Source organism: Myxine glutinosa, chromosome 8, assembly GCF_964187855.1.
Source record: "Myxine glutinosa chromosome 8, kmMyxGlut1.1, whole genome shotgun sequence".
Lineage (NCBI taxonomy): Eukaryota > Metazoa > Chordata > Myxini > Myxiniformes > Myxinidae > Myxine > Myxine glutinosa.
The window spans coordinates 73,501,657-73,645,835 of record NC_136268.1 but is presented as its reverse complement, the minus strand read 5'-3'; the positions used below and the strand labels follow the sequence as shown (position 1 = coordinate 73,645,835).

The window sequence follows — 144,179 nt, the reverse complement described above, 5'->3', positions numbered from 1 at the left end:
TGATGTTTTCGGAAGTTTGACCTTGAGTTTACCTTTGACCTTTTGACCTCAAAAGTAGTTGGTCTCCTATTCAGTGACTCAATGTGCAAATGCTGTTAAATGTTTCAGTCAATCGGATAAAAATTGATGATTTTTCAGATGAAAATTCATGTTTTTGGAAGTTTGACCTTGAGTTGATCTTTGACCTTTTGACCTCAAAAATAGTTGGTTTTCCAATTTATTGACTCAATTTACAAATGCCGTTCAATTTTCAAGTCAATCGGATTAAAAATGACAATTTTAGAAATTTGACCTCCATGTGACCTTTGACCTCAGAATCAATAGGTTTCTCAATTGTGACGACCTCTACAACTTAGTGAAGTTCAATGACGATCGGTTTAGAATTATGACCTGTAGGCGAGTGACAGACAGAATAACAAACGCAACCGACCAATATCCTCGAAAAATCTTCCATTTTGCAGGTAAATATACTGAGCAGCAGAGTTCATGATAGCAGCAAACTGAATTTATAAGATGTACAGAAAATTGTCCAGTGTATTGTCACTAAGGCCTAATATATTTTCGAAAAGCATTTTCGGAAATTTAATGTGCAAAAGAAAGCATTGCAGAAGCACAGTTGGCACTGCCCGAGAGAGTATTTTAATTTGAATACAACTGTAACAACAGGACAAATGCATTCAAGGATCGAAACAATCACTAATGAATACAGCTCAGTTTAGGGAACAATACATATGATTTGAGAAAAAAGTGGAAGGTGAAATCGAATGACAAATTTATCAACTTTATTTTTCAGTTTTCTACAAATGTCTGCACTTGCATGAAATCTTTTCTCAGTTCTAAAGGTCATGAATGCTTATCAAAAGGTCACATTTTGTCATGAACGTCCTCAAACTCACCCGTCAATTTCTCCTTTACCTCCACACTGACTTTCATTCGACCAGGAAAGGCATTCTGCAGCATCTTCATGATTTCCCTGTGACTGAATGCAAAATCTACTTGTCCATGAATCTGCAAATAAACAAAATCATGACAAGTCAATTTTAATGTAATGCTCTGACATTTTCAACCCAGGTACCCTTTTGGAAATCGACACTTCATGGTTAAAATTAGGAATCCAAATCACTTTACAAAATATGAGCATGACTTATAAATCCCATATTATTGGTATACCTGGTCATAACTCATGAATGATCCAAAAGGATTTCAGAGAGAATATATCCACTCTCATTTTCAAGGCTATCTGTCCTTGCCCCCCTATTCTCTCTTTGTTCACTCTTCTAAACGTAACTGTTTCTGCCCCCCCCCCCCCAACCCCAAGTTTCAGGACCTAACCTGCCCTCACTCTTGCCAACCAACCTGTAACATCATTCTTTCCCACAATACAATTTAAATGGAAATAATAGTGGGAGATTATGAACTTCCCAGGGCTGGAAGGATAACCGACAGATATGCACACTCGTCCATGACCTTATCACTATTCCATATGGTATTCCATATGGTATGAGAAATATCGATATCGATATTATGAGAAATATCAATGTTACGAGAAATACCTTATCAATCCATCTTTCCAAATGTTATGAAATATCGATTTTTATTGACCTTTTAGAGTAAAGTCCAACTCTAACAATACATGAGAATACTAGAGCAACACTCGGTAGAGCGCATATACCTCTACCTGTCTACCAGCATGAACAGTTTACGTTTTGTATCCCACTAATAGGCCGGATCTGGATTCAGATCTGATCCAAAATTGAATTGGCTTGTTCTTGTCACCTTCCCAACTCGTAATGACTCGTTTACAACTTTTTGAAAGACCAGGCTACATGTCGTTTTTGGCCCTGTCTCTCGATGGTGAAGAATCACTTACAATTTAAAAAAAAGTTATCGTGTCCGGATCCGGATCTTCACTAAAATCGAATCGATTCGTCCGTGTCACACACCAAACCGGTCCACCAAGTTTTGGCCGAATCCCTCCACAACTTTTTGAGATATCCTGCTATGTATCGTTTTGGCCCTTTCTCCCAATGTTGAAGAATCACTTAGAAAATTATATAATTCTCATTTCCGAATCCATATTCAGATCTTCACCAAAATCGAATCGATTCGTCCATGTCACACACCAAATCTGTCCACCAAGTTTTGGCCGAATTCGTCCACAACCTTTTGAGATATTGTGCTATATAGGTATCGTTTTGGCCCCATCTCTCAATGGTGAAAAATCAATTTTAAGAATCTTGGATCTGGATTTGGATATTCACCAAAATCGAATAATTTCTTCCTTGTCACACACCAAACCTGTTGTTACGTGGTCCCCTCGGTGAATACCTGGCCTCGGTGACCCCCGGACCGTGAGAGGAACTTCGCCAGAAAGTTGTATTATATATGCGCTTTAGCCACGCAATCCATATGAATTCCACCCAAGAGAAAACTGATGTTCAAGGATATATTTCAATGGTAATGACACCATACAATTTCAATGATACAACCACGGAGATTTTCCCCGAACAATCAATAGCAAACAACCATCCACAATTCCCAATCCACACTCAATCCCCTATATGATTAAGATGGCCATCTTATGTATGTGTGTTCACTTCGGTACTCACGACCCCCTTTTGGTCTCTGCTCCTCACAATGTCTCTGGGCCCCTCCTGACCAAGATACTGGTCGGCGTCGCCGCACTCGGGCGGTTGAACGAACCCCGGGTGGACGTTTTTCCACCGGGCAGGTATCGTACCAGGCACCGTGGCTGCAGCCCCTCGTGGCCACGCGAAGCGGTTACGGTAGAGCAAGCCAAAAGCCCCACGCCGCTTGCAAGGCGCGTTAGGCCCCAACGGGCGACCCGCACGCGTCTGTTCAGACGGTGCCGCGAACAGTGCCAGACGCGGGGTCGATGCACGGCCCCACGTCAACTTGACGTCTCCACCGGGCAGGTACACGTCCCGGTAATTCCTCCCGCCAGACGGGCTTCGGAACGCCGCTTTTCCACGCAGCGCAAGGTCGATCCCACCTTTCGTCGGAGCGGGGCGAGGAAGAAGAATACTCGTCCCTTTTCTTCCTCGTGTCTTTTCTTCTTCCGTTTCCGGTCACTTCCGTTTCCGGACACTTTTTCAGAAGGGCTCCTGACCCTCCAACCACAACAACCCTTAATCTAATATGCATGGATAAGCAAAGACCTGAATGGTAATTCACATACATTCACATAAATATGTAACACTCCCCCCCTTCAAGAAAGAAAGTTTGAACCCAGCGAAAACTTTCTTTGCCGGCCAATTTGGAGAAACAAACCAGATAACTCAACCCCTCCAGATTACTCCCTCTGGACTAAGCACCAGCAACGACATTGTCCCTGCCAAATCAAACTCCATCTCATGACCCTCTGACTCTGACCGTCAGTTTCTTGCGAATGAAGGTTAAGGGGTTGATCAAAGATCCAAAGTTAAGCCACTCGATAGCACTTTTTCCCGGGAGGCCAAGCCGAGTATTCACTACATGGATGCCTTTAGGAACGTGGAGTTCACAGTTAGTCCGTGCAGGAAAGTTCTCTACATGGGCGCCTTGAGGAACGTGGAGTTCACGGTTAGTCCGTGCATGAAAGTTCACTACATGGACGCCTTTAGGAACGGCGTTCACGGTTAATCCGTGTAGGAATCTTGGCTCGGCGGCTCCGCCGCATTCAGTGCTTCCACTTCTCAGAACTTCCCTAATAATTAGGGTGGGACCACTTGTCCCTGTAGTCCCATGAATAGCGGTCTCCTTCTCGGCCACTACTTTGCCAATCCTTCCTTCGGGAGCGGCCGTAACTCAGGGAGCCTCCATAATAATATTGATCGCGGCCACCACCAAAACTACCGCCCAGTTGTCCTCTCCTGTAGACCTCTCGACGCCTACGAAAAGCCTTCCCTACTGTTATGGTCTGACCCTCCAAATCCTTGCCATTCCAATTCTTCTCTGCCTCTCTCGCGTCTTTTGTGCTGGCAAACGTGACAAAGCCGAACCCTCTTGACTGTTGCGTTTCCCAGTCTCTTACCAACCGCACTTCCACCAGCGGCCCATATCTGTTGAAGACAGAGGTCAGAACTTCTTCCTCTGTTTTGAAGTTCAGTCCCCCTACAAATAATTTGGCACTTTTGTCGCCATCCCGAGCTGGTGTGGTGTTATTTTCCCTGCTGGGCTCTTTACCAACCCTCAGGTTACCATAAACTTGACCCCCGGCCAAATCATTCCCGATAACCACAGATACACCCTCTACAGGAAGCGTGGCTTGTAAGCCGACGGTGACCGGTCCTGACACCAAATCGGACTCCAAATGGATGACATGAAGGGGAGCACTAACACCGCCCCCGATCCCCTGTAAACGAACACTATCCCCCGTTGCCGTCTCCTCGGACCATGGCAAAATGCCTTCAAGCATTAAAGATTGATGTGCCCCTGTGTCCCTCAATATCCTAACCGGTTTCCGGTTAGTCGAGGCTCCATCCCGTGACACAAACCCCTCTGAAATAAATGGTTGGTAACCCTTTTGATGGCGATTTCTCACAATGGCCATTGCATTTGGAGTCGTACTAGTCGGACTCCGCTCTGGGTCTTCCCTTTTCATGCGGTAACAACTGGACATCAAGTGTCCAGGTTTCTTGCAAAAAGCGCAAGTAGGCCTGGAGGAAAAACTCGTGGTCTGCCTCGGGCCCCCCGAACTATAAGTTTGTCTTGGGCCCGCATCCCTCTGATTTTGAACAGGTGGGGTATCATAGTTGTCCCCATAATCATCTCGAGGCCGCCGCCATGTAAGGTCGTTCTCCGCACCAGGTGTTCCATAACTCCCCTGCTGAAGTCTAGGCGAGTAGTTAGGTTTGTGGACCCCTATTCGGTGGGTTAAGGCATAATCATCTGCCATGGTGGCTGCGTCCCACAACTTTGGTACTTTCTTTTCCTGCAGGTACACTTTGATGTCCTCGTGGACACACTGCTGGAATTCCTCCACCAGGATCAAGTCCCGCAATGTTTCGAAGTCTTTCCCGACTCCTTTGGACTCACACCACCGATCAAACATGTTTTCTTTCACTCTGGCAAACTCCACATGGGTCTCACTCTCCCTCTTCCTGGCATTCCTGAATTTTTGCCTGTAAGCTTCCGGAACCAACTCATAGGCTTTGAGGATGTGCTTCTTCAGTACCTCATAATCTGCACATTGGTCCATTGGTAGCGCCGAATAAATTTCCTGAGCTTTCCCCACCAGCACACTTTGCACGAGTATGGTCCAGGCCTCCTCCGGCCAGTTTAATTGTCGAGCCACTTTCTCAAAGTGTGGAAAAAATTTCGCGACTTCCTTTTCACTGAACGGTGGAACCAGCCTCACATGTCTGCCCACATCCCAGGTTTTCTGGTTAGGTGTCGACCCCGTCAGCAAGGGTGGTGCCTCTCCCCGTTCTCTCATTAACTCCAGCTCCTTGAATTTGATTTCTTGCTGAAGCTCCATGTCACGTTCCTTTAATTCCCTTTCCGCTTTTCTCTCCTCTGCTTCGAGGTCCCTTGCAGCTCTCCTCTCCTCTGCTTTTCTCCCTTCTAACCTTTCCTGGAGTTCTCGTTCCACTCTCCTTTCCTCTGCTTGTTTCTCTTCTCTCCTCTCTTCTGCTTTCCTTTCCTCTTCTGATCTTTCCTTTTCTGCTTTCCTTTCTTCTTCTGCTCTTTCCTTTTCTGCTTTCCTTTCTTCTTCTGCTCTTTCCTTTTCTGCTTTCCTTTCTTCTTCTGCTCTTTCCTTTTCTGCTTTCCTTTCTTCTTCTGCTCTTTCCTTTTCTGCTTTCCTTTCTTCTTCTTTAATCCGTTCCTGGCTCCGTAATTGCAACTCCAGTTTCCGGAACTCAACATCTTCTGGTTCTTCGGGTAGCCACTCCCAGGCTAACTCGTCCCATGTTCCTAATCCCACCATAGATTGTATCACCGTGGCCTGCAACTCTGCCTTCCTCAAATTAGTTCGGACCTCCAAGTTAAAATGTTTGGCCAATTTCAAGAGGTCCGACTTTAGTAACGCTCGGAACTGTGCCTCACTCGGTGTTACCGCAAAGTTCTGTGCCACAAACGCCATGGTGACTATCGTTAACACCTGTTAACCTTCACCCAAGACTTTACCCCAATTTCCCCAAAAATTTTCCAATTAATACTTAATTAATAAATTTTAACTAATAAAAATATTATTTTATTATTTTATACAATTTTAGATCCCGGACGTAGACCCAATTGCGAAACCGCAAATCGTAATTTGGACGAGCCCCCAATTCTGTTACGTGGTCCCCTCGGTGAATACCTGGTCTCGGTGACCCCCGGACCGTGAGAGGAACTTCGCCAGAAAGTTGTATTATATATGCGCTTTAGCCACGCAATCCATATGAATTCCACCCAAGAGAAAACTGATGTTCAAGGATATATTTCAATGGTAATGACACCATACAATTTCAATGATACAACCACGGAGATTTTCCCCGAACAATCAATAGCAAACAACCATCCACAATTCCCAATCCACACTCAATCCCCTATATGATTAAGATGGCCATCTTATGTATGTGTGTTCACTTCGGTACTCACGACCCCCTTTTGGTCTCTGCTCCTCACAATGTCTATGGGCCCCTCCTGACCAAGATACTGGTCGGCGTCGCCGCACTCGGGCGGTTGAACGAACCCCGGGTGGACGTTTTTCCACCGGGCAGGTATCGTACCAGGCACCGTGGCTGCAGCCCCTCGTGGCCACGCGAAGCGGTTACGGTAGAGCAAGCCAAAAGCCCCACGCCGCTTGCAAGGCGCGTTAGGCCCCAACGGGCGACCCGCACGCGTCTGTTCAGACGGTGCCGCGAACAGTGCCAGACGCGGGGTCGATGCACGGCCCCACGTCAACTTGACGTCTCCACCGGGCAGGTTCACGTCCCGGTAATTCCTCCCGCCAGACGGCCTTCGGAACGCCGCTTTTCCACGCAGCGCAAGGTCGATCCCACCTTTCGTCGGAGCGGGGCGAGGAAGAAGAATACTCGTCCCTTTTCTTCCTCGTGTCTTTTCTTCTTCCGTTTCCGGTCACTTCCGTTTCCGGACACTTTTTCAGAAGGGCTCCTGACCCTCCAACCACAACAACCCTTAATCTAATACGCATGGATAAGCAAAGACCTGAATGGTAATTCACATACATTCACATAAATATGTAACACTGTCCACCAAGTTTCATCAGAATCTGTCCACAACTTTGAGATATTCTGTTCACAGACAGACAGACACATAGGGGTGAAAACATAACTTCTGCCCACCTTCGGTGGTGGAGGTAATGAAGAGTAAAACCCAAATCAAGTTAATGTCCTGCATGAAGGACCATTTTGCAGAAAAATCATCACGAGTCTGTTCAGCTTTGTTTACATGTATAGGAAGGTAAATGTTTTCCATGAGAATGGCATTGTGGCATTTAAGATTACCTCCGGATAATTGTTGGATATTTTCACCTCCTTTTGTCCATATTTCGAGAGGGCGCATTCAGTTATTGATTCACATGGTTGGAACACAAAGGCAGAGAGTGTGACACGGGCTTCACCTCCCACCTTCATCCCGTATGTGTACCTGTAAGGTATGGAGAGTGCTGTGTTGTATACAGTAAATATAATTGGGTTATATGAAACAAAATACTGTGGCCATAGTGCAATAAGTAACATTGCCTGGCCTCATCGCTTGGCCTACTGACTGGTCTACAGGTAAATGAACACCTGATTGTCATTGTCTTTTCTGGAATGTTTTATTGAGTGTGCTGTGAGCATGTGAATGCTGTTCCTCTCGATTGCTTATGAGTTTGTAGACAGAATGCTACGACTTGCAACACTATTCTTGACAACCAAACAACACTATTCTTGATGCAAATCATCAAAATATCATGGGTTATATTTTCATTTTTTTTTTCTTACCTAAGAGTTGAGCGAGCACAATAAGAGAGTCAAACTGATGTGATTTTAAGGCAAGGTTACATTATTAAATGTTTTACATCTGCGGGTAATTAAATAAATAATCATTACCAGACACTACATCTTCTATGTACAGTCAAGTGAAAAAGTAAGTACACCCCATGTAAAGTTTTGACTTTTTCAACATATTTCAACAAACAGCTATTTGATCTTCATTTCAACAATATTGATAGATAAAGGTTGATATAATATAACAAATATCATGAAACATTTACATTTTGTAGTCCATTGTATAATTTGAATAAACATAAATGCAAATTTCGCATGTGGACAAAGTAAGTACACCCCTACATTTATCACTACTTCAAATACCTAAAATTAGAATCAGGTGCACCAGCTCAGGTGCAAATGATTAGAACATCGTTAGAGAGGAGCTTGGAGGGACCTGTCTTATTTAAACCTCAGACATTTAGTTTGGTTTGCTCTTTGTTGTTGAAGTGTGCAGCGTCACCATGCCTCGATCAAAAGAGCTCTCTGAGGCCTTCAGAAAGAAGGTTGTAGATGCCTACGAGTCTGGGAGGGATTTAAAAAGATCTCCAAACAATTTGAAATCAATCATTCGACTGTCCGGAAGATCATCTACAAGTGGAGAAGATTCCAAACAACTGCCAACTTGTTCAGGCCAGGCCGCCCCAGCAAGTTCAGCCCGAGAGCAGACCGCAAGATGCTGAAAGAAGTCTCTAAGAACCCCAGAATGTCATCACATGACATACAGGTAGCTCTTGCCACTGTTGATGTCAAAGTGCACGAGTTTACCATTACAAAGAGGCTGCACAAATTTGATCTACATGGGAGGTCTGCCAGGAGGAAACCGTTGCTGTCCAGAAAGAACATCAGGGCAAGACTAAAGTTTGCCAATAAACACCTTGGCAAAGACCAGCACTTCTGGAACAATGTGCTCTGGACAGTTGAGTCAAAGGTAGAGCTATTTTGCCACAGTACCAGAAGACATATTTGGCGAAAACCAAAGACAGCATTTGACCACAAGAACCTGATACCAACTGTAAAGCATGGTGGTGGAAATATTATGGTTTGGGGCAGCTTTGCTGCATCAGGGCCTGGGCAGCTCATCATCATAGAATCCACTATGAATTCTTCATTGTACCAGAAGGTGCTTGAGGATAATGTGAGGCCATCTGTCAGAGAGTTGAAGCTCAACCGAAGGTGGACCTTGCAACATGACAATGACCCAAAACATACCAGTAAATCCACCAAGGAATGGCTGAAAAGAAAGAAATGGAGGGTTCTGGAATGGCCAAGTCAAAGCCCGGATCTAAATCCCATCGAGATGTTGTGGGGGGATTTGAAACGAGCTGTGCTTGGAATTGTGCATGCTGTGCAACAATTTTTTGTTTAATAAATTATTGCAAAGTCAATTTTTCATTGTTTTTTGTTCAATTAGATTACCTTTATCTATAGATACCGTTTAATGAAGATCAAATATTGATATGTCCACATATGTTAAAAAGATTTTAAAAAACATTTTATGGGGTGTACTTACTTTTTCCACATGCGAAATTTGCATTTATGTTTATTTAAATTATACAATGGACTACAAAATGTAAATGTTTCATGATATTTGTTATATTATATCACCTTTATCTTTCAATATTGTTGAAATGAAGATCAAATAGCTGTACGGTATGTTGAAATATGTTGAAAAAGTCAAAACTTTACTTGGGGTGTACTTACTTTTTCACGTGACTGCATGTAATTGGCTAATGCCATCTGTTTGTCTGTCTCATCCTGAAACACAGAAACACTACTCGGAGAGAAAAGTTATCCAATAAAAGTTGCTTCAAATTAATCCAAACCTAAGGAGAAATTTTAATTTTTTTCAATCAGATAAAACATTGAAACTGGGCGGTGTATAAGGAAATAGACCGCTGCCTCGATAACCCCCAATTTTTTTCTCTGCTAAGAAATATGAAGATTTTGGAATTTGACACCACTCTATAGATCTATCTATATAATAATATGCCGATTCGTCCATCCATTTGTGTGTAACATTCCTTCCACCCATAAAGGATATCATTCGGCCGCCATGTTGGTCTTACGTGAAACCAAAGATTATTTGGAGCGGTCATATTCACAACTGCCATTCCCTCCCTACAAGTTTTCCCCCCAGTGTAAAACGATCGATGGGACTATTAAAAGGATCATCCAGTATCGAAAGGTTGGAGCTGATCAACGTCGGGGGCCTTTTTAGAACTGATATCGGCTTCATGCTCAAGTCTCTGTAAAGTGCAATAAATTGAATCTATCCGAGCTATATATCCATGAAGTATTTCATATGCACCTGGGCAGGGAACATGTTTTTGCTTCAAAGCCAGGTTATTTTTTTTTATTCTTTGGAGCATAATAGAGGCAACTGTCTTTCCAAATATTTTCTCTTTAAAACCCGACCAGGGACCACACCAGAAAACACGTTATTATGTAGACTAGACGGATTTCTGAGAAATGTGAATGTCAGGTGCATTTTTGGGTGAAAGTTGGGAACCTCACTTTTTAACACAATTAGGGTATGCTGAATTCGATTAACCCGGATCCCAAGCCTAATTTTGAGTTTTTGACCTTCTAATTAGCATAAACAAAATGGCCACCAAATTGCCATTTTTGGACAATTTATTTGAACAAGCATTTATATATCATGTATAATGTATATACATGCAGCTCTTTTACACTAACTTTACAACTTTTACCCCAAAATGCACCTAGAAGCTAAACGTAGCCTTTTTAAATAATCCGTCTAGTCTATATCATGGTTGGCGACATTGAAAGAGACATTCAAACTGATATTGAAATTGGACACAATGAAATGGGAAATGGTTTTAATAAGACAATGTTTCATACAACAATTTATTCTAAAATTAAGTATACATGGCCATGAACCACAAACATTCAGGAATGTCACACATGTTGTTTTGCCAAACTACATCAAATTCATACAAGGGGTCTGATCATCGCTCTGTTGCTGACAGGCACACATTGATGTGCACCTCAACTCTGAATAGCGACATTTGCAGCGCCGAGTCTTGCATTGCTTCTGGCATGCACAACAAATCAGCTCGAGGCAACTTTCTGGGATTGGACTCGGTGACATCAGAATCGGCTCTAGTCCTGAATCACCACGTTTCCATCACATTTCCACAGGTGCAGGAAGGTCAGGTATGGCACAATGAGCATTTCTCCATACCATGGCTTGATAGTGTACTCGCATCAAATGGAAATGAAGAGCATCACTTGTCGATGACATTGCTTCTGGTGTACCAGTCTTGGAGAACAACATATGTCGTGCTGAATCAAGAGGTTGTTCTGTGCACATTATATATTCTGCAGACGAACGCTTCTGCAGATTTGATTGTCTCCTCTGTGAGTTCACCAATGCCCAAGTTCTTCAGCAGTTTATGGTGCTCTTTGAAGACTTTCCATGATGTTCGTTTGGTGTGATTTGCAAAATAGGAGGTGGTGTCACACCCAGTTAATGCGTGAAATGGTAACAGTGCTGTGGACAAACTTATCGGTGGATTGTTTAGAACAGCATCAATTGGTGTATTACGCCGTTTCTTTGATGTACCTGAAATCATCCAGATGTTCACATTGTGCACGTGGGAACTGGGAAATTCAAAACTCAAAATTCAAAAACTCAAAATTCGGCTTGGGAACCGGATTAATCGAATTCAGCATACCCTCATTATGTTAAAAACTGAGGTTCCCAACTTTTACTCAAAAATTCACCTAGAAGCTTATACATGGCCTTTTCCCATAAATCCGTCTCGTCTAATAAGGGTCCTTGTCTGAGTAATTCCAGGGATCTCACGACATTATGAAAAAATCTGTCATTATTTACTTTTAACGATGTGTGTAAAGCAAGTCACTGAGGCAGGCACTACAGTGCTTTGGTGCAACTTCTGAGCCGACGATGCGACGTGCTGGTGCATCCTCACACCCACGACCAAAATGGTGGTTTGAGCACAAGCGACCACCACACCTGACGCGGGGTGCTATCCATGCGGACGCTAATCATCCCGAACCCAATCTGTCCTGTCCGTGCAGACTAAGCCGTTTGTGATCAGGACAATTCAAATCATTCAGAGACCAAGTGACTTAATGTGTGTATTTAATAAGTAAATAGACATGCTGTTGCTGTTTCAATCGCGGTTTCTGTGTTCTGTGCTTCAAATGAATCCAAACCTATGGGAAAATTACAATGTACAAAACAAAGTTGTACTCAAGAGATTGCATATGTACGCATATACTAAAGTGCAGATAGTGCAACAATTGGAACCGAGATTGACCCAATCTAATGTTTTGAACAAATAAATAAGTTGTTAAATTAATTTTACCCTTTTCTTTTCTTTAAGAATCACTTCCATATAACAACTCAAGGCATTCCTCACACCACCACGATGCTGTCACCACCATGCTTCATGGTACGGATGGTGTTAGATGGGTGATGAGCTATGAGATGTGCTTGGTTTCCGCCAGATGTAGCGTTTTGCATTCAGGCCAAAAAGTTCCATTTTTTGTCTCATCATACCACAGAATATTTTGCCTCATGCTCTCAGAGTTGTCAGGTCTTCATCTCAGGTCTTCATCAATGATCTCTCCGACTCTCTGGGAAATCCTCTCTATCTCTTTGCTGATGTCTCCACTCTCTGCCGCTCCATACCTCATCCCTCAGATCGGCAGTCTGCAGCCTCCTCACTCTCTGCAGACCTGGACAAAATCACAGACTGGGCAAACAAGTGGAACATGTCTTTCAATCCTGACAAATCTCACACTCTTACGATGTCTCTCCGAAAAGACCGACTGGACAACCCTCCCATCCACTTTCTGAATAATCCTCTCCAAGAAGTTCTGTCACTCAAGCTTTTGGGTCTCACAATCTGCCATGATCTTTCCTGGGAAAACCACATTTCAAATCTGGCCTCCAAAGCCAGTCGCCGACTGGGCATCCTCCGTCGTGTGAAGTCCTTCCTTGGCACACCTGAGCTCCTCACCACATACAAGGCCTTCATCCGCCTTGATCAAAAAAAAAGATCATTTATGAAGATGAGGAATAGGACTAGGCCCAGAACACTGCCTTGGGGCCCTTCAGCCTTGACAGGCAGAGGAGATGAAAGGATTCTGTTGAGAGACACACGTTGTCTAGGAGAGTAGAGGAAGTCAGTAAGTCTTGCATGCCATAGGCAGAGAGTTTGGAGAGCAAGGAAGGATGCCAGACTGTGTCTTGGTGTTGTATCTTGGTCTGTTGATAACTCTCAAAATTTTGGAATTTTGACCCTCTTACACCAGCACCCATGCTTCCCACCCAGGCACTCGGTAGAGTTGCCCCACAGGGTAAGTTGGTGTGTTTCCTCTATGTATACTTAACCGTCCCCCGAGTTCACGTTGTTCAATATACTGAATATCTCGTTCATTTTAAATTTCCTGTTAAACCGTCAGCTCGGGAACCCACTAGTGTGGATCTAATGAATTAATATAATCAGGACCAGGGACATACAAACCCATGGCAACTTTATTAAATTGAATCTTCGATCAACACCCTGGAGATAATTATGAAGTATAATTTACAGAAAACTCCAACTTACTTTGCAACTGCTGTCCCGGCCAGACCCCTTTGTTCATTTTGCACGATAAAAGATGGTATGTTGATGATCACATCAAACTTTGGGAGTACTGCAAAGAAAAGCATAATAGGATTAGATACTTTTTAGACAGAAATAAATAACCAAATAGGTAAAAGATATAGCTTTAACCAGACTCAGTGGTGTAATGGTTAGAGCATCCGCTCTGAGGTTGGGATGGTTGGTGGTTCAAACCCTGGCCCAGCCATATTCAAAAACTTTAAAAATGGTATGTGCTAGTCCTTGCTTGATGCTCAGCATTTGAAAAGGTTAGAGCATGGATCCAACAACCACAGTGCAGGCTTTGGAGAGCACAATGGCCTCCTCCTGCATTGAAGTTACTTGCAAGGGAAGTCGTTGTTATTACCTCCACCATCTAAAGTTTTCACCCCTGTCTGTCTGTTTGTCTGCCCGTGAGCACGATAAATCAAAAAGTTATGGATGGATTCCGACTCAAAATCAAAAAGCTATGAAATTTGTTGGACAAGTTTTGTGTATACAAGGATTAATTGATTAGATTTTGGTGAAGATCTGGATCCGGATCCCCTTAATTTTTAAGTGATTCTTCACCATCGAGAGATAAGGATAAAAACGATATATAGCACGATATTTCAAAAAGTTGCGGGCGGATTATGACAAAACTTTGTGGATGAGTTGAGTAGGTGACACCTAGATTTTTAACTCAACTGGACTATGTCCAGCTGAGTTTTTGTCGACACCCAGTGTCCGTCGTCCGTCGTCCGTCTGTCGTCTGTCTGGCGTCTGTCGTCTGTAAACAATTCGACGTCTACCCTCTAAAAGTCACAAATATTGATTGAATTTGATGAAACTTGTTATGCAGCATCTTTAAGACATAAACTAGTTTGGGATTGAATTTGGGCGTTGCACGCCCAAAAATGGGTGCGGCAGGGCGGCCATATTGAAAAATCAATTTTTGTCATATATTTTTTAGCACATATAAACTATATAGTTTGTGGTTCTATTAGGCATATTCTAACCATATTGATATAGACCAGTTGAGTTCAGGTTCCCTGGAACCTCTAGTTTTGGGTCGGTGACACCTGAAAAATCCCCCCAAAAATTGGATTTTTTATTTTTATTGCGGATCGGTTAGAGAATCGGCCCATCAGTGCGATACAAAACATCAACTGTTCAGCCTGGCACTCTGCTGAGTGCCATTATAATTATAATATGTGCTTACCGTATTCACCAACTGTGAATAATGTACTGGTCCAAATTTCAGTGCCCTGCAAAGAAAGAAAACATGACAATTTAAAAAACGGGCTGAAAGCTTTTATTTTTGTGTTTGAGCATTTCACATGATGCAGTGAACACAAAGTTAATGGAAATGAGATGTCATTTCCTGTGTTGGACACGTGATCACTCAAGAATGTGGATGTGAAGGCTGTTACCTACCTTGTTTTGTTTTGCTGTGAAATTTACATGCCAAAGTCAAATGTATGTGTCATACACATTGCCTGTCACAGTTACTCCTTATTTACTGTGCTTTAACATAATAAGCACTTTGAAAGTGCCAGAAAAAATGCTTGTCAAAACTCATGAACAATTTGAATGAGAGACAAGAAATTGTCTTTCTTTCACATTTTAGAGCTGGTTGTTTATGAATCATCAATATTTTCAAAGCATTGTACAATGACAGCATAATTTCAACTGTGCAATCACTAACCGGTATTACTGCTTGAATTTTCCATTCACCCAGCACCGGCTCATTATCGAGCAGAAGCGTTTTGCTGATCACCCCACTCTCTGATGATTCCGAGAGCCATTGAGCAATGCGGTTCTTCTTGGGACCCTGTGCAGGCCATCAATATCGGTGGATCATACATGTTCATATGATGTGGGGCATTTCCTCATACTGAGAAGAACTCAAAGAATCAGGCATTCAGGTAGTAACAAAGCACAATAATGACATTACAATGGCGATGGAATACATGATCATAATTCTTAATACCGGATACGAGTAGTCAAAAATAACGAATTCACATTCTTGATGGCTCTGGCCCAGATGGAGCAGATACACAGGGATGATCTGGGTCGGTCAATGTTGGGTCAACATTGATTTTGTCATCGTTATTGGTTCACGAGTTATCAAACAGAGTGACCACTGTATTCGTCATGGGTGTGTGTCTGTGTGTCTGTGTGTCTGTGTGTCTGTCTGTCCGCAGCATAACTCCCCGATGATATCATCCGGTCTTGATGAAACTTGGGTGGGAGGTTGATATCATGATCTAGTTGTGTCCTGCGTAGAGTGGGCGTATTGCGCCCATTGTGGGTGGAGTGACGCCCGAAAAAGATGTATTTTTAGGGGGTAATCGAGTTCAAGCTACATCTTCTCCAAGGGAGTTGGTGGAATCTGACAGGGGTTTCGGTATTTGGTTAGGCCAATGTCATGTGTCTAGCCCCACGGAGCTCGATTTTTCATTTTCGCCCCAAGGTCAAGGTCACAAGGTCACGAAATTTAGAAAAGTCGATTTTTGATGGTTTTATTACATTGTTCGCTTCCTGATCGGGTGAAATGTCGTACATGATCTTATATTATCACATACATCATGAAATACAAGTTTTCCAACAAATTTTAGAATCTTCAACTTTTGACCTTTGAAGGTCACAAAGGTCAAATTTTCAAAGTTGTCGGAATCGAACACAATTTTCGGTATTGTGTAGCTAACTAACCTCATAACTGATTATACATTATTTTCTATCTCATTTCAAGGTCAGTAACCTTCGTTTTGACATTTCCGGGGATGGCCTGTCCGGGCCTGTTTCGGTTATAGTCCGTCCTTTGTCATTGAATAACGCTCGCCCATGAACCATCGTCCTCTCCTGACTTGTCAGTTATTATTGTACACCGCACCTTTCCTATGCCATCTCCAGGCATTGCAAATCGTCATTGCTGGGCACCGAAGGGGGCTCGGCAATGACGCACGCTGAAAGGGAGTACTCAGTTTTCACTCTGGTTGTTTGTTTTCTTGCTTTCTTGTTTGTTGTCTTGTTTGTTTGTCCGGGCGATATCTCAGCCATCCTTTGAGCGAGGAAGCTGAAATTTCGGCACAATAGTGAGCAAGGCCTTTGTCAAAAAGAGTATTTTTTGTTTTTTGATTAATCAATTAATTGAGGAGTTATTTAATTATTAGCGATTAATTAAGTACTTATTTAATTAATCAAATTTCCTTTCTCTACTGACCATTAACTCAGGCACCTTTTGAGTGAGGAAGCTGATATTTGGACATGCCAATGACCAGGTGATTTGGCCGCAAATGCTATTTTTGATTTATTAATTGATCAATGAATCAATTAATCGATTAATTATTTAATTATTCGATTAATGACAAAAAAATTTTTTTTTTTTTAAGTTACAGATTCTGATGAAATGGTGGTGGTTTATGTGTTCTCTGACCGAATTGATTAATAATTTAATTTTTTTATGATTATTATTTATTTATTTTCATTATTAATCATTTAGTTATTTTCTTTCTCATTTGGCCAATATCTCAGGCACCTTTTGAGCTCGGAAGCTAATATTTGGACATGAGTTACCAAGTGATGTGGCTATCAAGGATATTTTTGATTTATTGATCAATCAATTAATCGATTAATTATTTAATTATTCGATTAATTACTAAAATATATATATTTGTTTTTCAGTTACAGATTCTGATGAAATTGTGGTGGTTTATGTGTTCTATGACCGAATTGATTAATAATTTAATTTTTTCATGATTATTATTTATTTATTTTCATTATTAATCATTTATTTATTTTCTTTCTCATTTGGCCAATATCTCAGGCACCTTTTGAGCTGGGAAGCTAATATTTGGACATGACAGTGACCAAGTGATGTGGCTATCAAGAATATTTTTGATTTATTGATTAATCATTTAATCGCTTAATTATTTATTGATTAATTGATTAATTATTTATTGATTAATCAATTAATTATTTAATTTTTTATTAATGACTTATTTAATTAAATTTCTAAAAGATACATCTTCGGATGAAGCACTAGTGGTTTAGTTATGCTATTAGCCAATTGATTAAGAAAATATTTTGTGATAATCTTTTATTGATTTTAATTACACAATTAATCAATCAATTAGTGTACACCTCTCCCTCCCAATGCAGCCTCTATGAGCTGCACTGCGGTATTGCCGGGCGCCAAAGGCACCCCGGCAATGCCGCGCTGTAGGATATTTAATTATTTGGCATGGGGGCGGTGTACTTTGAATGTATGTGAACTTGTTTGTTTACTTGTTGTTTGTCCGGGCGATATCTTAGCCATCCTTTGAGCTAGGAAGCTGAAATTTCGGCACAGTAGTGAGCAAGTCATTTGTCAAAAACAGTATTTTTTGTTTTTTGAATAATCAATTAATTGAGGAGTTATTTAATTATTAGCGATTAATTAAGTACTTATTTAATTAATCAAATTTCCTTTCTCTTCTGACCATTAACTCAGGCACCTTTTGAGTTAGGAAGCGACATGCCAATGACCAGGTGATTTGGCTGCAAAGGCTATTTTTGATTTATTAATTAATCAATTAATCAATTAATCGATTAATTATTTAATTATTCGATTAATAACTAAAATTTTTTTTTTTAAAGTTACAGATTCTGATGAAATGGTGGTGGTTTATGTATTCTCTGACCAAATTGATTAATAATTTAATTTTTTTATGATTATTATTTATTTATTTTCATTATTAATCATTTATTTATTTTCTTTCTCATTTGGCCAATATCTCAGGCACCTTTTGAGCTCGGAAGCTAATATTTGGACATGAGTGACCAAGTGATGTGGCTATCAAAGATATTTTTGATTTATTGATCAATCAATTAATCAATTAATCGATTAATTATTTAATTATTCGATTAATTAATAAAAAAAATTTATATATTTTTTCAGTTAGAGATTCTGATGAAATGGTGGTGGTTTATGTGTTCTGTGACCGAATTGATTAGTAATTTAATTTTTTCATGATTATTATTTATTTATTTTCATTATTAATCATTTATTTATTTTCTTTCTGATTTGGTCAATATCTCAGGCACCTTTTGAGCTGGGAAGCTAATATTTGGACATGACAGTGACCAAGTAATGTGGCTGTCAAGGATATTTTTGATTTATTGATTAATAATTTAATCGCTTAATTATTTATTCATTAATTGATTAATTATTTATTGATTAATCAATTAATTATTAAATTTTTTATTAATGACTTATTTAATTAAATTTCTAAAAGATACATCTTCAGATGAAGCACTAGTGGTTTAGTTATGCTATTACCAATTGATTAAGAAAATATTTTGAGATAATCTTTTATTGATTTTAATTATACAATTAATCAATCAATTAGTGTACACCTCTCCCTCCCAATGCAGCCTCTATGAGCTGCACTGCGGTATTGCCGGGCGCCAAAGGCGGCCCGGAAATGCCGCGCTGTAGGATATTTAATTATTTGGCATGGGGGCGGTGTACTTTGAATGTATGTGTACTTGTTATTATTATTTTTTGTATACAAGATCGAGGTTCGTGTAAGAGCTAACATTAATGACCAAAAAAATTAATGGACACATAAGACGAAATAAAGGGAGCGGGAGACAAGATGGTGAGAGAGGGGGAAGCACACAAGTACAACATTTGAGAGCAGGGACATCGGGAGATCTGTGGGAGGGAGAGGGCTTGGGTGGAGGAGGCATGGGAAGGGGGTGGCGGTGGGAGAGGTAAAAAAAAACAACACATGGGCACTGCTAGGACTTCCAGGAAAGAAGTTGGTATTTCAAAAAAGTGGATCTGGGGTGAATTAGCGTGGGTAGAAAAGATCAAGGTTTTGGATGGGGGAAGATAAGAGATGGTGGTGAACAGCTGTTTTAAAGACCTGGAGGAATGAGTGGGATTGAAGAGCGTGAGGGAGTTCATTGAAGTTACAACGTTACGTTGAAACAACATTGGATTTCCATCTTGTCCAAACGTATCTGTACCAGCTCGATAAAACTCCAAATGTGGTAATTCAGAATCACATGAAATAGTATATTTATTGTGAGTAAATTGTAGTAAAATACCTCAATGGCAATGTGCACTTCCTCACGATATGGTCGCAGATTTGGGTAAAGAAGTATGACCCGCAATCTGACTGTTTGTCCAGGCTTGTAGATGGCTTTGTCCGTTTGCACGAATGTAAGAAGGGCTTTGTGGTTGAAGGAAAGCTTGGTGGCATTCACAAACAAAATGGACCCTGTGCTATCCTGACCTCGGACGGTAAGCTCATAGGCTCCAAATGGAGAGTTCAGTGGCACCTGTTACAAACGTTGGAAGAACAAAGAAGATGATGATGAAACATCTGAGGTCTACTGACAATACAACCTGAGATTCAGGAGTACTTCTTGTTTTTCTTTTATCCTTCCTCTTTCTCTGCCTGCCTTTTATAATCAGACATCTCAACTCAAGTGCTCATCAAAAGAAAGCTAATTCGTTCAAAAGAAAGAAATAATTCATCAAAAGAAAGAGAAAAATTTACCTTCCAGCTCCTTGCAGCATTTACGATTTTTCAAAAGTATTTCCCTAAATTATAACAAGCAGTCTGGATGTGAAGCATTTCACATTTCACAAGATGTGAAGCCAACCACATTCACGGTCATTTTTAACGAATTCAAAAACATGAAAAGATATCCATATGTTTATTTAATAAGTGTCTACTCTTTAATGCGTACTTCTTACAAACCAAAGTCCATATTGTTTGTTTGAACTATCTTACTATAATTCACCAAATGTCCGTCTGTCCGTTTGAAGGTACCGCAAAAACGGCTCAACCGATGGCAACGATATTTTGGGTGGGTATTCCTGGGACCGCTGGGAGTAAAATAGGCTAAATTGTTTTTCCAATTTTTCCAAGTTTTCCAATTTTCCAATTTTCCAGTTTTTCCAAACACGATGGAATAATATTGTTGCGGATCTCAGCATCGGCCCTCCCCTTACCAAGGGGAGATTAATCCCCTTGTATTTTACTAGCCGACGGGATCCGGAGCTATGACGTTCCTTCCGGACGAAGTTAGGTAAGGTCGTAAGCTGAATTCTTATTACCTAATTACTAACGCCGGCCATGAAGCAAGGAAATAACTCCCGCCCGAATCACGGTTAAAATTGGAAACGCCGAGCGATAGCGAACCGTGATCCGAACTGTTAGCAATGACTAAACCCGATTCTAGTGGTTCCGAATCGTGCCACGTTTCCCAATGGAGAAATCACTAAAACGGTCGAATCAGGAAAGACAGGAAGAACAGATTGGTTTATTCACACTATGTACAGTGAAGAAGAAGAAGCAATATACAGTGAAGAAGAAGAAGCAATGTACTGTGATGAAGAAGAAGCAGATACACAGGGCAGCCTTATACAGTCTTAACTTATACCTGGACACGGGCCCGTTCACACTCAGACTCAGACTCACACGGGGGTTGTAGATAGTCGGGTTGAGGGTCCGAAGATGGCGTCCACAGCTCGCTCTGGTCCCCGACTCGTACCACGAAGAAGATAGCAGACGGCAGGCAAGCTCTCCGCGTGTCGTTGGCGTGGATCGGACAATTATATGGGGGGATCGGTAAGCTGGGCTAGCGTTTACTTCATGGCTCACGGCCATGTACGTAATAGAAATACCGGCTCTTTATATGCGCTCCCCGCAAGCCCAAAGCCAAATCCTCAACGAGTCCTTGCAATCACTCAGGATAACAGCGCCTCTCCCAAACAGTCCTCAAACAGGGCGATCTCCAATCAGGCCTCTTTTATGCGCCAATTGTGCGAGTCCTCCTCGCAATGCAATGCGCTCCAAATAAGTCCTTATCATGCGAGTCCTTCCCCAATAGTCCTCGGTTCTCTGGCAAGTCCTGTTGCAAAGCCCCTCGCTCATCAGTCCTCCTGTAAGGGCTTTGCGTGCGCGGTTATATAGCGCCGCCCAGCGAACCCTCTCAAATGTGTCAGACGTGCACTTACCACGCCCCTTAGGCCATGCCCACTGAGCCCTGGTTGGTTGTTGGGGTCTTACCGGCTCCGCCCTTGACGTCTGCTTGATGTGGCCACTCACCCCGACCTCGTGCTCCGCCCCCTTTTCCAAGCCCACCTCGTGGCATTTGGCTGGTTTCAGCATCCTAATGCGAGAGGCAATGGGGCGCAGACTGGATGGTGCGCAATGGAGAATGGGGCGCAGACTGGATGGTGCCCAACGAGATCGATTGGAGGGTGGGCTGTAAAATGAACGGGGCCTACTCTTATTTCTTTCTTTTACACAACGCAGGTATCACTATTGGAAATGTCCTTATCTCACATATACTATGACATAACTAATGTTCTAAGGTGGCCTACGTGTTGCATGTGGACCAACTATGGGGGCAAACCTTTAAGCTTTATTAATCAATATGTACATTTCTCGGAACCGCAACACGACACCCCTCCTTCGCCAGGCTCGTCCCCAAGCCGGACCCACACACCAGTGAGCCAGACCGGTTCTGATGCAAGGGTCAGGACTACTTTTTAATTAGTGTGACACTTAGGTGTAGTTTCCCTCTACATTTAACCTAACACCCTGAGTGCGACAGTTTTAAACACTAGATATGTCCCACCTACTGCGTTGTGTACTAACTATCAGACTCACGCCCACAATTAACCGAATTATGGAAAGAATTCCCAAACTATACATGAAGCCGGTTGGGAGCATGTTATTTACAAGACTACTAATTATTTACAATACTACAACCCAAGACCTGTTCTTTTTGTGGGAGAGAAAAGGAATTTTGAGAAGAGGAAACACCGAATGCACTGCACCAATACACCATACACCATATGCATAAAAATTAAAAAAAATGCATCAAAAGCACCAAAACTGCACAATCATCAAAATGCACAAAAACATTTCAAATTAATCAATGATGCCTTGTGCTTTCTTGGCTGCTGGGCCATTGTATCTTGGCTGCATCTTCTTCTTCGGTGTGCCGTAATAACTTGGAGATATTCTTTTCCGGGCACACTGGAATAATAAAAAGTGCACAAACCGTGTCCGCTTTTTATTTTGGCCAGCAGGGCCAACTTAGGTGGTCCGACTGCATGGCATCGATGCCACTTAAAAACACAGTGGTCCGCAGGGCAAGATCATGTTTGCAGCAATTGTCTGCCCCAGCAAAGGTGCCAGGCCACAGAACGTGTGGTCCATAGGTGTACTGGTGCAGGCAACAGGTAGCAGGGTGCAGCGCAAAAGTGCATCCGCACAGCTCAGGGTACCTGCACACTCCCCTCAACAAAGAAAATGGGTCCATGGGTGGGGAGGAAAGACAAAGCAGAGAGTTTAGCGGGGGCAAGGGCACAAGGGTACATGTAATCACAAGGTAATGCGACATGAGGGGCACGGGAGAGCGAGCGGAGAAAGCTCGTCCCTAGCCGTACGTGACCCCCATGTCACCTACTCCACCCCTGCCCTTCCCAGTATTTACAATTTACAAATTCCGTCTCTCCCATCTCGTCTCCCAGATCTCCCCCTAAACCAAATTTGTCATCCAATCCCTCCCAAGAAGGAAGGGATGGAATCACACACAATGTCTCACCCACGTCATGATGTGTCTTTCATTCCAAATCGTCTGCAAAAACCTGGTGTGGAGTCCTGCCACCTTGGTGAGTGGATGTGGATGGTGTGAAGAGATTTCATCCTAACTATCCTCTAATTGACATTAACACAGTTACTCTACCCGGGGTCTTGCCCTGCCAATCCAATTGGCCTCTTTACACTATGTGGTTCTAAAAACCAATTCCCATTGACCATACTGTGGTGCTCTTCCAAATTTGAGGTCTCACTCCCCCAATTTTTCCTACTGTGCCCTCGCACAATTTTGGGGCTGGTTCGTGTGGCTCTACCAGCAGGTCTACCTACCTGCGCACCTATGCCACTGGAGTCGCCACCCGAGCTTGCCCAGCTCCCACGACTACCCTAACTTGGGGAAGGCCCTCCTGGCTCTCTCACCCCACTAATGCCCTCTTTGGCATTGGGCTACCCGGGTCCTTCCTTTGGATCCTCAGGCCCCACTGAACTCTACACAACTGAACACTACCTGGCTCCCAGAGCCTACCTGCGGCATCACCTGGCCGACAGACTACCAGTGGCGGAGTGCCCCAATAACTATACTTATCAATTAAGCCCACACGCCCAGCCATTCCACTCACTCATGCACCCCTCAAAGCAACAACTTGCTACTCCCTGCACCACAGATGTCAATATCCAAACAATTTACCGACTCCCTCTACCTAACTTTAAACTACCCTCCCCGTGTATTCGTGAAAGGGTCCATCTTCCCCCATCCACTCCTTCGCACCATGCACTCCACACCACTCATTCCACACACCATTTACTCCACACCATCTATTCCACACCATTTATTCACTTGCACCCCATGCAAGTCATTCCCTCAACACACTTACCCTTGTCCACAATACCCCACTCATACACTTTCTCCGGTCAGCCCAGACCATTGCCTCATTTCACCAAGTTCCTTCCCATACTCACACACACAGCATCATCTAACTAACTATTTCCCCTAATACTCGTGCTTCCCCGTCTTCCCTTATACTAAGCACTTCCCTCGTCATTAACATCCACCTAATCTCTCTACGTCCCCCCTACCTGTACAAATGTCACTACTTAAACCTCAGTCTCCTATGGTCATCTCTAAATCCCTATCAATATCCTAGCCTGCCCTCGGCTAGTTTACACTGCCAAACCCCATAAATCTACTGCTCCTTTGCCCCAAATAGTGAATGGTAAACGACCATTCGCCATCACTATTTCTATTTGTCTACTATATTGAGCCTCTCGGTGCGGGAATACATTGTCATTATAGCTCGGCTTCGCAAAGCCGAGCAATGCATACTGGTGGTCTGTCTCCTGTTGGTTGGGTCCGTCCGGCATTTTCGATTCTGGGGAGGAGGCATACTTGGTCTGAGGTTCCAGGCGCCATCGCGGCGTGGAGCCTTTCGGTCTCCGCCACGATGACCCAACATCCCCCGGTCGGAGCACCGCGCCCACCAGGGGGCGAAGGTCCGACCTCGCCTACCCCTGGAATCGTGCCATTTTCCCCTTGCGCCACGGCACGGCACCGACCATACAGGGCGGGGCCCGGCCCGAATCGTGCATGCTGCCGCGGCAACGATCCCCGCCGGCCCCCGCAGCACAAAAAGAACACCATGCCCCGAGAGCTCGCGTTGGCTGTACGTCGCCATAAACGCTGCCCCGGTCTGCGTCGATGCTCGAATCGCATTCTCACACCATGCGACCCTTTCCATACTCACACATCCCATACACTCCCTGCATTCTATTACTGGACTCGCTCATGCACATTCTTCTCTTGCACACTCAGGTGCACACCACTCAGGCACACTCACGCCGCTCACACACTCCATTAGTACACATCCTCGCGCACACCCTGGCGCTCTCATACCACTTACGCACTCCGATACACACTCTGTAACACCCATGGGTGTGCACTCCTGCACACACCCAATCATCACCGCACACCCTCACACACATTCTTGCGCACACTCCTCCATTACGTACTCCGTAACTCCCATGGGTGTGCACTCTGTTGCATGCTCTGCACTCTGGTGTGCACTCCCGCACACGCTCCTCGCCCAACTCACACTCTATCACACTCCGTTCCACGCTCCTCCCACTCACATTCCGTCATACACTCGCGCTCCGGGGCCGTCCGCACACGCGCGCCATTCACCTTCATACACCTCACCACGGACCTTCCACAAGCGCCCGGGTGACGTCGGGATCCCAAGCGCACGAAAAATCTTTTCCCGCCGAACACTTTCGCGCCATACATTTTCGCGCCATACACAGCTCTACTTACCTTCGGGATTCTTTTCCGCAGCAGCGCCTGCAAATTCTCATTGGGGTTAGACAGCACGACATCACAATGCGAATGCAGACTTTGAGTACATTCCATTTCATTCTTAAATTCATGTACTACCTCTGCCATCTCCTCAACCCCAATTTCTATTATAATTTATTTTTCCTTATTAAGCTCGACGACCGCTGGCGCACATAAAATAAAATTTTCCAATTCGGCGGTCGTCGGCTTTTCTATACCCCATGTCGCGATTTCTACCATGGTCCACCTGGCTGTTCTTTGCTCCGGCTTGCTTTTCCCACGTTTCTCACACCGCGCTACCTCGCCGTGTACAAATGCGACCTCCTCGCTCAACATGCGATCAATGTCCTCCCCCATTTCTTTTAGGTCCTTCTTTGACTCTGCCATCATTTTTTCCGCTTCACACCTGGACTTTTTTAGTTCGCCCCTCATTTCCTCTATTTGATTAGTCATTTGAGCACCCATTTTGTTAATTTCCCTGGTGGATTTGTTTCCCTGGGCACACATTTTGTTCTCTTCATTCCACTTGGTCAAAAATGTCATCATTTGTGCCATAAAAAGGTCCGTATCCATTGGTGCTGCGGGCTCGGCTCGCGCCGCCATTTTCCTCGCCTGCTACCCCTACGGCTGCACCCTCATTAATTCTCTCCTCCATTGACAACTGTCCTTCCTGGGGGGTCCTGGGTTAATTCTAACTCCCCCTCATCTACACCCACCGGCATCCGACTGCCTTGGTTATCCATGGCACGATTTAAATTTGGATGTTAATTAAATAAATTTCGGCCGCTCGTAATTTTGAGTGCGTTAAGCGCACTTCGGGTCAAATCCCACTTCCCTGACACCAATTGTTGCGGTTCTCAGCGTCGGCCCTCCCCTTACCAAGGGGGGATTAATCCCCTTGTCTTTTACTGGCCGACGGGATCCCGAGCTATGACGTTCCTTCCGGACGAAGTTAGGTAAGGTCGTAAGCTGAATTCTTATTACCTAATTACTAACGCCGGCCATGAAGCAAGGAAATAACTCCCGCCCGAATGATGGTTATAATTGGAAACGCCGAGCGATAGCGAACCGTGATCTGAACTGTTAACAATGACTAAACCCGATTCCAGCGGTTCTGAATCGTGCCATGTTTACCCAATGGAGAAATCACTAAAACGGTCCAATCAGGAAAGACATGAAGAACAGATTTGGTTTATTCACACTATGTACAGTGAAGAAGAAGAAGCAATGTGCAGTGAAGAAGAAGAAGAAGAAGCAATGTACAATGAAGAGGAAGAAGCAGATACACAGGGCAGCCTTATATAGTCTTAACCTATCCCTGGACACGGGCCCATTCACACTCAGACTCAGACTCACACGGGGGTTGTAGATGGTCCTGTTGAGGGTCCGAAGATGGCGTCCACAGCTCGCTCCGGTCCCCGACTTGTACCACGAAGAAGATGGTAGACGGCAGGCAAGCTCTCCGCGTGTCGTTGGCGCGGATTGGACAATTATATGGGGGGATCGATAAGCTGGGCTCGCGGTTACTTCGCGGCTCACGGCCGTGTGCATAATAGAAATACCGGCACTTTATATGCGCTCCCCGCAAGACCAAAGCCAAATCCTTAACGAGTCCTTGCAATCACTCAGGATAACAGCGCCTCTTCCAACCAGTCCTCAAACAGGGTGATCTCCAATCAGGCCTCTTTTATGCGCCAATCGTGCGAGTCCTCCTCACAATGCAATGCGCTCCAAACAAGTCCTTATCACGCGAGTCCTTCCCCAATAGTCCTTGGTTCTCTGGCAAGTCCTGTTGCAAAGCCCCTCGCTCATCAGTCCTCCTGTAAGGGCTTTGCGTGCGCGGTTATATAGTGCCGCCCAGCGAACCCTCTCGAATGTGCCAGACGTGCACTTACCACGCCCCTTAGGCCATGCCCACTGAGCCCTGGTTGGTTGTTGGGGTCTTACAGGCTCCGCCCTTGACCTCTGCTTGACGTGGCCACACCCCCGACCTCGCGCTCCGCCCCTTTTCCAGGCCTTACCTCGTGGCATTTGGCTGGTTTCAGCATCCTAATGCGAGGGGCAATGAGGCGCAGACTGGATGGTGCGCAATGGGGAATGGGGCGCAGACTGGATGGTGCCCAACGAGATCGATTGGAGGGTGGGCTGTAAAATGAACGGGGCCTACTCTTATTTATTTATTTTACACAACACAGGTATCACTATTGGAAATGTCCTTATCTCACATATACTATGACATAACTAATGTTGTAAGGTGGCCTATGTGTTGCATGTGGACTAACTATGGGGGCAAACCTTTAACCTTTATTAATCAATATGTACATTTCTCAGAACCGCAAAAATATTTACTGTTATGAACAGTGATGTGGCTTTTATTGAAATTCTCCAAATACTGTTTAGATTTTGATGACAATTATGAACCTGCCGCGAATGCGGAAGTGGACAGATGATAATATCCAAATACAACCGTCATTCAATCGTAATGTTAAATCATTAAACGTTAATCGTGTTAATCGTTTTGTTAAAGTATCAATTGATGATTGGAATTGAGTGAATACAATTACGATTTTGAATTCGTAATTGTATTCACCCAACCGTATGGAACTTCACATCAGGATTTTAATATTTGTTTATGTCACGAATGTTGTTAAAAGTTTATTTTTTATATTAATGTTATTTCATTTGTGATTGGAGTTATGCTGTTTGGAATGAAAAAAGAGATATCGAGTTCAAGTGAATGACGAAATGCCGTGACGGTTTCTACTTTCTAAACATGAATTCACGGATCGCCATATGCAGATTCGCATTGACTGGGTAATGGGTATGGAAAAAACATACCCGTTTGTTTGCCAACGGGTACGTTTTTCATGGAAGTCCTTCACGAACTTGCTGTCCATGTCTGACGTGCGACTGAAGGTGCTACAGGAATGTGGAATTTATTGGTTTCATGCTTTAGCATTCGCCGTTTCTGCATTGTCTGTTTGCTTCTGGCCTCCCACCCATGCGTAGCACGTGTACCTCACTAGTGTGTATAATTTAACATCTATACTCAGTAGGATAATGTATATTCTAATATGTTTTAGGTGGCCACAGAAAGCTTTATAATCGTTATCTTTCCACATATCAGGTACGTTCATGTATGACTTGTAATGAAGATCAGGCATTTGCTGAAGTAAATGAAAACAGTGCTGTGAATTTAATTTGTCTAATTGATGGAATTGGAGAAACTTACCGGGGGAAGAGTCAATGACTTGGTGGTACCTATGAAAGAGAATAACCCTCAGTTAAAGGAAACTCAAAACACAGGGAAAGGAGCCATTTGCATTTTACATCAATAAAATTATGACCACTATACATACCCTTGTCCCTTCTCTCTTATAAAGCTCTTTTTCTCCCCCTTCTCAGAAATCCACAACTCTCTACATTATACTTCCCCCAATCTCTTTATTTTCTCTGTTAACTTCCCCACATTTGTGTGAATTATAGGTAGATGTTATCAAGCATTGATCTGTGTATTTCTTTCATCCATCAAGATCCTTTCAACGATCTCTTAATTGAAACTCATAATAACCTCCTGACCAAGGCTGTTATTCTTATGTTTCATTGTATTTATCCTTGAAAATAGATAAAATTATGTGTTTTGGACATTTCAATGATCAGTGTATTCAAAAATATCCATTTTTTTTCAAACTTGAATATCTTAGATGTTTTACAGTTTTTTTTTCAGGCACCCAAAATTTGACTTTGGGCACCACAAAAAAAATCAGGACTACAAAAAATGGGTGCCTGGTTTGGGCACCCTAAAAAAACGTTCATGTGGAGCCCTGTATGTATTCAGGCTGCTCTAAAAGTGTTGAAATATTCACAAACTAGAGCAATGCGACTGTGTCGCCAATATGCCTCCACGCAGTCCCTACCTATGCCAATCGGTGGATGACTGTCCTAAAAATAAACAAGTTTGATTTAAATCCCTTTGGCTGTTCTGAAGTATCACATTTTTTTTACCAGACATGACAGGTTTCACATCGATCGGTGAAGCGGTTTCAGAGAAGGGTTTAAATTTTTTAAAATCGGCTTTCAAGCTAATATGGCTGCTAAACCACATGACATTGACATAAAAAATGTACACTATGCATATGTATGGGAAGGAGATAATGTTTGTGAAGTTTCGTGTTGATCAGATAAGGTTCGTCTTTCTATTCAAGATCGCTGCCAAACCACGTGACCTACGGCATCATCATTTTCAAACTATATGCAGCAATGGTGTTAGATGACATTTGTAAAGTTTTGCATCGACAGGGTAAACAGTTTCTGAGATATAATTATTTAATATTTTCCTTCAATCCACTGTGGCTGCCACATCATGTGACCGATGATGTTTTCGTGATAAACCTTTAATTGCCATGTGTAGTTGATGACACACGTAAAGCTTTTAGTCAATCACTTTGGTGATTTTGGAGAAGATATTATTTTTAAGCTTTAAGGTTAAATCCAATATGGCAGGAAAACCATGTGACTTATGATGTCAGAAATTTAATATTTCAATACAAATGGATCAGAGATCATGTGCATGCAATTTCAGATTTTTAGGATAAGGCATTCAATCAAAATATTCATGGCTGGTATACCACTTCACCGATTATGTCATCATTATCATTGTTTTGTTCCCCATTGGGAGTACTTGACAATGTGCCAAGTTTCAAATTTTTCCATTCAGTGGTTTCCGAGAAATATTTTGTTATTATTTGCGTTTAATCCAAGATGGCTGCCACAGCATGTGACATATGACATCACAATTATCATAAAAACATTCTTCATGGGTGTCGCTCCTTCCCTGAAAGTTTTGTCTCAATCAGACATGTGGTTGCTGAGAAAAACGAGGTTTGGCCCGTACGGACAGACGGACAACCCGAAAACATAATGCCTCCGGCCGGTTACCTTTGGGGGAGGAGGCATAAAAAGTAGGCCTGTTGTTTTGAGGCTTTTCGAAGGTTTGGAACATTTACTCACCGAGAAACATGTCAACAGTTGTTTCCACCAAAACTTGATTGTTTCTTATAATGTTGAAAAGCAGAGTTATTGAATTACTCGAGCTCCCATGGAGAGACACCCTCAAGGACAGAGCCTGGCCAGGCCGGATGGTATTTGAGGATGTAATGAGATAATCGACCCTAAACAAAACAAAAGGGAGATGGTTTAAGTGCATCGCATGTGAAGTTACAAGAGGCGTTTGCCAAATTATATGCTTATAGTCATTTTAACCTTTTTCAACTCTTATAAAGCCATGAGACAACATCAAATATATTTTTAATGTATCATGCCATGCCAATCAATTCACTTTATGATTATTTTATATGGGTCAAATACGGGTCGCGTAGAATTAGTAGGAAATAAATTTTCTTTTTGTAGGAGAGATAGTGCTGCATTATTTATAGGTTGCATTTATTGTCAACCACAAGTTTCTCTGAGGATATTAAGATGTGTGTAAATGTGAACATATAGACCAGACAAGACTCAGCATACAGGTCATCTCCACAACTTGATAAGCTTGATTTACAGAAACTTGGAATATAAACCATTAACATTGTAGCCCTCTGCTGAATCCTCACAATTAGGCTATCATTGTACAGTCACGTGAAAAAGTAAGTACACCCCATGTAAAGTTTTGACTTTTTCAACATATTTCGACATACAGCTATTTGATCTTCATTTCAACAATATTGATAGATAAGGGTGATATAATATAACAAATATCATGAAACATTTACATTTTGTAGTCCATTGTATAATTTAAATAAACATAAATGCAAATTTCGCATGTGGAAAAAGTAAGCACACCCCATGAAATGTTTTTATCTTTTTAAGATATGTGGACATATCAATATTTGATCTTCATTTAAACAGTATCTATAGATAAAGGTGATCTAATTGAACAAGAAACAATGAAGTATTGACTTTGCAATAATTGATTCAACAAAAAATTAAGATGTTTGAGGGGTTTCTTGCATGTACAGCTCGTTTCAAATCCCCCCACAACATCTCAATGGGATTTAGATCCGGGCTTTGACTTGGCCATTCCAGAACCCTCCATTTCTTTCTTTCAGCCATTCCTTGGTGGATTTACTGGTATGATTAGGGTCAATGTCATGTTGCAAGGTCCACCTTCAGTTGAGCTTCAACTTTCCGACAGATGGCCTCACATTATCCTCAAGCACCCTCTGGTACAATGAAGAATTCCTAGTGGATTCTATGATGGTGAGCTGCCCAGGCCCTGATGCAGCAAATCTGCCCCAAGCCATAATATTTCCACCACCATGCTTTACAGTTGGTATCAGGTTCTTGTGGTCAAATGCTGTCTTTGGTTTTCGCCAAACATGTCTTCTGGTACTGTGGCCAAATAGCTCTACCTTTAACTCATCTGTCCAGAGCACATTGTTCCAGAAGTGCTGGTCTTTGCCGAGGTGTTCATTGGCAAACTTTAGTCTTGCCCTGATGTTCTTTCTGGACAGCAAAGGTTTCCTCCTGGCACACCTCCCATGTAGATCAAATTTGTGCAGCCTCTTTCTAATGGTAGACTCGTGCACTTTGACATCAACAGTGGCAAGAGCTATCTGTAGGTCCCGTGATGACATTCTGGGGTTCTTAGAGACTTCTTTCAGCATCTTGCGGTCTGCTCTCAGGCTGAACTTGCTGGGGCGGCCTGGCCTGTTGGCAGTTGGCAGTTGTTTGGCAGTTGGCAGTTGTTGTTTGGCAAGTTGGCAGTTGTTTGGCAGTTGTTTGTTGTTGTTGGCAGTTGTTTGTTGTTGGAAGTTGTTGCAGTTGTTGCAGGAATTGCAGTTGCAGTTGCAGGAAGCAGTTGTTGGCAGGCAGGAAGTTGACAGTTGTTTGGAATCTTCTCCACTTGTAGATGATCCTCCGGACAGTCGAATGATTGATTTCAAATTGTTTGGAGATCTTTTTAAATCCCTTCCCAGACTCGTAGGCATCTTTAACCTTCTTTCTGAAGGCCTCAGAGAGCTCTTTTGATCTAGGCATGGTGATGCCGCACACTTCAACAACAAAGAGCAAACCAAACTAAATGTCTGAGGCTTAAATAAGACAGGTTCCTCCAAGATCCTCTCTAACGATCTTCTAATCATTTGCACCTGAGCTGGTGCACCTGATTCTAATTTTAGGTATTTGAAGTAGTGATAAATGTAGGGGTGTACTTACTTTTTCCACATGCGAAATTTACATTTATGTGTATTTAAATTATACAATGGACTACAAAATGTAAATAACTGGGTGAATGACTGTAAAACCTGGTGCGGTAATTGGTCTTTATTGGACTACAAAATGTAAATGTTTCATGATATTTGTTATACTAGGGCATGCCCGTACTATATATATATCTAAAATTATATCCCCCCCCCTATTTACATGAAATGGTTTGGTCCAAAGCGAACGGCTTGCGAGTGGTGACAATCCCCCCCCTCTATTTACATGCAATGGTTCGGTCCAAAGCGAACGGCTTCCGGAGTTTGGTAAAGAAATCGCCATCGCGTACACAAACGCGCAGGAAAGCGAATGAATCGCAAATTCGTTTTTATTAGTTGTAAAACATAATGCCCAATTATTCAATTAGCGCCAACGTATTTTGGCTGTTTGCAATTTAATCGCAAGGCAAAGTAGAAAGAGAAGAGGGAAAAAAAGAAAAGCCTTGCCTTGCTGCAAACAGCTGCTGCAAACAACAACAACAGGGAAGGCTTCACTGTCCGGAAGTTGGCATATCGCAGTTACGATTATTTTAGTGTTAATGGCCAATTATTCAATTAGCGCCAACGTATTTTGGCTGTTTGCAATTTAATCGCAAGGAAAAGTAGAAAGAGAAGAGGGAAAAAAAGAAAAGCCTTGCATTAACGCATTAACGCTTGCATTGCATTAACGGTTCGGCACACGTGATAGCTCGCTGCTCTCTGATTGGTTGAAGCGTTTTTTGGACATAGCTCGGTAGGTACTTGTCCGATTAATTTAAAACCTTGAAAAGGCACATCCTCGGGTCCCCAGCAATATACCTGGCAAGTTTAAAGTATATCGGACCCGTGGTTGTCGAGAAACAGCGGTCACAGACAAACACACAGACACACAGACACACAGACACACAGACACACAGACACACAGACACACAGACACACAGACACACAGAGATTACTGGAATTATAGATAGATTATATCACCCTTATCTATCAATATTGTTGAAATGAAGATCAAATAGCTGTATGTCGAAATATGTTGAAAAAGTCAAAACTTTACATGGGGTGTACTTACTTTTTCACGTGACTGTATATATACATGCATATATTGTTTTGTGTAGTGTGTAGTTTTGTGTAGTTTTGTTTAGTTTGCATGTGACAACTACAGTGTAGTTTTGCCTTCGATTGCTTTGACAACACCAAGCCTGCTTTTGGGCAAAGTACCAGAGACAAAGTCATAGCAAGATAAAGAAAAATATTAGTTGTCATCTCTTTGTTGCGTATTCACATTTGTTGGGTGGAGAGGAGAGGGAGTGAGGAGGATTCATAATTGTATCATATTTGGAGGCATAATAAACACATGAATCCTTTGGCATCAGCCGTAGTGAAGTCAAGTTCATATCAGAAGGAAAAGGGTGGAAGTTAACAGTGAATATTTGAATGTGGATTACGTTTAAATAGTTTTCATGAATTGAAAGGTCTACCTTGTAGAACTGCAGCTGTGGGTTAGCATAAACAGCAGGATAACCAGGAAAAAAACCTGCAAAATACACAATGAATGAATGAGTTTTTGCACAACAATGAATATAACAAAACATAAAAAAAAAAAACTAATCAAAGAAGAAACAGTAGAGTTGGGAATATGCGTCATATTCAGATGATGCAGCAAGGAAAACTTTGATAACCGCAAGGCTAATGTCCAAGTGTATGATGTAATCTTTGGTCAAGTCAGTCTGTCTGTCATATCAGTTTATGACCGAGGAATAAAATATCTAAAAAGAATGTTATCTTTTGAACACGAATCGGAACATGAATAGGAAGACAAGTCTGCCATCTTACAATGCTTTGGCTCTGAATTTGTCCCAATCACACATGCGTTGAGCGGAGTGAGATAATATTTCACTCTGTCTGCCTGCTTGGCAGTCAAACAAAATTGAAAATCATTCCAAACAGGAAACCTACTGATTTTAAGGAAATCATAATGGACACATACAACAGGCACGAATAATTAATATAACATGTGAGATCGGGTGGTGTAATAGACACTGGGTGAATGACTGTAAAACCCGGTGCGGTAATTGGTCTTTATTTTGATGACACCACTTTTCCACTGGATGACATATTCAGAAATGCCTCTTATTGATGTGATACATAATAATACTAAAATGTCAACAACTGGTATACTTGATGACAAAATATGATAATTACCTAAGGGAGATGATAAATATTTTAATTTCTTTTGGTATACAAAGTCAAGGCTCATGGAAGAGGTAGAACACAGAATAGATGAGGATGCGGCAGAAGAAAAGGAACTGTAGAGAGAAGAGAAAAACACCAACAGCAGGGTTGAAGGACAAAATAGAGGGAGACTGGGACAATTCAGGTGTGGGGAGGAATGAGTGGTAGGGGAGGACGGCGGGGTGGAATAGCTGGAAACAGAAGCAAACTCTCAGGAAGGCAAAACTGGAAATTTGGAAGGAGGTGGGCTTGGGTGGAGAGGTGGTGGGGTTATGGGGGTAGAAAAGATCATGGTTTCGGATGGGGGATGATCTGAGATGGTGTAAACAGCTGTCTTGAAGACCTGAAAGAAAGAATGATGTTCAAGAGAATGTGGAAGTTGGATCTACAGATGGGGGGAGGAGAGTGGGGGCAAAGGAATGAATGAGTGAATATTTTTTCCCACACAAAATCGAGGCTCATGGAAGAGCAAGGTGATGGAGGGTAAAAAGGCAACACACTTACAGTGGGACAATAGTTGGATAAAACAAGCAAGGGAGAGAAAGAGCAGAAAAAGAGGAGGGGGGGGGGGGGCGCGGGCCCATAAGTGAGTGATGAAATGAAGGGGTTAATTTTTTAAAATAGAATCTCAGATTTGCAGTAAAGAGTTTGATCATACTCTACTACTGATCTGCATCTGGTGAGCACTTTAGATAAAATTGTGATGGGGTGGACAAAAACAAACAAACATCATGGTGCCATCCCAAGAATACACCAGGAAACGATGAAGTGAGAATCCATCACGAGATGAAAGATCTTTTTGAATAACACTTTTTACTAGGAGCCTGAAACAAATTGGCTTAACTTTTTTGCAAAGTTTGTAAAAGATGCCAATTTTAGCCAAACCAACATCAGTCAAAAGGATTAATTTTATCATGAAGCTTTGAAATATTCTTGAACATTCCAGAAATGTTTATTTGGAACATTTCAAAACACATATAAATCGCTACACCCAACATACAAACTGCTTTTAACTTCATAAGAAATAAAAAAGATAAATCTCCACACTTTTCACCGTGAAGTAAACTCAAACTCTTGCTTAGGAGTTGTAGTTTATATTATGTGAATCGCAAGTTCTTAAATTGTCTCGAGACCATCGGAGCTGAATATATAGTGTTTCTTCAACAAACTTTATAAGTCAATGGGTGATGTTCAACTGGGGAATGGAATTACTGAAGTCAATGTTTCTTATCTGGTGCAGGAGGACGAATCCTTTATGTCTGGCCTTATGAGGCCTCAGATGACTGAGCTGTTGAGGTCAAGGCCTGTATTAATATTTGAGCACATTCTGATGCAACAACATTCAGACGTAGTGAAAGGGTAAGAAAAGGAGCTCACCTGAGACGGTTTCCTGGAGAGCACCATCCTTCAGCGTAGTACAGGTATTACTCAAATAATGAGGTCGGGTCGTGCTTTGCGGAAACTTATATCCTCATAAGAGAAAGCTTGGCTGCTTTTGTGGTGTTGACGTAATAAAAGCTCATGTTAGTTATCTGTGGATGAGCAGGCATATCAGTTTTCAAATATCAAACAATTCAGTGTTGTGTGGATACACAGAAAGATTGCAACCTTGTGTCGCTGCATACCTCCAATGTAAACAGCATAGTTGCATTGATGTCCTTTGCTACACAATTCCTATCTATGTTTGTAAGAGGCCACTTCTTTGGATCAGCTCGGAGCATGTGATCTTTGGAATTGTGGTTCAGCTGCATGCAGCAAACCAGGAATACACTCAGTTCTATAATGGGGCCATCTACATATGGAGAAATGGAGGTTGAAATAAAGAATTGATAAAAGAAAAGGAGGGAAAAGAGAAAAAGAGCATATGAAAGTGGGGAAGTGGGATTGGTAAAAGAGAAAGGCATTAATATGGTATGAAATATGAAGGGTAGCGGGGAGAAAGATGGAAAATTCTGCCACTTTTCAGATCTAAAATAGAGATAGCATATAATAAGAGAATATAATAAAATGCGTGAACATACAGTGCATTCAGAAAGTATTCAGACTTTTCAGGCACCATGAAAGCCCGCTTGGAGTTTGCAAAAAAGCACCTGAAGGACTCTCAGACTGTAAGAAACGAGATTCTGTGGGCTTCCATGTGTCTTTCACTGAGGAGAGGCTTCCGTCTGGCCACTCTGCCATTAAGCCCAGATCGGTGGAGTGTTGCAGTGATGGTTGTCCTTCTGGAAGTTTCTCCCATCTCCACACAGGATCTCTGGAGCTCAGCCAGAGCGACCATCGGGTTCTTGGTCACCTCTCTTACCAAGGCCCTTCGCCCCCGATTGTTCAGTTTGGCCGGGCGGCCAGCTCGAGGAAGAGTCCTGGTTGTTCCAAACTTCTTCCATTTAAGAATTATGGAGGCCACTGTGCTCTTGGGAACCTTCAATGCAGCAGAATTTTTTTTGTAGGCTTCCCCAAATCAGTGCCTCGACACAATCCTGTCTCTGAGCTCTGCAGGCAGTTCCTTCGACCTCATGGCTTGGTCTTTGCTCCGATATGCATTGTCAGCTGTGAGACCTTATGTAGACAGGTGTGTGCCTTTCCAAATCATGTACAATCAATTGAATTTACCACAGGTGGACTCCAATCAAGGTGTAGAAACATCTCAAAGATGATCAAGAGAAATGGGAGGCACCTGGGCTAAATTTCAAATGTCATAGCAATGGGTCTGAATACTTATGTAAATGTGATATTTCAGTTTTTTCTTTTTAATAAATTTGCAAAACTTTCTTAAATCCTGTTTTCTCTTTGTTATTATGGGGTATTGAGTGTAGATTGATGAGGGAAAAAATGAATTTAAACGATTTCAGCATAAGGCTGCAACATAACAAAATGTGAAAAAAGTGAAGGGGTTTGAATACTGTTGCGGTTTTGCCATAAAATTTCCCAACCCGGATCTCAGTCAATGGAGTATCTTCTCTTCTGGACTTGGTTATGACTAACTTCCCTGCAAATGTCTGCTGCTCTTCTTCTGCTCCAATCGGTTCTTCTGATCATGTGCTTGTTAAAGTGGACATCTCACTGGCCATTCTCAGAGAGCCTCCTCAGCGCCGACGAGTCTGGCATTTCACTCAGGCCGACTGGCACGGTCTGCAAGCAGCCATCAATCAACTGGACTGGTCTCCCATCTCTAATGCCTCTGACATCAATTCTTCCTGGGAATTCTTCCAAAGCAAACTGCTCTCTCTCATGCACAGATTTATCCCATCTCGTCTTCAGTTGTCTTACCCTTCCTCCCGTCCATGGTACACTGAATCTTGTGGTGAGGCAGTTGCCCTGAAACAACTTGCCTTTGCCTCTTGGAAGGCAAATCCAACTGAAGGTAATCTCAGTTCCTTCCACCAAGCTCGAAACAAGTGTGTTTCTACCCTCAGGAGTGCCAGGAAGCACTATCTCTCCACACTCAAGTTTGAACTCTCAAACCTGTCTCCTTCCTCCAAATCCTGGTGGCGTCTGGTCAAATCCGTTTCTGGTGTTTGTTCCCCCTCCATCCCCTCCCTTACCTCAAATGGCTACACAGTTGACACCGCACGTGACAAAGCCGAATGCCTCAACTCTGTGTTTGCCTCAAAATCTTGTGTCCCAAACCCATCTCTCTCTGTTCCCACCTTTCCCAGTCGAACCCAACTGCTCCTGGACTCTGTGTCCTTCTCTCCTGACAAGGTGGAGAAGTTTTTATCAAACCTCGACTCTGATTCTGCAACTGGCCCAGATGGCATCAGCCCTCGGGTCCTAAAATCCTGCTCTGCCGCTCTATCTCACCCTCTCTCTGTTCTTTTCACCCTCTCTTTTGCTCAAGGTCATCTGCCAGCATCTTGGAAATCAGCAAACATTACCGCTTTACACAAAAAAGGTGCAAAAACAGATCCTTGCAACTACAGACCAATCAGCCTGCTCCCAATTATCAGCAAAGTCATGGAATCCATCATTGCTTCAGATATCAAATCCATCCTCTTCTCCAATGGCTTGATCTCTGATCATCAATTTGGATTCAGACCAGGTCATTCTACTCTGGACATGTTGCTTCTGCTGTCTCAACAATGGATGGAGGTCCTCAATGCCAAACAGGAAATCAGAGCTGTCTCACTTGACATATCACGTGCCTTCGATACAGTCTGGCACCCAGCTCTGCTCACCAAACTCACCTCCTATGGTATTCAGGGAAATCTCCACTCATGGCTTGCGGATTTCCTCTCCGGTCGTAGGCAACGTGTGGCCCTGAATGGATTTCTCTCATCTTCCCTTCCTGTTCTGGCTGGAGTTCCCCAAGGCAGTGTTCTGGGCCCTGTGCTATTTCTGGTCTTCATCAATGACCTCTCCGACTCTCTGGAAAATCCTCTCTATCTCTTTGCTGATGACTCCACTATCTGCCGCTCCATTCCTCATCCCTCAGATCGGCAGTCTGCAGCCTCCTCACTCTCTGCAGACCTGGACAAAATCACAGACTGGTCAAACAAGTGGAACATGTCTTTCAATCCTGACAAATCTCACACTCTTACAATGTCTCTCCGAAAGGACCGACTGGACAACCCTCCCATCTACTTTCTCAACAATCCTCTCCAAGAAGTTCTGTCGCTCAAGCTTTTGGGTCTCACTATCTGCCATGATCTTTCTTGGGAAAACCACATTTCCAAGCTGGCCTCCAAAGCCAGTCGCCGACTGGGCATCCTCCGTCGTGCGAAGTCCTTCCTTGGCACACCTGAGCTCCTCACCACATACAAGGCTTTCATCCGCAGCTCAATGGAATACTGTTCCCCCCTCTGGGCTGGTGCTCCTGCCTCACACCTTGCTCGGCTTCACGCTGTTGAGGCCAAAGCTTTCAGAATCATTGGAATCTCCTGCGATGTAGTCAACTCCGAGGGCCTTTCACTCACTCACCGCAGGCAGGTTGGTGGTCTTTCTGTCTTCTACCGACTCCTCTCTGGCCTTGCTCCCCCAGCTCTCTCTGTGCTCTGTCCCCCAAATATTCCTTCAGGTCGCACAAGATCTGCCTGCAACCCTCTTATGGTTAAACTGCCAAAGTCTAGGCTCTCTGCTCACCTTCACTCTTTCATTCCCCTTTTCTCCCGCCTCTGGAACAAACTCCCCCACTCCATTCAATCCCACTCCTCCCTCCAGGTCTTTAAAACAGCTGTTCACCACCATCTCTTATCTTCCCCCATCGAAAACCTTGATCTTTTCTACCCCCGGTAATTCACCCCAGAGTCCTTGCAGCGTTCATATGTTTTATTCCTCTCCCACTTCCCCCCAAGTCCTCCCGATGTCCCTGCTCTCAAATGTTGTGTTTGTGTCCTTCCCCCTCTCTCCCCATCTTGTCTGCCGCTCCCCTTGTTTTTTTGTGTTTTGTGTGTCGGTTTGTCTTTTTTGTGATTATTGTTAGCTCTTTCACGAGCCTCGATCTTGTATACAAAAAAAAAAAAAAAAAAAAAAAAAGAAGACAAAAAAAAAAAAAAGGCAAACCCCCAATAGTTAATTGCACGACAACATATAGCCTGCAGTAGTTAGTTATTTCTTACTGAATGTAAAGATTAGCCCTTTCCCATTGTGTAGTAATCAAGACCAATATGCGCTGAGAGTTAGGCAGGATTTCAAACCTTCGTGTGGTTAAAGGAGGACGTTTTGATGAGCAGGAAGGTGTGGTCAGAAGCACACGCCCACGTGTCCAATGATGCGTCGCCAGCATGCGACAAACCTCAGCCAATGGGAGGCTGTGAACATTTTGGAAGCGTGGGCGGATCTGATAAACCCCCACCGATCGCATTTCCAGCCTCTTGCATTTTCGCCTCGTCGACGAGACCTCTCTTGCTCTTGCTCGTAGATTTTGCATCGCCGAGGACTCCTGCTCTTGCTTTTGGGATTTTGCTGCGCCACGAGATCTCTCTTGCTTTTTGCGTCGACGCCCGACACCCATCGTTCTTCGCCGATCTCTGGACTCTTCATCTCCCTCTTGCGCTGGACTCTGGCTCTGGACTCTTGCTCGTGCATTTTTGCTTCGATACTCCGCTTGCATTTGCGCTTCGCCGACGCCTCTTGCTTGTCCAACCTGTGCTGAAGTTCATCCGTGCCGACTTCGAGGCGGCGTTTCGTCCTGTGGACCTGACCTCATCCAGGCTGCACATCCGGATAGAGGATCGAGCTGCGCACACCAGACAACGTTGCCACCTTCGGAGTCAATCCCAGCACGTACATCGGTACGATAATAACCAGCGTGTTATTCCCTGTGTGAGTGTCAGAGTGTGAAGGCGCCAGTAGGGTTTATTATTAGGTAAGAAATTGATAAGGTGCATATTCATCTTTTTCTCTGTGCCTTCAAACTAAAAGGCTGTGCATTTTATGTTACTTTCAAACCTGTTCGGATACTTCTTTTGTCCATTGGCCTAGCATCATGCGAGACCGAATTTGGCTTGAATCAGGTCCGTAAATCACATGAGGTAACGCCGCTTTCCACACTGTGCAAATCCGCTCGGCACTCGATAAAGTGTGGAAGCGAGGGTTCGGTCCCCGGTTTCTTCGGTTGCGTGTATTGAAGGTATTTGGGAATATTTGACCAGCAAACTCTTCGGCGTGTGGCTGGGAGGTTGGCAATCGGAATTGCTTAGCAATCCATCAATCATGAGCTTAGTCACTCGTGGTCTCTGCAGCCTCAGTGGAACCGGAGTTCGAGGGGAAATGGGGCATAAAGCCCCCCTTTGTACGTCGACGAACCCAGAATCCGCAACAATACTTTCTGAATGCACTGTATATATATATATATATATATATATATATATATATATATATATATATATATATATACACACGACATGGCGACATCTGAACATCACGCCCGTATGTACTCGTCAAACATCTCATTCCAAAATCATGGGCATCAATATGGAGTTGGTCCCCCCCTTTGCTGCAATAACAGCCTCCACTCTTCTGGGAAGGCTTTCCACTAGATGTTGGAACATTGCTGTGGAGATTTTCTTCCATTCAGCCACAAGAGCATTAGTGAGGTCGGGCACTGATGTTGGGCAATTAGGCCTGGCTCGCAGTCGGCGTTCCAATTCATCCCAAAGGTGTTCGATGGGGTTGAGGGCAGGGCTCTGTGCAGGCCCGTCAAGTTCTTCCACACCGAGCTCGACAAACCATTTCTGCATGGACTTCACTTGATGCACGGGGGCATTGTCATGCTGAAACAGGAAAGGGCCTTCCCCAAACTGTTGCCTCAAAGTTGGAAGCACACAATCATCTAGAATGTCATTGTATGCTGTAGCGTTAAGATTTCCCTTCACTGGAACTTAGGGGCCTAGCACAAACCAGTAAAAACAGCTCCAGACCATTATTACTCCTCCAGCAAACTTTACAGTTGGCACTATGCATTCGGGCAGGTAGCGTTCTCCTGGCATCCGCCAAACCCAGATTAGTCCTTTGGACTGCCAGATGGTGAAGCGTGATTCATCACTTCAGAGAATGCGTTTCCCCTGCTCCAGAGTCCAATGGCGGCGAGCTTTACACCACTCCAGCTGACGCCTGGCATTGCGCATGGTAATCTTAGGCTTGTGTGCGGCTGCTCGGTCATGGAAACCCATGTCATAAAACTCCCGACGAACAGTTGTTGTGCTGACGTTGCTTCAAGATGCAGTTTGGAACTCGGTAGTGAGTGTTGCAACCGAGGGCAGACGATTTTTACGTGCTACGTGCTTCAGCATTCGGCGGTCCCGTTCTGTGAGCTTGTGTGGCCGAAAACTTCACGGTTGAGCTGTTGTTGCTCCGAGACGTTTCCACTTCACAAAAACAGTACTTACAGATGACCGGGGCAGAAATTTGACGAACTGACTTGTTGGAAAGGTGGCATCCTAAGGCGGTGCCACGTTGAAAGTCACTGAGCTCTTCAGTATGGCCTATTCTACTGCCAATGTTTGTCTATGGAGATTGCATGGCTGTGTGCTTGATTATATATACCTGTTAGCAATGGGTGTGGCCGAAACAGCCGAATCCACTAATTAGAAAGGGTGTCCGCATACTTTTGGCCATGTAGTATATATATATATGTATATTGTTGCGGTTGTGCCATAAAGGCAAACCCCCTATAATTCGTTGCACGACAACATGTAGCCTGCAGTAGTTAGTTATTTTCTATTGAATGTAAAGATTAGCCCTTTCCCATTGTGTCGTAATCAAAACCAATATGCGTTGAAGTTAGACAGGATTTCAAACCCTCGCTGGTTAAGGGAAGCCATTTTTTATGAGCAGGAAGGCGTGGCCAAAAGCACGGCCCACGTGACCAATGGCGAGCCGGGAACCCGTCGCCATGATGCGACAAGCCTCAGCCAATGGGAGGCTCTGGAACATTTTGAAGGGCATGGGCGGGTCTGGTAAAAGCCCACGCGGAGCGCATTATTATTCTCTTTGCCTGGGATTTCGCCACGTCGATGACCTCCTGCTCTGTTCTCTCTTTGCCTTGGATTTCGCGCACACAGGACGACCTCTCTCTTGCCTTGGATTTTGCCATGTGGACGACACCCTGCTTTGGACTCTCTTGTTTTGGCTCCACCAGACGACACATGTTTTGGCCTTTGTGTTTCTTCGACCACCAATCGCTTCTGAGCTGATCTCTTGGCCATCCGGCTGACCTGCAAGCATTGGTTTTCTACACGACTCACCTGCACTGAAGTTCATCTACCTGTGCTAAGTTCGTCCATGCCGACTTCGTGGCGGCGGTTCGTCCTTCGGACCTGACCTCATCGAACTGCGAGCCGCGCACACCAGACCACGTGGTCACCAGCGAGGAAATTCCAGCACGTACATCGGTACGCCCTTAACCAGTGTCTTTTTCCCTGTGTGTGTGTGTGTGTGTGTGTCAGAATGTGAAGGCGCCAAGTCAGGGTTATTATTACGTAATAATTGGTAAGCTGTATCTTCGTCTCTGTTTCTCTGTGCCTTCAAAATAAAAGCCTGTACATTTTGTTGTTACTTTCCAACCTGTTCGGTATGTCCTTTCACCAATTGGCCAAGCATCATCCGGGACCGAATTTGGCTAGACTCAGGTCCATAAATCTCGTGGGGTAACGCTGCTTTCCACACCGTGCAAAACCGCTCAGCACCCATAAGGTGTGGGAAAGTGAGGGTTCGATCGCGCGGTTCTTCGGCATGCGAGTGCACCTTGATCCGTGCACCTTGAAGGTATTCGTGATTCTCCTGTATTAACCGAGGGGAATCGCGCAACAAAATTGTTGTCAATAAGGGGGATTTTTGTACCTCCGGCCCCGCAACAAATTGTTGTCAGGAGTGGGGATCTGAACCACCGCAACAAATTGGTGTCCGGGAGTGGGATTGGACCTGTAGTGCGCTTCACGTATTGCGAAATTATGAGCGTGTGGAAATTTAGTTTAAAACAATTTCAAATTTTCAAATTAAATTCGCATGATGCCTGGCCAAAACGAGCAGGTTCCGGTGGGAATAGAAAATGTGGAAAATGAGGATAAATTAATGGCCCAGGACACAAGGGAACAGATTGACCTTGGAGTTGATCACGGCACGGTAGGGAGTGAAGACAATGGCGGCGCTTCGCATGCGGGGCCGGCGGCGAAAGCCGAACCCGCTGTGCAAGTGGGGGTTTTCGGCATGCAGTTATTCATGACTCAAATCACAGCATGCTTTGAAGAGTCAAGATGGGAAATGAAGAAAATAAGTGATCCAATATGTAATAGAATGGACAGAATGGGGGAAGAATCAAGCTGAGATAGGAAAAGGATGGGGGAGGAGATTGAGCGCAGGATGGGCGAGGAGTTCGTGGTGCACGTGACGAGGTAAAGCGGGTGAGATGAGTGTCCAGTGAGAGTTGAAGGACAGCACGGCCAAACTGACTGGGAGAATGGAAATATTGACGCGGGAGGTAGAGAAACCGACGAAGGTCGAGTTGGAGCAGGAAATAGTAGGGGCGCAGTGGGAAATAGAGGTAAAACAGAAGCTGGAGGAGGTGAAAGAAGGAATAGTAAAAATTATTGAAAAGACAGAAGGAGAGACGGAGAATGAATTAGGGAAGGAATTGAGGGAATGTATGCAAGAATGGTGCTCGCATCGTGATGAAGAATTTGTGAATCAAATAGAAAGATTGCAGGTTCTTAAAGAGGACCGGGAAAAGGTGAGTCCAGAGGTGAGTAGTGATATCGGGAATGTGTTTGGTGCGATGGGGTGTTCAGCTGGCTTGGGGGGAGAGGATAGACCCGTGAGTTTGTGAAGGGCCAAGTGTGAGGGTTACGAATAGTACGGAGTGTGTGGAGAGAGTGTGCGCACCGGTGGTTGTGGGTATGGAGTGTGTGAAAGGCATCTGCGCACCGGTGGGTGCGGGTACGGAGTGTGTGAAAGGCATCTGCGCACCGGTGGGTGCGAGTACAGAGAGTGTGAAAGGCGTCTGCGCACCGGTGGGTGTGAGTACGGAGTGTGTGGAAAGAGTGTGCGCACCGGTGTGTGCGAGTACGGAGTGTGTGAAAGGAGGGAGTGCACCGGTGTGTGAGGGTATGGAGTGTGTGAAAGGCATCTGCGCACTGTTCGGTGTGAGTACGGAGTGTGTGAAAGAAGTGTGCGCACCGGAGCGTGCAAGTACGAAATGGAATGTGAGAAATGATGCGGCTCAGGCATCGACGCTGACCGGGGTAGTGCTTAGTGAGACGGGTAGAGTACGCGAGCCCCCGAAGAGTGGTGCACCATGGGGACCGGAGGGAATCGGTGCTGCGTTGGTCTCGCAAGGACCGGCGTGTGGGGGTTCGTACCTACGGCACCCGCACGGTATTGTTGACGCTGTACCACGGCAAGAGTGTTCGGTGGGTTTTGAGGGGTAATTTGGATTGTTGAAGGCACGCACCTCACCAGATGAGGTGCTCTAACCATGGCCGGTTTGGTCATCATGCATGGGACCGCAGGGCCCCGCACAGGGATGGACCCCGGCACCTGGGACCACCAACTCCACCCCCTCGGATCGTCAATGCTGGCCGGATAAGACCCTACAAAGACAAGCAAGCACCTTCGTGGATCGCTTTGGCCTTAGAGGCCGAGGCGCGACCAATTGCCTCCATAGATGGGGGCTCATTGTTTAGCAGACTGGGGGAGTATTGTGCCCCCCACGTGGGGGTATGGTAGTGTGTCCATTCCCTACGATAGGGGGGCCCATGAGCACTAGTTTAGGGGGATAGCATTGTTAGGCCCATGGAGGGGCCAGCAATGGTTGCTCCATGGGGGCACTGAAGCACTAGCTGAGGGAGGGCTAGGATAATGATTAGGGATCTAGAGAGACCATTGGGAGAAAGATTTAAGTAGTGACCATGAACAGTAGTGGTGATGTAGAGAGTTTAGCTGGTTGTTAACAAAGGGTGTGCGTCGTGTAAAGGGACGACGGGGAAGCACGAGTTATAGGGGAAATTATATAGATAAATGATGCTGTGTGTGAGTGTAAATGGAATTGTGTAGTGGTGTGAAAATATTTGGTGTGAGAATAAATGGTGTGGAATGCATGGTGTGGAATGCATGGTGCGAAGGATTGAATGGGGTGAGAGGAACCCATTCATGGAGGCCCGGGTGGGTAGTTTAAAGTTAGATAGAGGTTGCAGGTAAATTACCTGGATATTGACACCTGTGGTGCTGATTGTGGATATAGTTGTTTTTTTTTGTGAGGCGCATGAGGCGGTGGAATGGCTGGGCGTGTGGCTTACTAGTAGTAATAGTTATTGGGACACTCCGTCAGTGGTAGCTCGTCGGCCAGGTAAGGACGCAGTTAGGCTCAGGAAGCCAGTTAGGTTAGAGTGAGTGGGGCCCGAGGATCCAGAGAAGGGACCCGTGTTGCCCAATTCCAAGGTGGGCATCAGGGGTGTAAGCGCCAGGGAGGGCCTTCCCCAGGTAGGTTAGTGTGAGGAGCAGGCAAGTTTTGGAGGCAGCTCCAGTGAACGGAGGGGTGCAAGTAGGTAGACCTGCTGGTAGAGCCACATGACCCAGCCCCGAAATTGTGCAAGGGCACGAATATAAACATTTGTGGGGTTAGACCCAAATTAAAGAGGGCACCACAGTGAATGTGGGCAATGGGAATTCGGGTTCTTAGAACCACATAGTTTAAAGAAGGCCGATTGGCAGGGTACAACCCTGGGGAGATTAAAATGTGTAAATTATGTTTGTGTAGTTAGAATTTTGTGAAGACCCCTTCGCACCATCCACAACCATCCACAAGGGGATGGATTTCGCACCACAGACCTCAATATTTGATTGGTTAGATGCATCACAACATGAGTACGAAACATTGTGTTCATTCCGCCTTTCTTTCCTGGGAGAACCTGGGGGAAGTTGGGGATGAATTTGGAATAAAGAGGGGAAATGGGAGACAAGACGTAGAGATGAATTGTAAATACTAGGAGGGATGGGGTAGGGTAGTTAACGGTGGGGGGCACGAACGGGTAGGGCCAGGCTCTAGTTCACTCTGCCGGCGTTCCTCTCACCCGCTTGCCATACCTTTGTTTTGCATGTGCCACCGTGTCTTTTCCTTTTTGCTCCTTGAGTCTCCTCTTCCTCCCCGATCCAGGACCATCACGAGGACACCTTGCCATCGCAGCATCTTGCTGCCATCCATGACTCACTCCCATCATCCCATCCATCACATTATGGACCACTGGCTCTGTGGCCACACCCATCTCCATGGTTACACCTCTTGGCTGCCTCATCATCTTGCCACACATGGATCACCTGTTGGGTGGCACTGATGCCATACATTTGGACCACTTGTCAAGTGGCCCGGCTCGTAAATAAAAAGAGTGATTCATGTGTGCAATTATGAAGATTTAAATGGCCCTGATCTTGAAATAGCCTGTATGCCGGTCAGGGCCAGCCGGTTTTTGTTAGCCCGCCTACCAAGGCAAGAAGCCACTCCAGCAACAGGAAGATGACTCCAGCAACAGATTCTTCAAGTTTTATTCCTCAAGTCCAGGTCCTGTGTCATAGTTTTTGGTAAAATAAATTGTGTGTAGTGTAAAATGAAAAAAGGTTGCCCACCGGTTATGTGTTGAGTTTCAAAATTCCAGCAATATGTGAACAGTATAAGGTTGTGGGTGTGAATCTGTTAGGTAGTTTCTCAACGCATTAGGAGGGACATGTTTAGTTTAAAAATGTACATTCAAATGTAAAAAAAAAAAAAAATGTCGCACACATTGGGATTAGAGTTTAAAATGATAGGGGAATCACATCTACATGTCACACTAATAGTAATGTTTAAAAGAATGCCAGCTCACCCCAGCCGCTCCAGGTGGACGACTCGGGTCGAGTCTTGGCGAGAGAAAGGGGTAGTGTTGCGGTTGTGCCATAAAAGCAAACCCCCTATAATTTGTTGCACGACAACATGTAGCCTGCAGTAGTTAGTTATTTTCTATTGAATGTAAAGATTAGCCCTTTCCAATTGTGTAGTAATCAAAACCAATGTGCGTTGAAGTTAGACAGGATTTCAAACCCGCGTTGGTTAAGGGAAGCCATTTTTAATGAGCAGGAAGGCGTGGCCAAAAGCACGGCCCATGTGACCAATGGCGAGCCGGGAACCCGTCGCCATGATGCGACAAGCCTCAGCCAATGGGAGGCTCTGGAACATTTTGAAGGGTGTGGGCGGGTCTGGTAAATGCCCACGCGGAGTGCATTATTATTCTATTTGCCTGGGATTTCGCCATGTCGACGACCTCCTGCTTTGTTCTCTCTTTGCCTTGGATTTCGCCACGTCGACGACCTCCTGCTCTGTTCTCTCTTTGCCTGGCTCGCGTGCACAGGATGACCTCTCTCTTGCCTTGGATTTTGCCACGTGGACGACACCCTGCTTTGGACTCTCTTGTTTTGGCTCCACCAGATGACACGTGTTTTGGCCTTTGTGTTTCGTCGACCACCAATCGCTTCTGCGCCGATCTCTTGGCCATCTGGCTGACCTGCAAGCGTTGGTTTTCTACACGACTCACCTGCGCTGAAGTTCATCTACGTGTGCTAAGTTTGTCCATGCTGACTTTGAGGTGGCGTTTCGTCCTTCAGACCTGACCTCATCGCACTGTGTGCCACGCACACCTGACCACGTGGTCACCAGCGAGGCAATTCCAGCATGTACATTGTTACACCCTTAATCAGTGTCTTTTTCCCTGTGTGTGTGTGTCAGAGTGTGAAGGCGCCAAGTCGGGGTTATTATTACGTAATAATTGGTAAGCTGTATCTTCGTCTCTGTTTCTCTGTGCCTTAAAAATAAAAGGCTGTACATTTTGTTGTTACTTTCCAACCTGTTTGGTACGTCCTTTCACCAATTGGCCGAGCATCATCCGGGACCGAATTTGGTTAGACTCAGGTCCATAAATCTCGTGGGGGTAACGCCGCTTTCCACACCGTGCAAATCCGCTCGGCACCCATAAGGTGTGGGAAAGTGAGGGTTCGATCGCGCGGTTCTTCAGCACGCGCTTGCACCTTGATCCGTGCACCTTGAAGGTATTCATGATTCTCCGGTATTAACCGAGGGGAATCACGCAACAAAATTGTTGTCAATAAGGGGGGTTTTTGTACCTCCGGCCCCGCAACAAATTATTGTCAGGAGTGGGGATCTGAACCACTGCAACAATATATATATATATATATATATATATATATATATATATATATATATATATATATATATATATATATATATATATATATATATATATATATATATATATATATATATATATATACATATATATATATATATCATATATATATATATATATATATATATATATAATTATATATAATTATATATATATATATATATATATATATATATATATATATATATATATATATATATATATATATATATATATGTATGTATGTATGTAACCAGGTGGTAAAATATAAAACAGCACCGAAAGGTAACAGAGTTCCTTTTGAGTTAGAGTTGGCCATGACCATTGGGGAGTGGAACAGATGGAGGCTGAGGGGGCGTAGTGTTTCAGGCTAAGAAGGACGGAGGCGGCCATGACATTATGAGAAGCCTGGATGAAGCTGTGTGAGGTGCCATCCGAGGGTAAATATACTTGTAACAAGTACAGATACATTCAAAGTACACCGCCCCCATGCCAAATAATTAAATATCCCACAGCGCGGCATTGCCGGGGCACCTCAGGTGCCCGGCAATACCGCAGTGCAGCTCATTGAGGCTGCATTGGGAGAGATACAACAACAACAACAACATGCATTTTAAGGCCATTTTCCCTGCTAGAGCGGGGGTTAGCCTTGCGGTCCCCATGACAATCTTCTCCATTTTGCCCTATTTTCTGCATCTCTCCTTGTTAACCCCCTTGCCCGCATTTCTTCTTCCACCATCTTTAGCCAAGTCTTTCTCGGTCTTCCCCGTCCTCTACTTCCTTCTACATTAACTTCCATCACTCTTCTCAACCAGTCACTTTCATCCTTCCTCAATACATGACCAAACCATCTCAACCTGTTCCTCTTCACAGCATCAATCACAGGCAATATTCCCATCATCTTTCGCAATTCATCATTTGTCCTCCTGTTTGGTACGTCGCCAGAGATAGGTGTACACTAATTGATTGATTAATCGTATAATTAAAATCAATAAAAGATTATCACAAAATATTTTCTTAATCAATTGGCTAACAGCATAACTAAACCACTAGTGTTTCATCCGAAGATGTATCCTTTAGAAATGTAATTAAATAAGTCATTAATAAAAAATTAAATAATTAATTGATTAATCAATAAATAATTAATCGATTAATCAATAAATAATTAATCGATTAAATGATTAATCAATAAATCAAAAATATCCTTGATAGCCACATCACTTGGTCACTGTCATGTCCAAATATTAGCTTCCCAGCTCAAAAGGTGCTTGAGATATTGGCCAAATGAGAAAGAAAATAAATAAATGATTAATAATGAAAATAAATAAATAATAATCAGTAAAAAATTAAATGATTAATCAATTCGGTCACAGAACACATAAACCACCACCATTTCATCCAAATCTGTAACTGTTTTTTTTTTTTTTTAGTAATTAATCGAATAATTAAATAATTAATCGATTAATTGATTAATTGATTAATCAATAAATCAAAAATATCCTTGATAGCCACATCACTTGGTCACTCATGCCCAAATATTAGCTTCTGAGCTCAAAAGGTGCCTGAGATATTGGCCAAATGAGAAAGAAAATTAAAAAATGATTAATAATGAAAATAAATAAACAATAATCATTAAAAAATTAAATTATTAATGAATTCGGTCATAGAACACATAAACCACCACCATTTCATCAGAATCTGTAACTTAAAAAAAATAAAAAATTTTAGTCATTAATTGAATAATTAAATAATTAATCAAGTAATTCATTAATTGATTAATTAATAAATCAAAAATAGACTTTGCAGCCAAATCACCTCGTCATTGGCATGTCCAAATATCAGCTTCCTAACTCAAAAGGTGCCTGAGTTAATGGTCAGAAGAGAAAGGAAATTTGATTAATTAAATAAGTACTTAATTAATCGCTGATAATTAAATAACTCCTCAATTAATTGATTAATCAAAAAACAAAAAATAACATTTTTGAAAAAGGACTTGCTCACTATTGTGCCGAAATTTCAGCTTCCTAGCTCAGAGGATGGCTGAGATATCGCCCAGACAAACAACCAAGAAAACAAACAACCAAGAAAACAAACAAACAAACAAACAACCAGAGTGAAAACAGCACTCCCTTTCAGCATGCGTCACTGCCGAGCCCCCTTCGGTGCCCGGCAATGACGATTTGCAATGCTTGGAGATGGCATAGGAAAGGTGCGGTGTACAACAAGAAAACAAACACCCAGAGTGAAAACTGAGTACTCCCTTTCAGCGTGCGTCACTGCCGAGCCCCCTTCGGTGCCCGGCAATGACGTTTTGCAATGCCTGGAGATGGCATCGGAAAGGAGCGGTGTACAATATTCGTTAAAAAAACATGATGCAGTATAACGTTTGCAAGGTGTCGTGTTTTATTAAGGAAATGTTTGACGATATGTTTGCATTTAATGGACAGATGATTTTGGATCTAGCGGTTGAGTGCATGTTCTGGAATGTTCCAGGGGGAGAATTCCAGAGGAGATCTTAGTGTTGGTTTGGGAGGAAATACAACACGTGTTTGTAAGTAAATCGAAGTTTCCCCCAATAATAAATAGTGTTTTAAACCCACTAGTAAATGGTGAGCAAGATTGTAAAATGTTGGGATTACATGGTTGTAGGTGCACTGAAACAAGGCAAAAGATGTTTTCGTAAATAAAGGTTTTATTTCTTTAAATTGTTCCAGCTTTAATGTACCAAAAAACACTGCCTGATACATGTACCAAAGAGGGTGGTCTTGACCTGAGGAATGTGTTCCCTTCCCTTGCTTTAAGGCCACTAACACTTTTGCCTTGCCTTTGCCACGGTTTGGTGTTGACTTACTCTGTTTTGTGAAGTTCTGATTAAAATTCCAAAGTTTCCTTTTGCAACTCGACAGCAAAATTATTCCAAATGGAGTAACCCCGAGTGAAGTTGTGTCCGAGTCTACCGGGCAACATATATATATATATACAGTCATGTGAAAAAGTAAGTACACCCCATGTAAAGTTTTGACTTTTTCAACATATTTCAACACACAGCTATTTGATCTTCATTTCAACAATATTGATAGATAAAGGTGATATAATATAACAAATATCATGAAACATTTACATTTTGTAGTCCATTGTATAATTTAAATATACATAAATGCAAATTTCACATGTGGACAAGGTAAGTACAGCCTTGGCTCTAATAGGTGGTATTGCCCGCTTTGGCAGAAACAACCTCAAGTAGGCGTTTCTTATAACTGTCTACCAGTCTCTGACATCGACTGGGAGAAATTTTTGCCCACTCCTCCATGCAGAATTCTTTCAGCTGTGCGATGTTTGAGGGGTTTCTTGCATGCACAGCTTGTTTCAAATCCCCCACAACATCTCGATGGGATTTAGATCCGGGCTTAGACTTGGCCATTCAAGAACCCTCCATTTCTTTCTTTTCAGCCATTCCTTGGTGGATTTACTGGTATGTTTAGGGTCATTGTCATGTTGCAAGGTCCACCTTCGGTTGAGTTTCATCTTTCCGACAGATGGCCTCACATTATCCTCAAGCACCCTCTGTTACAATGAAGAATTCATAGTGGATTCTATGATGGTGAGCTGCCCAGGCCCTGATGCAGCAAAGCTGCCCCAAACCATAATATTTCCACCACCATGCTTTACAGTTGGTATCAGGTTCTTGTGGTCAAATGCTGTCTTTGGTTTTCACCAAACATGTCTTCTGGTACTGTGGCCAAATAGCTCCACCTTTGACTCATCTGTCCAGAGCACATTGTTCCAGAAGTGCTGGTCTTTGCCTTGGTGTTCATTGGCAAACTTTAGTCTTGCCCTGATGTTCTTTCTGGACAGCAAATGTTTCCTCCTGGCACACCTCCCATGTAGATTCAATTTGTGCAGCCTCTTTCTAATGGTGGACTCGTGCACTTTGACATCAACTGTGGCAAGAGCTACCTGTAGGTCCCGTGATGACATTCTGGGGTTCTTAGAGACTTCTTTCAGCATCTTGCGGTCTGCTCTCGGGCTGAACTTGCTGCGGCGGCCTGGCCTGAACAAGTTGGCAGTTGTTTGGAATCTTCTCCACTTGTAGATGATCTTCCGGACAGTCGAATGATTGATTTCAAATTGTTTGGAGATCTTTTTAAATCCCTTCCCAGACTCGCAGGCATCTATAACCTCCTTTCTGAAGGCCTCAGAGAGCTCTTTTGATCTCGGCATGGTGACGCCGCACACTTCAACAACAAAGAGCAAACCAAACGAAATGTCTGAGGTTTAAATAAGACAGGTTCCTCCAAGATCCTCTCTAACGATGTTCTAATCATTTGCACCTGAGCTGGTGCACGTGATTCTAATTTTAGGTATTTGAAGTAGAGATAAATGTAGGGGCGTACTTACTTTTTCCACATACGAAATTTGCATTTATGTTTATTTAAATTATACAATGGTCTACAAAATGTAAATGTTTCATGATATTTGTTATGTTATATCACCTTTATCTATCAATATTGTTGAAATGAAGATCAAATAGCTGTATGTTGAAATATGTTGAAAAAGTCAAAACTTTACATGGGGTGTACTTACTTTTTCACGTGACTGTATATATATATATTGTTACGGACACGGCTTAGATGTTATGATGGGCCGAGCGGAATGGCCGCCGTGTTCGCACAGTTTACCCGATTCCACCCGACGTTGACCAAGTCGCACTATGCTAAATCAATGAAGGAAAGGACACAACGGCTGGGATAAATGAAACGACACAAGGGGTACAGTTCTCAAGACCTCCGGAGGAGGATATAATTGGTGGTGCAGAAAAGGGGTAGATTACAAGGTAAGAGGTAAAGCACAGAAGAGATAGGCACTTAGACACAATCTTATCTCTCCCAGACAGACCACAGACAAACGGAACAAGACTGACTTACACAGGGATTGATGGCAGGGAAGGACAGGCAGTCGATAGCACAAGGTGCACCTTGGCTCAGGGGCAGAATCAAGCACGGTCCAGTCCAGAGATGCGGGGAGGTATTGCAGCGCTCGGAGGTGGCGTCTTCTCTCTCCAAGCTGAGGGCGCATCTGACGTCACCTCCCTCTTCCTGCGCATGCTCAGCGGGGAGTGACACGCCCTCGGCTCGTTGGCCCCGCCCCAGATGGGATCGGTCCGCCGCTTCTATTGGGTGCGGGGGGTTACCGGGCTCCGCCCTTGACGAGGAGCTGACAGCGAGCCCCTACGTGGTAACCCCGTCGAGCACATGTTCGATGGCGGCTAACCAAGCCGGAGTGAGGACGCGCACTCCCCGCGCCGCCGCCGTTGTTGTTGCTGTTGTTGTTGTTGTTGCTGAACCGTGAGGAAAAGCTGCGGGGAGGTATTGGGAGGTCCTAAACTTCCTAACGGTGCCATACAATCACATTCTGATGCAATGAAGAGTCAGAATTAATGGAAACGAGTCCTTAACTGACATAGACTAAGAATAACTAGCAAGATGTCCTATAGTTGTCTACGTGAGATGCGGTGGACCTGGATGCGACATTTAATGGGGGAAATAGGGGAAGGTCGGGTCTACAGAGTGTTGTTTACAGAAAATGGGACTAGGGAATGGGGGATTGGGGATAGTTGGGAAGTATGGAGGAAATAGGGGAATATTTACAAGCGGATATGGATGGAGGCCAATCTCATATCCGCAACAATATATACACATTACTGATTGCCGTAATCAGTAATGAATGTCGTTCTTTTGTTCAGGTTAGCACCATATGCTTATTTGCTGGCGTGATGACGTCATGGCACATGTAATTTGATGACAAGAGCGCCATAAATGACATACGATATATCGTGTTCAAGTATTTCTATCCAAATAAAACATACGTTGACCAACAAGACAAGTACTTTGTAGAGGTACTTCCTTTACCTCGAATGATCTGCGAAAGCGGGACACAAGTCACTGATTGTTTTATCAGAGTTCCAGGCTGTTAGAAAGTCAGATGACACTGGACAACAAAGATTTTGCTACTGGGTAGAAACATATGTTCTAGACTAAATCGAGTGTGCTGATTCTGAATCTGAAGTCAGAATTTTCTCAGCACATCAGGATTTTGAGTTATACATATCGTCCAATTACAGGAGTTGCCCTGGTGGGTGATTTGGAGTGATAAAAAATTATTATTTTTTGTTTAAATTATAGCAATAGAACTGTTGTAGAATATTATTGGTCATATAAAGAGCTTCAAAATGCACTTCAAATTATTTAAAATGGATGAAAACTGACCAAGCTATGAATTTTAAAGTAAAACTTTCCACGCAGCATTACAATTTTTGGTGCCGCTTCCGTGCTGAGAGGAGTTCATAACTTGATGCTAAAATGTATAAATGCAATCAATGTATATATTTTAAGAATGTATCAAGTTTGGAATTCATATCATGCTAATAGTATCTATAAATTTTCAGGTTAAAACCTAATATATTTTTCTGTATATTTTCAGGTTCGGCAAATGTTACCACAGGTATCATGAATAGGTGAGGCTGTGTAAATCACCCTGATACCTTTTGTTATATCTGTGGGAAATACACTCCACGTAGCCAGTGCAAGAACCTTACCAAGAGGGTGTAAGCTGCCTCCAAGTATTATTTTGAATGTAAAGTTGGAGACCAAGACCAGAGCTGAGCATCTCATGCTTGCTGCACCGTGTGTGTAACTCAGGACTTACGCAGTGGTTGAGTGGAAAAAGGAAGGGAATGCCTTTTGCTGTGCCAATGATATGGCGTGAGCCAAGGAATCATCACTCTTGCTGCTACTTTTGTATGACAAATATTGCTGTTTCTCAACGAAAAACAAATCAAAATTTGCATATCCAGAATGTAAGTCTGCTCTGAAGCCGGTCGGTCCCCATGACCTGGATTCTCCTGTGCCAGTTCCACCAGAAGCTGCTGCAGATGAAAGCGATGACAACTCTGACGATGCTATGGGTGATATGGATGAACTGTAGAACCTGAGTCTGAAGAAAAGAATCCACACTTGCTAAATCAAGAAGAGTTAAACGATCTGGTGAGAGATCTGTCATTGTCAAAGGAGAAGGCTGAAGTGTTCGGCTCCAGACTACAGCAATGTTGTAGCTTCAGACTACAGCAATGTTGTAGCTCCAAACTACAGCAATGTTGTAGCTCCAAACTACAGCAATGTTGTAGCTCCAAACTACAGCAATGTTGTAGCTCCAGACTACAGCAATGTTGTAGCTCCAGACTACAGCAATGTTGTAGCTCCAGACTACAGCAATGTTGTATCTCCAAACTACAGCAATGTTGTAGCTCCAGACTACAGCAATGTTGTAGCTCCAGACTACAGCAATGTTGTAGCTCCAGACTACAGCTACTCCTAGAGGAAGGAACCAAAATTTCCCTTCTGAACACGTCTGAACACTGACTACACTGACTATATTGCAAGGAAGAGTGTACACCTGAACTGTTGTTTCTGAATCACTCACAATGGGGCAGATTTCCCTATCAAGTTTACACCCTTCCAAAGATTACCATGTTCTCATGTTTTATTAACTTCTTTTTCTGCAACTTGTTTATGTTCTTGGTTTGTATTCTACACATTATACACGGAGATCAATCATTATTATCTAAATATGACGTGAAAGTAATTACTAAGCACTGATATTAGATGTACAATGTGGCGATCTGCAATAATGATTTGAAATCAGCAGCCCAGATTTAGCCAAGAACCCTGCATTTCCCTTAGTAGGAGATGAAAAGTTTTTTTGTTGTTGCCAGTGTTATTTAACCCCGACATAAGACTGCAGTGTCGTACCTAAGGTATGGCAGGTATGGCACGTGCCCTGGGCGCCACTTGAAGGGGGGTGCCACTGAGCAGTTTCTATTAAAGTCAGACAAGCCACCCTCGGATATTGAAAAAAGAATTTTCTTCAGATGTATGATCTGTCTTTGATTATCATGGGTGAGAAGCACTGGGATGGCTAGATTGTTAAACCACTTATATAAATTATTAGGTAAAAATACAGTGCTGGGAGCTACATGACCACATACCTCACAGTACCACTGCTCAGTGTCAACTGGCAGTAAGACCAATTTTCCTGCGCAAACTAGGGAGGTAGTCTAGAATTTTGTGCAAAATCTGTGAAATTTAATGTTCTTATTTAAAGTGCCATTTCCTTATTTCAGAGCATTGTGTAAGAAGACCATGAAACGTTTCTTCACGAAGAAGAAGGAAAGTGGAGCTGAAGGATGGAAGAGATGAAAGTTGGAGACGGAGGAAGCCAAGAAGTCGAGCAAGTTCTTCATGCCCTTCTTTGAAAAGTCCGGAAGAAGTTGTTCGACACGTTCCATGGAGTCGCCTCCACCTGCTACAAGTTTGTTAGAATCCGAAGGTGGATCAAGTACAAATGCACCACAAGCCGAGGAGGAAGGCAAGTCAGATAAATCCAAGAATGACGAGATTAAAAGTGAGGCTGCCAGAGAGAACGTGGACATGACAGGAGGGGAAGACGATGGTGGTGGTGGTGATGTTGAGTTTATTGACGAGATTTTACCTGACGAGATTGAACCTGACGACACTGAACCAAGTGAACTGGATGGTGTCGAAGAGCCTCGAACTGTCATACCAGAAGTGATTGAACAGCATGACATTGGACTTCTGAAGTTCGGCAAGGATACTGGAAAAGCAATTCTGCCTGACGCGTTGAGAACAGAAATAATAAAGCTGGGTTCGAAGTATTTCCAGAACAGTGAGGGGCCTTTCCTACCAACAAATAACCGCTCAATGAACAAAACTTGGTTCAGGAGGAAATTGGGAAATGGTCATGGTGAGGAAGTGACTCGCTCATGGCTGGTCTATTCCCCTTCTAAAAAGTCTGCATTTTGTATCTGTTGTCTTCTCTATTCCCATTCCTGGTCAGACCATCAATCCTCATTGGAACAGGAAAGTGGATTCAACCAGTGGAAAGCACCTGAAAGGATTAGTGTTCATGAAAATGCTAAGAATCATCGGGAGTGCTTCACACATGGAAAGAAATGGAAAGAAATTTAGCTGAAAACAGAGGAGTTATTGACGCGGTACTTCAGTCACAGATTGAGAAGGAAAAGCAGAAGTGGCGTGATATCTTGACGAGAATCCTTCACTGCATAAAATTCCTTGCGACTCAGAACCTGGCTTTGCGAGGACACAGGGAGTCACTTCAGCTGGACGATGACTCCAATGTGGGAAATTTCCTTGGCTTACTGAAACTACTGGCTGTCTTTGACCCTGTCATGAAAGTACACCTCACTCGTGTGGAAAGTCATCCTGGATCCACGTCTTATCTTTCACCGGGTGTCCAGAACGAATTCATCCACATGATGGCATCCACTGTTCACCAGAGTTTACTGAGAAGCATTCGTAAAGCCAAGTACTATGGTCTCATGGTCGACTCGACTCCTGATCAGGCACACCGTGAGCAGATGTCAGAAGTAGTGAGATACATGGAAGTTGATTTTGAGAGGAAAACAGTCCATGTTGGAGAGTCCTTCCTTGGTTTTATCCAGGTAAGCCAGAAGGATGCTGTGAGCTTGGTTGAAGAAATCTTGAAACAGCTAGAGAAGGACGAAATTGAGCTACAAGATTGTCGGTCACAGTGCTATGAAAACTCTGCTGTGATGGCTGGACACAGAAGTGGTGTTTATCAAAGAATAAGTGAGAAAAAGAACCTGGCAGTGTTTGTGAATTGCGACAATCACTCACTCAACTTGGTGGGTGTACATGCAGCCAAGCAATACAATGATGGTCACGTTTTTTGGAACCATCGATGTTTGGGTGTCAGATGTTGGACAGGGGCGCAATTTCAGTGCTTGCCATTGGCGCTATTTTCCGTAGATACGCCCCTGCATAAGAGCTATCCTGTATTTAAATTTATTATCCGATGGAAAACTCACCGACGGATAATCCATGGTTGTGCAAAGGGTGGATAAAGGGTACGATAGTTATCCCCTGGATAAGGCGTGGTTAAAGTTTTGATTGACATATGGAATCCCACAAAAGCATTGCACCATCTCGTCCGCTTGAAAAGCGCTCATGGTGGTGGTCAGTCATATTAGAAAGAGAAAGGTAAATTTTACTCCAACCGAACGGGATATGTTGTGTCCGGCGGAAGAACATCATATAATAGTCGGGGAGCCAAAGTGCAAAAATGTGCCTATTTAAGGTTTTAGGTGGTCAAACATGGTATACTTTTTTCTTTTGTGTTTTTGGGTAGATATATACATTCCGCATATGAAATGACTTGTTAACTCAGCCGATCTTCTTGCGAACTCACGGTATGGGCTCGAATCTGAACTTCCGTCCCGATTTGATTAGAGCCAAAAATTAGGGGTAGGGGAAATAAGAATGCCTTTATTATATGTTTTTAGTTAATAAAACCACGTGTGTTGGGTATCATTGGAAAGGTCTTGCATCAGGCTAAAAATTGGTGGTATGCAAATTTTGATGACGTCATCGATTACATCATCAGAGGTCAAAAGGTGACGAAGTTGAAGGGGAAGTGAAAATCTGGGATACCAGTGCAATAAAAGGGTTAAAATCAAAAAATGCAAAGAGGTTGTAAAAAGAAAACTGACTCATATTTTAGAGAACCTATATAGGAAGTTTTTAATATCAAGAAACTTTACAAATATATTAGCATTACAGTGTTAACCCCTTCTGTTTCAGGGACAAAATTTGCGAAAATGGTAAAAAAAAATTGGAATTTTCAGACATTTTCAGAATAATGAAACAAAGATTCTTTTAAAGCAGGGGAGAACATCCAATCAGGGTATCTTGATGCTTTAATTGCTCTATGAGTTCTGAATGTCTCTTTTAACCCTTTGTTTGGCAGTTAACCCTTATTGACTGATAACATGAACCTGATTTTTAATACGTTAATTGTTAAATGATGGTTACTGCTATTTGCTCTAAATGATAACTGCAGCCTATAAAGGCAAACATATCCTCACAAATAAACCAGCCATGCATATGTAGATATTACTGACAGGAAAATAGTGATAATAGAACACTGAGAAAGGCAAACATGGTCAAAACAAAAGTCCAAACCAAAACCAGACGATACGCTAATGAAGGAATTTCATGATTCCGGAACAGGCGACAGGCGTATCAGAGTATCATGCAATGTTGTACATGGAAGGCTTTCATGGAGCTTCCAATGACCAATATAAACGAGAAAAAGAACTTGAATTACAAATAATCTCAATGTTTTAAAATGCACATTTGGCCATCTCATTCAGCTAGATCACAAAGCTTAGGATTCCCACAGCAAACACAGGCAATTGTACATTTGACATTGGCTAATTTGCATGGACAGCGAAGTCGACAACGTCCTTTTTGGCATTTGCATGATGTCACGATAATGTGGGGTTTGGGAGCCTTTGTCATTGTGATTGCAAACAAGGACCCATTCGCAATTTTTCGTCCAAATTTTGTTGGGTCTGGTAAAATCGGAATTCTTTCTGTTGCTCGTTTACAAACAGCAATTTGATGCAGTGCCCGAAGAAGATGTGGCTGAAATGCATCCTCTGTAGCTGGCAGTGAACGTACGTCTCCTTTTCTGTCATAAACAAATGACATCTCAGTTCATCCAGTGTGCCATATAGTGTAGCAGCATAGCAAACCTGTTGTGCATTTTGTGATACAAGCACCAAATTTGGCACAAATGTACATTAATATGTTGCGAACATTTTCAGATATTGGGCCACTTGAAATTCCGTAATTTTTTTTTTCAAATTTTTTCAAATTTCGTAATTTCAAATTTTTCGGGTGACACCGTCACAATTTCGGTCTTCGAGGCCGGCCGATATAGTGGGGCGGCTTAGCCCAAATATTCAAAAGAATTGTGCATTTTGTGATACAAGCACCAAATTTGGCACAAATGTACATTAATATGTTGCGAACATTGTGTGGTCAGCAATGAAGACGAGAGTCTGAATTACATGTATGCAAAAGACCTTGTGAACCAGTGAAGCAAATACACGGGTAAGCATGAATTAAATCTAGGGCATGATATAATTTCCATGATGTTTACCTCTACACTCAATGGTGGAAGGAGGTAATGTTTTGATCCCAGCTTGTCTGTATGTCTGTTTGTCTGTTAGTCCACAAAATTCCAGACAAAGCTTGTAGTAGTGGTAGTTGTAGTGGTAGTGGTGATAACAGAAATTGTTATATAGAACTGAACTTATATTATTATTATATGCAGAAAATAACTTCATTTCTATATGCCCTGCAGTGGACAGGTTAATTGGTTTATGCACTGAAGGGGTCACCCTGGTGTGCACTGCTGTGTTCTGCCTCACTGAGTTGTTCAGGTATGATGTACTCAGCACAAGCTTCCGGTCGGCCCGGAGGTGGGGGTGCGGGGCCTGTCACGGAACGTCAAAACAAACGGCCTGCCGGGGCCGCCCAAAAGTCGGGTGTGAGGGGCGCGTCCACTAATGGAACGCCTCTCGCTTCCCAGATCGAGGGCCACGTGGTCAGGAGAACCTCGTCCCTTCCGGTCACACTTTGCCTATCGGCCGGCCTCGAAGACCGAAATTGTGACGGTTTCACCCGAAAAATTTGAAATTACGAAATTTGAAAAAATTTGAAAAAAAAAATTACGGAATTTGAAGTGGCCCAATATCTGAAAATATTCGCAACATATTAATGTACATTTGTGCCAAATTTGGTGCTTGTATCACAAAATGCACAATTCTTTTGAATATTTGGGCTAAGCCGCCCCACTAATAGAACTCCTTTTTGCCATACAAAGCGTAGAAATATTTCTGAGCTGACTGAATTACGCTTGGTTTTGCTTCCAAATCCTCTCCAGGATTAGCATATTCTGCCAAGGGAGCGAGGCAATCTGTGCATGCAAGTGCCACGTTAAGAGCCCGTTTTTTTTTACCAATGTAGAACGGGTAACTGACTGTGTGGCACCCTGTGAGTATATACGCAGCAAGTATCATTGCAGTGATATTCAGATTGGGAAAGGTTGATTGCAGGTAATCAGAAATTCTGTGGCAAGGCAAGAACACATCTGCAGATGATGTCGTTTTGTGAACCCAAAGTTCCTTCAAACCAGATGTTTGGGTAATATGGTAGATACCCATGACAATGATGTCTGTGTCATTTGCCTGTACCACAATTCTTTTAACTTTCTGTTCATTCGCTATATATGCAGCATGGGCAAAAATGAGAGTATCTGCTTCTTCATGGCCTGAACCTGATAGGGATGGAACTTCCTGGGCCGATTCTCTGGTCAGCATCATTGCTATTTCTGTGAATCCCCCAATGACAATTTGACATCCTTCAGGGATCCGATTCGTTTCATGACACCATGACTGAGAGAGGTACTTCAAAAGGTTCTCCTTGTTTTCTTTTTTTCCAATGTAGTTTTTCCATTTTGGCACAGGTATAGATGGGTGTGGGATGAATGTCTTTATTCCTCTTGCCTCTTTTTCTCTCCTGCATCTTTCTTCCTGTTTTAGGCTGTTGTGAGGGCTGACATCATATCTATCTCCTATTATGTGTATCGTTTTACATCCTTTTGGCCTCATGCTAATTATCCAATCAAGATTGCTTCTTTTCAAGAACAACACGCCCATCAGCATCCAATTCGTCACTTGCCTCAAACATAACCCAAGCCATAAAATTGTACAGGTCAAGGGGGACACATTGCTCAGCACTTTCATACGAGATATCCAAGTTTGATTCTTCAGGATTCATTTCCACTGAAGATAGCTTTGATTGCTTTCTTTCATCGAGACCTAACATTTTCACCTGCTTTCGAATAGATTTTGCGGCATGGAATGCCTCGGTCAAAGTTGCATGATACTCTGGTTTGTCTGTGCCTACATGTGAGCCATTATCATTTTCACCACCAATAAACCCGACTTCAATGCACTGAATGTCCTGCAGGCAGCCTGTCAGCTTTTTTTTTTTTTACCTCTCCGAGTACTTTGCCTAAATCGAAATTTGAGGAGCATAGCAAATTAGAACTACCCACCTGCGACACCACCCTGATTCGATCACCATAATGGTTTTCAAAATACCTACAGAGACGCCTTCCATTACCAGCCCATTCTTCGGCATTTTCTACCTCATGATTTGTCAACCACTTACAGAGCATATCTCGCAAGCATGAAATAGAGTAAACGCATCCCTCTTCAAATAATTTCTGTTCAACCTCAGACATTAACCACTGAAATGCCCTCTCGAAGGCTGGCACCGAATTACAATTATCACTATCGGTGCCCAAAATGCGCTTATTAAGAAATGTACTGAGACACAGCTTATGGTATCGGAAATCATTTGCAATCATGTCTGTGCACTGATCTCCATTACCTTGGATCAAATGTAACATATTTTGGTCTTTCAGTTCTTTCGCTTTTTTCCATACTGATAACTGTCTGTCACGTGTGGCAATTACAGTCAATTTTCTATCTCCTTTTTTGTCCCTTTCTTTACCACAAACAAAACAATTCCGCTTGAAGTCAAATTGTGCACTGAGTTTTGACCGTGTTGTCAAACTTTCCTTTGTTGAATCTTTGGTTTCGTTCAGGAGTTCAACTTTCACCTTTTTATGATGGATAGCCTTCTTACTTATGTACACAGACCGGCAGGTGGGGTGTAACTTTGGGCCTTTGCCAAGGAAGGAGTCCCTGTTGCTTGTATCGTGCAGGAGACGTTGAGAAACTTCGTCATTTCTCTGTGCTAAAGCTTGCAGAAGGTTTGGGTAGCCTACGTTCGTGAGGTTGGATAGAAAACATGACGTATTCTGTTGACAGATAATGCAGGCATCATAATCTGTCAGATTAGAAAACTGCCTCTTCTGGCCAATTATAATTGGTTGTTCTTCGGTCTCCATTCTGGTGAACAGGCTCGAAAAGTAGACCTGAAAAACAAACCAGTTCATTTTACCACTCATTCCCAATGTGGTATTATTCAAACATTCACCAAAATAGTGTATAAATTATAGGATTGAGACATAAGGGATTTTAGGCTTTAGTCTTCATCATACTTGAAGGTTATAATCCTCATGGGCTTCCGTAGATTTTGAAATACTTTAACAAAAGGGATAAAGTAATGAATTTAGAAGAAACGCTTTATTTATCATAGTTAATAGATTGTTGTCCTTGATTATGATACTGTGGCGGGCACAAGGGGCAATAATTCCGCGCACCAGTGGGTGGCGCGAGCGCCCAGGCGGGGACCGATGGCACATGCCCCGCCCTTCGACCGATCGGCCACGCCCGGGGACTAGGCGTGGCCCCGGCACATATATGCGGGCTCTAAGCTCGAGCCCGCTCAGTGCTGCAGTTCGAGCTTTCGAAATAAAGACTCTTTTGTTTTAACAAACGCGTTGTGGCCTACCTCTTTGGCAAGCAAGTTGTGTGTGCGCAGCACCACACTTCACTGGTGACCCCGATTGGTTCAGGCTTCACTGACCACCCAACGCGCCATGGCCACCAACGTCGTCGCAGTAAAACTCCCAGAGTTTTGGGAAGCACAGGCCGACGTGTGGTTCGTGCAGGCTGAAGCGCAATTTCAGCTTCGAGGCATAACGACGGACGAGACCCGTTACTACCACGTGGTCGCCGCCCTCGGGCCCGGCACTGCCGCCCGAGTCGTGTCCATCCTGCGGCACCCGCCGGTCGACCACAAGTACGAGGAGCTCAAACGTCTCCTCATCGCCACGTTCGGCCTCACGGAGATCGAACGGGCCGACCGCCTCCTGGACCTTCCCGAACTCGACGACACACGACCATCCGTGCGAATGGATTTTATGCTGTCGCTGCTGGGTGACCAAGCCCCGGATTTATTATTCCGGGCACTTTTCCTACGCCAACTACCTCTACAGGTACGCCTCGCGCTGGCCGGTTCCAAAATAAGGGAACCACGCGCCCTGGCCGTAGAGGCCGCCAAGTTTTTCGCGGCTTGCGACACCCGGTCGAGTTATGGTGCTGCCGTCATGGATCCCGGGGAAGAGGCTACAGCATCCCTCGAATCCTTCTAACCCAGTTTTTAGGGTATTATCAGACACCTGAGAAATGTACAGTGTGGTTTCATGCATTGAAGTACAGTGTCATGAAAGGTCATGCAATGCCCTAATTATTATATCTTTCTGTACTATTAATTACAAACAATCTTGAAACGACTTACCTCCTAGTGTTTGATAAGTATAAATAACATACTTTGGTCTGGTTTTCTGACAGATGAGGGTTTCTCGGCATGCACCAATCAACTCATTTTCCATGTGACATTTTTAAATTTTCACTTGAAACACATGTTTCCAAGGAAGGAGATTAGCATCTTCAATTACTGGAGAGCCCTTTGTTTTATGAAAGTATGGTGGCCCGTTAGGCTCATTCTTCAAAGACAGCTATGGTGCAGGAAAAGGAATTGCATTGAAATGGTTAACTAGATACTGGTGTAAAGGGGTTAAATAATGGGCTTTGGCATGGGACATTGTATAAAGTATAATAATTAACATCATTCATCCCTCAGCTGAATGCATATATGTGTATATATATGACGTACAAAATACAATTTTTTTATTGCTTTATAAAGTATTTGAATTTTATGCAAAGGGCGAAAAGGGGTTAATATTGTCATACAAAGGGTTTAAAGAGGCATTTAGCACTTATAGATTAATTAAATCATTAAGATACCCTGGTTTGGTTTTCTTCCCTGCTTCAAAATCAATTTTGTAGCATTATTCTAAAAAATATCTCAAAATCCCCATTTTTTACCATTTTCTCAAAATTTGTCTCTGAAACAGGAGGGGTTAATACCGTAACGCTAATATATTTGTAAAGTTTCTTGATATTAAAAACTTCCTATATAGTCCCTCTAAAATATGAGTCAGTTTTCTTTTTACAACCTCTTTGCATTTTTGGATATTAACCCTTTTACTTCAAGGGTACCCCCATTGCCAAAGCCCAGTTAACCACGTCCATACATGACACATTGAATTGACATGTTTGCACGTCCATACATGACACATTGGATCAACACATTTACATGTCCATGCATGAAACATTGAATGAAAACGTTTGCACGTCCACACATGACACATCAGATCAACACGTTTTCATGTCCATACATGACACTGGATCAACACGTTTACACATCCGTACATGACACATTGGATCAACACGTTTACATGTTCATACTTGACACATTGGATCAACATGTTTGCACGTCTGCACATGACATTGGATCAACATGTTTGCACGTCCACACATGATGAATCGGATCAACACGTTTGCGGAATTTCCTATCAACATTCGTCTGACAGATGTCGACCAAAGCTGGATCGTCTGCCATTTCACATTGAACAAACCTACATACGCGTCACTAACCACGGATAAGGTGTTATCTGGGCCAGAGGAGACTGGATAAAGTTATCTGGAAAAATCACAAATTTATCCCGAGGATAGTCATATCTGGAAAAATCACAAATTTATCCCGAGGATAAAGTTATCTGGAAAAATCACAAATTTATCCCGAGGATAAAGTTATCTGGAAAAATCACAAATTTATCCCGAGGATAAAGTTATCCAGGCTTTGAGCAAGAGAACCTATCCTGTGGATAATTTTAATCCTCCGGATAGCTGATTTATCCTCTGGATTGTGCTTATCCGAGCTTCTTGCAACAGGGCGCAGAACTTTAACTTTATATTAACCAAAGTGTCAATATTTATATTGCTGTGGAGCACACTTCCATCATTGTACATGAATGATTATCACATCCGCCACCGAAGGTAGATGAAGTTATATTTTCACCCCTGTCTGTTTGTTTGTATGTCTGTGAGCAGGATATCTCAAAACGTTGTGGATGAATTTGGACAAAATGTGATGGAGAGGTTGGGTATATGACGAGGATTAATTGATTCGATTTAGGTGAAGATCCGGATGCGGATTCTAGGATTTTAATATATTTTAAAGTGATTCTTCAACATTGAGTGAGAGGGCCAAAACCCATTATATAGCATGATATGTCAAAAAAGTTGTGGATGACTTATAACAAAACTTGGTGGATGAGTTGATTAGGCGATAAGAACAAGTGGATTCGATTTTAGTTTGGGTCCGAATCCAGATCTGACCTATCGGTGATGCAAAACATAAACTGTTCAGCCTGGCAGAGGTATGTGCTCTCACAAATGCCATTCTAGTTTGGTGTAAGGTGGTCATGGGTCAACAGATAATACTTTTTGAAAAGTTTGTACACAAACAGGTTGTTTCGTAAAACATAAGTAAGTGCAGACTTTGGCCTTGTATTCTCAATCTCATTTTCGGCTCCTATCTCGATTGCACATGCCCCTTAATCTCTGTTTATATTTGCCTCTAATGCCCAAGGAATTCCTTTGAAGAAATGATCTTGCCTCTCATGTCTTATTACGAAGTCGATTGCCTTTCGTCGGTTGAATTTTTTCGGTTGAGAGTTAATAATGACGTACAACTTTCATTGAATTAAAAGCATGTTCAAAGAAAATGATAAACAGCATCCAACAAGATAGCATGGCCAGAAGAGCGAAAGGAAGGCCAGTAGAGATATCGAGATACGAAAAACAAAGAAACAGCGAAGTTGAAAGCCAGCACATAAAAGAGAAAAGAAAGCTTCATCGACAGAGTGGATTTCATTTCATTGCACGAAACCCCGGATCAAATCTCTCGCCATGCTCATGGTATGCCAAACGCTTAAGTCTCCAATGTTGTCATAAATTTGTGAGTTGAATGTGTCGAAGTGAAGGAAGCAGCAGCAAAACTTCCATCATCAAGTGCAACATGACCTGATGAGTCGACCTGAAACTTCTCATAATGTAGCTGGATCTCGTTGCCAAGATGAAGGTTGCCATGAAGATATCCGGCAATATGTTGGGAGCATTAGCCTTTGAAAAAAGCACCATATGACATTCGATAAGAAGAAATCATTTCTTTGCTCCGAATGGCCAAAAGACAACTGCCAAGCCTTGGAACGTACGTCGATGGATGTCCGACAAGATTACGAAGTGGCTCGAATCAGCCAAAGGTACTTGCTGCATGTTTTTGAAACTTGTGTTTTCTTAGCGATAATTGCATTTAATTTTTTTTTTCAAGCTTGAATTTGCATTCCTTAATTTACGTTGACACATCATGTTTGAAAACATTTTGAATTTCCTACCTCAGGGTTTATAGACTTCACTCGTCATACATGTACGCACACTCGCCTCTAAGCATCTAGCCTGGGTTTGAATCCCGACATAGCTATAAACTGTCATCCCGGTGTTTCACAGGCAAGGTGATTCATCATTGTGTCTATAGCGTCCATTGTATGGACGTTAAATTGGTGTCCCATCTGCCAGCATTCTTTGGTGGAAGTTAAAGATCGCACGGTGCCCTTCGCGAAGAGTAGCTGAGCTATCACCGGCACCAAATTCCTGACCAAATTCCAAATTCCTGCTCTGACCTGCAGAGGGCATTGCATCAGAGGCACAGCCACACGCTCAGCCAATGATGCACCCCGCAGCCTTGTGCTGCATATACGTATGAAGAAGAAGTCATACAGATGGGACTGGAAGGCTAAAAGTTAAAATGAATGGGTAATAGGAAAAGCAGCTTTGCGGTATTTTAGGGAAGGTTCAGCAGTAAAGAAGGCTCTCCACCATATAAAACACAATGCCAGTTTGTGTGTTTGTACATATGGCTGTCCCCCTTCATAAAGGTAGAATTTAAAGGCCAATCTTTTAACACGAATGTGTGTGTGTTCACTGCGGTGTATTTTTGAGAACAAAAAAACTCGAAAAACATTTTCCATAAAAGAGTAGTTATCTCTCTGATATTGGAATTGTAGACGGTGGCTTGCAAAGGAGGGCTCTCTGGCTGATGGTATAACAGGGAATTTAAAATGAGAAATGTAATGAATATACTGTATACTGAATGTAATGACTAAGTAGGGTGTGTGTGTGTTTGTGTGTGTGTGTGTGTGTGTGTGTGTGTGATCCGCCATTTGGAGAGGTCCTGGGCTGAAAGGATCGAAACCTCGAGGAAGAACGGTGCCCAGCTGATGATCCGTGCAGTCGGGAAACGAGTCAATTGCTTACAGGTTAAGGTTCTTGCTTTAGGTAAGGGAACTATGTTTGAGGTTTACAATTTAAATAAAGTTGAATATGGGATGTTGTGAAATTAACATCGTTTAAAACAATCCTTTGAATTATTTATATTTAAGTTTAGGAACAACCAATACTGTACAATTAATTAATTAAGTGTGTGTGTGTGTGTGTGTGTGTGTGTGTGTGTGTGTGTGTGTGTGTGTGTGTGTGTACGTACCGTATACATATCTATATGGTGCCTTTGCCTTGAGAAAGGGTTCACACCCCTTAACTTTTTCACATTTTGTTGTGTTACAGCCTTAATTTAAAATGGATTATATTGAGATTTGTTGTCACTGATCTACACATAACACCCCATAATGTCGAAGTGGAATTAAAAAATATAAATTCGTACGAAATAATTAAAAATGAAATACAGAAATATCTAAATTGCATAAGTATTCAACCTCCAGAGTCAATACTTCATAGAAGCTCCTTTGGCAGCGATTACAGCTTCGAGTCTTCCTGTGTATGTCTGCATTAGCTTTGCCAATCAGGATTTGTGGAGTTTCTCCCATTCTTCCTTGCAGATTTGCTCAAGCTCTGTGAAGTGGGATGGGGAGCGTCGGTGAACAGCAATCTTTAAGTCTTTCCACAGATTCTCAATGGGATTCAAGTCTGAGCTTTGGCTGGGCCACTCAGAGGCTTTCACGTTCTTGTTCTGAAGATTCCAGTGTTCTGAAGATTCCACATTCCAGTGTAACTTTGGCTTTATGCTTGAGATTATTGTCCTATCGCAACATGTCTCCACCGCAGTTTAAGGTATTTTGCACTCTGAAGCAGATTTTCCTCAAGGATTTGCCTGTATTTGGCTCCATTAATTGTTCCCTCTATCCTTAAAAGCCTCCCACTCCCTGTCGCTGAAAAGCATCCCCATAGCATGATGTTGCCACCACCATGCTTCACATTAGCGATGTTCTTACATGGGTGATGGGCTGTTCCTGGTTTCTGCCAGATGTAGTGCCTTGCATCCAGGCCAAAGAGTTCAATTTTCGTCTCATCAGATCACATAATCTTATGTTTTGCCTCATGCCCTCAGTCTTTCACGTGCCTTTTTGCAAACTTCAGGCATTCTGTCATATGCCTGTTTCTCAGGAGTGACTCCATCTGGTCACTCTCCTATAAAACCGAGATTTGTGAAGTGCTCTGGAGACTGTTGTCCTTCTGGCAAGTTCTACCATCTCAGCCAAGGAACTCTATTAGAGTGGTCATTGGGTTCTTTGTCACCTCCCCGACCAAGATCCTTCTTGCCCGGTTTACACAGTTTGGTCGGATGGCCAGCTCTACGAAGAATCTGGGTAGTTCAATATTTCTCCCATTTCCTAATGATGGAGCTCACTGTGCTCTTGGGAACTTTCAACACTCTAGAAATTGTTTTATACCCTTCCCCAGATCTATTCCTCCTCGCAATTCTATCTCGGAGTACAATGGACAGTTCCTTGTACTTCATGGTGGAGTTTCTGCTCTAACATGCTCTGTCAATTGTGGGGTATTATATAGAAAGGTGTGTTTCTTTCTAAATCATGTCTAATCAATTGAATTGGCCACAGGTGGACTCCAATCAAGTTATAGAGACATCTTGAGGATGATGAAAGGAAATTGGATGCACCTAACATCAATTCGGAGTGTTGTAGGAAAGGGGTTGAATACTCGTTGACTCAAGACTTTTCAGCTTTTCGTTTTTAATAATTTTGTAAAAGTTTCTAAAAAATAAATTTCACTTTGACATTATGTGGTATTAAGTGTAGATCAGTGACAAAAAATCTCAATTTAACCCATTTAAAATTCAGGCTGTAACATAACAAAATGTGAAAAAGTCAAGTGGTGTATATCCTTTCTGAAGGCACTGTATATCCCGAGGGCACTGTGTGTGTATACAGTATGTATAATTGTATATATATATATATATATATATATATATGTATGAATATAATGAAAGAGAAAGTTTGTGTTAGGTGAGGCAACCCCTTATCACTCTCCCTCCTTCCTAGCTCCCACCCTTCCTCGCCTCCCCCTCCCTGCTGCGCCTCATTCCGCCTCCCTCCTCTCTTTCTCCCCTCTATCTCGCCTCACCCTCCCACTCCCCTCCTTTTTATTCCCCCACCCCTCCCTCTCTCTCTCTCTCCCCAGCTCCCCACTCCTCCCCTTGCTCCCCCCTCCCCCCTCTCTCTTCCCCCTCTTCTCCTCGCTTCCTCTTCCCTTCTCTCTCTCCCACCTCTTCCCCTCGTTCTCCCTTCCCACCTCTTTCCCTCGCTCTCCCTTCCCTCCTCTCTTCCCATCTCTCTCCCCTGAAAGTCTTGGGCCAAAACCCACTCCCCAGCTGACTCCTCAAGAAGGTGGATATAATTGGAGATGTTTAAAGAAGTAGTTTGACTACAAGAACGATTGATAGCATCTATAGTTCATTAACAATGTGTTTTCTTTAAGGCCAGAAGTTTATGCTTAACCCTCGGGATATCGCATCATCCAGCACAAGCATTTCGCGTGGACTTTACCCTTGAGGACTCGAACCTATATTTGCTGCAGCGATGAAATCCGATATGTGGAAAAATGGCAAGAGGGAATGTTAAGCCCCGGGGTCGAGGTAATTATTGTGGACAAAGGAATGCCTCGTTCAAAGGATTTGCATTTTGCCAGGAGCATGACTCTTTTAATTATCCACGATAAGAACTTTTCAGTGAATGTTACTGCAATGATGGGGTCACTTAGCACAATTAGAACAATTACTTGTTTCACTCTCAGGGAAAGATGCAGAAGCTGCCTGCTGCTAAATTTGCATCCATGCACACTCATGTCGGACTAAAATTGTCAAAACTTAAGTTTATTGTGTGATTGAGTATGTGGTTGGAGACCTTGCCTCGTTCAGAACCCTTTCACCATTATGATTTTCTACTTCCACTCCACTACTCCTACTTGCAACCGTAAACGGGAAATCAGAACCAAATAGAGGATACACTACAGGTTCTTTCTAGATGACAATTATAACTCCCTACATGGACATAAAGCAAGCTGAAATTTGGTTTTATGAATTTCGGTTTTATGAATTCCGGTTTTAAGAATTTGGGTTTTATGGATTTCGGTTTTAAGAATTTGGGTTTTATGAAATTGTGGCTTTAAAAATTTCAGTTTTAAGAACCTGGCTTTTATGAATTTGAGTTTTAAGAATTTGGATTTTATGAATTTGGGATTTAATAATTTGGGTTTTAAGAATTTGGGTTTTAAGAAATTTGGTTTTATGATTTCTTAGTTTTATGAATTCTGGTTTTAAGAATTTGGATTTCATGAATTCTGGTTTTAATAATTTGGGATTTAATAATTTGGGTTTTAAGAATTTGGGTTTAAGAAATTTTGTTTTATGAATTCTTACTTTTATGAATTCTGGTTTTATGAATTTGGGTTTTAAGAATTTGGGTTTTATGAATTTGGATTTTATGAATTCCGGTTTTAATAAATTGGGATTTAATAATTTGGGTTTTAAGAATTTGGGTTTTAAGAAATTTGGTTTTATGAATTCTTAGTTTTATGAATTTGGGTTTTATGAATTTGGGTTTTAAGAATATGGGTTTTATGAATTTGGGTTTTATGAATTTGGGTTTTAAGAATCTCGGTTTTATGAACTTCGGTTTTACAAATCTCGGTCTTATGATTTTCGGTTTTATGAATATTGGTTTATGCACCCTTTTAAAATCAGGGTAAGCATAATAGCTTGGAGAGTTAGAGGTATGCACATTCAACTCTGAGCTGTCAATCCTGGGTCTTGACACAGATATAAACTGTCACTCTGGTGCTTCGCAATGCGGCACCTACATCAATGTTTATGTCGTCCATTTGAGGTGCGTTAAGCAGGACCTGCCAACCAACATTGGTTGTTGGCGGCAGATGTTAAATATCCCATCAGTTTATTTTGCGAAGAGTAGGTGAATTATCACAGATACCCTGAACAAATTACAAATTCCTGCCCAAATAACTTGAACGTCAGACCCATCCAGTCAGTTCGTGAAAGACTTGCACCAAAGATGTTCTCTGGCCAATCCCGCATGAAGGTTGGAATAAGCATGGCCCTTAAAGAAGTAATAAATAATCTCTCTATAGTAATTGTGCACTGTTAATTCAACAACTACTCTCATAGATGTATTCTTCTCTGTACTTTATATTTCAATGTGCACGAGATACTCCACCTTTCCCCACACTTGCTGGGGATATGCAAGGTATTTTATCTAATTTACCCCCCCCCCCCCCTCAAGCCATTCGCTTCTGCAATTAACTCAACACATTCCTATGATTTACGCAATACACTCCAAGCCATTTACTCGGCTTTAATGACCTCTAGGTTTTGCCTTCCAAGATGTATAAGTACCATGCTTTCAGTGGTTCTGGTTCAACTTCGGTCATCATCATGAAGCTGCGCCAAGATTGCACGCATCTTGTGAGTTATGTATGGTATTCAATATATATATATATATATACTGTATAAGATGTGGGACCAATTTTTACTTGGAGTTTCCGTTGCAATGATAATACCATGCCAGGTAATTGTTCTTCTTTTGCAGGTTTCCCTGTTCACAGTCCTGGTGATAAGTTCACTTCAAGTAAATTCACAGTAAGCAATGATTTTGCTCAATCATTTTTCTCTTTATTCTAAGTTACGTGTTTTATGACTGAGATGGATTTTTATCTTGATGCCATTCTCCGTTGGGTGTGCATTTTCATTTTTCTTCTTTGAATACAGGATTCGGTGGAAGAGAGTGTGAAAAAGTTGAACTGAGGATCATTATCTAGTGAATCATAATTCCATGGGATTCAATCATAAATTCGGCATGGTGGTTGCATCTTCTTTGGTTGCAGCTGTGCCCTTTGATGCAGTGTCCCTTGTAGGTTACGGCAGAAGTTTGGAATTTGGCCAGGGTATATATGCACACAATTACCGACTCCTTTTGAAAGACACCTTGGATCTCTAACGTCCACCAGCAAATGCCAGTAAATTGGACAGCCATCTTAACGTCCCCTCCAAAGTGTACTGATTGATGCAACGTCCTGCCTGAGAAGCACCAAACATCAGGGTGACAGCTTAGAGTCAGGTCGGGAATTGAACCCACACCAGAGAATATGCTGTACTTGAGCTATCCTTTTTCAGTCCTAGTACTGGGCTGACCGGATGGCTTTGAGGTACGCACACTCAGCTCTGGGCTGTCCAGCCTGGGTTTGAACCCACACCCAGCCATAAACTGTCTTCCTCATTTTTCACAGGCAGCGTGATTCATCAATGTGTTAAACGGGCGTCCCATCTACAGTCATTCGTCAGTGGACGTTACAGATCCCACGGTATCCTTCGCGAAGAGTAAGCGAACTATCTCTGGCATCATGAACAAATTACAAATTCCTGCCCTAACCAGCAAGAGGGCACCACATCAGCGGCACAGCCGCACCCTCAGCCAGTGATGCTACCCTGGAGCCTCGTACTGTGCACGAACGAAGAAATCCTGGTACTTAAGAGAGTCTAAATCTACGATATAACAGAGATGTCTGTCTGTCTGTCTGTGTCGCCATTTTTCTCAGAGATGGCTGAATGGATCTTTGTCAAACTTTCAGAGGTTCGTCAGTGAGTGCCTGGGAGTGTTTTAGGGGGAAAAATTTTGAAAAAGAAAATTTCGTTTTTTTGGAGTTAAAAAATAATAATCGCTCGATAGTGCCTAAGCTTTTTAAATTAATGACTTATATACAAGTCCACATTCGCATAAATAAATACAAAACAATCACCAGACATTTGAACACAAATAATAAAACAATTCCGGAAGTGCATGAAGTTTGGTTGTAAGGGTTCTTCTTCTTCCTGTTCGGCATCCCACTTAACGCAGAAACGGGATGAACGCCACACTCACCTGCATATATTTAACGAAAAGGTGATGAACCCCCTTCCTCCCCTTCCTCTCCTGCCGCCTCCTCCTTCCCCTCCCCCCTACCCACCCTTACCCCTCCCCTCCCCCATCCCCCGCCCGGGTACTGCTGCTAGTTAGTGATAAAGCGATGAATGTTGAGTTTGAAATACCCGTGTGTATATAACATGTGTCTACTGTCTCCAAACAGTATTTCATTTTGACAACATCGTTTTTCTTCACTGTTCCCAAGTACATTGAATTACCTGTACACCAATCCCGCAAACCATCTGACCAGGCCAGAAACTGTCTGTGATTCCTAGGTCATTTAACTACCTCATCACCATCCCACAAACCATCCGACCAGGCCAGGAACTGTCTGTTGGAGTGTCTTTGTACGGATCCCCTGAGTATGGCCCTGTGACATTGAACTTCGGTATGGACAAAGATGGCCAAGTACTTTTGAGGCACAAGGTTGTGGTGGCTGTTGGTAAGTTATGAAGCGAAGGATCCTGAAAATTTCCCGTTTAATAGTAAAAGTAATGTGTGGCAATCAAATTCCAATGTGAAAATCAAACCTTTTATCCGATGTTTACACCATGCGAAATAATGAAATCATCGAAATAATGAAATCATCGAAATAATGAAATCATCGAAATAATGAAATCATCGGAAATTTACGAATGATTTAAAACTCGTGAGAAATTTCTGCAGAACAATACAATTGTAAACGCCCACTGGAGTTTTAGATATATTTTGAACATGAAACATTTCATTTTATATTTTCATCATTCATTGTAAAGTACTGTAATAGGGATGGAGCAGATTGTCATGGGGCCCGCAAGGCTAACCCCGCTCCAGCAGGGAAAATGGCCTTAAAATGCCTGTTGTTGTTGTTGTTGTATTTTAAAGTACTGTATTTACATATCAATTAATTTCATTGTATAGCCACGTTAAACTATTAAACCTGTTGGTTACCACTTAGTTTACTCTAACATTGTTGTGTGACATGTTCTTCTTAAAAACTAATGTAATTAAATGCTATCCCCTTCTTGTGCCACCCTCACCACCCCGTGCCACCCGCACCCTCTTCCCCTTTCCCCCCCGTGACACCCACATCTCCCACCTGTGCAACCCTCACCCATCCCCCATACCACCCTCACTTCCCCGTGCGACCCTCACCCTCACCCCCATGACATCCTCACATCCCCACCCATGTAACCCTCACCCCTCCTCTGTGCAACCTTCACCCCTCGTTCCTGCAACTTTCACCCACCCCGTGCCACCCTCATCCCCCATGCCACCCATACTACCCCCTGTGCAATCCTCACCCATACTGCAACCCTCACCACTCACACTTGCAACCTTCACCCACCCCGTGCCACCCTCACCCCTCCCTTTCCTCCCCCCCCCCACCGTGCAACCTTCACTCCCCTGTGAAACCCTCACTCCCCTCCCCCCTCCCCCGTGCCACCCTCAACCCCCTTGTACCACCCTCACTCCCCCTTACCCCTCCTGTGCAATCCTCACCCCTTCCCCATGCCTTCCTCACCACCCCCGTGACACCCCTCTTCATCCTATCCCGTCACTCTGTATATTCCAATACTTTCCAGGAGAAACAAGTTCTATTGTGCTGCCTCCGGTAAGTTCCCTTTCATACCTGGGATACGCTAAAGGCATTTACACCTGCATATTATTTGACCATTGAGGTGTTTCAGTGATATGTCAGGCTTTGCTGTTGGATGAAACTTACTTATGGCCCAGTCTAGGCGTAAGACCTCCAAAGGGCCTCTTAAAGCCAAATCAGAGGCAGAATTTTCTGTTCAGAACTTTCTCATCAAAGAACAGTTCCTTTTGCTTTTTACTTTTACTTTTAACTCATGCATTTTACCAGTAAGGAGGGAACGCAGCTGGCACAGCTACCTTGGGCCAACGTTGACCCAACAGTGGCCATTCCATTGGGCCCACATCAAATTATTCATCGTTCGCTAGAACGTTGGTCCGTCATCCCAATGTTGTTCCGTCATTGACAGACTTAACACTCGACGATGGCCAAACGTCATCAGTATACCCCCCAAACCAACCATCTCTTTCTGTCTAAAAAGGGATGTTGAACCAACATCAGCTCTTTGTGTATGACCAAACACCCTAGCCCAATGCTGGTCTAACATACCTGTGCCAGCTGGCAAAGTTATTGAGAGAAGAGGATATGCGTGTACACTAGAAATACCTGGCAACCTTACAGTATATCACACAATCTGTGATTTGTCATAAAAAGTCAGCGAAGATGACTAATCATAATGTTTCTGGTCATCGCAGCTGCCTCTTAACTTGTCAAGTGGTGACTACCATCTGAACGTCGAGGGTGTGGACGACATGGGGACCACGGTGTTTAAAAACGGCACGAAGATATCCTTTAATAACCGTGGCCTCATGACATTTGTTCAAACTGACAAGGCCATGTATAAACCTGGACAGACAGTCAAATTTCGGGTTTTTAACCTGCACCCCAACCTGAAGCAGTATCGAGGTCAAGTGGATGTCGCAGTGGAGGTAAATTGATGTATGAGACATTGATGATGTAACACGATTAAGTTTTTTTTTATCACGAGATGTAAAGAAATCATAGTTATTTCGAATTAAAACATTTTTAAATTTGATAATTTCAACAAATACTTCATGGTCGGTGTGTACACAGGACCCAAGTGGGAATCGGATCCAGCAGTGGCTGTCAGCGTCACATCCCAGCGGAGTGGTCTCCATGGAACTTCCTCTCTCTGTTCAGCCTCCGCTCGGGGACTGGGTCATATCCGTCACACACAAGGTCAGATAATGGCACTTGGTAAACGACATCACAGGTGGTAACTTACACAAGCTTTGTAATCCTGGGTGTTTTTATTATTATTATTATTATTTTTACAGTATCTAATGCTCGTAGTGAATCTGCCACAAACACATCTCACACATATGGACATACAGACGAATGCACGAGACAAAGCACATGACTGTTAGATGAGACAAACACCGCCACTGATCTTGGGGGGAAGTGCCCTCCCTTCCTGGGACATCCTGGGTACCTGCAACACAACGACAACAACCTTTCTCACTGCACTCAGCCAGAAATTTCCTAAGGGGAAATTTCCTCCCGCCATGCATTCCAACCAATAGGATTGTCCATAATCTTGTCCTTTCAAATGCCAACCATCAAACAAGGAAGCAACATATGCCATTTTTAAAAGTCTTTTGTCTGACTCAGCTGGAGTTTTATCCACCGACCGCCGACAAGAAGTGATGATTTTACACTTTGTAAGACCCGTGAATGTAATTTTTACTTCCCCGGATCTTTGCATTTCATTCATGTCATCATGTTTGCCATAAAATTATCATGTATGCCTTTCTTTGCCAGGAATTGGAGATGAAGACAAAGCAAACATTTACTGTTGAGAAATATGGTAAACATTTGATGTATCGTAATTGTTATGTGACTAAAATGAATTCAATTGTAAACCTCTATCAACTGATATTTATATGCAGGATTTGGACAGATCCCATTTACTCTAATTGGCATACCAGTTAATTTCAGAGTGGGTGGGGTGGGGCAAGAATATTGTCCCTTTCCTTAAAAACATGAGGGAGCAAGCTGGGTGTTTTTATTGACATTTTGGGGGGGGGGGGGGGGGGGTGGGGGGGGGGTTGTATACAAAATCAAAATTGAGGCTTGTGGAGAAGCTCATACATAGAATGGATCAGGACATAACAGAACAAAAGGAACAGCAGAAAGAGAGTGGGAAAACACACCACCAGCAGGGAATGGACAAAAATAGAGGGAGACTTGGACAAATAAGGCATATGGGGAAGAATGAGGGGTTGGGGGAGAATGCATGGGGTGGACAAGATGGATACAGAATGAAAAAAAAGGAAATTTTTCAAATATATGACACACTTTGAAAACGCAAAACGGACTTTGGATGCAATAATATGACAAACAACCAGTGGAACTGAAAGGTGTTTACTATGGAAGGAAAACAGGTTAATCAGTCGACAAACCAAAAAAGAATATTGTCCTGACAGCAATCCCATAAGATGTCACACGTCATCAAAGAGTCCTACCCTCCACCTCAAAGTCAGTATCTGTTGTGTCCACCACTTGCACGTGCACAAGTCTGATAGTGGCATCAGGGATGTTCCTCCACTCATTCTGTAATGCCTGACCCAATGCAGCAACGTTGTGTGGTGGCGGCTGACGTCGGCGTACACTTCGCCCTAACTCATCCCAAAGGTGCTTGATAGGGTTTAAGTCTGGGGACAAAGCTGGCCAATTGTTAGGGTTAGTTGTTCGGTTTAGGGTTAGGGTTATACAAAGTTGCGTTTTCAAAGTGTGTCAGGTTGCGTTTTCAAAGTGTGTCAGTATAGGAGGGCTTGGGGTTGTGGCAAGGTAAAACTTGGGGATGATGGGATGGAAGGGTGTAAATGCAGAGTAAAACTGAGCAAGGTGTGAGGCAGGGGTGCCAGCCCAAAGGAAAGAGCAGTACTCCATCAAGTTGCAGATGAAGGCCTTGTATGTGTGTGGATAAGAGTTCAGGAGTACCAAAGAACGACTTTGGTTGTTGTTCACTCTCCTAATACGGCACTTTCAAAATGACATAATCCACCGCAGATTCTTCGCTGAGCATGCGCAGAAACCCCTAATAACGAAATCAATTGGGGAAGCTTGGACATGTTTCTTGCCTGCCAAATAAGGATTGTAGAATGAAGCAATTTTAAAAAGCTTTTACAGGAGCCGTAAATACTTGTAAACACATCTGTGAGAACGGGATGTGCCTCTGCACAGCGAAACAGTTGGAAAACTTCCTTATCAACTTGTTCAAAGAGTTGATATGTGTTGGTCTGTATTGCAAAAACTCCCGACAATATGGGCCCGTGAAAGTTTGAAGGTTCGTAGATGGTGCGTTCTAATCAAAGCTTAGTGCTTCTTAACACCAATGGGAAGGTCATGTCTAGATATTGTCGATGCACAGGGAAAGTTTAATATATTCACTATTATTCATGATTGGGAATAAGTGCTTGGGAGTGGGAGTTGCACGGGCTGTGAGTGCCGTTACAAGTGTATATATTTTTTGTTTAGTGCCTGGGCCACAAGAGAAATTGTACTCGATTTTTGCATCTATTGGTGAAAGGAGAAGTGTCTATTCATGCCTGTGTGTATATATGCATTCTAACCACGGCCGCCGCTAGTTAATTGTATTAACAGGAAATTATAGAGGGTCCTCCACAGATATTCCTCTTATATTCTATATTCTTGTGAGTCTGATTTTCTTTCAGGAACAGAACAATAATTATGATTAACCATTTTGAAATTGCCACTCTATCGTCTAAATGCTGAAAATTATGTTAAAAAGACGATTTGAATGACAAGAAAAATTTATGTCAAAACAGAAATAGACATTTTGTGCTAGCAGTGGCAGTTTAGAAGTACCCGTCAAGCCGAACCGGTGTAAACACACACACAGCGCATGTGCAAATGGTCTCATTTAGCATTCATACGTCATTTTTAAAGACCCGTATTGCTCAGTTTCCTGAAGCTTCGAAGTTTTAGCCTTGAAAAGGCTAAAATTTGAAATCGTTGGATTTGAAATCTCAACCACTCATATGACCATTTCAAGTTCTTAATACTACAAGGCTATTGCACTATTGTTTGCTTTACTTCGTTCTCGTTTATAACCAATTTATTGTTTCCCTTTGTCTTCTCAGTTCTCCCAAAGTTTGAGGTCAACATTCAAACAAGATCTTTTGTTGCACGAGAAGAGAAATTAGGTGTTTCTGGAACCATCAGAGCAAAGTGAGTTTCATGGACATTCAAAAGTGAGGTTTTAGGTCTATTGACACCATGTTGGTGCTATATTATGATAACTAATTTATGTGAAAACAAATGTGAAAGTTTTTTTTAGATTAAACTTTCTACATTAATGATGTATTTTGAATTTAATTAAGCCATCTACCCCCTCCAACTGTCTCCAACCCCCAACCATCTCCAACCCCCATCTAAACCGTCTTCCTGGTGTTTAGCATCCAGGGCGAGACAACATTATGGGTTCTGTCCATCAGAAGGGTGTTAAGCTGGAGGATCCGTTTCCCAGCAGTGGGGGCGTTTGTGGATGTTCCATATCCCAAGGTGTATTTCGCTGATATGTTTGGAAGGTTATCACAGACACAGTGAACAAATTACAAATTACTTCCACAGCCAAACGTCAGGCCTCGCCAAAATGCTTGGGCCAGAATTGTTCACCCTGGCGGTGGTGGAAATAATTGGACCATTGAATAATATTAATAATAATATAATGCTCCCACCAATGAACATTTGGCTAATTTTAATTTTTGGGTAGCATCGCATCATGACGTCACTCTTGTGATTAGGCACAACCAATTATTTACAGCTATATGATTCTATAAATTGTCTATATTTGATCTATATAGTCGAGTCTATTCACTTATTGGACCTATTAGCACCCAGAGTGCGTTGACAACGCGGGTTAAGATCTTTCGAGGTTCTTTTCCCAACAACCCATTGTTACTTTTTTGTTTATGTGTCAAGAGACGTGCTTTCTAAAATGCCACTGCAGTTATTAAATTGTGGCAAACTTGAAGAGGTTTGAAGGCATCATAATAGTTTTTACTCATGCATTACTTTAGAATTCAGAATGAATGTTTATATTTGAATGATTCCATTTCAATTTCACAAAACCACACTGGGTACCAAGAAGGTACTATGTCTCTAGTTAAACGGTGAGGCATTTTGTCAATTCTTAAGTTACTTTCTACATCTGACATGGTTCCTTTCATAAAGATATTTATGCAAAAACTGACCAACAACCAATCTGGTGTTGGCTTAGTGGTTAGGGTGCCGGCTTGGGATCCTAGGATCCTGGGTTCGAATCCCGGTCGATCGTTGAATTAACTCCAAAGGTTGACTCAGCCTGTCATCCTTCCGAGGTCGGCAAATTGAGTACCAGCTTGCTGGGATGAATGATCACGGTGTGTACCCCGATTTAGAATAGGTACACCATATCCCTGCGCATCGTAAGAGCGTGACCAAGGGTTGGCATCAGGAAGGGCATCCGGCCATAAAAACATTGCCTCAAAAAACAGGAAACCATGATTGTCATGGGGCCCACAAGGCTAACCCCCGCTCTAGCGGGGAAAATGGCCTTAAAACGATCATTCATTCATTCAACCAATCATAACTCCTGTGTGAATTTGACGATCTTGTCTCATAGTCATAAGTTGCAGGCCAACGAAACAATTTCCTCAGAACTACTTTTTTCTTTTCTTTTTGTTACTCGTAATAGAGCTGTCACACACCGACATCTCACACACGGACATACAGACAAATACACGACACACAACACAGGATTGTCTTTGAGACAAACCCAGCCAATTTGCTTGGGGGAAGTGACGGGGCACTCTGGGTACCAGCCATTCCAAAACAATGGCGCCACATCGTTCTCACCACACTCAGCGGGGTTTCCATGGAAGGACTCTTCAAAGATTAACAAGGGATATAGACACAATGTTATATTGCACAATATGATTTATTGGATGAAGTGTGGTTCTTTTGCAAGAAGGTACTTTAGTGCATTTACTACTGCACTATTTAATGCGAAAATACATTTTCGTCAAATATTGAATAGCTTTTGTGTCCTTTTTGCAGGTACACATATGGAAAAGCAGTTAAAGGTACAGCCAAAGTGACCCTGGTGTGTCACATACAAAAGTTATGTCGGTTGGGCATTCAGTGCGGGCATAATAGGTTTCGGTCAAGTGAGGTCAAGATCGTCCATTCAAACATTAAAGTAAGATGGCTTTCTCCTTTCGGATATTAGATTTTCTTCATATAGACTATAGAGAGAAATGTAAATGTTCAGAACCTCATAATAATGGAGACACAGAATTAATGGCTTCGCTTTTGAAAGTGTAATGCATGAGGAGTATAATATGATCTTTTATCACACTGTAAATTAACAAGGAAAGTGTTCAGGGTTAAATTAAGTAATGTCATGTAATCTTGAATGTCAATCAATGAATACTTAGGGAGAATATTTGGTTTTGGGGAGATAAGTATAATTGGAATAGATGAACCCCTTAAGTACTTTCTAACTGGAACCTGCCATGGGCTGGATGGGCTCGATCTATCAATGTCTTATTAATCTTGGTGGGCACATCCAGTATTCACTGGCCCAAAATGGAATGCTAGATAATGAGAGCACCTCAAGATGTCCATAAAAATAGTTTTCTGTGGCCAAGAACATATTTTGGGCGTAGCATATTTGTAACATTGTAATTGTAATTTTCCTTCGTAATCTTTTTTTTCTTATATCCACAAATGAGAGCTGGAGTATTTAAAAATGAGATGCATTCAAAGAAGATTGTGGAAGTTGAGGACTTGTTTACAAGTACATGGTACTTCCTGTTGTTCACCATCAAACATTTAATTGTCCCATCTTGGGAAATCTTTCCCGAAATCATATTTCAAGCCCTTTGCTGGGCTCTCTTTCCTTTGATGTCCTTCTTGTGAAACCTCTCATTGACGATGAGTTATCTTTCAACTGACTTGGCTGTAAAAACACTTGCGTGTTGGTATGCATGTTAGGTTTATGGTGCTGTTGGCTTTGAGTTCACCTACAAAGAAATTATTTCAAGAACAAATGGCGCGTTCCCTCGGAACATGAAAATTGAAGCCGAGGTCGTGGAGGATTTAACAGGTACCGCATTTTCATCTGATTTGTTATCATGAAATTAATTACAATTAATATAAAACTCAATATTGTTAAGAGTTGATAACCGAATATCAAATGGCAGTTGTTATTTCAGTTTTGAATTGTTTATTTGTTTCTTGCTTGCTGTAATGATCAACCTCCTCACACTAGTGGAAAAGAACAGTTAATACAGGTTGTAACTTGGCGAGTTTCTTGTGAGCCATTTGAGGTGGGGTGTAGAGGGTATATTGGCAATTCCTTTTCTGCATTTCTTGCTCGGCTTGGAGTGTGTGGAACAGAAAGAAGGAGGATGTGTGACAGAGTTGCCCAGGTTGCCTTGAAAGGCTCACTTTGGATATGGAGGAAGTTTATGGAGGCACGTCGAACGGTGTAGGTTGAGGTTGTGGGTGGTGGTTCATTTCAGCCTAAAGGGGTAGTGACTGAGCACAGAAGAGAGATGGAGATGTGTGTGTGTGTGTGTGTGTGTGTGTGTGTGTGTGTGTGTGTGTGTGTGTGTGTGTTGCAGGAGTGGTTGTGTGTGTTGCAGGAGTGGGTGTGTGTGTGTTGCAGGAGTGGGTGTGGTTTTACATGAATGTGTTTTTGCTTGAGCGGTGCATGTTGTAAGGGTAGGTGGTCAGTTGTTTGTTTTTTTGGTTTTTTTTGGTATGTGAGTGAGTGGATGAGGGGCTGTGGATTCTAGGAGTGGAGGCGGTTTTGTTGTTGTAGTCTGTGTTCTCACTGGCTGGGGGTGAGGGTATGTACGCATCCGGGTGTAGTTGCTGCACGTGGAGGCGTATGTGCCCCTGCTAGCCCACCTTAGCTGACCGTATTGAGGTTGAAGGACCGAAACGGGATGATACTGAGGACCTCGACTGAGGACCCGTTCAGTGAGGCACACTTGTGACCAAGTGTGTTTTGAAATTATATATATATATATATATATATTCAATAATCTACCTACTAACTTACAGCAAAATAATATGAGGAAAATAATATGTTTTCTGAAGAAAAATCTCTTCACATATTAACCCATTTTTGTATTTTCCAAAACAATTGTTCGCTCTTCACTATTTTCAGCTATTGACGAGATTATTGAGTCATGAAATCTCGAAAATAGTACTAAAGTACATGTCACTGTAAAACATGAGTATTTTTATTTGATGAACATTCAGTTTTAAAAAATATTGAGTTTGATTAAACTCAATTGATTAAACACTGTCAATAACAGTTATTTAAACACTGTGAATTTGCCTAACTAGCATGCGGCTAACAATGTGATGCATGCATATTGCAAGCTCACAGCCTTGCTTCTATATCCCGAGGCGGCATTAGGGGCATGCAAGCACATGTGCTGAGGTGTGTTCACCGAGCTGTATATACAACTGGAGCGCAGCTGCTGCACGTGCTTACACGGCAAGCAACCGCCATGTTGGAATACCTTTCCCTTGCAATAACGCGAGAGGTACAGACATATCTGAGAGTGTGATAACAATGATCGCATATGAACGCATACGGACTTTATCGGGTTCCGTTGACAGATTGATTCACATTTGTCTTCCTCCTTTGTTTGTTTTCCTTCGGAGCCTTGTAATGGAGCGACAAAGGTGAATGACTAAACTAAGAGTCTGATTTTGGTAGGTCAGAAGTGTCAAGTTGAGTTGGTCTGCGAGCATAACTGAGTCTCAGTGCCCCAATAAAATGGAATGAAAGTGTGGTGGTGAGATGGGGAGGGGGTGGGGGAGGGTGGTGGGGGTTGAGAGGGAAAGGAGGTACAGGAAGAGAGTAAAGAATCAGTAAGAGAATGGAGTTAGGGGAGGGTCGTGAAGTAAATTAGAATATAGGGGGCATATGATGTTTTGCATGAAGTCTAAATTCCATCATGTTGCCAACATAATATATTTCTGGTTCATTGCTGAAAGAAACTTTGTGGTGGCGTCATGCTGAAGGTGGTTGACCAAGGATATTAAGATCATGAGTTCAAGTCAAAGCTGTGGCAAAATTACACTAGGTGGGTCGATTCAGCCCGTCATCCTTCTGAGGTCTGCAACGAAAAAAAGGTTTCTGGAGGTGAGTCGGTCAAGTATCCTGAGTCGGAGTGTTGACCTATCCAGGGTTTAAATGCACAGCCAATGAATCTGCTTCGGCACCTTTATGAGTCAATGACGTGAGGAGGTCCTCCTCATAACCATTGGTGAAGGTGCTCGGTAGTTTCATAGTGAAAAGGAATGCGTGCATGTACTTGTTTCTTCTTAGAAAAAAAAACACAATCCATATATTGTTGGACAATTTCCATCATAACGTAGGCATAAAAATCTGATTAATCATCTCAATGTTACTTGTCAGAACTATTAGATTTTATGATGTGATACATTCTTGTCTGGGCGATGAAAGGTAATCCATGGTATGTTTTTATCCTCTCAATCCAGGAAAGAATGCAGAATCAGAGATGGACATACATGTACCTGAAAAACGAATTAAAATAGAGTTCTTCAACACTCCAAACATTTTCAAACCTGGCCTGATGTATACAGCCTACGTAAGTACGGGTGTCATGGCGTTCACTGCATTATTGGCGCTGAGGAAGCGCCTTTAGCGATTGACTTCCAGCCAGTGTAACGCTAATTCCTGTCACAGGAATTCTGAGATCATATAAGTGGGCGTGGCAGTTCCTGATTGGTTCGTGTTGGGGAACGCCTTCTCGCTGCCGACGTGACGTAAATTCGCGCACGCGCACTGGTGATTGGCGCTGAGGAAGCGCCTCTAGCGAATGACTTCCAGCCAGTGTAACGCTAATTCCTGTCACAGGAATTCTGAGATCATATAAGTGGGCGTGGCAGTTCCTGATTGGTTCGTGTTGGGGAACGCCTTCTCGCTGCCGACGTGACGTAAATTCGCGCACGCGCACTGGTGAAGCTTACTCGATCTTACTCGATCCCATATTACATGTACTTTCATTGCATACAAATTATACTTCCTCCTAGAAATTCCATGCCCGAACCTCAGCGCAATCCAAGAGGATTCACTTGTTATGAGGGACATTATCTTTCAGGCCTATCATCAGTGTTGCACATGTGATGCTGCTTGCAAATCAGAACAGATATTGTTGTATCGATCTTAAACTTTTTAAAATGTCAAAGCATATTAATTGCTAAAGGCATAAAGCCATTAGGCCATTGAGTCTAGAGCTAAACTAAATTAGTAGTTTTATGAACAATGATAACAGCCCTTTGCACACCATGAGTATTTACAATCAACTACGGCGGAACTGTGGTTCATTTTTTTCTACCCATACCCTCCTACTTCCTCGACATCTTTTCCTTCTTTTCTCAGCCATGGTCATGTCTTCTTGCCAGTCCTTTTGGGTTTAATAGTGAGAATTGAATGAGAAACTGATTTGTTCATTGAATCAAATGCTCTGGAACAACTTCCAAAGTTCCTTTTACAAGTCAATGAAATTATTTTCAGAACTGCATTTCCTCGAAGAAAACTTATTTTCAAGGCTCAATAAAGTTTACTGTTGTAATGTACTTCGGTACATTGATTTACATCACAAATGCTGCCTCTTCTTGGCTTCTGTGCTGCATCACCGGCTAGGGGGTGCGGCTGTGCTGCTGATGCAATTCCCCCTGTAGGATAGGGCAGGAATATGTCATTTATCCTTGGTACTGGCGAGACGGGACGACAGTTTAACATCCATCTGAGGGATGGGCAAACACATTGGTGAATTACCCTGCCTGTGAAAGGTGGGCCAGGATTCAAACCCAGACTAGGCCGCTGAGCGGCGACTGCACCTAAATCTAGGCCATTCTGTCAGACCTAACACCTGTTTTGGGAAACTGTGGAACATTTAATGCAAAATGTATGCTGTAAATGCATAATTCTTGTCGGCCTACTACCTTAAAGCAAGGTTAAAATAATTAATACTACTTGTAGTTAGCATTACTTAATCAGAATAAAGTTCTCCCTTATTGAAACGTATATATATATATATATATATATATATATATATATATATATATATATATATATATATATATATATATATATATATATATATATATATATATATATATATATATATATATATGAGTCATATTTGATGATAATAAATGATTCACTATCATTAAGTGATCTTCAGGCAATGATTGAAAAATGAGGCACTGATGAAATATGCTAGTTTGCAAATGCCAAAGTCTTCTGTACATAATTTTCACTTAACATCCTCTGTACGTAATCTTCGTCGACTGTTCCAGGTGCGAGTGACCCAATACGACGAGTCACCTTTGCTACCCCAAGACCTAAAGGCAACTTTGAGAGTTTTGATGATGCAAAAAGATGAGTGGGGCACCAGAAATGAAGAAATAAAGACGTTCATCATACCCCCAAATGGGTTTGTGAAGATGAATGCAAGAGTGAAGCCAAAAACGATGTCTTTGTCCCTCAAGGTATGTTCCACACCTCATTTTAGACATTTTAACACACAGAGAAGTAATGAATATTGCGTATTAATTACAGAAAAGGTTTACGTAATAAAACATTCTTTTTGAGAGTGTTCCACATTACCAATAAGGACAGACACAGGAAGTAAAGTCATCTCATTGCTTTATAGAGGACATATCATGCTGGATATTAATTAGCTTGAAAGGCAAAGGAATATAAAGTTTATAATAATTGTATTCACAAGGCCATCTATCCGAACACCCAGATTTACAATATCACAAATTTATATATTTAACATTCCCATCCCATTCACTTGCATTTTACAAGTAATTACTTAACATTCATATTCTAAAAAGTTATAGATATAACGTATTACTTAATCTATTTCAGTTTGCTGAACTTGGTAGAATTTGACATCGCTGAGAAGAATTTGAAGATTTAGTCGACAGAATCAAAAAGTTGTCACATACATGTTATCTACGTAGAAAGGGTGGAAGTTTAACCCTTCCCTAACTTTTCGAGTAAGTTGGCAATACCTACCAGTGGTGGGCAACATCAGGGGACCGTAGGAAGAGCCCAAAAACAACTCCAAAACCCACAGGACGGAGGATCAGCTTTACATTTATCTGGACTTTTTTTTTTATATCGGGCTGCCTTTGCCGACCCTCAGAGGAGGGAGAATGCTATTGGTTCATAGGTAACGGTATACCTAGTCATAGTATGGCATAGACTTATGAAACTGCAAAGCCAAATGTGTCTGCAATAACCTTGGTACTAAATCTGCTGAGGTGAAGATGAAATATAATTTTGATTTCATCAGAGTTGAGATGCTTTGTTTCGTATGGTATACATTTGGAGCTCTTATGATATACCTCAGACGAAACTTGGTGGATGAGCTGGGTAGATGACAAGAACAAGCCCATTCGATTTTGTAGGTCCGGATGCAGAACCGACCTATCAGTGGGCTACAAAATGTAAAATGTTCAGCCTGGTGGAGGTATACCCTCTACCAAGGGCTGCTGTAGTTGTTTATTTAACACCCCACTTTTTTGAAAAACAAAGTCACGCCAAGTGGAAGAGCTAGAACACACGACGCAACAGGACGCAAAACAAAATGAACTGCAGAAAGAGAGGGGAGACATCAACAGCATGGTTGAGTGACAAAATAGAGGACTCTTTTGACAAATAAGGGATGTGGGGAGGAATAAGGGGTAGGGGAGTACACAGGGGGTGACAAGATCGATACAGAAGCAAACTGTCAGGAAGGAAAACCTGGAAATTTGGAAATCTTGGGCAGAGGTGGGCTTGGGGAGAGGGTTGATGGGGATAGAAAATATCATGGTTTTCGATGGGGAATGATCTAAGATCGTGGAGAACAGCTGTCGAGAATACCTGGATGGAAGACAGAGATTGAAGAGAATGTGGAAGTTAATTCCACAAGTGGGGAAAAAGAGAAATGAATGAGTGGATGTGAGCAGTCATTCTGAATTTTGAGAGGCTCCGGACGAGGGCTGAAGCTTTGAGGCGGTGGGACTAGAGGCAAGCTTTGGGGGGGGGGGGGGAAGGTGGTGGGATGAGGGGGAAACCTTTAGGGGCAGGTGAGGGGGAAGAGGAGGTCTTTCTCCTTGATGTGGAACTTTTCTCCTTTCATACATATTTAAATAGCCTTTAATAAGGTAAAATAGGACAATAAATATTTTCTGCACAGTTCTCTGTAAGAACATAAGTGAAAGAAGGATATGGAGGTGACATCTATCTATAATTCCATTAATCTCTGTGTGTATGTGTGTATGTGTGTATGTTTGTCTGTGACCGCTGTTTCTCGACAACTACCGGTCCGATATACTTTAAACTTGCCAGGTATATTGCTGGGGACCCGAGGATGTGCCTTTTCAAGGTTTCATATTAATCGGAGAAGTAGTTACCGAGCTATGGCGATTTCTTTACCAAACACTGCAAGCCGTTCGCTTTGGACCAAACCATTGCATGTAAATAGAGGGGGGGGGGGGGTTCTGTGGTCGTTGCGAATGGACCAAACCATTCATGTAAATAGAGGGGGGGGGGGGTTCTGTGGTCGTTACTGCCACGTGGTTTCAAAGTTTTTTTTTGTTGTTGTTGTTTGCACGCATGTTTTTTTGCACCCACGTACGGGCACGCCCTAGGATGTTTACACACACACACCCCTACACAAATATTTTTTTTTTTTTTTTTTTGGCAAGGAACGGGCACCCACGTACGGGCACGTCCTAGCTTATATATAGTACGGGCATGCCCTAGTTTTTTAAAAATCACTACAAACCTTTTTCTTACTTTGCACTTGTTCTCCACTCTCCTGTTCTTATTTGTTTTTAACACTCTTGTACTTCCTTTGCAATTAATTACTCAATAAGCAGGGAATGAAGAATGTAGGGGTGATGGAGTAGCAGTAGGGTGTCTTTCCTTAAATTTCCTGTGGCTTTGACGGGGTGTTCCAAACGTCCTTGGATGGGATACTCCCAGTCGTCCAAGACACACAAACGTTTATTATATTTCTCAATACGCAAGTCTCTATGTATATTTAATAATAAAATATCTTAATGTATTTTGTATCAATAATTTACACGTTGTTATTTATTTTTGTCGTGCCTTGGACTATTGTGAGTATCTCGTTCATATAATTTTTGGACCATATACTCCATTTACTTGATCTTGTTTATTTATCAGAATATTTATCTTCAAGGAAATGTTTCTCTCCTTTTTTCAGGCCACGTTTTTAAGCACAGAAAGGCAGCACTATGTTACTTTGGAGAGACGGTCACCATCAAATTCTTTTATACAAGTCACTACCGATTCTACCTCAGCACAGGCAAGCAAATGTGAATTTTTGATTTAACCATCGACTTAAATGTTTGTTCTCTTTACTGTTCATGTATGATTGCACTATATGCCCCAGTCCCCAGAATATTCAAGATGTATTCTGTTTGTTTGTTTTCACTGATTTTTTTTTCCCTTTCATTTAAGTTTTAAAGGTTTGATAATAATTATCAAACACCTGTCATTTTTTCTTCCAGAGAAAATATTATTTGTTGAAATTATAATCCGATCCCATCCAGTCCCATAACCACACTCAGTGGTGAAATGGTTAGAGCATTCGCTCTACGTCCGGGAGGTCGGTGGTTCAATTCAAACCCCGTCCGAGTCATACCAAAGATTTCTAAAATGGTACGTGATGCTCAGCATTTAAAGGGATGCAGCATGGACGAACGACTCTGGGAAAGCAAGGGCAAACCACCCAGTATAACCCTTGCCAAGAAACTGCTTCGGCAGCACCAACGCTCTGTAAAGAGTATGGTACATCAAATGGAATCAAATGCAGTACCATACAGGTATACTGGGTTTCTAAATCCCAGGATTCATTTGAAAAATGGGTTTGCTGGTTGCATCATCAATGAAACATGACAAGGCCATCATGGTATATGATGGTGTTGATTGCAAATGCAAGTATGCAATATGGTTCCATAATCTTTTCTATCGAAATTAACTCAACCGCACTCCTCTTACTTGAAGGCTGCTGTGTTTCCTCTTCTCCTCTCTCTTTATATTTGCTGTTCATTCAGTCCCTTGCTTGTTGTGTCCATATTTGGCCCCACTGCTCCTAACTGCTGTGTGTGTGTGTGTGTGTGTGTGTGTGGCTGTGTACATATAAATATATGTGCAAATTAAAGGGTGACATAATGAAATAAATGTGTGTTTATCCACCTAAAGACAAAAGTATACAGTGCATTCAGAAAGTATTCAGACCCCTTCACTTTTTTCACATTTTGTTATGTTGCAGCCTTATGCTGAAATCGTTTAAATTCATTTTTTCCCTCATCAATCTACACTCAATACCCCAAAATGACAAAGGGAAAACAGGATTTTAGAAAGTTTTGCAAATTTATTAAAAAGAAAAAACTGGAATATCACATTTACATAAGTATTCATACCCTTTGCTATGACACTTGAAATTTAGCTCAGGTGCCTCCCATTTCTCTTGATCATCTTTGAGATGTTTCTACACCTTGATTGGAGTCCACCTGTGGTAAATTCAATTGATTGGACATGATTTGGAAAGGCACACACCTGTCTATATAAGGTCTCACAGCTGACAATGCATATCAGAGCAAAAAACCAAGCCATGAGGTTGAAGGAACTGCCTGCAGAGCTCAGAGACAGGATTGTGTCGAGGCACAGATTTGGCGAAGCCTACAAAAAAAATTCTGCTGCATTGAAGGTTCCCAAGAGCACAGTGGCCTCCATAATTCTTAAACGGAAGAAGTTTAAAACAACCTGGACTCTCCCTAGAGCTGGCCGCCCGGCCAAACTGAGCAATCGGGGGAGAAGGGCTTTGGTAATAGAGGTGACCAAGAACCCGATTGTCACTCTGGCTGAGCTCCAGAGATCCTGTGTGGAGATGGGAGAAACTTCCAGAAGGACATCCATCACTGCAACACTCCACCGGACTGGGCTTTATGGCAGAGTGGCCAGACGGAAGCCTCTCCTCAGTGAAAGACACATGAAAGCCCACAGAATCTTGTTTCTCACAGTCTGAGAGTCCTTTAGGTGCTTTTTTGCACACTCCAAGCGGGCTTTCATGTGGACTCCAATCAAGGTGCAGAAACATCTCAAAGATGATCAAGAGAAATGGGAGGCACCTGAGGTAAATTTCAAGTGTCATAGCAAAGGGTCTGAATACTTATGTAAAGGTGATATTTCAGTTTTTTCTTTTTAATAAATTTGCAAGACTTTCTAAAATCCTGTTTTCTCTTTGTTATTATGGTGTATTGAGTGTAGACTGATGAGGAAAAAATGAATTTAAACGATTTCAGCGTAAGGCTGCAACATAACAAAATGTGAAAAAAGTGAAGGGGTCTGAATACTTTCTGAATGCACTGTATCACTTGCAATTGACAGAAGCAGTTAACATAACTCTGTCCTCATCAACTATCACAAGCCTGGTGTTGGGGTGCTGGCTTGGGATTATAGGGTCCTGAGTTCAAATCCCGGTCGGTCATTGAATTAAGACCAGGTGGGGTTGACTCGGCCCGTTATCCGTCCGAGGTCGGCAAAATGAGTACCAGCTTACTTGGATGAATGTGCCATTCGAGTGCCCTGTGTAGGAGTGGCGACACGACCAGGATTGTGCCCAATAGCCAAAAAACTGCCTCGGCAGCCATATGCATCTGAAGATACAGGAGTGGTCATCATGATCATCATCATCATATGATATTAATTTAAATTTTTTTTTGTTCTTTCTTGCAGGCAGGTGTACCGATGAGGTTTACAATTGAAGGCACAAGCATTTCCCAGAATATAATGTACCAGGTAACCATACTTCACCCTTGTGTTCACCTAACCTTGATTGTGCGGTTGCCTCTTACCATTAATGTTTTGAATTAAATAATAAATATAACTAATGTGGTTCAGCAATTAACTTCCTTATTTATTGAGATTGTGTTCTGAGTTGCACATCTAAATACTTCGAATATATCTTCAGCAAGCACATTAATATTGTAAGAGATATACTCCTTTAATACTTGCTTGCTTTTGCAGAATTATATGGCTCATGGCAGGGCTGTGCGTAATTTGCATGCAGGACAAGGACATTATGAGACATCAGTGTACTTTTACAAATGGCAACAGAGTATGAATGGACAAAGAAACATAAGATATGGGATTTGAACCTGGGAACACAGCATCATTAACGTTGTGTCTTGATGACCATGCGAAACAGACCAATCTGAATGTTTTATAATTGTTTTTTCAATTAATCCTATATGGTTTGCAGCGAATGAGGCCATGCATCGTTTACAGGTCCTTTCAAGAGGAAACCTAGTTGCGGCTGGGCAAGTGACATGTGAGAATGATCAAATACAGCAGCAGGTAGTGGATAAACCTTTGAGCCAGGGTGCTTGTGGGACCTTCCAGCTGGTGCCGCAAGCTCTGTGGGCACCTTCCTCAAAACTGCTGGTGTACTATGTCCGAGAAGATGGCGAAGTCGTGAACGATGGCCTAAGTTTTGCTGTGGAAGGCATCTTTGACAACAAGGTGAGGATTAATTTTATGGAAGTATACTTGAGATACTATTATGAAGTAAATGCCTTATCCATGTGTGTGTGTTGTTCCACAGCCCCAATGTCTGTGTAGTAACCCTCTTGCTCTCTAACTTCTCTTTTCCTTTTCCATTAGCTGAGAATTTGTATGCAAAAAAAGTAATTTTTCTGTTCTCAAATTTTTATTTATAATTTGAGTTACTTTTCCATCCAGTCCCTGAATGATTGAACCTTTTAACTAAACATGAATGACAGTTCAGCATTCTAGAAGACGGTGCTTCTTTTAACCGATAGCTGCAAGACAAAATTTTTATTATCAAGAAAAGCTTTTTGTGCCTCTATGGAATACATTTATGCAATTTGTCTCACCTTGTTGTTCGAAACTTAACATTTTTTTGTACATTTTAGGTAGAACGTAATAGTCATAAATACCAAGCCATAATTCAATTTAGTTAGATACTTTAAAAAAATGCATCCACATACAGGTGGAGATGGAGTGGAGCAAATTACAAGCAGCACCAACAAACAATGTAAGTCTCCAGGTGACAACAGGAGAGGCTCAGGCCTACGTGGGCCTGTTGGTTGTGGATAAGAGTGTGCTGCTCCTAAAAGATGGCAATGACATCACACAGGAGAAGGTAAGGCCAGGGTAATTATACAACTTATAGTATTACAAAGAACATAAGCAATGATACTTCATTCACCAAATTGTGGCAGTTGAGCAGCTTTATGGAACAAGGGCATTGCCCTTGGTTGAAGGAATTGAAGACTGTCGCTTTTAGAAAGTTCACAACATGTCAGAATGGCGATGTCAGTTTGGTCAGCATTTCTGCTCACCTGAGTTGCACATGTACTTGATTGAAATTGGAAAATATCATCTCCAAAGCCAGATGTTTGAAAATGCTCAATAACCACATCAATCCTGATCCATTATTGCATTTTTTTTTTTTTTAATAAGGCCATCATATGCTTATCCTCAAGTGGTTTTCTCAGGTCATGATGAAGTAGTTAACAATCCTCAGTATAAATGCAGATCTGTTATCCAGTTGTTACCCTCGCCGGAGGAGAGGGTATTGCATTTGAGTCCGTTTGTTTGTCTGTCTGTCTGTTTGTTTGTCTGTCTGTTTGTTTGTCTGTCTGTTTGTTTGTTTATCTGTTTGTCCGCACAGAATAAATATGATTCTCTCTGCAACCGTTGGTCCGATTGACAGGAGATTATCACCATGAGTGCACCTCCTTCTACAGAATTTTTTAATGCTACTTATGACGTCATCGGTCACATGGTTCGGCCGCCATCTTGGAAAAACCATAAAACTTTGCACCTCTATATCTGAAAATGCTGCAAAGAAAAACTTGAGAGATGGCTCATTGTAAAGAACGCTCCATGCGGAATAACATATGTTGATGATGATGTCATAGGTACCTCCATTATGACGTCATAATTCAACAAGTACAAAACTTCATCTGATCAAGATGAAATTTGTTGAGCGTCATCTAGGGATAAATTGGTGGAGAGAAAAAAAAATAATGTTGGCGTCATCAGTCACGTGGTTCGGCCACCATATTTGTTTTAACACAAATGCCTTAAAAACCACTAAAAACACGTCCTGGCGAGGGTCTGCAATCTCTGATTGCTCTTTCTTGTTTTACATGTAATTCATAGAGAAAACAAATAAAGAGTTCACAATTAGACAGTACTATTTCGAGCAATTTACGGAGGTTACTCATTAGCTTCAAAACATGTTTATTTCAATACATCACATGCAGATAACATTATGAAGTCAGGCCTTGAGCATTTGCATTGTTGAATGAGATGGTGGGTTTGGTTCTGCATTGGATTGGCTTTGGAACATAAAGTTTTCGGTAATCAAAATCTAGTAGGGCCAAGTGGCCCTAAGGTTTCCAGTGAGAGAAACACTGTCTTCATTTCACTAACAAAAATCCTGATGGGAGCACGATTGACACAAGCAGTGGCAAATAATGTTGCAAACCAGATGGTAAAAATTTGAAATTTGGCAAGAGTTCCCATACACAATGGCCAGCTCTTTTTGAAATTACAGAAAAATAGGGACAATTCATTTTCTCAACCGAATGTTGAGAGTGCTATTCTAATTGCCGTGGGAAGAAATCTGGAGCGACGTTTTGGGCGTGCGCCCTTCTTCAAAGCCAACTTTGGCTCTTCTCTTACTTTGAAGAATGGCGCACGCCCAAAACGTCGCTACACCTTCTTTCCCATGACGGTTATTTGACCTCACTCGTCATTCGGTTGTGAAAATCCATTGGCCAAAAGCTGGTTCACTCACCATAAACATTCTGATCTTTTCTGATTGTGTTTGCAGGTTATTTCTGAGATAGCTCAGTTTGGGAATTACCCCACACCTTTTTTTGGATGGGGTATGCCACGCCTTTGGCTTCCTGGTGGTAAAGATGCTGCTTCAGTATTTATGGTAAATATGATCCCAAGATGAATTCCTTGTTTACAATTTCACTCAGGTGTTCACTTGAACTAAGTCTTGAACAAAGTAATTTATCATTTATGTTTTACAACATTTGATGGTCATTCTATAACAGTGATGTCATTTTCAGGAATTTTAAATAATATTCCTTGACTCAGAAACCAAAATAAAAGAGTGTACTGTTTAAAGGGAAGGCCAAATAGCTGGGGTCAACTTTATATTTAACATCTCATTACTGTTGAAAATATTGAGCGATCTATTTATTCTTGAAATTATTTGATGTTCTTGCAGGAAGCTGGTGTGATTGTACTCACGGACTTGAAAGTTCCGACTTTGACCCCTATCATCTATATGATGAAAGGTATTACATCGCCTTGCTTGTTATAAAGGCTACGAGTACAAATCTTATTGGATTGTGATGATTATATTTAAGTACAAGATGTCATTGCATTCTGATTTCAATAATTTGTTAATTACCAAAAATGTGCTCAAAGGATAAATAAGAATTGCATGTAAGACTCAATTGAAACACATTATAACAACTAAGTAATCCGACAGAATGTGGCAGAGTTAGTGCCTTTGAACTGTCTAGTCAGGGTTCCTTTCCCGACCCGACTATAAATTGTCGGAATGCTGGCTCACTAGCAGAGGTTGCATCACTAAATATGCCGTCCTTCAGATAGATGTAAAGATGGGTGTCTCTTCTGCTCACGCTAGCTGGCAGATGATAAATATCCCATGGTGTCTTTTTGAGAAGAGTAGGTGAGTTATTGCCTCCACCCTAAACAAATTACAAATCCCTGCCCAAATCACCAATCGAATGTCTGGTTTGGCTAGTTGCTTCGTGAAAGACAAGGGCCAAACAACTTATCTGGCCAACCCCTGAAGAAGTTTAGAATAACTGGGGCCATTGAATTATTAGTAATAATAGAAGATTATAACTGCTAACTATTTATTATGACCTAAAACAAATTAATTGGTGTGACTAATCAGATGATTGATCAAGGAAAATAGGACTACATACACAATTTGAAATAATATATGGATACTGAGTAAATAGTGTATGTAAAAATGAAACACTGTACTTTGAGAGAGCCAATCCATATTCATGAAAAATGCACATTCAATCCATATTTCATTTTCGTGAAAATGAACATCAAAGTACAGTTACTGTACATGTTGATGTCCTTTACTCTGATTTGTTGTCGTCCAACCAATCAGAAAGTGCGACACTAAGGGAAATGCAGTGATATTATTTGCAGTAGTAGCTGTGTGACTTGATTAGTTGTTTCCAGGACTGAAATACCAAATCACAAGCACGTACAAGTCAGTTCTGGATGTTGAAGGACACTCCAACTTCTAGTAGGAGCTGCACTCAAGATTCTGTAGATCATGTTCGAAACTGCCACTGTTCATAATATAAGTGATCAAAGTAGAAAGCCAAACCCCTCCGTAAATGGTGTTACATATGTCAGGGTGTTTTCTTGATGTAATAGATAATGGTCAAATACATATCTTGTCAATGTCCTTGCTGTGAATGCAGGTATAAATGCTATGTTGAGAACATTAAAATACATCATGAGCTGGTCTAAATGGACATGCAGGTGCTCAAAGACCACTGCTGCGGAAAAGTTGAAATATAGGCATTGGACTACAAACATGGCAGCGAACAAAACTGGAGACGTGTTCTTTATGGATGAGTGAAAGTTTGAAATGTTTGAAATATTCGGCAGCAATCGATGCCAGTTTGTTTGACAACAGAGAGGAGAAAGTAATTGCAATCGCAGTGCACATACAGAAAAGCATGGTAGAGGGAACAGTACTAGTTTGGACTGAATCACACCCAGCAACGCCACTAATCGATACAAACGTTATGGCTCCCTGACTGCTGACAAATGCAGGAGGATTGTGATCCAGCATGCCAATCCTCAGGAGCACAACTCATGCAGGAAGGATTCATCTTCCAGAAAGATAATGATCCTGTGTACAGCAGATGGTGTGAACTTATTTTTTGTTACTATATGACACTCTTGGAGAAAGGTGTGCAGATATTCCTTGCAAGAAACTAGGAAACGATGGACAAATGCACAAAGTAATAGGATTTGAACCTGCGATCACAGCATCTTGGGCCATAGGTGCTCAGATGCAGACACCGAACAGGCCAATCGTGATGATGAAGATGCTGAAGGAACACTCACAACAATGGCTTGGCCTGCACAAAGTTCACATGTGAACATTATTGATTCTGCTTGAGTTATAAACAGCAGCCAAGCACCTTTACTTATTTGAGGGAATCAAATGACTGACCAAATGCAGCACTGGAGTATCAGGAGGAACCCAAATAGACAATTATGGAGGCATCCGGAGGAACGTGGATCGGATTCGGGTTTCGGCTACTACTCCTCTACCCTCATACCCATCCAGGTGCAGCCAGGTGAACCTTACAAAAAACAAGATTCACCGCTACGTAGCCAAAGAAAAAGAAAAAAAGAAAGAAAGAAAGAAGGACAGACGAAGGACAAGAAGAAACCATGCACACAACAGAAATTACGCACACACACACACACACACACACACACACACACACACACACACACACACACACACACACACACACACACACACACACACACACATCTATTGTCCAGAAATGCTGTCCTGCTTCTTACCTTACCACCACCGAATGTGCACAGGGATCCACCAGTACACAAATCAATACACAGGCCCTCTATTTGTAATGAAGTTCCCTTTCCTGGAAACACGATTAGTTTCCATTTAGATATTACTCTGTTATTGAGGAAATAATACAATGTAGTTGAAACAATAACACGTCTCGGTGGTGTAATGGTAGAACGTCTGCTCTGAGTATGGGAGGGCGGCCATTCCATTCGAACCTAACCCTGGCCAAGTCAGACCAAACACTTTATAAATGGTATGTGCTGGTTCCTTCCCAGGTCGAAATTCCCATAGAAAACCAATAGAGAATACCAATAAAAATCCAATAGGTCAATTGGACCAGTAGGAGACCAATATAATACCAATATATAAATGAACAGGATTCAAAATATGTAATTGACATATGTGGGAAAATTACATGCACCGATTGGGAATTAAACCCAGGTCATCTGGTGGATTGTACCAGTGCTCTGCCATCGAAACTATCTGGCTCCTGGATTGGCAAATAACTTGCATTCACATATACATCACATATACATCACATATACATCACATATACAGTGCATTCATATACATTGACTGTCTTTCTCTCGCGGTCCCCCTGTACTGTCTTTCCCTCGCGGTTCCCCTGTACTGTCTTTCCCTCGCGGTCCCCCTGTACTGTCTTTTCCTCACGGTCCCCCTGTGCTGTCTTTCCCTCGCGGTCCCCCTGTGCTGTCTTTCCCTTGTGGTCCCCCTGTGCTGTGTTCCTGGATGTCTTTTTGTTGAATGTGTTTTAATGAATGTTTCCCCCTGTACTGTCTTTCCCTCGCGGTCCCCCTGTACCGTCTTTCCCTCGCGGTCCCCCTGTGCTGTGTTCCTGGATGTCTTTTTGTTGAATGTGTTTTAATGAATGTTTCCCCCTGTACTGTCTTTCCCTCGCGGTCCCCCTGTACTGTCTTTCCCTCGCAGTCCCCCTGTGCTGTGTTCCTGGATGTCTTTTTGTTGAATGTGTTTTAATGAATGTTTCCCCCTGTACTGTCTTTCCCTCGCGGTCCCCCTGTACTGTCTTTCCCTCGCGGTCCCCCTGTGCTGTGTTCCTGGATGTCTTTTTGTTGAATGTGTTTTAATGAATGTTTCCCCCTGTACTGTCTTTCCCTCGTGGCCCCCCTGTTTTTCCCTCGCGGCCCCCCTGTACTGTCTTTCCCTCGCGATCCCCCTGTACTGTCTTTTCCTCACGGTCCCCCTGTACTGTCTTTCCCTCGTGGTCCCCCTGTGCTGTGTTACTGGATGTCTTTTTGTTGAATGTGTTTTAATGAATGTTTCCCCCTGTGCTGTCTTTCCCTCGCGGTCCCCCTGTACTGTCTTTCCCTCGCGGTCCCCCTGTGCTGTCTTTCCCTCGCGGTCCCCCTGTACTGTCTTTCCCTCGCGGTCCCCCTGTACTGTCTTTCCCTCGTGGTCCCCCTGTACTGTCTTTCCCTCGCGGTCCCCCTGTACTGTCTTTCCCTCGTGGTCCCCCTGTACTGTCTTTCCCTCACGGTCCCCCTGTACTGTCTTTCCCCCTGTACTGTCTTTCCCTCGTGGTCCCCCTGTACTGTGTTCCTGGATGTCTTTTTGTTGAATGTGTTTTAATGAATGTTTCCCCCTGTGCTGTCTTTCCCTCGTGGTCCCCCTGTGCTGTCTTTCCCTCACGGTCCCCCTGTACTGTCTTTCCCTCACGGTCCCCCTGTACTGTCTTTCCCTCGTGGTCCCCCTGTACTGTGTTCCTGGATGTCTTTTTGTTGAATGTGTTTTAATGAATGTTTCCCCCTGTACTGTCTTTCCCTCGCGGTCCCCCTGTACTGTGTTCCTGGATGTCTTTTTGTTGAATGTGTTTTAATGAATGTATCCCCCTGTACTGTCTTTCCCTCGTGGTCCCCCTGTACTGTGTTCCTGGATGTCTTTTTGTTGAATGTGTTTTAATGAATGTTTCCCCCTGTGCTGTCTTTCCCTCGTGGTCCCCCTGTGCTGTCTTTCCCTCACGGTCCCCCTGTACTGTCTTTCCCTCACGGTCCCCCTGTACTGTCTTTCCCTCGTGGTCCCCCTGTACTGTGTTCCTGGATGTCTTTTTGTTGAATGTGTTTTAATGAATGTTTCCCCCTGTACTGTCTTTCCCTCGCGGTCCCCCTGTCCTGTGTTCCTGGATGTCTTTTTGTTGAATGTGTTTTAATGAATGTTTCCCCCTGTACTGTCTTTCCCTCGTGGTCCCCATGTGCTGTCTTTCCCTCGTGGTTGTCAGCTCTTTCACGAGCCTCGATTCAGTATTTAAAAAAAAAAAAAAAAAAAATTCAGAAAGTATTCAGACCCCTTCAATTTTTTCACATTTTGTTGTGTTGCAGCCTTATGCAGAAATCGTTTAAATTCATTTTTTCCCTCATAAATCTACACTCAATACCCCATAATGACAAAGAGAAAACAGGATTTTAGAAAGTTTTGCAAATTTATTAAAAAGAAAAAACTGAAATATTACATTGACATAAGTATTCATACCCTTTGCTATGACACTTGAAATTTAGCTCAGGTGCCTCCCATTTCTTTTGATCATCTTTGAGATGTTTCTACACCTTGATGGGAGTCCACCTGTGATAAATTAAATTGATTGGACATGATTTGTACAGGCACACACCTGTCTATATAAGGTCTCACAGCTGACAATGCATATCAGAGCAAAGACCAAGCCATGAGGTCGAAGGAACTGTCTGCAGAGCTCAGAGACAGGATTGTGTCGAGGCACAGATCTGGGGAAGCCTACAAAAAAAATTCTGCTGCATTGAAAGTTCCCAAGAGCACAGTGGCCTCCATAATTCTTAAATGGAAGAAGTTTGGAACAACCAGGACTCTTCGTATAGTTGGCCGCCCGGCCAAACTGAGCAATCGGGGGAGAAGGGCCTTGGTAAGAGGTGACCAAGAACCTGATGGTCACTCTGGCTGAGCTCCAGAGATCCTGTGTGGAGATGGGAGAAACTTCCAGAAGGACAACCATCACTGCAAAACTCCACTGATCTGGGCCTTATGGCAGAGTGGCTACACGGAAGCCTCTCCTCAGTGAAAGACACATGAAAGCCCGCTTGGAGTTTGCAAAAAAGCACCTTACTGCTTTTTCTCTTTTTTTAAAGGACTCTCAGACTGTGAGAAACAAGATTCTGTGGTCTGATGAAACCAAGATTGAACTGTTTGGCTTCCGTCTAGCCACTCTGCCTTAAAGCCCAGATCGGTGGAGTGTTGCAGTGATGGTTGTCCTTCTGGAAGTTTCTCCCATCTCCACACAGGATCTCTGGAACTCAGCCAGAGCGACCATCGGGTTCTTGGTCACCTCTATTACCAAGGCCCTTCTCCCCCGATTGCTCAGTTTGGCCGGGCGGCCAGCTTGAGGAAGAGTCCTGGTTGTTCCAAACTTCTTCCATTTAAGAATTATGGAGACCACTGTGCTCTTGGGAACCTTCAATGCATGACAGAACATGGCTATAACTCAATTCAATATGGAACTGTGTGGTTTGCATTTGTTTGTAACAAAATATAATTGAAGTATTTTGGTTGGTCTGTGGGTTTTCAGACCAGTTAACTTTGATGGTTTCTACAGGACCATTTGAACTTAAAGATTATTATTGGTTTTTGTGGGTTTCAGATCAGACCACATCATTATCTAATGGCTTCTATTGGTTTCAAACGAATCTGGTTCGGTTTCTACTGGAAACTCTACTGCTTCCTGTAGAAACCAATAGAAACCGTGATTCCCATTAGAGACCCATATAAATGTCTGACTGGTCTCTGTGGGTTTCTATGGGATTTTCGATCTGGGTTGCTTTATGCTCAGCATTTAATAGTGGTAGAGCATGGACGAACATCTATAGGTGGCAACCATTGTGCAGGCTTGATGGGCCTAATGGCTTCCTCCTGTGTCCAGGTTCCTTGTTAGGGAACTTATATTATTATTATTATTATTATTATTATTATTATTATTAATGACTCATTGTTTGCGGTCCCTATATTTATGTTGTTTGTGTTTTCATAATTATTTTAATTACTATATATAAATATTATACATACAGCTATACCGTATGCAATGAGTTAAAATGTTTGCATTAAGATATTACTCTGTTAATTGATGTCATTTAATAGAACATTGCATCCCTGTTTTTTTTGAAAACATGCCACGAACTTAATTTATTTGTTGAAATTTATATTATGTGTATGTATGCTACATCAGATCTTTGCCTTTCTATTTATTAGCGCAAGTGTACCTTTCCCATGGCACTTGGGTATTTCATGGCAGCTCGTATTTACTCTTAGCTTAAGGGAAGATCTACAGTAATTGAGTAATTTTTCCCATACACCCGCTTCCCTCCTCAGAATTCACTCTAACGCTAACCATAACCCCATCTGTCGCTTCACCATCTTCTCCACTTTCCATTCTTTAATTTATCTTGTTTAAAATCAGCTGAAGCACACCCTCATCCCCCTCCCCCCCCCCGCCCTTCCCCACCCCACGCTCCCCCAACCCACATTACTTTACTACATGGCTCCTCAAATGACAAGTTCAACTTCTTTCCCTAATCAGAATCCTATCTTGTGTCATTCTTTCCCTATTCAGATCATTTAGTGGGAGTCCGAGGTGAACCAGGTCCACCAATGGCATCCCACATGATGGCTGAACCAATCCATGTACGGACATTGTTTCCAGAGACTTGGATATGGGACGATGCCGTCACAGGGTTTGTGCTCTTCTGATTATTTTTATGGCGTAGCCCATAGGGCAAAGCCGTCTAGAACAGTCTGTGTCCCTCCGTATGCATGTATGTATATCCCCTCAAACGTATACCACTCTAAGCTGAACATCTGGTCACATGACAGGGTGATGTGATTACGTCTGATGTCATTACGGCAGTACGGCGGCTGACTCTCCACATTCCGGTGTTTTGATTCCAATGCCGTTCAGGCCGAACATATCGTCAAACCTGTCATATATCACAATCGCCATGCTCTACCTTCACGTTTTTCATTCAGTGTGAAACACAAACAAACTGATTGTTAGAATGATCATCAAGATCTACCATCCCCACCCCCCTACCCCCCTCCACGTGTACCTCCTCACACCCAGATTTTTCCAATGCCTTGAACAAACATTGATACATTACAGATGATGAAGGTTGTGGTGAAGTTTCATAAAAATTATGTGTGTAGGTTCTGAGACAAAAGCAAATACCTATTTTGGGAGGAATGCCCCACCCCCCCCCCCCCCCCATAGACCACCTTAGAAGTTAAACCCCAATTTTTTAAATGCCAGGAACACGCTTTGGTACAACACAGGTGATTAAGGTTGTGGTCAAGTTTCATCAGAATTGCATATGTAGTTTCTGAGAAGAAAGCAAATACCTATTTTGGAGTGCAACCCCCCCCCCCTTTCCCCCCTCCCCCGTATATCCCCAAAGGATAATAATATAGTAAATATGACCATAACACTTTAATCCCAATGTCGTGAATACAAAGTTAATGGATTGAAGCGGTGTATGGTTCATAAATCGATGATAAGTGGTGTACGGTACCAACAACTGCGGAAGTAAGGAATTTGCCTCGGTTTTTTGATAGCATGTTATTAACCCAACACTTGTGGGGTATATAGATTACAGTAGATCTTCGCTCAGTTATGTAAGTAAAGCTTAACTTAGGGATGTTGGGATTCCTCCAAATTTCTTTGTTTAATGTTATAAACAGCATTAGTGATGGTTTAAACAGCTAATAATATGTGTTTGTGGTTTATAATATTTTGTGAAGCCCGGCTATGCTGCTGTTAGACTTTCAGTCTTGTTTATGACATAATACGCAAGCATTGCAAGTGAGCTTGGTTCATCGAAGTTTTTTTCTGTATTAGTTCAGAGGAAAAACTGTCTAAGAAAAGATAATGAATGTCCTTATACAGGTCTTGGGAATATTTTTAAAGTTTATTTTTACAGTGATCTATGCAGTGTTTGGCTGACAGAGGAGAGTTTGTGCAGTACATGCAATCATATGAGTGAGGAAGACATTAAAATACATCGGTGTCATTACCTTTGCCACCACAGGTGAACGGGGTTAGTTTCACCCCTGTTTGTCTGTTTGTGTCTGTCTGTCTGTCTGAGAGTACGATATCTCAAAAAGATGTGGACGGATTATGATGTAACTTTGTGGATGAGTTGGTTAAGTGACAAGAACAAGCCAATTCGATTTGGGTTCAGGTCCAGAAGCAGATCCGGCCTATCAGTGGATACAAAACGTACACTGTTCAGCTTGGCGGAGGTATGCACATTACTGAGTGTCATTCTACTTTAAAATGGAATACAAGGACACGAGTAGACAATGGACAAATACATTGAAGTACATGCGACTGAAACCCAGGATCCCAGCATAAGCTCTTTGTTCATATGTTGATGCCAAACAGGTGAGTGCACCCTTAAATCAAAAACATGCAGTTGTGTACAAACCATATTACAATTACAAACAAATTGTATTCCATTTCTAACCAGATAAAATATGAATACAAAAAATAATAAATATAAATCATTCTTTGAATGAGTAACAAATATGAAAAACGCTATTTTTATCATTGCAGGACCAATCTTTTCGCCAAATTTACAGCAACAGTACCTGATACAATGACCAGTTGGGTGGCCAGTGCTTTCTCACTGGGTCCCAATCTGGGTCTTGGATTGGCTCAGAGACAAGAGGTAAAACCCTGCCCTTACTATGTGTACTTGCTTTATACACAATCTATGGTTTTATTGCAGGTTTTAATGTGCAGGTTTTATTGTGCAGTACAGTACTTACAATAAACTAGATGGTATTCATAGAATACTTACCCTGCGCAGTCAACTTGTTGCGAGCCAACTCTTCTGTTTTTGAACATTTTTTTTCTTTGATCCAATATGGCTGCCAGACCACGTGAGCGATGACGTCATAAATTTATATTCTCTAATATAATTGTTGCATAGATCGCACTCAATACATTTCGAACCCTGTCGTGCCGTACGTGCCATTTGCCATTTCGAACCTAAGCGTTGTCCCTGTCGAATTATGACGTCATAATTATGGCACCAATGACGTCAGCGTTAACAACACCTATTCCCAATATGGAGTTCTTTACAATGAGCCATGTTTCAATTTTTTCCATGCAGCGGTTTTGGAGATATTGAGGTGCAACATCTTTGGTTTTTCCAAGATAGCGCCTGTACCACATGACCTATGACATCATGATTGTCATTCAAATATTCCAAAGGAGGAGGCGCTCCTATGGTGAAAATTTCGTGTCCATCAGACCAACAGTTGCTGACATTTTTAAAATGATGATTGGACGGATAAGTGTTGTATTTGTCGAATTATGACTTCATAACGAAGGCATGATGACATCATCATTAACATATCTTATTCCCCATGGGGAGTCGGTGACAATGAGCCAGGTCTCAATTTTTTCCATGGAGTGGTTTCAGAGATATAGAGGTGAGAGATGTTTTCCATGATGGCGCCTTACCACGTGACCTATGACGTCATAATCATTAAAATATTCTACAGGAGGAGGCCCTCCTATGGTGAAAATTTTATTTCAATCGGACCAACGCTTGCCGAGAAAATGAATTTTTAAAATGCAGACACGGCACACGTACGGCACATGGCACACGTATGCAACTGAATGCTTAACCCCACTTTTCGCTTCGCGAGTGCACGGTAATAAATCAGTCATTGTGTCTGCATGCGCTCCATCACTCTCTCCATGCACCACCGAACTCGTCGCCAAGTACTCTTCGACATCTTGTGTAGCATTTGTGGAGTCGCTAAGAATGAATACAAAGCATACATAACTCATTTGTATAATTGTAAAGTTAGATATTTCATTTATTTGTTATGAAGCCAATGTGACAGTTTACAATGAATAACAAATATATATCCAATTTAGATTAGGTATTTCAAAATTGGAGCATCTGACATGTGAAAAAATATTTTAGATGTGAAACGTGATTGAGAGTAACACAGTTACTGCAATTGGCATCTCCGACAGATGGTTGCCTTCCAACCATTCTTCATTTCCCTCGACCTGCCATACTCTATCATACGCGGGGAAATGTTCATTTTGAAGGTCACCATCTTCAACCACCTAAAAGAAAACAAGCAGGTAAGGATTTGAGATTTTTTTTTAATGAAATGACGAATGTGGTGATTTATGAATAAATTTCAGTTAATCACACCTCAAAAATAATATGTAAACAATGTCTGCTTGGTCTATCACGATACTGTAGGAGGGCAGTCACTCCCACATATGTGTTTCAGTGCCCCCTACCTGGTGCTTTACTGGTGCTTTTCTTAAATGTGATATTATTTTAATAAAATCTCCGATTCATTTCTCATGACAACCTTTGAGAATTTGATAAGAATCTCATTAAATCATGAGAAAAGCACGACAGAGATTTTAATGATGCAGAGCCTCACCACTGTCTATGGTTTAGAGTAGATCTTAGAACCAGATTTGAGAACTCACTGACTGATTGGCACACAACACTCTTACAATAGCCTGGCTGTCTTGGACATATTCAACATTCAAGGCTTTTAAATCAACTTGTGGTTAAAATAGGTATAACAACAATGATTGCACTGTTGTTACAACCTGCGACAAAATCCGGTAATGGGCCAATTGGGAAAAACGCATTTAAAGTACTCTTAAAATATGAACAGCACAATTTGGAAACACACATTTAATGCGCTATTAAAAAATTAACTCGACACCTAGCTCTTATCCATGTAACCATCCCCATGGTTATATCGTGCAGAACGAGCTGATTCTTCACACGGTCATGGAGTGCTTAACCCCAATGTGTGGCTGTTCAAAAATTACGTAACGCTATTTTTTTAGTAGTTTGCATAACTTAACGCTTCATTGGTGTAACACAATGTAATGCTTGATTACCATGCGTTCTGATGTACTGTGCGTTCTGACGGGTTTGATTAAACCTCAACTGCTATTCGATATATGATTAGATTTTTTGGGGTCCCTCATTGTGAATAAGACTCGACCCAAACAAAGCCAATGGAAATCTGGCACAACAAACCCGGGCAGTGTATAATCAGCATTACCCTTTTCCAGTTTACAGAGACACAACATTTGGTGGTCTTCGTATTGCTTTATTTTGTATTGATGAAATATAAGATACCTGTACCGTAAATTAAACGTATTGTGCTATAAAAAAAACAACAGTCAAAACGAATACGAAACCGAGTTACTTATTGTTGTCGATACTAATGTGCCATGAGTCAGTGAGGCTTACCATCAAATGTGAAATGCCAGATATCACATGAACTAATCATGGCAAGAACCCCCACATTCGCACAAAGCTGTACACGGCAGAGCTGCTTTTGTGCATTTGCAGTTTGTTTGACAGCCTTTGGTACAACCGCATCAAATAAGTTCTCTGCAAACTCTGCTGGCTTCAGGAAGACTGCTCCAAAGAACATCCCAGTTTCCATCACTACTACGAGTCCATCCCCATCCGTCCGGTTGTGGAGGCGTAACCTTTGCTTCAAGCACCTGACTCCAGATGTGACCGGCCTTGTATACTGCTCATCTAGTGTGCTGAAGTAGAGCACCCTTGGTCGGTGGAATGTTGCTCACGTCTCTGCCTTTCCGTGTGAATAGGTCGATCCTGAGCTCATCAACATGGTGTTTAGAACTTGTTCGGTCATAAAGAAGTAAGACGAATCGCTCCAGAACATCCATAGCAGCATCAACATCTGACATTTGTGGTTGTTCCATCAGCTTCATTAACTCCATTGTAACCTCAGGGCACATGCTCCATGTATCCCAAGCAGTCTTCTTTCCTCTGCAAGCAAAGCAAGAGGTCGTATCGCACGCAGTAATGGCGTGAAACATTGGAAGTGCAATAGACTTCTCAGGACCAATTGCAGCTGAGATATCATGAGCTGGTACCATGCGCATATGCTTGCCTGTGCCGAATGCCACCCATAGAGCATCCAGTGTCACTTGAAGCTTTTGAAATACATACACTGCCAGAACAACTACATCACTGTCCACAGTACGGATGAGAACAGTGTTGTGTTGTTTAGCTGCATCAGCAACATGAAGCATCATACGGCTGTCTGCTTCCTCGTGTGTACAAGGGGCTAAACCTCCCGTGTTTCTTGGCTGGCGACAAACAACATCCTCATTCAGCGTACTGATTACTTGCTTCTCTGTTTGAATGTTGACAACTTATCTGCTGGGGAATGAGAACAGTTCCTTCTTATTATCAGAGAGCCGCAAGAACTCTTGCCAATTTTTCAGGACTGCAGTCTTTGGCTCAACCCTTCGACAGATTCCTTTCCCTCTTTTCTCTCTGGTCTGTGCCTTTAATGAATCTGGCCTGTAATCATCCCACACAACATCAACCCTGTAACATTGACCCAGTCGAACCCAACTGCTCCTGGACTCTGTGTCCTTCTCTCCTGACAAGGTGGAGAAGTTTTTGTCAAACCTCGACTCTGATTCTGCAACTGGACCAGATGGCATCAGCCCACGGGTCCTAAAATCCTGCTCTGCCACTCTATCTCACCCTCTCTCTGTTCTTTTCACCCTCTCTTTTGCTCAAGGTCATCTGCCAGCATCTTGGAAATCAGCAAACATTACCGCTTTACACAAAAAGGTGCAAAAACAGATCCTTGCAACAACAGACAAATCAGCCTGCTCCCAATTATCAGCAAAGTCATGGAATCCATCATTGCTTCGGATATCAAATCCTTCCTCTTCTCCAATGGCTTGATCTCCGATCATCAATTTGGATTCAGACCAAGTCATTCTACTCTGGACATGTTGCTTCCGCTGTCTCAACAATGGATGGAGGTCCTCAATGCCAAACAGGAAATCAGAGCTGTCTCCCTTGAAATATCACGTGCCTTCGATACGATCTGGCACCCAGCTCTGCTCACCAAACTCTCCTCCTATGGTATCCATGGAAATCTCCATGCTTGGCTTGCGGACTTCCTCTCTGGTCGTAGTCAACGTGTGGCCCTGAATAGATTTCTCTCATCTGCCCCTTCCTGTTCTGGCTGGAGTTCCCCAAGGTAGTGTTCTTGGCCCTGTGCTTTTTCTGGTCATCATCAACGATCTCTCCGACTCTCTGGAAAATCCTCTCTATTTCTTTGCTGATGACTCCACTCTCTGCCGCTCCATTCCTCATCCCTCAGATCGGCAGCCTGCAGCCTCCTCACTTTCTGCAGACCTGGACAAAATCACAGACTGGTCAAACAAGTGGAACATGTCTTTCAATCCTGACAAACCTCACACTCTTACTATGTCTCTCTGAAAAGACCGACTGGAAAACCCTCCCATCTACTTTCTCAACAATCCTCTCCAAGAAGTTCTGTCACTCAAGCTTTTGGGTCTCACTATCTGCCATGATCTTTCTTGGGAAAACCACATTTCCAAGCTGGCCTCCAAAGCCAGTCGCCGACTGGGCATCCTCCGTCGTGTGAAGTCCTTCCTTGGCACACCTGAGCTCCTCACCACATACAAGGCTTTCATCCGCAGCTCAATGGAATACTGTTCCCCCCTCTGGGCCGGTGCTCCTGCCTCACACCTAGCTCGGCTTCACGCTGTTGAAGCCAAAGCTTTCAGAATCATTGGAATCTCCTGCGATGAAGCTAGCTCCGAGGGCCTTTCACTCACTCACCGCAGGCAGGTTGGTGGTCTTTCTGTCTTCTACCGACTCCTCTCTGGCCTTGCTCCCCCAGCTCTCTCTGTGCTCTGTCCCCCAAATATTCCTACAGGTCGCATAAGATCTGCCAGCAACCCTTATGGTTAAACTGCCAAAATCTAGGCTCTCTGCTCACCTTCACTCTTTCATTCCCCTTTTATTCCCCTTTTCTCCCGCCTCTGGAACAAACTCCCCCACTCCCTTCAATCCCACTCCTCCCTCCATGTCTTTAAAACAGCTGTTCACCACCATCTCCTATCTTCCCCCATCCAAAACCTTGATCTTTTCTACCCCCGCTAATTCACCCCAGATACACTTTTTCGAAATTCCAACTTCTTTCCTGGAAGTCCTTGCAGTGTTCATATGTTTTATACCTCTCCCACCTCTCCCCAAGCCCTCTCCCTCCCACAGTTCTCTCGATGTCCCTGCTCTCAAATGTTGTGTTTGTGTCCTTCCCCCTCTCTCACAGCTTGTCTACCATTCCCCTTATTTTGTGTTTTATGTGTCTGTTTGACTTTTTGTGTGATTAATGTTTGCTCTTCCATGAGCCTTGTTCTTGTATACAAAAAACAAACAAAAAAACCCATTTGAACCACCTTTAGAGGCCATTTTTCCCCACAGAGCAGGGGTTGGCCTTTTTCGGGCACCGTGGTCCCCTTTTTGAAGCAATGTTTTACGGCTGGATGCCCTTCCTGCCGCCAACCCTATTGGTCACCTCTTGCGACACACTGGGAATTACCAGTGAACTGGTACTCAATTTGCCGACCTCAGAAGGATGACTGGCTGAGTCAACCCCCCTGGTGTTAATTCAGCGATCGACCGGGATTTGAACCCAGGATCCTAGGATCCCAAGCCGGCACCCTAACCGCTAAGCCAACATCAGGCTCTTTTAAGTACTATAAGTAAAAAAAAAATCGAGGGTGTACAGCATAGGGCTACCAGAATGATTACAGAGCGAGCTAGACCGCTATTTCAGCAGAATGGACATTGTTAGGACCAGGGACCATCTCCTGAGGGTAAAGGATATGAGTAAATTATATGAATCATTTATGCAAAAAAACTAGATTCTTTTTTAATTTTTTAATAAAAACATTCTAACTACAGGTGCTTCTCACATTTTCCGTGTTCACTTGTGTAATCCTTATAGGTTATTGTGACTATGGAGAAATCTGGTTCATGGGACATCGATGCTACACAGCATACTGTTACTGTTCCCAGCGAGGATGGCGTAACCGTCACATTCTCATTGTCTCCACGCCGCTTGGGCCAAGTTCCCATCACTGTCAAAGCCCAGTCCAATGAGGCTGCTGATGCTATCACTAAGCATCTTCTGGTCAAGGTACATAAAAATGAGCAAGATATTTAGACTGGTAGTATCCCTTTTCACATGGCTGGGGCTGGTTACTCTCATTTGAACCCTTATGGGTCAATCATGTATCTCTTACCAACTGATCTAAAGCTCCCTCACATGCTGGAAGTGCCACGTCACATCTAAAGTGGTCCAGCTTGAGGCTGGATGGCATGGGAGGTGGCAGCAATTTGTTTTGTCATGATGTAACAGAGTACTATACTCGAGAGGACAACACATTCTTTTTTTCCCCAAATTCATGACTTGCATTGATAATCCATTTTGAATTGAGCAATGTTCAAATTAATAAACTTGTTGCTAAAATTATATTGCAGCAGAATTCTGCCTTCATTCTGGCTCGTGTTACGTACACCCAATAGTCGTGTGTTGTCACAAGGGCTTTTAAAGAAGCCATTCGTCGTTCGATCATATGTATATTGGGACTGGAATAAATTTACGAGATCAGCCTTCAGGTAGCATCATTTATGAGCGACATGACAATACCCTGATGTGATGTAGTGCCCCCTGTATTTTGGGGCACTAATTTGTAATTTGTTCAAGCTGCTGGCGATAATTTACTTACTCTTTGTCAAAAGACACCATAAGTTACTTGTAGCGTCCAATAATTAATGCTAGGAGATTGGACACCAAGTTACCGTCCACCTGAAGGGCAATACACTTTGGAATGCAATGCCCTGCCTGTGAAGCAACAATCCGATAGTTTATACAGTAGTTGGGCAAGGAATCAAATTCTCACAAGACTGCTAAGAGATAAGTGTATTATGTCGACCCCATCCTCTCAGGCGAAATACAGTGCCTTCAGAAAGTATTCACACCTCTTGGCTTTTTTCACATTTGGTTATGTTACAGGCTGAATTTAAAATTGATTATATTGAGATTTTTTTGTCATTGATCTACACATAATACCCCATTATGTCGAGGTGGAATTTTCTTTTAAGAAGTCTTTACAAAATAACGAAAAATGAAATACAGAAATATCCAAATTTACATAACTATTCAACCCAGGGGCGGATCCGGGGGGGGGGGGGGGTGCAGGGGGTGCGAATCTGCTGAACTGTTGGACCAGGGAAGAATGCAAGGAACTGCAGAAACTTCCAAGAACGCACGAAATGCCGTTTCTGACGATCATTTAAAAAAAAATTCCTGGGGGAGGACCCCTAGACCCCCCTTTATCCCCCCCTCCCCAGCGCTATAGTTTCATGCACCCTCCCCCCCCCCATCTTGAAATTCCTGGATCCGCCCCTGATTCAACCCCTGAGTCGATACTTTGTAGAAGTGCCTTTGGCAGTGATTAAAGCTTTGAGTCTTTTTGGTTACGTCTGTATCATCTTTGCACATCTGGATTTGGGGAGTTTCTCTCATTCTTCCTTGCAGATTTGCTCAAGCTCTGTCAAGTTGGATGGGGAGCATTGGTGAACAGAAATCTTCAAGTCTTTCCACAGATTCTCAATGGGATTCAAGTCTGGGCTTTGGCTGGGCCACTCAAGGATTTCGCGTTCTTAGTATAAAGCCTTTCCAGTTCTGCTTTGGCTGAATGCTTGCGGTCATTGGCGTGTTGAAATGTAAATCTTCAATGCAGTCAGTCTAAGGACCTTTGCACTCTGAAACAGGGTCTCTGCAAGGATTTATCTGTATTTGGCTCCATTCATGGTTCCCTCTATCCTTAGAAGTCTCCCAGTGCCTGCCACTAAAAAGCATCCCCATAGCATGATGTTGCCACCACCATGCTTCACGGTAGGGAGGGTGTTAGATGGGTGACGAGCTGTGCTTGGTTTCCACCAAAGGTAGTGCTTTGCATTCATGCCAAAGAGTTCAATTTTTGTCTCATCAGACCAAAAAATATTTTGGTTCATGCTCTCACAGTCTTTCACGTGCCTTTTTCCAAACTCCAGGCACGCTGTCATGTGCCTTTTTGCAATCTCCAGTCATGCTGTCATGTGCCTTTTTCTCAGGAGTGGCCTCCGCCCACCCACTCTCTCATAAAGACTACATTTGTGAAGTGCTGCAGAGACTGTTGTCATTCCGGCAGGTTCTCCCATCTCAGCCAAGGAACTCTGTAGTTCTGTCAGAGTGGTCATTGGGTTCTTGGTCACCTCCCTGACCAAGGACCTTCTTGCCCGGTTGCTCAATTTGGTCGGACAGCCAGCTTTAGGAAGAGTCTGGAATGTTCCATATTCTTGCCATTTCCTAATGATGGAGATCACTGTGCTCTGGGGAACTTTCAACACTCTAGAAGTTGTTTTTTTGCCCTTTCCCAGATCTATGCCTCCTCACAATTCTATCTCGGAGTTCTACAAACAGTTCCTTGGACTTCATGGTAGAGTTTCTGCTCTGACATACATTGTCAACTGTGGGGCCTTATATAGAAAGGTGTGTTTCTTTCTAAATCATGCCCAACCAAGTGAATTGTCCACAGGTGGACTCTAATCAAGTTGTAGAGACATCTTAAGGGTAATGAAAGGAAATTGGATGCACCTGAGCTTAATTTTGAGTACCATAGCAAAGGGGCTGAATACCTATTGACTCACGAGACATTTCACCTTTTCATTTTTAATGAAGTTGTAAAAATTTCTTTTAAAAAAATTCCACTTTTACATTATGTGGTATTATGTGCAGATCAATGACAAAAAAATCTCAGTTTAATCCATTTAAAATTCAGGCTGTAACACGACAAAATGTGAACTAGTCAAGAGGTGTGAATACTTTCTAAAGGCACTGTAAGTCATTGATCACACTTGATTGAGATAAATGATATTTCATAATGGAAAAGCAACTCAGGCTGAACGAATGTGAGTCAGACTAGCCCGGGCCAAAGTGCAAAAGAGATCTTTCAATAGCTCTTTGTAAGATTTTAATGGGTTGAACATTAATGATGTGAATCACCGTCTCATTGTGATGCTGGTAATATCTGGGGTACTGTGGAGAGGCACAGTGGGATTACCATGACGTGAATTTTCTCTCTCCAGTCTGAAGGGCTGCCACAGATTTTCAGCAAGGCTTTGCTGATTGATGCAAATTCTGCAAATATTCGCAGTTCTCTGGAGTTCACGTTCCCATCCAACGTGGTGGCTGGCAGCGAAACAGCTTTTGTCACAGCTTCAGGTGCAACATAAGATAATTTACAAATGAATCGAGTGCAGACATTTTAAAATGAGTTCAGAATTTTATACAATGACAACATGAGATCTCGTTAATATTGTGAAAAGAACATGACAAACAGGAAAAGTCGAATCTGCATATAATATAATACAGGGTGTCCATAAAGTCCTTGTGCAACTTTTAATTTTTGTGACTTTTGATGTGCACATGATAGAAACAAAGTATAAATGTTTGATGGAAAGGTAATAATTAATCACGTTTTTACTCGATATCGTTAATTTTTATAGACTTCAACATAACCGCCATCGACTCGTATTATAATACATAGTTCAATCCGATTTTCCAAATTGTTAATTGTTGGAAACATTCTCCAGTCGTTGCTGAGTAATTTCCTAAATTACATTTGTGACCGTAGCCCTAATATCATCCAAGGAATGTGTTTTTTTACGACTAAATAACAGTTTTACATAGCCCATAAAATGTAGTCGAATGGGGACAGGTCTGGCGAACGAGGCAGCCGAGCAATTGGTCCACGTTTAACGATCCACTTGTCTGGGAAGCCATCATTCAAAGACCATCACGCATTCAAAGCATAATGGCAGGGAGTCTCATCTTGCTGGTTCAGGGTGATATGTGAAAGATTTAGTCGTCGTTGTTAGGGAACCAAATGTGGTGATTTGTGGTGATTGACTTCACCACTGATGTAGAAGTTGCTCCTCAGAAAATGTCAACTGGTAAAGAAGCACAGTGGACTTGTGGATTTCACAACAACAATAACAACAACAACATTAACATTTACAACACTTGATGATTTTGATTTCAAAAGTATCCGTCCTCAGTGACTGGAAAAGTTTAAGTTAATCTATAAATGTTAATTATTTAATGGACTGTAAAAAGGTTAATTGTGTTGCAATCTTGGTTTCACTCAGAGTACAAGCTCTGAGCTACTTATCCCATCAATCGAGAAAAGGCGGTGCAACATCGGGTGGGGGAGGTTGAATTTGCCTTAAAAGAGTGTAGAATATTGGAAAAAAAAAGAGTGTAGTACTGTGTATATATAATATATGCCATTTATAGTTTGTTTATATCATGTGCACTGCATCAAAAGTGATAAAATTGCTCAAGGGCTTTATGGACACCCTGTATCCTTGATTGACATTATGATTTAATCTTTTCTCCCCTTTCCCCCACTCGATAGGTGATATTATGGGGCCATCTATTGAGGGTCTGGGAAAACTTGTAAAGATGCCCTATGGCTGTGGAGAGCAGAACATGGTCAATTTTGCTCCCAACATTTACGTCCTGCAGTATCTGAAAGCCACGCAACAAGCTGCCGAAGCTATCCGTCGGAATGCACTGTTATACATGGCACAAGGTAACAAGATAGTTAGAAGGAAGGAAAATGTGTCAGCTTTGAACTGTTTAAGTAGCCATTCAAGAGATTATTTTAGGACCATCTAGGTATTATGTATGCAAAGTAGCAGTGATTGAAATGTAGCTTTCATTTCTTAACCCTTCTCAGGCTACCAGCGTGAGTTGACTTTCCAGCGGCAAGATGGCTCTTTCAGTGCCTTTGGCGATTCTGATGAATCTGGAAGCACATGGTGAGAAACAGCTGCAGCAGCATTATTTTTTTGATGTTGTTGTGAGATCAGCCAACAAATAGTCTGTGCTTTTGTGGATAGAAAATATGATTCCGCTTGGCATCTCCATATCTGAAAAGCAAGCCTGCCTTGAAAAGTTGGAAATAAATGTTTTAAAGGCGTTAAAAACAACAAGTCAAGAGATGACGATGGTTCACGAGCGAGCGGTATTCAATGACAAAGGATGGACTACAACCGAAACAGGCCCGGACTGGGGGGTCGGGGGCGCACGTGTCAGGTGTCGGTCCCCGACATGCGGTGTACATGCCTATTTACAAAGGGCCCCAATGCGCTGCGTGCGCAGGCCTTTAAGAGCCATCTGTACGTAATTGTGTGTTGCTGGCCTGGAAATGTCAAAACGAAGGTTACTGACCTTGAAATGAGATAGAAAATAATGTATAATCAGTTATGAGGTTAGTTAGCTACACAATACCGAAAATTCGGTTCGATTCCGACAACTTTGAAAATTTGACCTTTGTGACCTTCAAAGGTGAAAGGTCGAAGATTCTGAAATTTGTTGGAAAACTTGTATTTCATGATGTATGTGATAATATAAGATCATGTACGACATTTCACCCTATCAGGAAGCGAACAATGTAATAAAACCATCAAAAATCGACTTTTCTAAATTTTGACCTTGTGACCTTGACCTTGGGGCGAAAATGAAAACTCGAGCTCCGTGGGGCTAGACACATGACATTGGCCTAACCAAATACCGAAACCCCTGTCAGATTCCACCAACTCCTTCGGAGAAGATGTAGCTTGAACTCGATTACCCCCTAAAAAGACATCTTTTTCGGGCGTGGCTCCGCCAACAATGGGCGCAATATGCCCACTCTAGGCAGGACACAACTAGATCATGATATCAACCTCCCACCCAAGTTTCATAAAGATCGGATATCATCGGGTAGTTATGCTGCGGACAGACAAACAGACAGACACACACCCATGACGAATATAGTGGTGACTCTGTTTGATAACTCGTGAACCAATAGGATTGCACTCATGGTGATAACGTGAATCATTATGGCACAGCCAAGTCAGACAAAAAAAATTACTGATACAAACCAAAGAGTTCATAAAACACGATACCCCACGCAGTGTTACTTCAATTTTACTTCAGTTTTAATAAATTGTTATAACGATCGTTAAATCCGGATGTTTAGTGATATTGAAGTACTGTAGTCCAAAAGCAGTCCTGAATCCCACCCTTATACACCACCCCATTGAACCTTTATTTAAATTGAAGCACTGCAAAACTGGAGGTTGTTGAAAGTATAAAGGAGGCAATTTGTGTACTACAGTCTTGAAGTATATAATTAAATTAATATAAAATACTGATTGTAAAAGCCGTATAAATAAATTAATTCTGTCTAAGTACCAAGGTGTGTTAAGTTACCAAGCAGTTAGCTAGCGCTTGCCAAGCCAGCCGTTCCTTATCAGCGGTTTCAAATGGAGTTCTTGCTTGATTGAGTACTTAAGTGCTTGGCGAGCGTTCTCTACCAGAAACTTGGTAACTGAACACACCCCTGCAAAACTGGAGGTTCTTGGAAGTATTACGATGGCGACTTGTGTTATACAGTGTCTGCTTCATAAAATGTGTTCAATATAAAATCTTCAAATGTGATCAAATAAAATAAACAGTGGTCAAATATATAATTCAATTTAAAAAATGGCTTAAGGAGGTTTTGAGGTGTATAGATAAAAAAAATTATGGGTTCACCGCCATTTTCTCCAATGGCTATTACATCACCTTATTTAATATGTCACACTAGTTAGTCATGCCTGTTGTATGTGTCTTTTATGATGCCCTTAAAACAGTAAGTTTCCTTTTGGGAATGATTTTCCATTTTGTTTGACAGGCAGGCAGACAGATTAAAATATTATTCGACTCCTCTCTGGGCATGTGCAGTCGGGGTGATGAATTCTAAGTCAACGTACGGTCCGTTAAAACGACAGACTTATCATTAGCTCCACCAATGAGAGGGGGCGGAGGATATTTTTTCATGTCTGAGTCTCAAAAAGTTGTTTTGGACGGATTCGGACGATGTTTGGTGGACAAGTTGGGTGTGTGACAAGGACAAAATTATTCGATTTTGGTGAAGATCCAAATCCGGATCCAAGATTCTTAAAATTGATTCTTCACCGTCGAGAGAAAGGGCTAAAAACGATGTTTAACACGATATCTCAGAAAGTTATGGACTGAATTGGACGAAACTTGGTGAGCAGGTTGGGAGTTTCACAAGGACGAATCGATTCGATTTTGGTAAGGATCCGAATCCCGAGAATTTGATAATTTTTCAAAGTGATTCGCTCCTCCACATTGAGAGATAGGGCCAAAAACGATACATTGCATGATATCTCAAAAAGTTGTGGACGGATTCAGATGAAACTTGGTGGATGAGTTGGTTAGGTGACAAGAACAAGACAGTTATATCTTGGTTCAGGTCCGAATCCAGATCCAGCCAATCAGTGGGATACAAAACATAAACTGTTCATCCTCTTCTAGTTAATCATGCATCAGTGATTGTCTTCCTTTGGTTCTTTTAATTTAAAAAGCTGGTGATTTATACAGAGCTGTCTCTGTTTAAATGACTAGCTTTTTATACTAAATTTAATTGATTGGGTTTGAGTTTAAGGTAAACATATATTGCGCATTTCTCAATGTAAGTATACTTTTTGATTTAATCCCAATATTAATCAACTTATTTCAGTGTGAGCTCAATTTAATTTAAATGACTAATTCAAAACATAATAATAAATAAAGATTATTTAAGTAATCAACTACTACTACGACTACCACTACTACTACTACTACGACTACTACTACTACTACTACCACCACTACGTATTCATTAGCAGCCTCAATTTATTATTGCCACCCTGTGCGGTCGGCTGGGGAACATTTTTTTTTACCCAAGTCTTTGATAAATGGGCTGGCTAAGCCTGATGTTCGACTGCAGGTAGTGCCAGGAATTAGTAATCTGTTGAGGGTGCTGGCGATAACTCACCTACTCATTACAAGAGACACCATGGGATATTTTACATCCACCAACAACCTGTCCTGGCAGATGGATCCTCTGGCTTTACAATCCTCTGATGGATGGCACATGCATTGACATATCACCAAGCATGCACGACTGCACGGTGATGGTTTATAGCCGTGTTGGGATTCAAACACGGGCTGAAAAGCTCCAAGGAGAGTGAAAATCCTTCTATCCTATTCTGCAAAGTATTAAGTTGATACATAATATTTTTTCCACGTGGACTCGATGTAACTTGAACATATCACTTGTGAAACGATTAAAATTTACTCTGTTGGTTAATTGGGAAACACCAATCAATGTAATATCGTATCGTTTTCCCATGAGAGTAAGTGACTAGATGATAATGCTTTTCCAACTGCAGCTTTTGTGACACTCACATTAAATAATACATTCTTTCTGGGGCTGAGATTGATGATGCTTACAAAAATGCAGACCATACCCTTGAACGTTTACCTTAGTGGATTTTTTTTATTTCCTTCCATCTTTTTGTCCATTTCATTTACCATCCCTTCCACCAGGCTTTCAGCATTTGTGCTCAAGTGTTATACGCAGGCACGCACACACATGTACATTGATCCACACATTGTGAATAAAACATTGATGTGGTTGAAGCGACAGAGAACCTCAAGCGGAGAGTACAGAGAACCTGGTCGCCTGCTGGATAGCCACTTGCTGGGATCGTCGTCAGGCCCGGCCGCTCTCACTGGATTCGTCCTTATTGGTTTGCTGTCCGACCCTCATATCGATCGGGTATGATTTTAAGCCCGTTACATACCCCAAGAAGGCAAACCCTATAATGTTTTGGGTTTTGCTTTTTTCTGTACTGTGTATTATTTTGTATTCAGTTTAAAGGATTTTTGGTGGGACTGCCTTTTCATAGGTAGTATTGTATCTCCCATTCTAAGATGCCATAGTGGCATCAATCAAATCAGAAAGGAGAGGCATATTAAACCCTCCCTCAAGGTCATTCATGAGCTTGTGGAGTTTTTATTGACAGTCCAACAACAGACATGGTAAACTCTCCTTACACTAAGCTGAGATTCTCAAAGTTTAGAATCAAAATCCGTAATAATTTTGTTGGATTTGTATCCACAACCATCAATATGCCAGTCTAATCTCTACACGACTAGGCCACCACCATACAGCACCTACAGAAAGTATTCACACCCCTTGAGTTTTTTTACATTTTGTTGTGCCACAGTCTGAATTAAAAATGGATTGAATTGAGATTTTTATTGTCACTGATCTACACATAATATCTCATAATATCAAAGGGGAAGTTTTTTTTAGAAATCCTTACAAAATTATTAGATATTGAACACATAAATATTAAATTTACAAAAGTATTCAACCTCCTCAGTCAATATACGAGCCTTTGACAGTGATTGTAGCTTTGAGTCTTCTTGGGTATGTCTGTATTGTGTTTGCACATCTGGATTTGGGGAGTTTCTCTCATTCTTCCTTGTAGATTTGCTCAAGCTCTGTCTTGTTGAATGGGGAGGATGGTGAACAGCAATCTTCAATGCCAAACAGGAAATCAGAGCTGTCTCCCTTGACATATGTCATGCACGTGCACTTGACATATATGTCGTGCCTTCGATACGGTCTGGCACCCTGCCCCGCTCACCAAACTCTCCTCGTATGGTATCCATGGAAACCTCCACGCATGGCTTGCAGACTTCCTTTCTGGTCGCAGTCAATGTGTGGCCCTGAATGTGTTTCTCTCATCTCCCCTTCCTGTTCAGGCTGGAGTTCCCCAAGGCAGTGTTCTGGCCCTGTGCTTTTTCTGGTCTTCATTAATGATCTCTCCGACTCTCTGGAAAATCTTCTCTATCTCTTTGCTGATGACTCCACTCTCTGCCACTCCATGCCTCATCCCTCAGATCAGCATTCTGCAGCCTCTTCTCTCTCTGCAGACCTGGACAATATCACAAACTGGTCAAACAAGTGGAACATGTCTTTCAATCCTGACAAATCTCACACTCTCACTTTGTCTCTCCGAAATGACCGTCTGGACAACCCTCCCATCTACTTTCTGAACAATCCTCTTGAAGAAGTTCTGTCACTCAAGCTTTTGGGTGTCACTATCTGCCATGATCTTTCCTGGGAAAACCATATTTCCAAGCTGGCCTCCAAAGCCAGTCGCTGACTGGGCATCCTCCGTCGTGTGAAGTCCTTTCTGGTCACTTCTGAGCTCCTCTCCACACACAAAGCTTTCATCCGCAGCTCAATGGAACACTGCTCTCCCCTCTGGGCTGGTGGTCCTGCCTCACACCTAGCTCGGCTTCACATGGTTGAAACCAAAGCATTCAGAATCATTGGAATCTCCCGCGATGAAGTTGATTCTGAGGGCCTTTCTCTCTCTCACCGCAGGCAGGTAGGTGGTCTTTCTGTCTTCTACCGACTCCTCTCCGGCCTTGTTCCCCTGCTCTGTCTGTGCTCTGTCCGCCAAATATTCCTACAGGACACACGAGATCTGCCAGCAACCCTCTTCTCGTGAAACTGCCAAAATCAAGACTCTCTGCTCACCTTCACTCCTTCATTCCTCTTTCCTCCTGCCTCTGGAACAAACTCCCACACTCTCTTCAATCCCTCTCCTCCCTCCCTAATAACCTAACCCTATCAACCGCCCAGGTCTTTAAAACAGCTGTTCAACACCATCTCTCATGGTTGAATCTCATCCAAAACCTTGATCTTTTCTACCCCCTTTAAAACACCCCAAATCCTCCTTTTTCAATCCCCAACTTCTTTCCTGAAATTCCTAGAAGTGTTCATTTGCTTTATACCGTGTACCCCTCCCTCCTCCACCAGCCCTCCTTTTTCTTCAGATCTACCGACGTCCCTGTTCTCTTCTGTTGTTGTGCTTGTATGCTTCCCTTTCTCACCCCCTCTTGTGTCCCGCTCCCTTCATTGCATGTTTTATGTGTCTGTGCATGTTTTCTTGTTCAATGTGTTAGCTCTTACACGAGCCTCCATTCTGTATTAAAAAGAAAAAGAAAAAAAAGAAAAAGAAAGTGTTTCCACAGATTCTCATTGGGATTCAAGACGAGGCTTTGGCTGGGCCACTCACGGACTTTCACTTTCTTGTTCTGAAGCCATTCCAGTGTTGCTTTGGCTGTATGCTTGGGATCATTGTCCTCTTGGAATGTAAATCTTTGCTGTAGTCTAAGATCTTTTGGACTCTGAAGCAGGTTCTCCTCAAGGATTTGCCTGTATTTGGCACCATTCATTGTTCTGTCATTTCTCAGGAGTGGCTTCTATATGGCCACTCTCCCATAAAGCCAACATTTGTGAAGTGCTGCAGACTGTTGTCTGTCCGGTAGGTTCTCCCATCTCAGCTCTATAGTTCTGTCAGTGGTCATTGGGTTGTTGTTCACCTCCCTGCAGTCTAAGGTCCTTCTTGCCCGGTTGCTCAGTTTGGCCGGACGGCCAGCTCTATGAAGAGTCTGGGTAGTTACATATACTTTCCATTTACAAATGATGGAGCTCACTATGCTCTTGGGAACTTTCAACACTCTTAGAAATAGTTTTATACACTTACCCAGATCTATCCCTCCTCACAATTCTATCTCGGAGTTCTGCGGACTGTTCCTTGGACTTCATGGTGGAGTTTCTGCTCTGACATGCACTGTCAACTGTGGGACCTCATATACTAAGGTGTGTTTCTTTCTAAATCATGTCCATTCAATTGAATTGGCCACATTTGGACTCCAATAAAGTTGTGTAGACATCTCAAGGATGATCAAAGGAAATTGGATGCACCTGAGCTCAATTTGGAGTGTCATAGCAAAGGTATTGAATACTTATTGACTCGAGACATTTCAGCTTTTCATTTTTAATTATTTTGTAAAAATTTCTTTAAAAAAAAAAATTACACTTTGACATTTTGTGGATAGTGGGGCAACTTAGCATAACAATTGTGCATTTTGTGAGGAAAGCACCAAATTTGGCACACTAGTAGACTATCATATCATGAAAAGATCTGGATATTGGGCCATCTCAGATTCAGAGATTTGATTTTTGCAAGATTTCGATTCGATTGGGATCGAAGAGAACACCTTCTTCATCTTCTGTACAGTGAAGTTGCCAGCCCTGAATTCTCTGGCTACATCTGGGTGCTTCATTGGGAGTGCAACCATGTCCCTCAGGTGAACAGGGACCCACCTGGCATAGTGTGTGTGGTCTAAGGCATGGAACAATGGGACCAGTTCCGTCAGGGCATCAAGGTACATCGTGAATGAAGCCTGCCGCAGAGAACGCACGTAGACCAGTACCAACATCTCTAGTTCCAGCACAGTTGCCCAGTACTGAAAGTTGGGAATGTCTTCTCCTCTCTGGTGACGCCAGTCTTCGAACTCAGGCAGGTCTTCTGCATCATCAGCATATGTCATACAGTGGCGTTCATACGCACGGTGTTGCAGCATGTGCAGTGCCGCTGCAGTGATTTGATGAGCTCTTCTTGTGCGGGTGACGTGGGCAGGAAGGAGTCGGCCGTCCCTGGCGTTGCAATCTCAGGTTGCAAATCTGCAAAATCTGCAAATCTTGAAAAAATCTAATCTCTGAATCTGAGATGGCCCAATAGCCAGATCTTTTCATAATATGATAGTCTACTAGTGTGCCACATTTGGTGCTTTCCTCACAAAATGCACAATCGTTATGCTATATTTAGCTTAGCTGCCGGACTAGGAGATCAGTGACCAAAAAAATATCAATTTTATCCATTTTTAATTCAGGCTATAACACAACAAAATGTGAAAAAAGTCAAGGGGTGTGAATACTTTCTGAAGGCACTGTATGTGCTATACCACAGTAATTATGGCATCTGTTTTTATGATATTGGCACATCTTATTTTTGAGTGTTTCTTCCCTTACCTACCTAACCTTCAAACACCCTATGTCGGCACGTTATCTCTCTCGTACTGTCAGTGGGTGTAATTTCACGTTTTAATGAGCCTCACGATGTCATAAAATCGTCGTATAAACTGTAGATATGTAATTCGACTTTAAAACTGCTGCAATATAAATTATTTTGTGAAAAGTCTGTCTTGTCTAGGCTTGTACAATTGGGATTTCTCACTTAACTTAGGACTTTTGCATTTGGTTTGTCTTGGGTTCGAGTCATCTCTCCATTGTTTGCAAAGGGTGAAATAGGGTGTAATAGAGAGAGAGAGGGATGGGAGAGAGAGAGGGATGGGAGAGAGAGAGAGAGAGAGAGAGGGATGGGAGAGAGAGAGAGAGAGGGATGGGAGAGAGAGAGAGAGAGGGATGGGAGAGAGAGAGAGAGAGGGATGGGAGAGAGAGAGAGAGGGATGGGAGAGAGAGAGAGAGAGAGGGATGGGAGAGAGAGAGAGAGGGATGGGAGAGAGAGAGAGAGGGATGGGAGAGAGAGAGAGAGGGATGGGAGAGAGAGAGAGAGGGATGGGAGAGAGAGAGAGGGATGGGAGAGAGAGAGAGGGATGGGAGAGAGAGAGAGAGGGATGGGAGAGAGAGAGAGAGGGATGGGAGAGAGAGAGAGGGATGGGAGAGAGAGAGGGATGGGAGAGAGAGAGAGAGGGATGGGAGAGAGAGAGAGAGAGAGGGATGGGAGAGAGAGAGAGGGATGGGAGAGAGAGAGGGATCGGAGAGAGAGAGAGAGGGATGGGAGAGAGAGAGAGAGGGATGGGAGAGAGAGAGAGAGGGATGGGAGAGAGAGAGAGAGGGATGGGAGAGAGAGAGAGAGGGATGGGAGAGAGAGAGAGAGGGATGGGAGAGAGAGAGAGAGGGATGGGAGAGAGAGAGAGAGAGAGGGATGGGGGAGAGAGAGAGAGGGATGGGAGAGAGAGAAGGGATGGGAGAGAGAGAGAGAGAGGGATGGGAGAGAGAGAGAGGGATGGGAGAGAGAGAGAGGGATGGGAGAGAGAGAGAGAGGGATGGGAGAGAGAGAGAGGGATGGGAGAGAGAGAGAGGGATGGGAGAGAGAGAGAGAGGGATGGGAGAGAGAGAGAGAGGGATGGGAGAGAGAGAGAGAGGGATGTGAGAGAGAGAGAGAGAGGGGTGGGAGAGAGAGAGAGAGAGAGAGAGAGAGAAAGAAAGAAAGAAAGAAAGAGAAAGAGTAATTGTCACAATAATGGTAATTTGCTTTTATTGTTTGCAGGTCGCCTGCAGTGTTGATACGTCAATGAAATATCTCGAACGTATGTTGACAAATGGTATTGAGGACGTACAAGCCTTAGCCATTGTGACATATGCGTTGACGCTAAGTGGAAGCACGAGTGCTGCAACCGCCTTGGATAAACTGAACACCCACGCTATCCAGAAAGGTAGACAAGTTGTCTCGCTATCTTGTTTGAACCATCTATCGTGTGAGAGTGTCATAAAATGAGTGCAGTCGTTCATTCCTGCTCTATCTTGTCATAGGAACAGAGTTGCCAATCTCGTGATGGTGCTGAGGAAGTGTACCTTTAAATATAATAAATGGGGGATGGGAGACAGGCTAGGTTTTTTGTGAAAGAGTTTTGTTATTTCCAACTTGCCCTCTCACTCTGACCCACTGCAGCTTATGCAGACCTTGAGTGAAGCTCGAGCGTAGTATACGTATTGACCTTTCACCCTAATTATACATTACCAAACTCTTTCTGACTATAGTTGTTTCTGACACCAAGTACTCTTGCCAGCCATTGCCAGCAGGTGAACCTGGAGAATATTACTTGTATTACTTGTTCTAAAAAAAAAAAAAATCAAATTACTGGTTCGAAAAATGCCTTTTCAAGCCGACACAAAGTCACAGACATATAGGCCGAGTGGCAGTCATTCACTGCTGGGGAGGACATAATCATACATGTCAAGTCCCATGGATTATACTTGTGAAACTCAGGATGTTTTTTAGATCGAGGTCCCATTTGTGTGTCATGGATTCTCACAGATTACGCTGGGCAACAACAACAAAAAACTTTTCATCTCCTACTAAGGGAAATGCAGGTGTTCTTAGCTAAATCTGGGCTGCTGATTTCAAATCTGTAATCAGAATTTAGCCAGCACGTCAGGTTTTCAAAATATGTATATGTATTAATGATACCCGGCATGCGATATGAGATACTTTACTATTGCAGATCGCCACATTGTACATCTAATATCACTGCTTAGTGAATACTTTCACGTCATATTTAGATAACAATGATTGATCTCCACGTATAATGTGTTGTATACAAACCAAGGACATAAACAAGTTGCAGAAAAATAAGTTAATAAAACATGAGAACATGGTAATCTTAAGAAGGGTGTAAACTTGATGGGGAAATCTGCCCCATTGTGAGTGATTCAGAAACGACACTTCAAGTTTACACTCTTCCTTGCAATATAGTCAGTGTAGGCTCCAACAGTTCAGGTGTACACTCTTCATTGCAATATCGTCAGTGTAGGCCCCACTGTTCAGACGTGTTCAGAAGGGAAATTGTGGTTCCTTCCTCTAGAAGTAGCTGTAGTCTGGAGCTACAACATTGCCGTAGTTTGGAGCTACAACATTGCTGTAGTTTGGAGCTACAACATTGCTGTAGTTTGGAGCTACAACATTGCTGTAGTCTCGAGCTACAACATTGCCGTAGTCTGAAGCTACAACATTGCCGTAGTCTGGAGCTACAACATCGCCGTAGTCTGGAGCTACAACATTGCCGTAGTCTGGAGTTACAACATTGCCGTAGTCTGAAGCTACAACATCGCCGTAGTCTGAAGCTACAACATCGCCGTAGTCTGGAGCTACAACATCGCCGTAGTCTGGAGCTACAACATCGCCGTAGTCTGGAGCTACAACATCGCCGTAGTCTGGAGCTACAACATTGCCGTAGTCTGGAGCTACAACATTGCCGTAGTCTGAAGCTACAACATTGCCGTAGTCTGAAGCTACAACATTGCCGTAGTCTGGAGCTACAACATTGCCGTAGTCTGGAGCTACAACATTGCCGTAGTCTGAAGCTACAACATTGCCGCAGTCTGAAGCTACAACATTGCCGTAGTCTGAAGCTACAACATTGCTGTAGTCTGAAGCTACAACATTGCTGTAGTCTGAAGCCGAACACTTCAGCCTTCTCCTTTGACAATGACAGATCTCTCACCAGATCGTTTAACTCTTCTTGATTTAGCAAGTGTGGATTCTTTTCTTCAGACTCAGGTTCTACAGTTCATCCATATCACCCATAGCATCGTCAGAGTTGTCAACGCTTTCATCTGCAGCAGCTTCTGGTGGAACTGGCACAGGAGAATCCAGGTCATGGGGACCGACCGGCTTCAGAGCAGACTTACATTCTGGATATGCAAATTTTGACTTGTTTTTCGTTGATAAACAGCAATATTTGTCCTACAAAAGTAGCAGTAAGAGTGATGATTCCTTGGCTCACGCCATATCAGTGGCACAGCAAAAGGCATTCCCTTCCTTTTTCCACTCAACCACTGTGTAAGCCCCGAGTTGCACACACGGTGCAGCAAGCATGAGGTGCCCAGCTCTGGTCTTGGTCTCCAACTTTACATTCAAAATAATACTTGGAAGCAGCTTACACTCTCTTGGTAAGGTTCTTGCGCTGGCTACGTGGAGTGTATTTCCCGCAGATATAACAAAAGGTATCAGGGTGATTCACACAGCCTCGCCTATTCATGATACCTGTAGCAACATTTGCCTAACCTCAAAATATACAGAAAAATATATTAGGTTATAACCTGAAAATATATAGATACTATGAGCATGATATGAATTCCAAACTTGATACATTCTTAAAATATATACATTGATTGCATTTATACATTTTAGCATCAAGTTATTAACTCCTCTCAGAACGGAAGCGGCACGAAAAATTGTAATGCTGCGTGGAAAGTTTTACTTTAAAATTCATAGCTTGGTCAGTTTTCATCCATTTTAAATAATTTAAAGTGTATTCTAAAGCTCTTTATATGACAAATAATATTCTACAACAGTTATATTGCTATAACTGAAACAAAAAATAATAATTTATTATCACTCAAAATCACCCACCAGGGCAAGCTACTGTAATTGGACGATATGTATAACTCAAAATCCTGACGTGCTGAGAAAATTCTTACGTCAGATTTAGAATCAGCATACTCGATTTAGTCTAGAACATATTGTCGTGTGACTGCTCTCAGTTAAGACCGAGAGTGAGCCACGGATGGAAACGAGCGTTATGGAGGCGTTCAACTCAAATTGATGGCGGATGATATGCGAGGAGGAAGAAAAATACCGACTCACCTGTACGGGCACTGCGCAGGCATCTTCACCCTGCAAATTTACTGAAACCGAGGCAAATTTAAAATGTACAAAAATAATAGGTTTATTTAGCGGAACCCGAGAACAAGAACGCTACGGTAAATAAATGTTCTAAAATGGAGCGCTCCCACACCAGACGTCTAAATCACACAAGGGAGATTTTAACTGAAAATAAAGGGGTCATGCATGTGTGTGTGGGCTTATCTCAACTCCGCTGAGGTGTGTCAGGGATCGTCAGGCCCCAGGCGCAGTCCAGACGTTGGCTGGAAGAAGGCTGCCTAGTCGTTGGTGTGAACCAGGCCTTGACGTGCCCTTGCTCGCGCGCTGCTAGGCCAGCCTCGCTTGTACGCTCGACGCTTGTGCGTGAACACAGGGGAGGAGAATCGTCAGCACTCCACCCTCTCTCCGGGGTCAAGAACGCAAGGGAAATCCAACACGAGAAGACAGTCCAAACGAGAGGGGGGTCCAACGCAAGAAGGGATCCAAAACGAGAGGGAGGTCCAAATGAGAAGCGATGCAAAAACGAGAAGGGCAAAATGCCGGCCAGCGAGATGTTTTATCGGCCATCTTGTGACGTCAGCTCTCTCTCTTTACCAATCAGCGTGCCGCTTCTTACTTGCCCCTGACGTCATCGGTGGTACCTGGCCAACCGGCGCTCTGCTTCCCCCTCGGCCTTCCTTCCACCAATCAGTGGCCCGCTTCTTGCCCCTGCCTTGACCAATCACGAGTCCCTCCTTACTCTGCCTTCTCGTTGGTCGCCACCTGGCCCAATGGTGTGATCTTCCCATCAAACCCCTCGACCAATCCATTGCAAGGTGGCATGGCCTCAGCCGGCCTGAACAATGAATGTTGCTATGCAAGTTGGTGATGTCGCTGGCTGCGGTTCTATCAGCAGTGCTCAGAACTGGCTTCCGGTGAGTTTTATTGTGGGGGGAATTAATTAGTATGTGTGGTGTAACTAATGGGCCTGCCTAGTGTCTATGTGCGTTGCCATACGGGACAATGGATAGATCACAGGTCTCACGAACAGGGGAATTAGCATAATCCCTACTCTAGTTAGCACAAGGATCATCCTTGTATGATCACAAAGGTACACTTAATCCGACATCCGGGCTAGACAGGTCCCTGCTTATGTTAATCGAGATGGTTCTTCTTCTTCATGACAGTCGGAGCATGATACCTACACAGATCTACCTGATCTATATATCACTCTACCCCCAAAATTCATAACAATATGTTTTACCCCAGTAGCAAAATCTTTGTTGTCCAGTGTTATTTACAAGCTTAATCAACCACTCTTCATAGGAAGTGAACCGGTGACAATTTTCTAAGTAACGGCCATCGCATCACGTGGTAATGACATTTGAGAGACAAGATTTTATTTGATGCATGTGCTCACCGGACATTAATTCAAATGGGAAGGTGAACGTTACTAGGGCAATGATAGAGAGGTAAACGCAGGAGAAGCAACGAAGGAGAGAGAGCAAAATGATGGATATGGAGTAACTGGCAAAATACAAGCTGCAAAATTTCATCACCAATGGAGTAGTTATTTCATTTACATGATGATATCAATAGAGGAGGCCACTATACCTATTGCACAGCTTGTTCTCAAAACTTTAGGATGGCAGCATCTTGCTATAATTCACCAAATGTCCATCCGTCTGTCCGTTCGCAGGTACCGCAAAAACGGCTGAACCGATCACAACGATATTTTGGGTGGGTATTCCTGGGACCCCTTGAAGTAAAATAGGCTATATTGTTTTTCCAATTTTTTTCCCCAATTTTCCAGTTTTTCCAAACACGATGGAATAATATTTACCGATATGAACAGTGATGTGGCTTTTATTGAAATTCTACAATTACTGTTTAGATTTTGATGAGAATTATGAACCTGCCGTGAATGCGGAACTGGACAGATTACGGCAATGCGCGGGTTTGATAATATCCCAATACAACCGTCATTCAATCGTAATGTTTAATCGTTAAATGTTAATCGTGTTAATTGTTTTGTTAAAGTATCAATGGATGATTGGAATTGAGTGAATACAAGTACGAGTTTGAATTCGTAATTGTATTCACCCAACCGTACGGAACTTCACATCAGGATTTTAATATTTGTTTATGTCACGAATGTTGTTAAAAGTTTATTATATTAATATATATTTGTGATTGGAGTTTTGCTGTTTGGAATGAAAAAAAGAGATATCGAGTTCAAGTGAATGACGAAATGCCGTGGCGGTTTCTACTTTCTAAACGTGAAATTCGCGGATCGCCATATGCAGATTCGCCATTGACTGAGAATGGAACATACGTACCTGTTTGTTTGCGAACGGGTACGTTTTTCATGGAAGTCCTTCACGATCTTGCTGTCCATGTCTGACGTGCGACTGAAGGTGCTACAGGAATGTGTAATTTATTGGTTTCATGCTTTAGCATTCGCCGTTTTTGCATTGTCTGTTTGCTTCTGGCTTCCCTCCTGTGCGTAGCACGGGTACCTCACCAGTTAATGGTAATACACCAAAGTCTTTGATTGGATGTCTCACAGTTGTGTGTTGATAAGACTTCACAAATGTGTCGTTTCTTGTAAAACATATTACGTGGTGTTCAGCTAAATCTCAACAAACCACCTCTACTTAATTAACATCCCGTTATTCCTACATTCTCGTTGGGCTGGCTGGTGAAAGTTTTTGGCCCAAGTCTTTCACGATCCGGCTGGCTATGCCTGTCGTTCGACTGAAGGTGGTTTGGGAATTAATTTCTCATTTGTTCATGGTGCCGACGATAACTACCCTGCTTTTCATGAAAAACTTTGTGGGACATTTAACATCCACCAACTAACAGCAGAGGGGACAATCAACTTGACGTCTACCAGTGGGACGGCAGACTTTATTATGCAACACCCTGTTTGTGAAGTACCAATCCGGCAGTATACAGTCGGGTTTGGATTCAAACCCAGGGGAGACAGTTCAGAGTGCGCTGCCTCTGCAATATCATGCGGATCACTAAAACTCAACAGCGCTGTTTGTTTTTCTGAGTTGTGTGGTTTGGGTAATGCAAAAAGTTTTCACCAGGTTGTGATTGGTCTTTTAAAAGGAAAATGCACTTGACTTTGTATCTCACAATGTGTGACAGATGGCGTTATGTACTGGCCAAAAACGGGTCGACCACTGATAAGACAACAGCAAAAGTCTTCATCCAGCATCGAAACAGCGGCCTACGCTTTACTGGCACACCTCAAGCTTGGTCGTATGGAGAAAGGACTACCAATCATTCGATGGCTTGGGCAGCAGCGAAACAGCTTTGGTGGCTTTACCTCCACACAGGTATAATATCTCTGCCCTGCATGGACACAGACTCAAAAATGTGTACTTATCACACACCTGACAGTGGTGTATTGGTACACCAGCTTATTTTGAAGGTGTCACACCTTTTATTGGTTTATTGGATGTCCAAGTTGACATGGAAACTTTGGTAATCAAAGTAAATTGGTTTGACGGCACATCATCAGTATGATAAAATGGCTTTTCAAACACCAATGATGATACCTTATGTGTGTGTTCCTCGTTACAGGATACAGTGGTTGCTTTGGAAGCCATGTCATTCTTTGCAGCACAAGTATCGGGAGGGAAACCAAATCTCCTCATGTCCATCAGCACATCAGACATGAGCTCACCTTCGAAGTTCAACATCAATGAAAATAACCTTCTGGTATTGCATAAGACTGAGGTATGCAATTAAGTAATATTTTAACCCTAACTGTAGACTTTTTAGTTGATCGCACATGAAAAGGATATTTCGATCATGTTTTGAAATTATTTATGAACTCAATCCACCAGTCAGAGTTATACGACTGTGATTATTTGTCAGGTTCCGGTGTCCCAACAACACAAGACCCTTGTGGTGAACATCCAAACCAGTGGAACTGGAGTAGCATTTGTTCAAGTGAGTGTGTCTCCGCTCCGTCTACCTCGTATTCATAAACTGAGTAGTCTCGTTTATTTAGCACCGAAATAATGTTTTCTTTTTCTAAAGAAGAGAAGTTTAACTTTATAGTAACTTTTAGAACTCATTAGTCGAAGAATCTCATTTGGTAACATGACTGCCATTCATTCGCATCATCGAGATTTGATCCCAATGGGGACCTCTGGAGGAGGACATTTAGCCGGCTGTCCCATCTGTATTTAGGTTGAGATTTGATGCCAGTGGAGACCTGTGGAAGAGAACGTAAAGCTGGCTGTCCCATCTATATTTAGGTTGAGATTTTATCCCAGTATGAACCTCTGGAGGAAGACGTAAAGCCGGCTGTCCCATCTGTTTTTAAGATTGTGATTTGATCCCAGTGGGCACCTCTCGAGGAGGACGTAAAGCCGGCTATCCAATTTGTATTTAGGTTGTGGCTACGAGCGATCTCACAATATCATTCAAAAAGAGTAGGCCATTGTATGCTGGTCTCCTGGTTAAATTATCTGCGTGTAATTAGCAATATAATCTGCACTGCCTGGAGTATTATGACAAATATGATGGGTGCTTGTTTCTTTTTCTGTATTTTATTTTATAAAATCTAGTGTGACATATTCATGTGTGAAATAACACAAGTGGATCATTGTTATCAAAGCCTCCTGTCATGATACATGATAAAAAATCATCAAGATGGTTGGCTTGAATTGCTCTGGCATCTATTAAACTTAATGCTTTTAATAACATTTTAATTTGGTCTAACAGAATGGGGCAGAGGTGGTGAACCCACTGTCTCATCTGGGTTTGGTTCCTGACCCGACTATAAGCCATCACAGTGCATCGCCCTTTGGACTGAACATTCTAGCCAGGTGTCCGCATGCCAACATTAGTTGCTGGTCGATGTTAAAGCTCCCACGGTCTTTGGCGAAGAGTCGGCGAGTTATCGCTCAACACCCTACTCGAATTATAAATTCCTGCCCAAATCAACCCTAGTCGAACGTCAGGCCTGCCCAGCCGGCCCGTGAAAGACTTGGGTCAAACCTCCCTCACAAAGGTGGGATTAATTGGGGCCAATAAAGAAGTAGTTGTGGTAAAATGATTTAATTTCCAGGAATATAGCTGTAACTCTTTTTTGATTTATGTATACTATAATGATTGACACTCCGCTGTTGTAACTGTTATTGATATCTTTATTATTACAAGCACAATTGACAACATCTCCAGCTTAACCCTCTCTTTTACACACTTTTATTTAACTTCATCTGAACTTTGTTTGTTTGTCGCGTTTCAAATCTTTGAGCCGTTCGTTTTCTAGGTTCCATACCTCCTAGAAAGCTGAAATTTGGCCCACGGTCCTCTTTTCTGGTACATTTCATCTATCAAAATGTAATTTAAAAAAATAATTTAAAAAAAAAGTTTAACACTTAAAAAAAAAAAAGTGTGTAGCCCTAAAACATGTTTTTTCGTTTACGTGTTTACAAATTATGTTCTACCCCATGTTCCTATTCTATCTTCAGTTGAACGTCATGTACAATATAATACCCATACCAATTAAAGAGGTCCAGGAGGAGGCTTATGAAATGAATGTGATAATGAAAGACAACGTGGAAGTTTCAGATCATTACTCCATCACCATTTGCACAAGGTATTTCAACAAACATCTTCAACTTCCTGTTTTGACAATTTCTAAATGAATACTGCATCACATCAACGGTGACACAAATATGCCAGCAAGAGAAGCTGGGGTTAGAATCTGCAATTGAAAAACTTTTTCTGATTAAATTATGCTGATAATTCTCTTGCATATGGGGCTGGTTTTGTTCCACATGAAAACGTTTGCAGCCACTTTTCTCACAAATGTCCTGTTACTTCCGCCAACTAACAAAGCAGCATTTCCGCCTCGACATGGCATGCCAGAGGCACTTTGAAAATGGATCATGCTTCAGTTAGAAAACTAAGGCAGTCTTTTTGTTTGCAGTCGAAAGGACGAGGCGCAAGGTGGGATGGTTGTCATGGAGGTAAACCTGCTGAGTGGCTTCTCGCTGGAAGATAACTTTGAGAAACCGAGGATTGCAAGACTTATGGAAGTAGAAAATGGAAAAGTCATCCTTTATTTTGACGAGGTAACCATGTCGTCATGATAACGTTTCAGCACCATGAAAACGCTTCCTTGAATCCATTTGTATGTTGGAGGTAAAGACTTGGGGAAAGATGGATGGCAGAGGTTAAAACCAACAGCAGGGGGAAGGGTAGAGGTGGGCAGGAGAGGATATGGGGACAAGGGAAAATAGAGATAAAACAGGAATGGGAGACATCTTGAGGCAGAGCAGCTGCGTTGAAAGACTAGAGGAGTGAGCATGAGAGGGCAGATAGAGGAAGATAGTTCCACAGACGAGTGGGTTTAGGGACAAAGGAGAAAAGGTGAGCAGATTTTTTTTTGGTGGGAGAGTGGGGGGCATGTAAATGGGGTTATTTCATATTCACTCCTTATCATGGTTCACATCCTTCCTTTTTCAGATCCAAGAAGAAATCTGTGTCACCATTTCAGCCACACGTGTGGTTCCTATTTTGCAGATAAAGAGTGCCTTCGTAATCGTTTATGAATACTACCACCTGGGTAAGTACTTAAGTTCAAGTTGTATTTGTCAAAGCATATTGACTGGTAGGATAGCTTAGAGGTATGCCCCATTCGCCTCTTATTCGGGCAGGTATGTGACAAAATTTACATGAATTGTTGGTGTTGCACTAAAAAGCACCAAACTTGTCATAGATCATATATGATATGTACTAAACTATTTCAGATATAGTGCCAAGCTGAAGTTTTCCACTGATGCCCATAAAGGGCTAAAATCAAATATGGTCACCACCAAAACTGAAAAATCGAATAAATCTAATATCTTCGGCATAATGTCATATATAAAAATGAATAAATTATCCTTTTCTATGTTGTTATACATGAGGAATCTTAAAGCTAATGCTAATGATTTCAAACTTGGCACATGGTTTCCTCATGATAAGCTACAGGTCAAGTTCGAACTTCACGACGTTTCGATCATTTGTAACAAAGTTATGGCACTTTGAACTTTGGGAATTAGGATAACTCTGATGATCCTTAACTCAGTGCCATTTTAAGTTTTAATTTCCTTTAAAAAACAATTTCTCTGCAATAATAGGACCGATTGAGATATAAAAAAAATTTCACCAGAGGAGGGACTCGGTCTGTAGAATATTTCAATGGTAATTATGACGTCACAGGTCACGTGGTTCGGCCGCCATATTGTTTTTTTGTGAAAACACAAAAACCCCTTTTTCTCTGCAACGGCTGAACAGATCGAGGCCAAACTTTGCAGCCAGAATCGCATACCCATGATGAACAAAAAAGTCAGCGAGCATGACGTCATGCGTCACATGATTTCAGAGTTATGACGTTTTTAAGCATGAACCTTTAAAACCGAGCTCCTCCCTCATTTGTGATCCAATCGAGGGGAAACTTCACAGATCTGTTCAGCATGTCAATCTACTAAAATGTCCTTTTGGAATTTGCGATAGGGCACGTGGTTTGGCAGATATCGTTAATTAAACGGGGAAAAAAAAAAAAGGATATCTCTTGTTTATTCTGGAGTTCTCCTCAAGCCGCACCGCGCGCCCTCAGCCTCGTCTCGCGGACGTCAAAAGCGTGACACAGCGCGCGCTTTCAGGAGGGGCAGAGCCAAGCAGAGCAACATATATATACACATCGATCATTGATCGTGAACCGGAAAATATAATAAATTACTGATATTTAGCGACTCAAAAGGTTCTTTATCAACAACTTATTTTCTCGTGCTTCTGCTGACCTGTCTGCAAGGTGTATAAATCGAAGTCCCGAGTGCGAATCACAGGTGAGCCCGTCCTGAGGTAATTAGCGATTGGGAACGATTCAGAACCTGTGGGTAAATAACCCTTGGTAATTTCCCCAACAGTTTTCCGGACGACAGACTGCCGGTAGGGGACATGTATTGCAGCGCATTACTCAGAATGCTTGTTAGTCCCCTACCGGTGTACACCGGAGGGGACTATAGGTTTGCACTCCGTCCGTCAGTCCGTCACGCAAAGAACAGTTTTCTGGACTTTTTTTCTAGACGCTTAAAGCTAATGATTTCAAATTTGGTACATGGTTTCCTCATGATAAGTTACAGATCAAGTTCGAACTTCACGACGTTTCGATCATTTTTGACAAAGTTATGGCACTTTGAACTTTGGGAATTCTGATAATTCTGATGATCCTTAACTCAGTGCCATTTTAAGTTTTAATTTCCTTTAAAAAACAATTTCTCTGCAATAATAGGACCGATTGAGATAAAATTTTCACCATAGGAGGGACTCGGTCTGCAGAATATTTTAATGGTAATTATGACGTCACAGGTCACGTGGTTCGGCCGCCATATTGTTTTTCGTGAAAACACAAAAACCCCTTTTTCTCTGCAACGGCTGAACAGATCGAGGCCAAACTTTGCAGGCGGAATCGCATACCCATGTCGAACAAAAAAGTCAGCGAGCATGACGTCATGCATCACATGGTTTCAGAGTTATGACGTTTTTAAGCATGAACTTTTAAAACTGAGCTCCGTCATTTGTGATCCAATCGAGGGGAAACTTCACAGATCTGTTCAGCATGTCAGTCTACTAAAATGTCCTTTTGGAATTTGCGATCGGGCACGTGGTTTGGCAGATATCGTTAAACGAAAAAAAGAAAAAAAGAAAAGGATATCTCTTGTTTATTCTAGAGTTCTCTTCAAGCCGCACCACGTGCCCTCAGCCTTATCTGCGAACGTCAAAAGCGTGACACAGCGCGCGCTTTTGGGAGGGGTGGAGCCAAGCCGAGCAACATATATATATACACATCGATCATTGATGGTGAACCGGAAAATATAATAAATTACTGATATTTAGCGACTTGAAAGGTTCTTTAACAACAACTTATTTTGTCGTGCTTCTGCTGACCTGTCTGCAAGGTGTATAAATCGAAGTCCCGAGTGCGAATCACAGGTGAGCCTGTCCTGAGGTAATTAGCAATTGGGAACGATTCAGAACCTGTGGATAAATAACCCTTGGTAATTTCCCCAACAGTTTTCCGGACGACAGACTGCCGGTAGGGGACATGTATTGCAGCGCAATACTCAGAATGCTTGTTTGTCATAGATTCATGGAGAGGGTTGGACTGTTCCAGGTTTGGCGCAAAAGAAACATATGAGACAATGGGGAGGTCTGTCTGGACATATGTGTCACCTTTCATCAGGGGACCTCCTCCTACCTCACTTATCGATGTAAAAGTTCCTTGTAACATTGCCAGGCGACTGGTAGAACACTTCAAGCGACATGATGCATTTCATCGAGCACGATTTCTCGACAGGGTGGCTGCAAGCCCATCATCTTCATCAAGCCGGCATAAATCTACTGGCTTCTCGCCAAGATCATGGAAATTTGTCAAATTGTCACCCAGACTCATAACCAGCTCCAGCATCTGTCTGTTTAGAATTTGCCAGACACTGACATGGCGTGTTAGAATGTTCTTGGCACAGAGCACATAGTGTCCAATCTATATAATAATAGCGTAAGGACTCGACTTTGTTATCAATAGAATCAGGTGTTGATGTAGATGACTGCAGACTCTCACTGTGAACAAGGTTACATCTCTTCTTTGCTGACATGATGCTGGTTACATCTGCTTTTTGATCTGAAAAGTTTTTTAAAAAGACATAATTTCGAAAAAATATATACGAACACAAGACTAGAAAAAGCAGAAAAGTAAAAAACAAACATATAATTTTGAAACAAAGGGAAACCAATAAAAGACTAGACAAGGCACAAAATCTTCCCCTCAGGTATTTTAAAGCGGTGAAGCCGGTTCAATATTTGGCGATGTCTTTCCTTCCATCCGTCCGTCAAAATATGAAGAAGAAGAACCTTTCTAACCCACCATGTTTAATTTTAAAGGGTTCAGACGTGACATTCCAGGGGGTTATAAACGGCAATTCTAATTGGTTCTAAAGGGCAATTCTAAGGGGTTCAAAAGGGTAATTCCAAAGGGTTCGAAAGGGCAATTCCAAAAGGGTAATTCTGAAGAGTTTTAAAGGGTAATTTTAATGGGTTCTAAAGGGTAATTCCAAAGGAAGGGTAATTCCAACGGGTCTAAAGTTGTCAGCATCTGGAATTCCTGTAACTTGCATGGATTGCACACATACTGCGAAATTGCACCGCTTACTGCAGACACGGGTGCAAGTAATAATGATGGCATTGGATACTTTGTCTTAAAACATAGAACTCTGAATTAACTAACTAACGATGCCTTTCCAACTAACGATGGTTAGCGATGAAGCTAACTCTGAGGGCCTTTTACTCAATCACCACAGGCAGGTTGGTGGACTTTCTGTCTTCTACCGACTCCTCTCCGGCCTAGCTCCTCCAGCTCTGTCTGTGCTCTGTCCCCCAAATATTCCAAACACTCTTTGATTTCTCTTTTCTCCCACCTCTGGAACAAACTCCCTCACTCTCTTCAATCCCACTCCTCCCTCCAGGTCTTTAAAATCTGGACTCATTGCTGACCTCTTCAGAACAGTCCAGCATTTTGTCTTGAACCATTCCTGGGTGCTTTTTGAAGTGTGTTTGGGGTCATTGTCCTGTTGCAAGACCCATGACCTTCGATGGAGACCCAGCTTTCTGACACTGGGTTGAACATTGCATTCCAAAATGCCTGGGTAATCTCCTGATTTCATGATGCCATGCACACATTCAAGGCACCCAGTGCCTGAGGCAGCACAGCAACCCCAAAACAACACTGAACCTCCTCCATGTTTGAATGTGCAGAAGGTGTTCTTTTCTTTGAAGGCTTAATTTTGTTTTCTATAAACAAGAGATGATGTGCATTACCAAAAAGCTCTAATTTGTCTCATCTGTCCACAGGACATTCTCCGAGAAGGATTTTGGCTTGTTCAGGTGTGTTTTGCCAACTCCATTTTGGCTTTCTTATGTCTCTCTCTCAGCAGTGGGGTCCTCCTGGGTCTCCTACCATAGAACCCCGTTTCATTGAATTGGTGACGGATGGCGCAAGTTGAAACTGTCGTACCTTGTGTCTGAAGATCAGCTTGAATCTGTTTCGCAGTTGATTGTGGTGCTTTCTCCATCGTTCGAACTATCCATTGCTGCAATCTTCGATCAAGTTTTCTCTTGCGGCCACGTCCAGGGAGGTTGGCTACAGTGCCATGGGCCTTAAACTTTCTGATAACATTAACCATGCCCAGGGAGGTTGGCTGCAGTGTTGTGTCTGACCTCCTCAGACAATTCTCTGTTTTTCTTTCTTTCTCCAAGCTCATTGCGGTACACACAGTGACACAAAACAGCAGAATGACTCCTTTTCTCTATTCAAACTGGTTGAATGAGTGATTTTTATGTTGCAGGTACCTGCAACTCACCACAGGTGAGTTCAATTCCAAAGTAAAGGAGAATCACCTGCTTGAAATCTAATTATTTCTCACAACTTCTAAAAGGTGCCAATAATATTGTCCATGCCTTTTTAGGATTTCTGTGTGAAATAAGCTAAGATTTAGTAGTTTTTCAGCTTTTTTTTTTTTCCACTGCAAACCAAAGAAATACATATGTGAATACTAAAATATATTTTTTATTTTAACAATTTTCTGGAAGAAATGGCCATGACTGTGTATATATATGTTATAAATGATGCCGTGTCTGTCTGTCATGTTTTAACTTGAGAATTAATGGATCAATGGATTTCACTGATACCAATGACAGTGGATTCATGGATTTCCCTGTGGATTTGACGGTGGATTTGTTTGTGATGCAAAAAATTTCAAAACAAAAAAGTGAAGGAAGGTTTGTGTATTGGCACATGTGGCGAAACTACAAATGCCAGCTTGCGACACGCAACCACCCCCCCCCCTCCCCGCTCCTTTTTCTCCCCCTTTCCTCCCCTTCTCTATCTCCCACCCTCCTCCCCTATTTCTCTCTCCCCCTTCTCTTAATATTCCCATCCGCAAAGCGAGTGCATAGCTCGGCTGGTATCGATACACCACCTAATTTATTTTATTTCGACCCCTTCCCCCCCCCCCCCCCTCCCAATTTTTAACAACAAACGTTTTTTTAGCAATTACACAAAGACTGGTATTCCCATCAGAGAAGCGATGGGTCTTATATGCAAGTGAATAAATAAATTGACCAGGTAGTTCACTTGCTTCATGTGTATTACCTTCTTTATATAGGAAGGGCACGCAAGTATAAATCGTCAGAGACTCAGATCTTGTACATGCTCTCTCGTGAAAGTCCATTCTTCGCCAATCTGTGTCTCCAGCAATCATAATCGTGCTTCTTCGATGTATTAGGGAGATGGCTAGCATTTCAACATTTAGAAAACATCATCATATAATTGAGTGTATAAGTCGTTCGTTTTTATAGATCTTAAGGATAGGTACTTGACACTGAATTGATTGATTAAAAGATGCTCTTAATTGTGCCAACTGAAGAGCTAATGCTTTCGTAAGTTTATTTATTGTAAACAACTAACAAATGGCTGTGATGTAATTGCAGAACTGCGGGCCGAGCGAGTTTACAACTCTCTGAAGATCGTGCAACAGCAGCAACAACCAGAAATGTGATTATTTGAACAGTCTCATGAGATGATTGTTTTATAATGACAATTCTCTTTGCTTTATCAAGGTTTCTAAAAAGGGTGAAAACGGGTATAAGGTCAAAATGTCTTTACATCCTGGCCATCAATGTGTTTGTGCATTATTATACAAGACAATGGTTCCAATTTGAATTACAAATCTCAATATGTCATTGATTTTGTCAAACAATCATGATGGAAGCAGTTTTAAAATTTGTGTTCAAATTATTATATTGCTCAAGTTGTTGATTTTGCTGGATGTGATTGTGTTTGAAAGGATTGCACAGTACAATAAACGGCCATCTACATATTATGGATGCCAACAATGTCCAACGTTTAGCCTTCCTTTGCCAATTCCTTTAACACACGAATTAAACGTGGGCATCATCAACCCTCACAGGAACAAAATGCAATGGAATTGTAACTTGTGGACAGTGGACATGATGATCGTGCAAAAGCAAAAGTGCTTTGGGCCTTTGGTCCACTTTACTATCAGTTATAAATATAGGCAAGGAAACCCCAACATCCTTCCAACCTTCTCCTTACAATATGCCTTCATGATTTGCAGATCGTCTCTGAAATGTATTTCGTGCACGTGCCTAGTAATACCCCTTCCCTCCGGTAGGGGTCAGTAAACCACGTGCATTGTGCCACAGTGCACGCAGCTTGCTCTCCAAACTCTCTGACGATGCCATTCAAGGACACCACCACACATGGTTACTGACTTCTGTGGGCACCAACTGTGGCTCTCAACGGGATCCTGTTATTGTCTCTTTTTGTCGAGCATTTGTTTTTGTTTTTTTTGGTGTTCAAGATCGAGGCTCGTGAAAGAGCTAACATTAATCACACAAAAAGTCAAACCGACACATAAAACACAAAATAAGGGGAGTGGTAGACAAGATGGGAGAAAGGGGGAAGGACACAAACACAACATTTGAGAACAGGGACATCGAGAGAACTGTGGGAGGGGGAGGGCTTGGGGGGAGGTGGGAGAGGTATAAAACATATCAACACTGCAAGGACTTCCAGGAAAGAAGTTGGAATTTCGAAAAAGTGTATCTGGGGTGAATTAGCGGGGGTAGAAAAGATCAAGGTTTTGGATGAGGGAAGATAAGAGATGGTGGTGAACAGCTGTTTTAAAGACCTGGAGGGAGGAGTGGGATTGAAGGGAGTGGGGGAGTTTGTTCCAGAGGCGGGAGAAAAGGGGAATGAAAGAGTGGAGGTGAGCAGAGAGCCTAGACTTTGGCAGTTTAACCATAAGAGGTTGATTTAGAAACCTTGAGGATGGAGTTCCCCAAAGCAGTGTCTTGGGCCCAGTCCTTGTCCTAATCTTCATCAACAATTTTTCTG

At 42.6% G+C, this 144,179-nt stretch overlaps 1 protein-coding gene across 1 annotated transcript; it reads left to right on the top strand.

Annotated features, from left to right (window-relative positions):
* The first annotated feature begins 58,683 nt into the window (after nt 1-58,683).
* Nucleotides 58,684-143,157, top strand: LOC144893379 (CD109 antigen-like). The gene is made up of 31 exons (XM_078783963.1): nt 58,684-59,397; nt 78,000-78,233; nt 79,087-79,132; nt 81,432-81,519; nt 83,389-83,530; nt 84,328-84,439; nt 86,860-86,969; nt 88,687-88,878; nt 94,154-94,216; nt 94,445-94,535; nt 94,680-94,741; nt 94,799-94,939; nt 95,430-95,582; nt 97,284-97,391; nt 97,692-97,761; nt 104,686-104,806; nt 106,681-106,795; nt 108,121-108,234; nt 112,950-113,141; nt 116,138-116,273; nt 117,469-117,645; nt 117,793-117,874; nt 121,479-121,710; nt 127,094-127,259; nt 133,346-133,536; nt 133,784-133,939; nt 134,081-134,155; nt 135,688-135,815; nt 136,149-136,293; nt 136,688-136,787; nt 142,751-143,157. The coding sequence occupies exons 1-31, from the start codon at nt 58,684-58,686 to the stop codon at nt 142,816-142,818; spliced, it is 4,524 nt and encodes a 1,507-aa protein (XP_078640089.1). The 3' UTR covers nt 142,819-143,157.
* Nucleotides 143,158-144,179: the final 1,022 nt, after the last annotated feature.

Coding starts and splice junctions, on each gene's coding strand:
- LOC144893379 (XM_078783963.1), top strand. CDS start 58,684: ATGGAAAGAAATTTAGCTGAAAACAGAGGAGTTATTGACGCGGTACTT. Junction 59,398..77,999: donor ACAATCACTCACTCAACTTG/GTGGGTGTACAT, acceptor TGGTCATCGCAG/CTGCCTCTTAACTTGTCAAG. Junction 108,235..112,949: donor ACCTAAAAGAAAACAAGCAG/GTAAGGATTTGA, acceptor TAATCCTTATAG/GTTATTGTGACTATGGAGAA.